At 42.0% G+C, this 123,783-nt stretch overlaps 3 protein-coding genes, 1 long non-coding RNA gene and 1 pseudogene across 6 annotated transcripts; 3 read left to right on the top strand and 2 right to left on the bottom strand.

Moving 5' to 3' along the window:
- Window positions 1-6,855: 6,855 nt before the first annotated feature.
- On the top strand, window positions 6,856-75,665 carry ano1a (anoctamin 1, calcium activated chloride channel a). 3 transcript variants are annotated; one of them, XM_086106214.1, is made up of 27 exons: window positions 6,856-6,947; window positions 7,023-7,044; window positions 19,552-19,688; window positions 23,525-23,848; window positions 25,417-25,515; window positions 26,586-26,737; window positions 27,273-27,327; window positions 27,446-27,497; window positions 28,848-28,903; window positions 29,112-29,153; window positions 36,144-36,208; window positions 38,468-38,602; window positions 43,979-44,139; window positions 45,061-45,146; window positions 46,753-46,764; window positions 48,908-48,979; window positions 50,877-50,951; window positions 54,423-54,624; window positions 57,796-57,907; window positions 60,307-60,364; window positions 60,918-61,018; window positions 63,786-63,928; window positions 67,134-67,286; window positions 72,165-72,217; window positions 72,340-72,524; window positions 72,650-72,755; window positions 74,258-75,665. In XM_086106214.1, the coding sequence occupies exons 3-27, from the start codon at window positions 19,602-19,604 to the stop codon at window positions 74,498-74,500; spliced, it is 2,829 nt and encodes a 942-aa protein (XP_085962340.1). In that variant the 5' UTR covers window positions 6,856-6,947; window positions 7,023-7,044; window positions 19,552-19,601; the 3' UTR covers window positions 74,501-75,665. The 3 variants fall into 3 exon arrangements, with proteins under 3 accessions (XP_085962340.1, XP_085962338.1, XP_085962339.1); XM_086106212.1 differs by lacking the exons at window positions 6,856-6,947; window positions 7,023-7,044 and adding an exon at window positions 7,953-8,077; XM_086106213.1 differs by lacking the exons at window positions 6,856-6,947; window positions 7,023-7,044; window positions 46,753-46,764 and adding an exon at window positions 7,953-8,077.
- Window positions 16,588-17,734, bottom strand: LOC147207105 (uncharacterized; annotated as a pseudogene).
- Window positions 75,666-84,102: 8,437 nt separating the features above from the next.
- Window positions 84,103-87,003, top strand: fadd (Fas (tnfrsf6)-associated via death domain). Its single transcript, XM_086108161.1, has 3 exons — window positions 84,103-84,117; window positions 84,228-84,608; window positions 86,483-87,003. Exons 2-3 carry the CDS (start codon window positions 84,305-84,307, stop codon window positions 86,746-86,748), a joined length of 570 nt encoding a protein of 189 aa, XP_085964287.1. The 5' UTR covers window positions 84,103-84,117; window positions 84,228-84,304; the 3' UTR covers window positions 86,749-87,003.
- Window positions 87,004-88,253: 1,250 nt separating this feature from the next.
- Window positions 88,254-123,192, top strand: mtch2 (mitochondrial carrier homolog 2). The gene is made up of 13 exons (XM_086106477.1): window positions 88,254-88,384; window positions 90,454-90,538; window positions 99,997-100,103; window positions 104,482-104,508; window positions 112,125-112,181; window positions 113,151-113,208; window positions 113,497-113,548; window positions 113,631-113,690; window positions 117,971-118,064; window positions 118,185-118,232; window positions 118,325-118,392; window positions 118,473-118,548; window positions 122,574-123,192. The coding sequence occupies exons 1-13, from the start codon at window positions 88,298-88,300 to the stop codon at window positions 122,658-122,660; spliced, it is 906 nt and encodes a 301-aa protein (XP_085962603.1). The 5' UTR covers window positions 88,254-88,297; the 3' UTR covers window positions 122,661-123,192.
- LOC147207102 (uncharacterized) lies at window positions 107,854-109,015 on the bottom strand. The gene is made up of 3 exons (XR_015100400.1): window positions 108,579-109,015; window positions 108,066-108,122; window positions 107,854-107,993 (listed from the first exon to the last, which is right to left on the bottom strand). It is a non-coding gene; the product is annotated as an uncharacterized LOC147207102 (long non-coding RNA).
- Window positions 123,193-123,783: the final 591 nt, after the last annotated feature.

The following is a 123,783-nucleotide window of genomic DNA, read 5'->3' as shown; positions in this document are numbered from 1 at the left end:
TTTATCAAACACATTTTTTCTTGAAATGCTGTTGGCATTTTATTTATAAGGCTCTTATGAACACGTTGGGTTGTTTTAAGTGTATTTGAGCCTAGTATTCAAGTGTTTAAAAAATGCAGTGGAATTTCAAAAATTTCTTTTGGAGTAGTCCAATTACTTCACATAGATTGGGGAATTTCAAAATAAATGTGATTGGACAACATTTTTTTCCTGGTAGTCAGGAGGCTATATGCTGTATATATGGGCAGGTTTATTATTTATTTTGGCAGATTTTAATAATTCCTGAGAATTACAACTTCAAATCGATCTGACAAATGAAGATTTTAATTTAATAATCAGTTATGTTACATTCTGTACGTTCTGCGCATTAACCCGTATATGTGAGGGGGTACTAATGGAATGATAAAAAGATTTGTGGGTACACGACAAAAAAGGGAACCACTCATATATTGTTTTTGTTCAAACGGCAAGGTCAAGGATGGGCAACTCACGACCTGCAGTGAAAAAAATGATTATCTTTAAGAAACGCAGATAAATATTCAATACACGTTATACACAAAAAAACGAGAATATGAAAAAACGAAGAAAAAAATACAAACACTGTGCTCGGGTGTAAATGCAGGAGTCAACTGTAGTTTTAGGTTTTAATAAGACTAATCACCGCGAGATGGCAGCCATGTCTTGATTGTGCCGACATTGCCCAAAACTACGAGAGTACTGTAGGCCTTTTTTTTATTTATTTTTTGCGGATTTGGAATGAAATACATGAAAAATATGGTACCTCAATAATATCACAATTTTGAGTGAGTTATTTTTATGCAAGAAATGGACAAAATAAGTTCTTGCACTTAAAGTTGGTTTCTTGTTCATCAGTTTTGTGCCATCCTTCACTGTTTCTATTTATTTATTTATTTATTGCAAGACAGCCCTTTACATGGGAAAAAATACAGTAGGTGGGGATTTTGTTGTTTGTTTCAAACCCTTTGTTTTGGGGATAGGATCTATTTTGTACATATATTCAAAATTGTATTATCAATTAAATATATCAAGAGCATGCATTTTGCACATATGCATGATTTTCATCCATATTTAACATAGCGTTTTTGTCAAACATCTAGTTAAGAAGTGTGTGATCCAATGTACTTTATTTATTTGTACATTTCACAAGAGCTTGCAGCTATAATTAAGCACTTTATATACAACATAAAATAATAACAATGCAACAACAAAAGTAAGTTAAAACAGTAAATTAAAACACAAATCAATGATAGTAACAAATATACAGCAGACACAAGGATGCTCACAAGGAATGACTTGAATGAATTGTACTTTCGCTCCTCTTTCATCTATAACTGTTTCAAACAACAAAGTGTATGCAGGAAAAGTGGTTAAGATGGCACGACTGTCTGTGTCTTATGTGTTGTGTTGTATTATTTTGTCATTTTATGTTAACTGTTCTTTTGATGGCGGTGCGGGCACCCGCAGCGGCTCCTTTTGTTGTCTTGTTGTCTGGTTGAGAGAGAAGAAATTTCATCTGTGCTGAATGTTGATACAGCGCATTTGACAATAAAGTTGTACTTGACCTGACTTGCCAATAGCTGGTAGAGCCTCCAGCAATGGAGGAAACTCATTTTGGCCACTAGTATCCAGGATCTCATTCTTTTGGTCACGACCCACAGCTCATGACCATAGGTGAGGGTAGGAACAGATCTCGACCGGTAAATCGAGAGCTTCACCATGACAGACTGACACAAAGTCCGCATCACAGCAGACGCTGCACCGATCCGTCTGTTGATCTCCCGCTCCATCGTGACCTCACTTGTGAACAAGACCCCAAGATACTTAAACTACTCCACTTGGGGCAGGAGCTCATCCCTGACCTTTCCAGCAGCTCCTATATTTTGTTGTTCTACCTCTTCGTTTCATAACTTTGCTGCTGTGAATTGGGAATTTCTCCATTGCGAGACTGATAAAGGTTTTCTTCTTATCTTATCTGACCTGGAGAGGGCACTCCACCATGGTCACAGATTTGGAGGTGCTGACCGCCTTGGCTTTGAAATTCTGTCCATTAAGGTTATGAATAGAATCTGTGACAAAAGGCAGCGTCCAACCCACATTGGAAACTGATTCGACTTGTGGTCGAGGGACCGAACAGCCCGTATCAGGAGGTTTGGTACCCCAAACTGTTGAAACATCCCCCACCGAATTCCCCAAGAGACATGGTCCACAAAACACATGTAGACAGGTTGGGCGAACTCCCATCCACTCTGCCGAGAGTGTAGAGCTGGTCCACTGTTCCACAGCCGGGATGAAAAGTTAATTGCAACTGCTTTGGGTGATTTGTCGACAAGCAAAATAATCGCTTGTGGCAGTCCCACTTGAGAATTATTATTGCATAGCTGACACAGACTGGGATAGCGCTCAGCATTAAGAAAAGTTATTCACATGATATGCATGAAACTTGCCAGGCCATGCAGAAATTAAAACCTGAATTTGAGGGTGTGTGGTCGCGTGCGTGTGTGTGTGTGTGTGTGTGTGTGTGTGTGTGTGTGTGTGTGTGTGTGTGCGTGCATATGTGTGCTCTCCCCACTGAACCTCCTGCCACCCCCTCCCTCTCCACCCCAGGTAAAGCTGTCTCAAACCACCAGCGCTGGTTGGGAGTATCGTTTTTGAAATCTAAATGGCTCTTTTTCGGAAGGGCCTGACCACCTAATGCTTTGAGCGTAGTAAGGAAAATGCCCATTTGAAGGGAGCAGTTTATGTTTAAAACGCTATTCTCAAAAAACTCCAATATTTTATAAATACTTGTTGGAATACGAGCTCGAAGACTTGTAGTGGGCATCATTGTGGGGAGAACTTTGTCAAGCAAAACTGCCCAGTGTTTCATCAGGTAAAGAACACATTCACAAGGTTGGATCCTCCAAAAGCACGGACTTAGGTTGCATTCAAGAAAGGTGGGAAGTCGGACTATTACGACTTTCGATGAAGAAAAGTACTCTCGAATGCCCCTTCAAACTGGAAGGTCCGAGTTGCGCTGTCGGGAAAAAAAAAAGTAGCCGAGTTCACCGGCCGGTTTCAATCTGATGTCACTCGACAATGGCATATCTTCACATGGTTAGTGCAAATTAAATCAAGATGTGTTACATGACGTTATGTTGGCTAGCAAAATTCATGTGATAAAAGAAAAAGACAAAACCTTACGCTAACTGGAGCGCTTCTCTCTCATTCGCGCTCCAGTTAGCGCAAGGTTTTTAGCCTTGAGAGCTAACTATGGCCATCGAGGACTACGAAGCGTCCCGTGGCTGGCTTAAAAGTTCATTGCATGCCAGGAAGTATTTGTTATTGTTAGATTCAGACAAGGATGGACGTTGCATTGCTAAAATGGCTACAAAACGGACCTTTGGATGTCAAGCAGCTAAGACAAGAAGAGCTCTGATGCTGGAAGAGAGGGTAAAAGTGATCAAAATGAAAGACGGAGCAAACAAAATAAAAGACATTATCCAAGAAACTGATGTAAGTGAAAGTGAATGCTGATCGTAAATTTCGCAATTTCTTTCCCTTTTTTTTCTTTCTACACTGACAATATGAAATGTCAAATAAGTGTGTGCTCATACTTATGCACTATTGGAATAAAAATAGAGTACACATACGTTTGTGTGTGTGTGGGTGGGTGTGTGTGTGCTTACATCTGAGATCAAATTTGCTACAGTGAAAACCCCCCCTGTTGTGAAAAATTTCTCGCTGCAAACATGATTTCGTTGTAGAGGAGTTTCACTGTATTCATTTTTGTCAAGTCAACTGTATTTATAGAGCACTTTCAAACAGCCATCGCTGCATACAAAGTGCTGTACATGGAGCAATTTAACATGCACATTTTGTATTTTGTATGATCCTTTTGTTTGTAGTCTGAAAGCTACTGTGATGTTTCTTGTTTCCTTTTTTATGGTGGTGCAAGAATGAAATCAATATTAATTTAAAAAACTAAACAAAATGATAATTATACTAAATGTGCAACATGGACACAGTGCTTATAAGTACAAGAAAAAGAATTTCACAGAAAACCCTCCTTTCTAATTCACTCATGAACTTAGTTGAGGTTTTGGGTGTGGTTGGTAAAACGACACCGAGGGCTTGCCCTTATTTTGAAGAACAATGGACATGATCTGTTAAACTCATTCAAATGCAGAACTCATTCTTTTCATACCAAAACCAGGCGTTATTGTCTGTAAAGGGAAACCTTGAATCCACCAGCATCCACAGTGACACCCAAGAGTGAAATATTGTGCAAACAAAATATTTCCCTGTCTTTGCCTCTGCATGAGGTGGCACTCACACCAAACATCGGGGCTGTGCTCTGAGTCACTGTTGATGAAGGCTGCGCTGATGGCGTTATTCAGGTTGGTTTGCTCTGCCTGGAGTCATTTACTCTTGACGAAACATGATACCGTCACTATATGCACATTAACATTATTATCCTAAAGTGCATTTTCATGCTAGTATACCTTAGCAGCAATTAAAAACAGTGAATGTCCTCCTCTGCGGATTTTGACACAGGATTGTCCGTTTTCACAGATGAGCTAGAGCCTATCTCAGCTGACTACAAGGAAATGACAGATACCCTGCCCTGGTTGCCAGTCAATCTTAGGGAACATATAGAGATTTAGGAACATTCAGTCTCACGCGCATCCACACTCTCATTGTGTGAGAACTGAATATACATCCATTCATCCATTTTCAACACAGCTTATCCTGTTCAGGATCACGGCAGCCTATCCTAGCTGAGTTCAGGCGGAAGGCGGACTAAACCCTGAACTGGTCGCCAGTCATTTGCAGGGCATATATAGCCACACGACCAACCAATTACACTCACATTCATTAAAACCATCACTGAGTGGGAACTGAACCCACACTGCCCAAACACAAGTCAGGTATCTCTCTCTCTCTCTACATACAGTATATATAGATATAGATATATCTATAGGGTGGCCCGGTAGTCCAGTGGTTAGCACGTCGACTTCACAGTGCTGAGGTACTAGGTTCAATTCCAGCTCTGGCCTCCCTGTGTGGAGTTTGCATGTTCTCCCCGGGCCTGCGTGGGTTTTCTCCGGGTGCTCCGGTTTCCTCCCACGTTCCAAAAACATGCATGGCAGGCTGATTGAACACACTAAAATTGTCCCTAGGTGTGAGTGTGAGCGCGCATGGTTGTTCGTCTCTGTGTGCCCTGCGATTGGCTGGCAACCGGTTCAGGGTGTCCCCCGCCTACTGCCCGAAGACGGCTGGGATAGGCTCCAGCACCCCCCCGTGAGGATTAAGCGGTTCGGAAAATGGATGGATGGATGAAAATATCTATATATCTATATCTTATCTATATACAGTAGATATTAATATCTATCTATAGAGAGAGAGGGAGAGAGAGAGAGAGAGAGAGAGAGAGAGAGAGAGAGAGAGAGAGAGAGAAAAAATACAGGAAACACAGCGCAATGTAACTTCAAGTATTCCCTTCCAGACAAGTTATTATTCTTGTGTAATCTGTCATAACATTTATCATTTATTTACAATATAAAGGTAACAATCTTGCTCTCAGTCTAGTGGAAAACAACAAAGACAAACATCAGAACAGTAATAGCAAAAATGAGAATTCACTGAAGATGCCTGCAATCTCATGACTCTTGGTTGTAGCAGCGTGCACTCATTTTAAAACAACAATGGACAGCAAAACAAAATACATTAAAAATACAACCGTCATGTCCAAAGTCATGGAAAGATTACAGCCCTAAACTATATCACAACAATTAAAAATTATGAAACAGAACAAACAAAACAAAACACGTATTTTGGATTTTTTTTTGCGCCTGAGAATGACAGTTGGCATTTGTACTTTCTTCTTTTTTCTCGATCGTTGCTGGGCTTATTATATGATAGTTGCTCAAATGTACAGTACGGTTAAATGTTTAAATCCAGCGTTTTCCACCACCGAGTAAGGTTGCAGGTCTGCAGCGATTAATCACCCGAAAACGTTCGTTACAGCTTTTGCGGGAGCTGAGGTCTGTGTAAATTTTATTGCAAATGAGGATGGACGAGTGATTTTGTTTGCTTCGTAGTCAAATCAACATCTTTGTGATGCCCCGGCGACAACGCGAACGTTATCGACGTAACTCATTGGGAAGGCAAAATATTTCCACGAGAGCGGCTTTAAAGTCCGGTGCTGCGTCTCTATCCTCCGAAGCTATCGAGCGGTATCATCTCCAATGTGCCGGGTCGTCTTGCCTTTGCACACCTCCCTAATGTTTGTAAACCTGGGAGGAGGCGACGAAGTATTGTCAATCCTCTTGTTGTATCCGAGGATTGAGACCATGACGTAATTTCGATCGGTGTCGAAATTGTGCCCCCACCCCCCTATTATATATATGTATATGTGTGTGTGTGTGTGTGAGTGTGTGTGTGTGTGTGTGTGTGCGTGCGTGCGTGTGCGCGTGCGTGCGTGTTTTAAAATACGATGTGTTGGAGAGTCATTTCAGTGAGTTCAATGGAGTGTAGTCTTGGAATGGAGTCTTGGAAAAAGACAAAACGTGCAAGTACGAACACGTCTATCGAGGAATGCCGACCTCATGAAGGACGCTGAAATTAGGTGATTACCGTATAAAATGATACAACGGTATCGTTTGGCCAAACAACCAACAACCTTTACACATTCCTTATTCGACAGTGGTTTAATTTTTTGAGCAACTCTGAGTAAAACGTTTGAGCAATTATCCTCTGCTTTTGGCCAATCGGCTACTCCCAGACAAGGTGTTCTGCATGTGTGGGAGGAGAATCTTTACCTGGGGAGTTCAGAAACACTTCCTCCTCCACCCTTTCTTTTTCTAGTCAGAAGTGTTCCCGGCAATAGCTGAAAATAGTCTTTGACATTTTGAAACAATTGAAATTGCTATCACGAGAGTGAAAAGGTAAATTCTCCGTGTACTGTTCATGGTTTACTGTGGAACCTAATTTTTTGTTTTCATCACACTTAAATATGACAGCCTCGGATCCATGAATCGTAAGGTAATTACTCATTTCCTGTATTTTCTGTCAAAATTTGATGATGCTGTAAAAAAAAATGTAGATATAAATATCGCTTAATTGGAGACCCAAAATTCTGCGCAGTGAGCACTAAAACAGAATGGAGCCATAACTGAAGTGAGAGATCACGAATGCGTTTCTTTACCATCGCATTTCTTCGTCCGATAATACTACGTCTACATATTATCAGCACAAGCAAATGTTATTAACAATTAGTTACAATTAGGATGTTTGACCTGATTTTATTTAACCACAACCATAATTATCAATCCTGTAGTTCCTTGCTTTGTTGGAATCTTTTCACATTGACCACTCACATGCCGGTACTGTCTCACGGATCGTTAAAATGCCTTTTTTTGGAGGTGTTGTTGACGTGAGAGCTTTTACATCTTGATGTCTGAAACACCTACGCACTTGCTGGTTTGGTGGTTTCTTCTCTCCTTTATTGCCTTTTGCAAGTGGGTGGTATCAGCTGGACTGTTGACGCTTCAGCACCGAAACACTGCAGCATTCCGTCAAATACCAAATAATAGCGTCCATAATATAGGAAACTTGACAACCAAGCACACTCCTGCGCGCGCGCACACACGCACACACACACACACACACACACACACACGAGGCGCGCGTGTATGCGCGGGTGTGTGCGTACATATTAAAAAAAAATTAAAAAAATAAATATATATATATACATTCTTAGCCGAAAATAACGACCATGTATAGTAAGGCGTTTTTAGACGAAAAAAACGACCATGTATAGTAAGGTGTTATATATATATATATATATGTATATAAACGCGAGTCGTTTGGCAGCCTTGTTTTTCCAAAATCGTGAGTGTTTGCACGCGGCCATGCGCGTCTCAGCCACAACGCAGGCGGGCGGTTACAAAAACCTGTGGGGCACACACTGAGATTACACGCTACAGTTGAGGAATAGATCTAGTTGGGGTCTTTGCTGTGCAGCCGATCAGGGTGTTATACGCAATGGAGTGCCAAGACACAATTGAGGATACTGGTAAGAGCGCATTTTTACTGCTTGTGCGTACGTACGCTCTTGTGCGCGCGCCTTTGTGTGCGAGCATCGTGTGCGTGCGTGCGGATGAATGTGTGAGATGGGGTCGGGGGGGTGGTGGGGTATTTGCTTTCAGGAACTAGATGGTTCCCTCTATCTTGACCTCCTCATCAGCATCGACTAATAGGTTACAATAGAAATGTCCACTAGCTCCTATCGTGTTTCATTCCATTCAAAGTAGGCTTATTTGGTCACAGTATTGTGTTTGACTAAATCCATATGTCCTGGAAGAGATTGAGATTTCATTCATTTGAGGGTGAGAGTCAACGTTTAATTTATACGGCAGCGGTACCGTGTGCACATGCACATTCACAGCAAGATTTTTATGTACATTACCAAAACGAAGAGTCTACTCAGCAATTGAAAGAGGCTTCACCAGGGTTTTTTTTTTGTTTTCATTGCCCTTCTCAGGATTTATTTTAACCCCACGTTCGTAAAATAGGGTAAATGAAATTAAACGTAAGTGGGGTGGGCATGCAAGCCGTGTCAAAACAAATATTTTGAGTCAAATCAATTCGTTTCTAATGTATACAGATTGAGAACAACAAAACAGGCATTTGTAGCAGATCACAGAATCACAAACAGCAAAATATGCATCTGTGGACTCTTTATTTCATCCATCCATTATCTGGACCACATAATATTTTATTTTTGTTTGTTTGTTTGTTTGTTTTTTTGTTTGTTTATTGAACATAAAACATATATACAGTAATAATTTGACAGAAAATAAGGTAGATAAAAAAAAGTAAAAAGAAAGAAATCAATCTTCATTCAACACAGTTATTATGTTCAAGGGAGTAGGAAGAAGTAAAAAACTTATCTAGTCCTACCCCGTATTTTAGTTTTTTAATGCTATTTAATGAAAAACAACCAATCAAACAAAATTAACTATTTGGGCAACTGATAGTTTTAATAGTGACATTGAAACGTTGACATCACTATTTGTATGTCAACTGGTTCCGTGTATTTCTTTGTCAAACACAATATTATCAAAGTAATCCAATATTAGCTTAATTTCTTTGTCTTTAACTGACAAAATTGACTGGTATGAAACCGGTTTGCACACAAATAATACGTAAATTCAGTGGGCAACTATCACAGGTGCATGTTTTGAAGACAATTTGAATACATAAAGATTTCACAGTGAGCTTCTCTGACCCATTGTGCTTCTGTTCATCCACTGCCATTTTGTACATATCCCCAGGATCTCTACAGTTTGCGGAAGCTGAAAATGTTTCAGTTGTTCCATGTTCTCATATTCACAAAAATGTCAAAATAAAGGCAGACAGATCTTCCTCTTTTCCTTTCGGCTTTTCTCCTCAGGGGTTGCCACAGTGAATCAGTTTCCTCCATCTCACCCTGTTTTGTGCATCCTCTTCTCTCCCGCCAGCTACCTTCATGTTATCTTTCACTACATCCATAAACCTCCTCTTTGGTCTTCCTCTCAGCCTCCTGCCTGGCAGTTCACGACTCAGCATCCTTCTCTGTCCAAACCATATCAGTCTGGCCTCTCTGACTTTCTCTCCAAAACCTCTGACATGAGTTGTCCCTCTCATGTACTCATTTCTGATCCTATCCAACCTGGTCATGCCCAAAGAGAACCTCAACATCTTCATCTCTACTACATCCAGCTCTGACTACTGTCTTTTCTTAAGTGGCACTGTCTCCAGTCCAAACAGCATGGCTGGTCTCACCGCAGGTTTATACACCTTTCCTTTCATCTTACCTGAAACTCTTCTATCGCACATCCCACTTGACACTTTTCTCCAGCCGTTCCAATCGCCTGTTCATGCTTCTTCATCTCTTTTCCACACTCTCCATTGCCCTGGACAGTTGAACCCAAGTACTTAAAATCCTCCACCTTCTTTATCTCTTCTCCCTGTAACCTCACTCTTGTACTTGGGTCCCTCTCATTCACACACATGAACTCCATCTTGCTTCGACTGACCTTGATTCTTCTCCTTTCCAGGGCAAACCTCCAACTCTCTAGTTTCTCCTCCACCTTTTGCCTGCTCTCACTACAGATCACAATGTCATCTACAAACATCATAATGCATGGAGATTCCTGTCTGACCTCATCTGTCAGCCTGTGCATCACCATAGCAAATAAGAAGGGGCTCAGAGCTGACCCCTGGTGAAGTCCCACCTCCGCATTGAATTCTTGAGTCACACCTACAGCACACCAACAGCACACCTCACCACTGTCTGACAGTCATCATACTGTACATGTGCACCGCTCTAACATACTTTTCTCTCACCACAGACTTCCTCATAAAATACCACATTTCTTCTCTGGGCACTCTGTCATACGCTTTCTCCAGATCTACAAAGACACAATGCAGCTCTCGCTGGCTTTCTCTGTACTTCTCTATCAACATCCTTAGAGCAAATACTGCATCTGTCGTACTCTTTTTTTTGGCATGAAACCATATTGCTCACAAATGCTAACTTTTGCTTTTCATCTGGCTTAAACTACCGGTACTCTTTCCCATAGTTTAATTTCATTTCAAAGCCAGGCCGATAAATAACGAAAAACAACTTTGCAGTCCTGATTGCCACTTAGGTCTATCTGTAGACCAGGGAATTGAGCTTCCTGTGTAAAATATTACTTTTGCCCTCACAACTCGATCCATCCATCCGTCATCCAAACCCCTATTTGTGGCAAGGGTTGCGGATGTGCTGAAGCCTATCCCAGCTGTCTTCGGGCAGTAGGCAGGGAACACCCTGAAGTAGTTGCCAACTAATCGCAGGGCACATAGACAAACAAGCATTTGCACTCACAATCACACCGAGTGTTCAATCAACCTACCATGCTTATTTTGGGAATGTGGGAGGAAACCGAAGTACCCAGAGAAAACCCATGCAGTCAAAGGCAGAACATGCAAACTCCACACAGGAAGGCTGGAGTCCTGATTCAAACCCTGGACCTCTGTACTGTGAGGCGGATGTGCAAATAGGGCGTCACGACTTCAACAATGCAAATTGCACATTATTTTATAGGATTCCTGAGCCTTTAGAATCTTCACTTTATTTCCGCTTATGACATCTCATAACACACAGTTAATTTACAAAGGGGATAGGAAAGATTGAAGTCATGTTGATTTGTATGTCCCTTAATCACTCAAAGGGCCCAAGCATCAACAATCCATTCACAAATTGTGGCGCAACACACCCGGCGCTGCCTCCCAGGCTTAGTAAAGCTGTGTTGGCCATCGCTCCCACACCGCACGCAACTTCGCTTTGGCCGTTTCTGTCCATTACCATGGCAACCAAGCACAAGAGTAAAAGCCGTCGCGCCCTGTTGTGCGTATTGCTACTGGTCCGTTTCTTCTCTTCAGTGTGTTCACCGGGATGTCGAAAGTGAGCAGCATCTCATCCATATTGGTGATGTGGTTGGGCTGGATGTGTATGTCAGCAATGTTTTTGTCGTATTTCAAAATGACAACTATGCTTATTTCCCATCACTTGCTAAAGTCCAAGTGGGTATGTAGGAATGTGGGAATTGGTTGAGAGAACAGTCGGTAATGGAAGCAGAGTGGCAGAATAAAGGCTTAAGGCCTCAGAGAAAGCATCTTGATTTAATGTAACGCTGAACATTACAATTTTGACTGCAGTAGGAGCGAAAAATTGCCATATTTTCCTTGTAATCCGCCAGATGTTGCTGCGCCACATTGGTCGTTGCTCCGGTAGGTAGATGCCTCTCTTTCATAAAACAAAAGCACCAAACAACATGGATTAGTGTATTTTGAATTCTCTCGTGGCTGCTCGATTCCTCTGCGTAACTGATAGCTTTCAGTTTAACCTGTGCTTCGTAAGCGTGTCTCTTCGTAGGTGACATTTTCAGGATGTTATTTTGCACAATGCATGTACTGGCATCTCCTGGAGTGTGCCTTTAGCTTCCTCATTCCCGCCCATCCTTCCCACTTTAACGTCCGCATGCTGTCCTCAGTTGCATCCACCTTGATTCTGTATAAGCAATTTGTCGGCACAACACTCTGTCAAATGGCCCCGTTATAGAAGTCACACAAAAGCATTCACAGATTTTGGAATTTGGTGCATACACAAGGTGAACCGCATTGTTCGGTGCCATTTTGGAGAATACTGAAAACATTTATGTGCGTCTTATGGTTGTGAAAATACGGTACTTTTATCAAAACAGTGGTGTCCTGAAACAAGTGCAACATCTCAATTTTTTTTATTCAGGTTCATAAGCAAAAATTATATGAACTGCTTATCCTCACGAGGCACGCAGGCATCCTGGGGCATACCCCAGCTGTCTTTGGGCAGTAGGTGGGGTACCCCCTGAACAATTACAAAATGAAAAACCCTTCAGGAAAATATTGTCCATCCCTGAGAGCCCATTCAATGAGAAAACAAAAAGTAAGTTCATTACACTTTTTATGAAGCAAATTCCGACTTGAAATATTGTCCCTAAAACATTGTCAGAATTATTTTAACCCTTCACATTAAATTTAAGTCATAAATTTATTTTGAATCTCTTTGGATGAATCATCGAATGTTTCAAGGACACTAGATTAAATCTCATGAGGGGGTTCAATAGATTCTGACCACTTTAGACTTTTAGACACTTAGAGAAAGAAAGTAATCAAAAATAGCGGGCTGCCTGTTGTGTTCAGGGTATGTCCCCAAGAGACTTTTGTGTAGGTTTGGGTCGTTACATATGCTGACCAATTTTTATCGACTCAAGTGAAACATAGAACCACGGCTGCTTTGTTAAAAACTTTGAAGAGGGTGCAAGTGAGCCATTTCTTTATTTCTTTATTAATTTTTACAATTACACAGTAACTCTCTCTCAAAAAAAAAACTTTTTTGCCAGGCATGATGTCATGGTTTCACGAATCTTAAGATCATCAAAATCAGCATGTGACATGGCAAACAGCGTGTCATGATGGCAACAGCATTTGATGAAATAATGCTTGCTTTTAACTCAGTAAATGCCAGCCATTTGCGGCACAGAAAACCTTCTGAGTGCTAGCCATTTTAGAGGATTTTGAAGGCCCACAGAATATTGTGTTCAATGGCTATATAAACTTGGAACCCACAAAAATAAAGATTAGATGCTCTTCTTTCATCAGAGGTTTTTTTGTATCATTTGTCAGTAATATGCAGAAGAACATATGCAAGTTTAACTGAAAATCCTGTTTCTGGGATACAAAACAAAAAACAAAACAGAAATAGAGAGTTTTGTGGAAAGAGGTCTTTCATTACTTCAACTTTATGACAGCTCAAATAAATATACAATGATTTTTTTCTAAAGAAAACAACCCAAAAATTTATAAAAAAACATTTAGATGTCAAAAATCAATAGACTTTCAAGTATCTAAAATTTTATCATTTGCCCAAACTTTGTGAACATTGTGCTACAATATATGCAAGTGTGTTTGTGTGTGTGTGTGTGTGTGTGTGTGTGTGTGTGTCTGGTAATACCATAAGATTTGAGGTTATCCTCACGAGACTATTATCTATGTAAAACACAAATCCATCCATTTTCCGATCCACTTATCCTTTCAAGGGTGCAGGAGTCTATCCCAGCCGTCTTCAGGCAGTAGGCGGGGGACACCCTGAACTGGTTGCCATCCAATCGCAGTGCACACACAGACAAACAACCATCTGCACTCACACTCACACCTCGGGACAATTCAGAGAGATCAATCAGCATCCCATGCATGTTTTTGGAATGTAGGAGGAAACTGGAGTACCTGGAAAAAACCTGCGCAGGCACAGGGAGAACATGCAAACTCCACACAGGGAGGCCGGAGCTGGAATTGAACCGGTACCTCTGCACTGTGAGGTCGATGTGCTAACCACTGGACCACTGGTCCGCCCTCTATGTGAAACCAAAAGTATCAATTATTGTCTGAAGTGCTGGGGTAAGTGGTCCATTCGGGAGAAAAGCCAGTCTGAGGCTAAATCACTGAATGATAAAACAGCAACGAGGCTGTGGGTCGCATAACAAGAACTAGAAAGTTTTAAAGGCCTTGTTTGATCAAAGACTGAGTTTGATAGCACAGTCAGGAGTAAAGGCTACACCCGCACCCTTTTTACATACATGTGATCTCACTAAGTTTGGAGTTGAGGTTAATATTACCGGAATCTTAGTCGTAAAATTAACAAGATTGTGTTTTCTGGGTCCCGTATTGTAGTTCGAGCAACGACAGTAAAGGTGTGATGGGAGGTTACAAAATGTACGAATCTGATCTTTTTGTCAGCTCTGGAGTACTTTCACTGGAAGTAGAAACTGTATCATCATTGTGACAGAACAATGAAGAATGCCCAAAGTATAAAACATGTCAGTATGCAACACAGCAATAGGTAGTGTATCAGTGTGTTGAGTCTGACATTCAAGTCAGAATCAGAATCATCTTTATTGGCTAAGTATGTAGAACACAAAAGGAATTTGTCTCCGGTAGTACAGGCTGCACTAGTATCATCATAAACAAGGACATGACAAATAAGTATGGAAGGACATTCCCTCATGTAAGTGTACCGTTGTGCGGTGGTACCACCCGATGACAGCGAGTGATCAGTGGTAGAATACAATACTACAACAGTTGTACAGTTGGTGCAGAAAGTCATTGCACCATTTTAAAGTGACCAGTAGCAGTATTTGTGGTACAACAAGTGTGCAACTATGCAGATGTCCTTGAGCGCTTTAAAGTGTCTGGTGCTGTGGAATATAGATCAGTGACAATGGTTCAAGTGAGTACAGAGCTAGAGCGACAATGATTATAGCGGTAATTAATAAATTATAAAAATAATTATAGCGGCTCTTCCACAGGGTTGTGCAAAATTGCAAAGAGCGACTATACAGGTAGATTTTGGCGACTGTTTAGGGAGTTAATGGCTTGAGGGACGAAGCTGTTTAAGTGACTGCTGGAATTGGTGTGCATGGATCGGAAGCGCTTGCCTGAGGGGGGAGTAGCTGGAAAAGGTGGTGGGCAGGGTGCAGGAGCCCAGTAGGATTTTCCGTGCCCTTGTCTTGGTTCTGCCGGTGTGCAAGTCCTCAAGAGTGGGTAGGGGTTTTTTCCGCCGTCCTAACTGTCCGTTGAAGTCGGATTTTGTCATTTTTTGTGGCAGCCCCAAACCAAACCGTGATGGAAGTACACAGGATTGATTCAATGACTGCTGTGTAGAACTGTCTGAGCACCTCCTGTGGCAGGCCATGCTTCCTCAGCAGACTCAGGAAGTACATCCTCTGCTCGGTCTTTTTCAGGATGGAGTTGCTGTTGACCTCCCACTTCATGTCCTGGGAGATTGTGCTTCCCAGAAACTTGAAGGTCTCGACTGTTGACACAGGGCAGTTGGATAGTGTGAAGGGCAGCTGTGGTGAAGGATGTTTCCTGAAGGCCATGATTATCTCTACCGTCTTGAGCATGTTCAGCTGTAGGTTGTGTTGGCTGCACCAGAGCTCCAGCTGCTCCACTTCTTGTCGGTACGCAGACTCATCGCCATCTTTGATGAGACCGATAACTGTCGTGTCATTTGCGAACTTTATGAGTTTGACGGGTGGGTGTGTTGAGGTGCAATCGTTCGTGTCGAGGGAGAAGAGCAGTGGAGAAAGGATGCATCCCTGCGGGAATCCAGTGCTAGTGGTGCGTGTTGATAATGTTGTTCTTCCCAGCATTCCCAGCTTCACGTGCTGTGTCCGTTTGGGGGTGAGGAGTTCCGGGATGATGGCGTTGAACGCATAGCTGAAATCCACAAACAGGATCCTTGCATAGGTCCCTGTGTTTTCAAAGTGCTTGAGGATGTCGTGCAGCCCTATGTTGACTGCATCCTCCACAGACCTGTTTGTCCAAGAGGAAAACTGAAGAGGGTCCAGCAGGGGTCCGGTGATGTTCTTTCGGTGGTTCAGCACAAGGCGTTCAAAGGACTTCATGACCACAGACGTCAGGGTGACAGGCCTATCGTCGTTCAGTTCTGATGATGGTAGACTGTTTGAAGCAGGATGGGACCTCACCCAGCTGCAGGGATCTGTTGAAGACTTGTGTGAAGACCGGAGCCAACTGGTCAGTGCAGAATTTCAGTCAGGAGGGGGACACTTTGTCAGGCCCCGCAGATTCTTAATCTTCTGCTGCTTGACGAGCTGTCTCACATCCTGTTCGTGGATCTGTAGGGCAGAGAATGAGGGTGGAGGCGTGGATAGAGTCGTTTCTGGTAGAGGTGGGCAGATGTGGGAATTGGGGGTGTCCTTTTCAAATCGGCAAAAAAACATATTTAGTTCATCAGCCAGACCCTACGTAGGAAGCTGTTTGTGTTTAATTCTAGCAGAGCATTAGCCTCCACGCCAGTTCTTACAGGCTCTCTAATCACATGCAACCCGGTCTGCTTTATTGTAGACTGTCATGGAAAGCTCAAACAGTCATCTATGTTTCTAAAAGGAGTGATGGCAGCTAGTCGGAGTGAAGGCTGTCCAACCTCAGCAGTTCAGGTCAGAAAGAGGGCCAGTTGTCTACAAACTACGTCCCTGTTCTCTACAAAAACTAGCCAGCCATCGCTTAAGGTAGAAGAATATGATAAATCTCTCATCATTGCTTCTCACAGGCAAGGGGCCAGAGACAATTACTCAATGCCGACTCATCTTTCTGGCTCTTTCTTGCAATTCCTAGCTATGTTCTTCTTTGTGATCTCTGATTGTCTCATCCTAGTGTCATTGGAGCCGACGTGTATCACTATGTCCGAGTAGCTACTGTTGTTAGCATTTCGCTGGTGTCCATTCCTGTCTTGGTACCTGGAATATACATTCCTGTGGCTGGGTGTTTAAGCTTAATATTACGGGTGGTGGAGTCACCGATAACTAAAGTGTGGGAGCCAGCAGACTGAGGTGGAATGAGATTACGATGCATCACCCCGATTAGCAAGATGCTCAATGCTAATGCTAACCAGACTAGTAGTCTGGCTACACCCCACACAACTGCTGTGTTGGCCATATCTGTCATGTTCATGGTGGTGGAGGACCCCAAAAAGCAGGCAGGAAGGAAGAGCAGGGTAAAGTTGACAAATTGTATTTAAACACAGAGAAAACTAAATCCTAAACAAAAAAAGGCCCGGTTGTACTTTTCATCTAGATCATAGGTGTCAAACTCAAGGCAACAAACAAAAGAATCCAAAGTAGCAAACCAACACCGTGACTGAAGCAAAAAACAATCAATAACAGAAACATTAACGAAACACGACAGAACAAACAAACATGACAGAAACAAATATGACAGAACAAACAATGACCTGACACTGAGTGATTGTGCCGGGAGTCCTTTTAAGCAACTAATGACATAATAACCAACAGGTGTGCAGCTGCAGATGGAGCCCTACAGTGCCACCTGTTGGCCACAAACAGAACCATGACAATCAATATCTACAGTCACCACATTATTCTGCTATAGATGGCCAATTCTGGTGGAAAAAAGAAGCAAAATGGGTTCTGCTTTGACAGGGAAGGAAGAGTGGAGTCTAGTTCATCTGCGGTGTCAGACTTTACTCGAGAGAAATGTCTTGGGAATTTGGGACCGTGTGCTTGCAAGAAGGTTGCTGCAGGCCATTGATCACATCAACCGAAATAATGCACAGGCCAAACAACATGTATTTCAGACATTGTAAAGAGATTGTGTACAACCTAATGTGGCGTAAATAGGCAAATTATTTAATTAATTAATTGCAGCTCAAAGCTAATGCCTGCATTAAGATTGAGCTCCTCTCGCTCTATGTTTGTTTTGGATTAACTTTAAAATGTTAAACAGAAAAAAAGCCATTTTGAATCAGTCTTATGTATATGAAGGAGCTACAATTGGATAGTAGATTTGAAAAGAATATTGAAAAGAATAAGAAGAAAGAAGAGAAACTTTTATTTGTCTCACAATGGACAAATTCGTAATTTACAACAGCAAAAATTATGAAAAAGAGAAAGTAGAAAAACAAAAGTATTTGCATGCGCAAAAAAACAAATTAAAAAACATTTTTAAAAATGGACTGTACACAGTACAGAGTGAAAAAAATATATAAGCATAAATGCCAATGCAAAGTGGCTGTGCTATTTACAATGGGTGAGTGGGGGGTGAGTCCAGGTTTTCACGTGTGAAAGGGGGTTATTAAATCGTTCCCCATGGGCAAGTTTATCTCGTCTATCAGTGTCTGTCCTATTTCAGAGTGTGTCAATCTTTCTGAAACCAGAGAGGAGTGCGTCTTGGTGTATTCTCGTGGTCTGAATTAAAAGAGGGGGTCAAAAGGTGATGGCAAATGTCTGCCAAAGGCATTGTAGCCGAATAATCAGCATGTGTTCATTGGAAAGGTAAACAGTTATGTTCACTGAAAGAAAGGTGTCTTGTTCTATTTCACCCTCGGGACAACTGGGGTGTTTGTGCTTCTCGTCTCTGAATGCAAAGTGGGACCTTTCAATTCCCAAGTCTTCGTGTAGCTTGTGTTTAAAGCGAGATGGTGGAGACCCAAAGGAAAGTGCATGTGTTGTTGGATCATTTCATTTACACTGAAAAAAAAACAATATAACAAATCTTCATCAGAAAGCCATGGACATTATTGAAGTATGAATGAGAGCGGCGTGGAGACTTCCTTTTTCCCAGGAGTCAGATTTGTCCCATGCAATGTTCCTGTGGAGGTCACTGAAAAGTCAGTAAATGTGTTTTGTACACCTCTTGTAATTGATTTCCAGTCCTGGAGATGTGTCCAGTATGTGGAATCAGAAGAGAGGTTTCTGAAAATGACTCCCCAATATGTTAATCTCTTATATCAGCATCTATCTGATTGAAATGTAGCAGTTTTCCTGAACAAAGGCAGAAGAGTGTCTTGTGGCCACCCTGGTGTGAGATGTAGGAGGTGGGTCACTACATATGTGTTAGAATTTGAATCCAGTGTCTCTAGATCAGTGGTTCTTAATCTTGTTTGAGGTACTGAACCCAACCAGTTCATATGCACATTCACCAAACCCTTCATGAGTGAAAAATAAAAATGTGATTTTTTACAAACGCAGATATTAAAAACAGAAAACAAGTCAACACAATTAGTCGAAGAATAAAGTACAAGGTTTTTAATTGTGCACGAAATGAAGCAGCCAGTGATGGCCAAGCGGGCGTGTCATAACTGGCGGTAATTGACATGTTGAGTCCAGTGGTCTTAACCTCCATGGCAGAGGCTCTGTCGAACCCCTGAGACTGATTCACCGAACCCCTGGGGTTCGATCAAACCCAGGTTAAGAACCACTGCTCTAGATATTTTGAAAAAGGTGGGGTTTCCTTTGATATGATACCTATGATGTAATTTATTCAAAAGACACTGGTGATGAGTCTAAAAAAAATGGTATGTATTTTAAAACTGAATGGATTTTTTTTTCACCATTGTTTGGAAAAGACACAGATTTTAAATCCATCTTTCTCTACCTTTCTAAGGTTCTCCCATACTGAAGACAGACAGCCCCAAAGTTGAGGAGCTCTGCATTATGCGGAGGAGTGACAACTATTCGACAGTTCCTTGTGAAGAGAAGAACCTTGATATGGACAGCACAAAGGGGCGGAGTGACTCCATAGTAGGAAACTGCATCTGTTTTATTATACGAAAAGGAAAAATTATTGAATTGAATTGAATTGAATACAACTTTATTGTCAAATGTGCTGTACGTATGTGTAACATACAGCACAGATGAAATTTGTGTGTGAAATATGATGGTGGTATTTTTAAGTGTGATGACTAATGTACAACAGTGGTAATCAATCCTTGAAAACTTAACAATTTCTGTTTTATGAAATTGATTTAAAAAATACACACTTGAAAAAAATCAAAATGTTTCTTTCCATTTGACATTCATTAAAAAACACAACAACACCATGGGAATACAATAAAACAATAGACCAAGGGTGATGCGCAGAGTTGTAGAAACCTAAAGAGCAGGGGTGTCGAACAAATTTTTGTTGTGGGTCACTTTGGAGTGACGTCTTCCCTTGGAGGGCCGCGACAACAGAGAAACCGAATAAATGTTTATTCATGTCTCTCTCTCTCTCTCTCTCTCTCTCTCTCTCTCTCTCTCTCCCTATATATATATATATATATATATATATATATACTGTACATATATATATTAGAGCTGTCAAATGATTAAAATATTTAATCTAATTAAAAATGAAACTGTCATAATTAACTCTAATTCACTAAAAATTAATCGTGATTACTCACACATTTTTTATCGTTTCTGAATTTCCTTTTATATTTTTTTGTCCTATTTTTCCCCATTTTAATACTCTCATCAGCATAGAATCATGAATCAGTTTTCTATATGCAAAATGCAAATATTTACTGAAATAACAATTTCGATTTTCAATTTCACATGAACATTTTTCACTTGGAGCAGTTATTCACACATAATCTCTCACACAATATTACTGTCCATCACCAACAGTGAAAAAAATATTTTGTCACACAACAGCTGCTTGAACAGCTCCTTTTATGGAATCAAAACAGAGCAATATAACATTATAAAGTGCACATCTAAGGTAAACTAGAACTCAGCCTATAGTGGATTTAAGCCATGGTTTTCGTTTTTCTCAAGTTTGCTTTGAACACAGCAGTCAGGCTATGTTGATTCTGTTGGTCCTTCTTGCGTGGAAGTCTTTCTACAGTTTTGTGTAGACATCATTTCGGATGACTACACTTGGTTCGATGACAACACTGGAGACGTTTTATTTTCAGTGTTTTCGCGAGGTCGCTACCACTGCACCGCTGAACTCTCGACTTGCCTCAGCGCACCGTCACTGTCAGACGAACACAGAGAATCTCCACCCACTCTATTTATATGGACACGGAACACTGTAACCTTCCACACAAAATAGTTCCAAACAAGTAACAATCGCGTCAGTGGCATACATCGTATACCTGTATGGTACAGGTAACTTTGGTCTTGTCAGTGGAGCAATCTGGCAACTTTTTAAAAGTAAACTTTCCATTCATAAACTCTTTAAGTATCCATTTTCGGTGTCTCGCGATGCCATGGCTGGCAAAACAAAGTGCGTGGACCTATGCAGCGCACTTGTTGTTTTGTTTCTGGTTTATTTATAGAGCAACGTTAACATCCGCTGTGACGTGTTCCACGTTAATCTCGCGAAAAAAAAATAGAATCCAGTTAAAATTCATTTAAATTAATGCCAATAAAAACGCGCTAAACTGACAGCTCGAGAATAAATATAAATATAAGCATATTAAAAATAGGTGAGTGGGGGTGAGTCCAGGTTTTAGGGACCATCTACTCAATAGCCTGACGGCAGTCGGCAGGGACAAGCAGCAGTACCTCTCCTTCTCGCAACGCGGGTGTATCAGTCTCTGGCTGAAGGAGCTGCCGAGTGCTGTCAGGGTGGCCTGGAGAGGGTCGGAGGGTCTGTACATCATAGCTGTTGGCTTAGCTAGCATCCCCCTGTTGCCAACCTCCTCCAGAGTGTCCAGGGAGCAGCCCAGGACAGAGCAGGCCCTCCTGACCAGTCGGTCCAGTCTCTCTCTGACCTGGACTGAGATGCTGCCTGACCAGCAGACTATGCCATAATGAATGGCTGAGGCCACCACAGAGTCAAAGAAGGTCTTAAAGAGTGACCCCTGAACTCCAACAGACCTCAGTTTTCTGAGCAGGAAGACGTCTGCCCCTTCCTGATCAGAGCGTCTGTGTTGTTAGATGTTTATTGTTGAGAAGAACACCCAGGTACTTGTAGGAGGTCACCCTCTCTATCAGGGGTGCCCAAACTTTTGGACCGAAGGTCGACTTTTCGATCAACGAACCTCCTGCGATCGACCCGTTACTGCGCACGCACACCATGATGAACAACAGCCTGACAAGCAGCCATGCGATGCACTTTGGCAGCTTGTAAACTATCGCATCGTATCGTACTCAGCCTATAGTGGATTTAAGCCATGGTTGCATAATTTGCTTTGAACACAGCAGTCAGGCTATGTTGGTTCTGTTGGTCCTTCTTGCGTGGAAGTCTTTCTACAGTTTTGTGTAGACATCATTTCGGATGACTACACTTGGTTCGATGACAACACTGGAGACGTTTTATTTTCAGTGTGTTCGCGAGGTCGCTACCACTGCACCACTGAACTCTCGACTTGCCTAAGCGCACCGTCACTGTCAGACGAACACAGAGAATCTCCACCCGCTCTATTTATATGGACACGGAACACTGTAACCTTCCACAAAAAATAGTTCCAAACAAGTAACAATCGCGTCAGTGGCATACATGGTATACATGTATGATACAGGTAACTTTGGTCTTGTCAGTGGAGCAAGGCTCCCTGCTCTTTATTCACCAGAGGCTCATCAACCTAGTCTCTTATTTCTCTCCCGAAACAGTGTCTTCTCCCGCTTGGTGTACTTAGCCTTCTCCGCTACGTACAATCTCTGTACACAGCTTGTAATGGAGGCTCTCGCTGGCAATCCGTAGTGGAGTCGTTAGACGCAATGCGAATGATTTCAGCTTCAATCGAGCTGTGGACAATGTTGACAGGCTTGCATGCAGTAGCCATACATTTAGCTATGGCTTTAGCAAATTTGTTCTTCGTCGTGTCATCCATTTTCTTCGCTTTGAAATGATCCATAGCTGTCTGTCTTAGACGAGGGGGCGGAGTAGCCACGTCAGCTGTGTGCTTGGCCATTAAGTGGTATTTCAGACTCGACGTGCTATGATGATAGCTCAGTTTACGACTGCAAAACATCCAGGTAACTTTGGTCTTGTTAGTGGAACAATCTGGCGACTTTTTAAACGTAAACTTTCCATTCATAAACTCTTTAAGTATCCGTTTTTGGTGTCTCGCGCTGCCGTGGCTGGCAAAACAAACGTGCGTGGACCTGTGCAGCGCATTTGTTGTTTTGTTTCTGGTTTATTTATAGAGCAACGTAAACTCCGCTGTGACGTGCGCCGCGTTAATCTCGCGAGAAAAAATTGAATCCCGTTAAAATTCATTTAAATGAATGCCAATATAAATGCGCTAAACTGATAGCTCTAACATATGTATATATATATAAAACTGTTTCGATTGGGTGAAAATACTGAAGTGAGAATTTTTTTTATTTTAGGGTTTTTTTGTGTGTGTTCTGATAATAAAAATGTTGACTTTTTGATAAGTGGGAATATTTGGCATCAGTAGGAATAAGATGAACAGTTTGGATCATTTGAATTTGTTCAACAATGTTGAAATTAAAGGAAATTTGTGCATGGACATTCTTCCTGGTGGGACATGGCTGAATTTTACAATGCTTTTTACAATGAATTCAAGAAATCAGTGTGTGTATGTAATTGGGATTACAATACCTGTGTAAAAAAATTGAATAACAATTCAGCAAACAAAACCTATTGCTCACTGAATTATTTTCTTTCTTTCCTTCAGCCAATGAAAACTCTTGATGCTGAAGACAGAGCACCTTTGTGCCCTCGGTTAGGTCCTTACTTTGCTGATGGCCAGCGGCGAGTGGACTATGTGCTTGCTTACCACGTCCAGAAACCCGGCAACATTCATCGAAAATCACCCAAGTTTGGAGATGACAACTTCATTCGCCGGCTTCGACGTAGTTTGAGCATCAGAAGCAGCCGTGCACCTTTGCAGCCCGAAGAAGACCCGGAGATTGCTGCCCAAGATAACAAGCGATTCAAGCGGGAAGAATTTGAGGACAACCTCAGAGAGACTGGGTTGGAATTGGAAACGTCTGCTGAGGTAAGAAAAACCTGTTTGCATGAAGTGCAAGTCACAATTTGCATACAAATGAAATAGTGTTGGTTTCACAAATGTACCATAGTATAATAATAAAATTGACTCGTACAGTATTTAATATGATCCTGTATTCATGAATATGCAAGGCTCAAAATAAGTTTTTATCCCACGGAGCTGAAGCAAGGGTTTGATGAAACAATAAAAAATTGAATAATCCGACGCTGAGTGTTCTAAATGACAGTCCTTTAGTCGTGGCGTAATTTGATGTGAGACAGTTGTGCCTCTGAAGGGAAACGCCAACCGCTCCATTTGGAACTCAGACACAAACAAATGGAACATATCAGGTAGCACCATTAGCTAATACTAAGCAGTGCAGTCAATTAATGTGAATGTGAATGGTATTGAATATTTTATTATTTGGAAAAAAATATTTTTGCTTGGATAAATTGCAATTATGAATACAAAATAGAAAGTAACACATTTCACTTCATGACGTCATTTCAATATACAGTATATATATACACAGTATATAATATTTTTTTTATTTCTTAAATGGATTCTTTTCATGCCCCATCTCGGCGTTTGGGGTCCGGAGGTGTGTTAACTTCAGTCTAACTCATTGTGCTAACAAAAGACCCGCCGACTTTGCTGTCTGCTGGAATTATCTCAAGTTATCATCACTGATGTATCGGTATTACCTTTGAACCGTTCCAGTTATCTAACTATCTGCGAATGTCCCAGAGGTGTAAGAGTTGGGAGATCGTAGAGAGGGCATTACATTTGGCCATCTGTCTGCTTCACACAGGCTTTTAGATTAAATTGTTGGCTCGGGGCTGACTATATGTGGAAAATAAAATGAAAGACATGTTCTGTAATTCTTGATCTTTCAGGTATTTTGATGAGTGTGTCAAAGTCACCATTAGATTGTGAAAATATAAACACGTAATATTCCTCCAAAGGAGGAAAATACATATTGCGTTGTTTGGGACAATTTTAAATATTTCTCAGGTGTTTTAATATCATGTCAGTTGAAATGTATAAAAAAGAAAACGATTTAACCAATTATGTTTTAATATACACAGTAAAGTCTACTTTGTGCCTGGCTGTTTACTTCTATTTGTGGTAGAACAGTGTCAAGTGTGATCTCAAAACATTTAAACTTATGGACACGGCAGTTTGTGTGTATGAGGTTTATGGACACAACTCCAAACAACTCCACTGATCAATCAAGTTAGTGCTGCTTCATTAAGATAGCACCATTAGCTAATACTAAGCAGTGCAGTCAATTAATGTGAATGCAGCTTTTTGTGTGTGTGTGTGTGTTAAGTCAATACATGCTTATTTAAAACACAGCGCCACTCAATATGCAATATGGAGGACGAAAAGTACCAAAAGTAAGGAATTAGACACGCCATTTAATATTTACCGAAATGTGTTACTAATGAATTACAATTGGAAATAATCCACACCGAAAAGACAAAAGTCATGTCTTAAAGTCTTGTCTCACAGTAAAATATGTATCTGCTATGCAACTGTAACTGGTTTATCTCTTTCTTTAAAAATCTAAACAGTGTAAAATCCCTGGAATTGCATTTTTGAAGATCCATGCCCCATGGAATGTCCTGTGTCGAGAGGCTGAGTTCATGAAGCTCAAAATGCCAACAAACAAGGTACACGCAAAGAAGTTCCTTCTTAAGTGGTAACGCAAATGCTTTTTCACACTGTGAGAAATGGCATTGTTTTGTCAATTATAGCTCATCAAAATGTCAAACATTTGATGAGTGCAGACCTAAAGACCCATACAAACTTATTTGTCATTGTAGTTGTAGCGCTACCTACTGCCAAAAGAAATCGTTGTAAGTTTTATTCGTTGAAGTTTTTCTCCTTGCAGGTTGACCAGATTTACCTCACATTTGCTCCAATGAGTTCATAATTGTGAATTTTCACAAAACACCCTTGCCATGGCAATGTGCAGTTCCCCAATAAAACCATGCTTATTTTAAGAGTCAAAACATGCAGCGCATGAAACTTTGCACACACATCAGGCCTGGGCAAACCAATATTTTATTAGGTCATTGTGAAATTAAAAAAAAAAAAAAAGGCCTGGTTGTACTTTTCATCTAGATCACAGGTGTCAAATTCAAGGCCCCAAATTCGCGGGCCCATTTGATGTGGCCCGCGAAAGCAAATCAAACACGTTGACTTCTATTATGCTTACTAAAATTTTTACCAAAATTTCAAGTTCTTGTACATAATATATGAGAGGTATTGTACGTTTTCCTGTTGCCAAAACCCTCATTACAGTAACTTAAACTACAGTTGAATAAATCATTATTCTTGACTTCTTTATATGGTTTCACAGTCATAACGGCCCTCCAAGGGAAATGACAACTATAATGTGGCTCGTGAGAAAAATGAGTTTGACACCCCTGATCTAGATCTATGAAAAAACAAATTTACCCAGCCCACAATAACACCATACAGAAAAATGAAAAAAATGTAAAACTACGAATACAAAGCGTTTTAAAATACAAAGACTTGGTTTTAAGATGCATTTCATACACAGCTTCCGTTCGTCTCTCATTGACTGGTCAACGCATTGCAAGATCTCACGGGTTTTTCCCACCCACCGAAATAACCAACCCACCAGGAATAATTTGTCATTTCAAAGGAAACTCTTGAAGCGAATCCATTTTCGGTTCAAATTAACACAATTTCACTCCTCTTGTATCCCTTGTAGGTTTATGAAGTTAAACAAGGAAGTAACATTGTTGAAAAGACTCGACTGTTCATCCACAAAGTCACATCTCCTTTGCACCCAAAAGTGGACGCCAATAAGCTTGAAAGTGTGAAGCCCCTCTCTCACACTTTTTCCAGAGAGAAGGCACACCTGTGAGTAAAATCTTCACCTGACTTACAATACTGACTGTTTCCATCATAACTAATTGAGTCATACGTTTTTGTTTAACTACAAACACACCTTGCTGACATGAATATGTTTTGGCTTTGTTCAGGGACCAATGTACCCATGATAGTAGTGTGATATTTGTGTTTGGATGTGTTTTAAGTATGCTCATTCTGCATTATATTATTGATGTATTTTATCATTTCTGTCAAGGTAAAACAATTACCGGTACTCAAATCTTCCATTCCAACCCAATGATTTTATGGGTTTGGCGAGTCTTCAGACACCTGGTAGCCATCCCTGCAGTAGAAACATGTCAATGGCACCCAGAGTAGTCGGTAGAATGAGACAGTATATTACACCCATATTATTGTGTTTTGACTTGGTTTAGTGCATTTTGCGAAGCATGAACTGTTGATAACTTGTATTGAAAGTATCATTGAAATTGGGATTGCTGCTAAGAGTTTAAAAAAATGAAACAAAACGTCTAACATGAGATTTGTTTTGGGCTTTCGTCTCTAGATTTGATATGTCTGACAGAGAAAATTTCTTTGACAGCAAGACAAGGAGCTCAATTGTAAGTATGATTATTACTAACTTCATGATGAAGAGGTAACAGAGTTACATTGCGCTGTTCAAGTATTCCCTTATTTTTTTTGAGCAGTTATATCTAATATCGCTTCTCATGTTGCTAGGTGTATGAAGTGCTCAAAAGGACGAAATGTACTCGGGACATGTACTCAATGGGTAAGAATTGTTCTGATCACTCTAATCCTAAAAGACAGTTCTTTTCCAACTCTAAATCCAGATTCCAACAAATCCAAGTCCACTATTTTCATGATGCCCTTGTTATTGTGTGTTATTTTGTATTCATGCAGTACAAACATCTCTTCCGAATCTGATTTGTTTAATGAGACCCCCCCCCCCCCCTCCCACACACACACACACAATTTGGACAGTCCAAAACAAGTGAGGGGAAAAGCACTTAAACAATAACAGTGGGGCAGATTTATTGTAGAGTAGAGCTGGGTGAAAAAACAATAGAGATGATAGAAACGTTTTTATTGCAACTCTCCAAGCCAAAATACTATCCACAAATACTGTACAACTGAATGTGAATATTTCGGAGTTATGGGAAAGATAAGTGGTTAAAGTGGAGTATTTAGTCAAATGAAATGTAGGAACTATTATATTGTGGGCTTAGTGACACACAAAAATTAATAAATATGGATAAATATATGGTCGACTGGTTAACGTGTCGGCCTCACAGTGCAGAGGTGCAGGGTTCAATTCCAGCTCCGGCCTCCCTGTGTGGAGTTTGCATGCTCTCCCTGTGCCTGCGTGAGTTTTCCGCGGGTACTCCGGTTTCCTCCCACATTCCAAAAACATGTGTGTCAGGTTAATGGAACACTGGAAATTGTCCCTAGGTGTGAGTGTGAGCGTCATTGGTTGTTTGTCTGTGTGTGCTCTGCGATTGGCTGGCAACCAGTTCAGGATGTGCCCCGCCGACTGCCTGAAGACAGCTGGCATACGCTCCAGCACGCCCATGACCCTTGTGAGGATAAGCGGATGAGAAAATGGATGAAATGGATGGAAGGGTGGATAAATATGTAATGGTAGCTTAATATGGTATTGTGACATCACGTATTGTGGACTGGAATATGGTGTATAGTGTATTTTATTAAATGTAACGGTAAATATGAACATTGCTTAAGACTGGGATATATTAATAATGAAATAAATGTACAGGGGTTGAACTAGATAAGCGTACACTTCTTCCTACTCCTTTTTCATACATGTGTAAGCAGGTAAGATATCACCTATGTTGTATTGGTTATTTGGTTACTCAGGTTTCTCGTTATTTTTTTACATGATCTTCATGTTGCTCTTTTTTCACAAGTAATTATACTATACTGTACTTTTATTTTTATGCATGGTTGAAATAAATGATGGAGGAAAAAAATTTTTTAAAACCAGTGTAACTGTAATCCCTTGTATTTGGGTTATGCGATAAAACTGAAATCCCTCAAATACAGGACCCCCCCCCCCCGAAGAAAATGCTTTGTTTATTTCTGATTATGATCCTGGTTTTCACAGGAATCACCAGTCTGCTTGCCAATGGTGTTTATACATCTGCTTATCCTCCTCATGATGTGAGTATCAGCATCAATTCCTGGGTCAGGCCTGAGAACAGGTAACATTTGCAGTCCAAAAGTGAAGGCCGTGCGGGCTGCAAAATCCTAGTACTATTTTGTAGGATATGTGGAATGTGTGGCCTCAAACAAAAAAATATCACACCGCTGCTAAATTCTGTGCTGTTGTGCGAGAAATATTGAATTTAATCGTATTTGAATGTTACAGGGGGAGATCGAGGGAGTCAATGCCAAACCCAATGACAGAAAGGTATCCAAAACAGCCTCATGTCAAAAATTTAAATGATTACTTGATATGTGGTTTTAGTTCAATTCAACATTACATTTATTTTGCTTCCTTTGATCTTTAATTGCCTACTATGTCATAAGAATACAGTATTGCATAGTTCACATCTTTTATATAAGTTGATGTACTTTATGTTAGTCATTTTATTTAATTTTGTATTCAACCTGCAGGAGCCTGAACTCCTGTATTGCTTGTTTTGTTTTGCTAGGGCTAAACCAATTAGCCCTAGCAAAACATTTTATTTAATTTTGTATTCAACCTGCAGGAGCCTGAACTCCTGTATTGCTTGTTTTGTTTTGCTAACCAATTTGTTTGATTTTTGTTCCTCATTGGGAGTTGACACAGTTTTTTGCTGGTTATCCATTGTGGCTCTGGACTTTACCTCACCTTTTCACATTTCACATATTTGAGTTTTTGCTTTTGATCCTCTTGTTCCCATGGAATCCAGTAATATTTACGACGACAACGGATCTTTCAGTCCTAACATGCTATCGTACTATCCTGACAAAAGTCAGTGCTTTTCATATTCAGGGAATATTCCGGAATGCACACCATTTTTTTTCTTCATATCTTGTCACTCACTTCACTGATTCTGCTACAACTCGCATGCCTCTAGCTCAAACAATCTTTACAATGCCATATTGTTACAGAATGTATTCGGTTTAGGTCGTGAGTCCGCTGACAATTACAAGGTATGATGTGAGGGGTTTGAATAATAGCCCAACCAAAAAGCGGAAAATATTATTACAGCTTAACCATTCTAAACTGTCAACTGATATCCGTCTGGTGGTGTGCTGGCTGCGATGGTGGGGGAATATGCCGGTCCGACCTGCCAATGTGAAAAGTATTGGGAGTGTTTGCCGGGAACGCCTGTCAAAAGGAGTTTCAATTTCCACCTCCGGCAGAACTTCGCCCATGTTCCATGGGAGGCGGGGGAACTTGAGTCCAAGTGAACCATGTTCAGCACCTCCATTGCTGAAGCTGACGAACGGAACTGAAAGGTAGTCAGTGCTTCCCCAAGCTCATTGGTAGACACCAGTGGTCAGGGATGTGAACAAGTTGAAGAAGGAATCCGATCAGGTTTATTTGTTTGTTGGACTCTGAAAGCAGCTGATTGGCCAATCAGAAAGAAGCTTTGGTAGTCGCTGAGGCAAAAACCCGGCCGGGTGTGAGAGGAGTTCACCAGGGAGAAAGACTTCCTTCCAGCATCTCAGGAGGGGCTAGTAGCGCACCATCAACAATGTATAAAGTGGGGATGCGACTCTGCAGAGTTTGGCTCTGGATGTGGTGAATTGGTGCGGACTGTACTTCCAAGATGGTGGAAAAGTTCCTCCGTGGCTGGCCCCCAGGAGGGGATGAGAACTGCCTGGAGTTCCTAAAGGCTCTGGATGTTGTGGGGCTGTCCTGGTTGACATTGGGAGTGTTTTTTAAAAAGGAGGACCAAAGGGTGTGTCCCGACTAGAGGGAGATCACACTCAATAGCCTCTCTGGCAAGGTCTCGGCAGGGTACTGGAGAGGACGGTCCATAGGGGATGGCAAATCTTAGATTCAGGAGAAGTAGTTTTCATCCTGACTAGCTCTACACCTTGCATAGGGTCTTTGAAAGTGCAAGGGAGTTTTACCATTTGAAATAATTGATTTGTGTCAACTGAAGAAATTAGTTTACACAAAATTTAAAAATTCAAGTTGCACTAAATGAATTATTTACGGGTCAAAGCTCCACTATTAAGTGTGATGGATTGCTTAGGTTTTTAAAGGTTAAATCAATGTTTACTTTGGTTTCAGTGTAGACAGCACATTTGCGACGGGGCGCAAATACCGGTGGATCCTGATTTTCAAGCCAGCCCACTGGTGGCTGCACGTGTTTCGCAAGCTGGTCTCTGCCAATCTCAACGTGGCAGTGCAGCAGAGGGAGTGTCGTTGGAGATAATGGTGGAGTGATCTTTTTGTGGCACAATGCTCGCTGCGCATGTTTACCAATTTTCCAGCTCTGTCTCAGTTAAGCTCAGTGTGAAAGTGCAGCAGAGAGAGAGTCATGGGAGATGTGCCTGGCGGAATGACAAATTTATTGATCTGAACTGATGGCAATTTAGGATACGCTTAAGGGTCGAACACGATTTTGATAAGATTGATCTAGGCACAGGCAGATAGATACCAAACTCCGTGAACGTCATGTAACCAAACCCAGAAAAACAGGTGAGACATTCACAAGGTGAGCCGCATGGCATTTTTATGTCAATTCTCGTCATCAGCACAGTGCGGAATAATGTCAAAATGACTGCATCCCGAGATGGCTTGAAAACAGTTTACTTGTTCTGCTTAATTTTTATTCCAACAACATAATTTGAATCAGAATTCCAAGTTTAGACTTGAACATATCACAAAGAAAAACATTGACTTGATTTCCCCTTTAAACTAAACATGAGTAAACTTAAGACAACGAAAATTATGCGTTTTGTATTTTGAATAACTTCATAACTGTGTCTTAAAGCCTGCTATCTTAATACCAAAACATAATGGGAAATGCCAGACATGGGTGTAGAATAGCATCAATGCAGTGGATAAGCAATGGATATTTGAACACAAGCACATGTTCTGTAGATCAGGGGTGCCCGTCGTTCATGATCGACCAGTAGCTTGCCAGTGGTGTGTCGGATGATTGCATAAGATTAACTCAGTCACTGCCAGCCCTCCCAGTTTTATGCTCTTGATAAAGCTGCCAGTCCACAGCAGTGAATGATGAAAAAAAAAAGTAAACTCACTCCAATCATTCGAAATGAAATCTGTCACTTGATCGATTTATAGGGAAGCCAGTTGTTACACCTGTTGCGAACCTCATCACGTACTGTATACAAGTGTGCGAATTGGCAAAACTTTCCGTTTCCATTTTGTTCCGTCTACTCTTAAGTTAATAACAAAGTATAAAAATTATTAGGGAAACAAGTAAATCAAGTAGTTCCATACAGAGTGAGAGGAGGATGTTTGTGTTGCGTTGGGCTCCATGGTGTGGCGTCTTGGACTTGCTACAGAGCGGGTGTGCCAGGGGGCGATCTGCTTGGGCACATACTGTGCCATTTCCTCTGCGCTCGGAGAATGACCCGCGGGATGGAGGAGCCATGCACCAGAACACCGGCGCAAGGCCGGGTGCCCTCCAAGAGCACATGTCGTGGCAGCCTTGTTGGTGTGGTGGCAGTGGGAGTGGCGACTGGGCTGTCCAGCTGACCCATGCGCCACACCGGTCAGTCAGCCTAGGGTGCCAGTTGACCAAATGATGGAGGGAATGTAGAGCAGCATTTTCAGTCCAAGTCCAATTAACTTTCTAACATGACTGATGGAAGGTGTGCGCAGAGTTTGCTCTCAGTAGCTCCTGTCTAAGGACAGAAAATGTACACTAGTTTTATTGTGCAATATGGGGTCATTCACTTATGCAAGGTCCACCAATATATACAGTATATATATGAAAAAAAATCTAATTTTCTATTTAAATGAATGAAAAAATAAAGAAGGTAGATCACTTGGACTGAGTCATTTTATAAATAGCTCGTATGTTGAAACAGTGTGGCCAACCCTGCTGTAGATCATATATTGTAACATTAGGCAGTCATATATTCTTTATCCTCTGCGAAAAATGACAAATATAACTGCAGCTGTGTGTTGTGAAGCTCTTCCTTGTGTTTGCATGAATGTATTGTACTGCTTCCAGTGACCACAGCTGCAAATAATCACATATTAATGTGTTTAATTCTTGACATTCAATTAAATAATTATTCCAATATATTTTTAAAGTACAGTTTAATCGTGTTATTTTCCTAATTAAAAAACATGAAAAGAATGTTTTTGGGGTGTCTGGAACAGATTAATGGCATTTCCATTCATTTAATGAACTGCAATATTCAAGATCAAGATATCCTTTATTTGTCCCACACTGGGGAAATTTACAGTCGACAGCAGCAAGATTGTGGGTAGAAAGAAGAAAAAAACAAACACCGTTCAATTAAGTGCAATATAAATACAAATATGGATTAGGTCTATTTACAATTGTTTTTCACATCTTTTAATTATTATTATTATTTTTTTTTTTCAGCAGCCTGACAGCAGTCGGTGGGAACGAGCGGCGGTATCTCTCGTTCTTGCAGCGCGGGTGTAACAGTCTCTGGCTGAAGGAGCTACCTAGTGCTGTCAGGGTGGGCTGGAGGGGGTGGGAGGGACTGTCCATCATAGCTTTTAGCTTAGTTAGCATCCTCCTGTTGCCCACCTCCTCCAGAGTGTCGAGGGAGCAGCCCAGGACAGAACTGGCCTTCCTGACCAAACACACAAAAGGTCAAAGTTTAAAAAAACAAAACAAACACAACAACAACAATGTGGAGCAAGAATAAAGCACAAGCTAAAAGACCAGAATTACCACACACATCAACCATAAAAAGACCGACAAACCATCCGCTATCTGAACATCTTTATCCTCACGGGAGTGAGGGGTTGAGTACACCCTAAACTGTTTGCCGGCCAATCGCAGGGCACACAGAGACAAACAACCTCTGCATTCACACTCACAGCTAGGGACAATTTAGAGTGTTCAATCAGCCTGCCATGCATGTTTTTGAAATGTGGGAGGAAACTGGAGTACGCGGAGAAAACCCAGACAGGCACAGGGAGAACATGCAAACTCTACATAGGAATCGAACCCTGCACCTCTGCACTGTGAGGCCGGCGTGCTAACCAATCGGTGACCGTGCCGCCCGACCGCCAAAAACTCAGCCTAAAATAAAATATATACTGTCTAACAAGGAGGCTTTATCCAATCAGGATTTTTGGAGGCCAAATGCCAATCAGCAAGTTAATAAAAAAGATAACCGATCACAAGATGGAACAATATGTCTCTTTATGTATTTTGTCTATTTAATGGACATTTAAGAAAAATATTTTATTTAAAAGAGGACACTATATATTAATGAACATTTACATATTAAAAAAATGCCGTTGGCTAGTTTACATTGGTATTCTATTGGCAGGTTGTAATCTTTTAAATATTTGTGAACTGTTTACTGAGCATCAACAGAAGTATTATGACATTTTTTAGCAATCTTTGCGATGCCCCAAGGAAGGACAAAAAATAAAGATTGTGATTTGAATATAAAACACGTGTTCATAACAAATGAACTTGATTTTTATCAACAATAAAAAGGGTTTCAAAACATTTTAAAAAATGACAACTAAATACTTAAGTGGGAACCTTAAGTATGATGGGACATGGGACACTGACGCTGGACAGTCTTGATGGACATGGGACTTGGGCGTATCGGATTTTATCTTTGAAAGAAGTGAGAGTGTTGTGAACTTGTCACATTAAGTGTCACTTGTATGTAGTTTACGAAACATTTGCATATCTTTATTTGCTTCACAAAGATAATTTAAACAACTGTAAAACTGTATATTTGTTGACAATAGTGAATGTGCGTAATATTGTAATTCAGAATCAGAATCAGAATCAGAATCATCTTTATTGGCCAAGTATGTAGAACACACAAGGAATTTGTCTCCGGTATAACACGCTGCATTAGTATCATCGTAAACAACAAAATCATTGAACCATTTTAGAGTGACCAGTAGCAGTATTTGTAGTACAAGAAGAGTGACTACGTCAGTGACTGTTTAAGGAGTTAATGGCTAGAGGGAAGAAGCTGTTTAAGTGTCTACTGGATTTGGTGCGCATGGATCTGTAGCGTCTGCCTGAGGGAGTAGCTGGAAAAGGTGGTGGGCAGGGTGCGGGGGATCCAGGAGGATTTTCCGTGCCCTTGTCTTGGTTCTGCCGGTGTGCAAGTCCTCAAGAGTGGGTAGGGCGGTGCCAATGATTTTTTCCACCGTCCTAACTGTCCGTTGAAGTGGGATTTTGTCCTTTTTTGTGGCGGCCCCAAACCAAACTGTGATGGAAGAACACAGGATTGATTCGATGACTGCCGTGTAGAACTGTCGTCGCACCTCCTGTGGCAGGCCATGCTTCCTCAGCAGCCTCAGGAAGTACATCCTCTGCCGGGCCCTTTTCAGGATGGAGATGGTGTTGACTTCCCACTTCATGTCCTGGGAGACTGTGATTCCCAGGAACTTGAAGGTCTCGACGGTTGACACAGGGCAGTTGGATAGTGTGAGGGGCAACTGTGGAGAAGGATGTTTCCTGAAGTCCACGATCATCTCTACAGTCTTGAGCGTGTTCAGCCCGAGGTTGTGTCGGCTGCACCAGAGCTTCAGCTGCTCCACTTGTTGGCGGTACGCAGACTCGTCGCCGTCTTTGATGAGACTGATGACCGTGGTGTCGTCTGCGAACTTTATGAGTTTGACAGCTGGATCTGTTGAGGTGCAATCGTTTGTGTAGAGGGAAAAGAGCAGTGGAGAGAGGACACATCCCTGTGGGGCTCCAGTGCTGGCTCCCTGTCAAACTGAGGATCAACAACCTTGTGGGGGGGGTTATGGATACCTGTAGGACCTTCTTCAAATTTCCGTTCCCTCTCGTTCTCTCAGGTCCTCAGCCTCCCTCCACCTCTGTGTACCCTCTGCCCGTCTCAGCACGATGGGGTGCAGAGCTTTCAGTCGCTCTGCCCCCAAACTCTGGAACTCACTCCCACCCAACATCCGTAATATTGACTCTCTTCCAATATTTAAAACTCATCTCAAAACCCACCTATTTAAAATGGCATATTTAGTTTAACTCATCGTTTTTTATTATTTATAATTTTATCTATGGGTTTATTGCTGTTTTTTGACTGTTAAGTGCCCTTGGGTATTTTGAAAGGCGCTTATAAATAAAATGTATTATTATTATTATTATTATTATTATTATTATTAAATACTGCAGAATTGCTTTCACAGAGTGATAGTGTCTAAGTTGTCAAGTAACTTTGTGTGTGTTTTGCAGTTATTTTCCAAAAGGTTGGAATGGTTATTGACTGTCTCTCTTCACAGACACTATATGAGGAATGGGCCAGCTACAGTGTCTTCTACAAGTACCAGCCCATTGGACTAATTCGGTGAGGGTCATTTTGCAATGATTTCAGTAATTATAGAAAAGGTTCAATACCATCCTGCAAGAAAATAAAAGTCCAAATGCTGTTACATTTGTTACTGTGACAATTGAAGATCCTTTCAGGATTGCCAGTGCTTTTAGTCAAAATTTCTCGTCTATATAAAACTGTCCACTGTCAGAACCTCCGTATGCATGCTCCTTTAATTCCTTCTTGATGTGGAAGCTCTTTTTCCTTTAAAACAAATGCCCCGTTGATGAGAAAAACGTTATTTGTGAATTGAACTTAGGTAGCGCCGGTCCTGATGGTTTGGAGATAACATTTTTTTAAAATAGCCTCGCATTGGTTATCTTACCACTTTCTGGGTTGCTGAATCGATGTGTCGACATTGAAACAGGCTGGAGTTACCACTTCACACAAAGGCGGTGATCCTCGTGACCTCCATAACTATAGATCGGTTTCACTTATTAATAATATCGCAAAGATTTTTGAAAAAAACCCATCTTTAATCAGCTATTACAATATGTTCATGAATTCAGGCACCAGTGTGTTTGTTATCGGTGCTGATTTTGTTACGACTGAGAGGGGTGTACCTCCGGGGTCCTCTTTGGGGCGCTCCTCTTCTCCATGTTTATGAATGATTTGCCAAAAATCTGTACAGAACGTCGTACTATCTGATATGCAGATGATACTATTATTTACTGTTGGAAAGCAGAATTTTCACAAATTCAGGGCAAATTACAGGAAGACTTTAATTTTGTAAAAAAAAAAAAATGGTTTGACCAAAACAGGCTAGTTCTCAAGAACAAGAAATCATGGGGGAAGCTCTTTTCTTGAAGAGCAAGTCTTTCATTGTCAATTATGTTTCTTGATGGTTCCCACCCTTGAATTATTAGGAATATTTGGGCGTTTGGGTGGACCCTCAACTTTCTTTTCAATCTCACATTGATTCAGTTGTGCAGAAGTTAAACTGCAGCTTGAGACTTCTCTATCGCTCAATTAATATTGTTTATAATAATATCTCGATATTTGTTCTGAGGTCCTGATATGACACATCATTGTACTGTATTATGTACCAATCGCTTGATTGGTTTACGCCAAAATATACAAGGTATTCTCACTGGCTGCGGTTTATCTTGAATTTCCTCACAATACAAAGTACAGTGAAAGTAATACCAATATCCTTTTCTTTCATGTTCCCACACCAATGAAGGAAATTGGATGTCATCAGAGAAAAAGGACCACTTGATTGAAATAGTTTGCCTGACTCTATTCGATCAATTCATTTCAGCTATTCAAGTCATCTATCATAACTTAAAACATTCCACTTTGCACCTGTTCCTGTCCCCCAAGAGCGCCGAGCACCATTACGTCTGTGCCTTTAAATCGACAAGAGGTTTATTCAATATTTAACTAGAATTAACATGTTCCAAAAGAGCTGGGACATGGTCATATTTGCCAAATGTGTTACATCACCTTTTCCATATATGATGTCTTCTTATTCATATTTTTGGAAAGCACACAGTTCTGTTTGGATTGATATGTTTACATATGTAATTAACTGTTAACTTCGTGCTGTGTCATGTTTGATTTTGCATGTTGGACCGTATCTAAAATGAGAAGCGGCAGGCCGGATATGGCTTCCCGGTCTTTGAATTTGACAGCTGTGGCATAGATAACTTGTTAGTCAGTTACTAAGTTGTGCGCACCAATATTACAATTCGGCTGGCATTACGTTATTTAAAAATGTATCTGTGTGAGCCCTCACCTTACTGTGAAAGAGGGGCTTGCATGTCCCAACGAACCTAGGAGCGAAGTTGTCTGATGCTTTATACCCCTGGCAGGGTCCCCAATGGCAAACGCACACATACTGTTGACATTTCTCTCTCTCTCTCTTAAATGACGCATTACCTGATTAATTTCTCTAGTTGTCCAAGTGTCGGCAAAGTGATCAAAGCATCATATTTCATGTAATGAGGCATTTGCTGTGTCACAGTACGTTTAGGTTCGTGTGAACGGATGCTTATTTTGGCATGCTCAACTCAACTTTGTTGATGGAGCACAAAACCAACCACAAAGTATAATAGAAAACCTTTATTTTCACATTTTAAGGTGCATATGCAACAAGAGTGACTTTATAAAAAAATTGAAGACAACAAATAAGTCACTGAGTCACAGAACGTATTACTTTTTTTTAAAGTAGCAATGCTGAACACTAGTAAGAAATGATTATTTCCCCCCCCCCCCCCCCCCCCCCCCCCACAGGAAGTATTTCGGGGACAAGGTTGGCCTGTACTTTGCCTGGCTGGGAGTCTACACACAGATGTTAATCCCTGCTGCCATTGTTGGAGTAATTGTATTCCTCTATGGCTGTGCCACTGTTGATGACAACATACCAAGGTATACAGTACATTCCATTTGTAATAAATTTGATGGACATCTCCTGGTAGAAATGTACTTATTCAGAACTCTTATCCTTACAAAATGAAACATATATTTTTTTGTGGAGGGGTTAGGGGGCGGGGGTTAACGCACATGTCACACAACTTGTTACCAGCAGAAGTGACTTTTAAGCTTCCATATGCCGCGAAGAAACACTACTGGTCCAATTGTTGAACTTCTTTCAATAAAAACAACACTGAATTATTCCGAGTAGGGCTCTGTAATATGGCTTTACAATAAAACCCCCATAATCAGATTTCAGATTTTAACGTTTTTTTCCCCCCTCATTAAAAAGCAAAAGCAAATGATAATGACATTATCCGTTACCTGGAAAAAGGTGTTTGAATACAGTCCTTAATGCTTTTAAATGCTAAACCATTTTATAGCAATAAATTGACTAAATATATTCTCTTTGGCATTAAGCCCAACTAAACTGTCACTGAACAGAACATAAATGGTGCTTTTTTTCACACAAAATTAACCTTTGCCCCCTGAAATGTAAACAATACACTGGATACAGTATACCACAAAGCACTCCATGTAGACTACGTTGACATTCCGAGTCGGTTGTCTAATTTGTAATGAGCATTTCGTGGCAAAGAAAGCCTGTCTATTGTGTCAGGCTTTTGGCATGCTCTGTTACTGTTAGAATGAGTGATCGATTGTACCCAAACAAAGTAACAGAGCATTCGTAAAAGTTCAAAAGTCTTTATTTCGAGAATTTGTAAGTAACAAATAAAACTGTAAAAGACAAAAAAGCAAAACCTGAAACAAAATGTGGTGCTAAATGGGAAGAGAAAAGCAGTATACTAAAAGGCTGATCAAAATCAACCAGTAACAAACGTCATACAATATGTTACAAAGCACAAATATTGACAAGAGTGCAGATCAATGATCTACTTACGCTTGAGGACGCTGGAGTGGGTATGTGCAGAGACTTCTTGTCGAGCTCCATCCATCCATCCATCCATCCATCCATCCATCCATCCATCCATCCATCCATCCATCCATCCATCCATTTTCTTCTGCTTATCCAGGATTGGGTCACGGGGGCAACAACTTTAGCAGGGTAGCACAGATGTCTGAGCCACCTCATCTGGCTCCACTCGACTTTAAGGATGAGCCCAGACACCGCTTTAACAGGGAGGCCCAGACTTCCCTCTCCCCAGCTACTTGTTCCAGCTCTTCTCGGGAGAATCCCGAGGCGTTCCCAGGCCAGCTGTAAGACATAGTCTCTCCTGCATGTTGTGGGTCATCCACGGGGCCTCCTACCGGTTGGGCACCGCTCACAAGGTAGGCGTCCAGACGGTATCCTCATCAGATGCCCGAGCCACATCATCTGGCTCCTCTCGATGTGAAGGAGACGCGGCTTGACTCCGAGCACCTCCCGGATGACCGAGCTTCTCAACTTATCTTTAAGGGAGAGCCTGAACACCCTGCGGAAAAAACTAATTTTGGCCGCTTGTATCCAGGATCTCGTTCCTGCGGTCACCGCCCATAGTTCGTGACGATAGGTGAGGGTTAGAATGTAGATTGACCGGTAAATTGAGATCTTTGCCTTTTGGCTCAGCTCCTTCTTCACCTTGACAGACCAATTGACCAAAACAAAATCTGCAGCAAAGTCACAGCAGATGCTGCACCAATCCACCTGTCGATCTCCCACTCCTTCATGCCATCACCCGTGAACACGACCCCAAGATACTAAAACTCCTCCAGTTGGAGCAAGATCTCATCCCCGACCCAGAGAAGGCACTCCACCCTTTTCTGACGAGGACCATTGTTTCAGATTTGGACGTGCTGATTTTCATCCCAACCGCTTCACACTCAGCTGCGAACTGCTCCAGTGAGAGTCGGAGAGCGCTGCTTGAAAAAGCCAACAGTACCACATAATCTGCAAAAAGCAGACATTTTCTGCCTAGCTCCATTCAACGGTATATGATACACACCTGTGAGACAGTGCTACCCCGAACTCGACCTACAAATCTATTGTTTTCTTTCGCCTTCCCCTAACCCTGAAGTCTAGCCTCACCTGCAGACAGTCTGGGCGGATTCTTGACCTTTAAGCACTATCTGCCGACTGACTTAAACCAAAATACGAACTTCCATCATCCAGGGAGTGTGCTTCTGTGTGAGTTTTCAGCCTACCAAAAGCTTATTAGACACACTTCCCAAATTATTACCAAGTGTCGTTGGAGTTTTTCATGAGTGTGATCAGTGAGCCTTGTGAGTACACTTTGAAGCTTTGGTTTCCCGGGAAGACGTAAGCCTGCGTTACAGAGTCGGACAGTCAGTTTCTCCGACTGCTGTAGGACTGTATCGCACCGTGGTCCCTCTGCCCGAGTGTGTGTGGATTTGTCTTCCCAATGGAATGCCAGCCAGTGTTTAACAGAGCTACACAGTGTAGACCGTGCTTCTCCGGCTACGAGGGAGATCTATCTGATTCCGGACACTCAACGTGCTTTGCAGCAGTGCCACAGTGAGGTGCTACCAACTGGAGAAAATTACAAACTCATGAATGAACGGAAACACTTCCCCTGGGATATACACTGCTCGCTTAATACATAATCACATAATGTGGCCTTCAAATAGCGTCTATGCAGTAGATAAGCAATGGATCTTTGAACACAAGCACGGGTACTGTTTATCAGGGGTGCTCACATGAGATTACTGTTCAGCAGTATATGCTGATCAACTCTTTCTAACACTGCAGTGAGACCAACATCGACAACCTCCCTATGTCAGTATTCAATCTTCTGTCATTTAGTACTGGGGTGGTCAACCAGTCCGAGTCTAAGAGCCATTTTTTTTACTGTTTTACTGCAAAGAGCCACATCACACACACACACGCACGCACGCGCACACACACACACACACACACACACACACACACACACACACACACACACACAGGAGCTGCAGTGGCTACTTACTACTTGGGTCAGCTTGCTTCGTGTTTGACCGAAGATTGACTTTTGAAGCTACGAACCTCCCGCGACCGACCGATCGCGCACGTGCATGTATATACACACGCACGCACGCACACAAGCGGGCGCCCAACCATGCACACGTGTGCATATGCAAGCACGCACACACGCTGAGCGACAGTTGGAACGTCGCCGAACATGAACGGAATCGAAACACACAAAGTTTTTTGTCACCCCTATTTCCTCCTCCCAACGTTCGCGCGTGATTTAGGACCAGTCTGCTGGCTTCGGGTCGATTGTGATTGACGTATTGGACACCCCTGCCTTAAAATCGGAGGTAATTCGCTGACTAGCTTTGCGTTTAGCGCTGAGCACCGTTGTTTGCGCATGAGCGGTGATTCAGTTGTCATCTGATTGGTTGCCCTGTATGTCAATCAAGTAACGGGATTGATGATAGGCTGACATAGTAAGTTCTGTTTATTTTACGCCATTGTTTGAATGGCAGCGCCACTGCCAAGGCGTTTTCGATGCTTGTCATTTGAGAGCCGCAGTGAGCCGGCTCGCGAGCCGCTGGTTGGCCACCCCTGATTTAGTACTTTAATAAGCTGTTTCTGTACTGTGATGAGGTTAGAAACCTGATTGAAATTTATCCAAGAGTCCATTTAAGTGCCAGAATTTGCTGAGTTGATTAAAAGCCACTTTCTCGACACTCTTAAAAAGGGAAGGTTTGAGATGGGTCTTTAATTTGCAAAGAAGGAGACATCCAAAATTTTCTTTTTGAAGAAGTGGCATGACGGCAGCTACTTTCAGGGGCTTGGGAAGCTGGCCTGACTGAAGTGAACAGTTCATAATTTGCTGTAACTTCGAACAGATTTCACAATCGTTTTGAAAAGGTTAGATGGAATTGAGCCAAGACAGCTGGTTGATGGTTTCAACTGCTGAATCAAATTCGGAAGAGTTTTTGATCCACTGTATCAAATTCTGCCATGGTAGGTCAATTATTCCTGGGGGATTTTAAGTGTTGCATCATTTTGTGATTTTGCTATTTTGTGACGATATTTGACCTGATGGATTGTACGTCTTGACTGATAGGGCAAGCAAATTCATTGCATTTATCTGTTGAGATGAATGGCGCTTTTTGATTTGGGCCATTACAGAAGTGAGTTTGTCAAACAGCAAATAGAATGCACATATTGTTGAGGTTCTGACTAATGATTTCAGAATGATTTCAGAAAAGTGCTGTTGTCTAGCCGATGTTAACATTAGAGCGACATTGTCTGAACAAAATGACTTTTATTTCTTCTCCACTTACGCTCCGCTTTCCTGCACTTTGATTTCAAAGTCATTATGCTCATAGTGCACCTCCAAGGTGTTTTAGGTCTGCATGCAGTCTTTCTAGAATTAACAGGAGCAAAGCCATCCAAGAGATTTGAGATTTGAATGAACCCATGACCTCTCCACTCTGACCCCTTCCCCCCCCCCCAAAGAAAATACAAAACTTGGTGCTAATTCGGCGCAAGGGCCAGTGCTGTGTTTAGTTGGTGTTTGACAAGTTCTTACGAATAACCTGCTTGGTAGGAGCTACTTTCTCGTAAAGCGTCCAAACGTCACTGCTCACGCCAAGACTGCCAGCACTACGATTAATAATAACAATAGAAGCAATGATAATAATAATCGTAATCATAATCATAATCATAATAATAATGCACTGTTAGCATGTGCATGGTGGTGGAAAAAGAAAGAACTGGTGCTAACCTGAACACTGGCCCGGAACTCACACTGGCACAAGCGCAGTGGAAAAGGGCCATGCGATGTGCTAACCAGTCGGCCACCATGCCACCTGCATGACATTCATCTGTGAATAAAAAAGTTGGAAGTGCTCATTGGACTTAGAAATACAGAAAGACTCAATATTTTTTCTCCCTGTGAGATTGATTTGTGTTTACTAAAATAAAATTTTATGCATGACTACTAGCTAGACTTTGGAGGATCCTGCATTGAGGAGTTTTTGGAACACCAAAGACAATTGCAGCTTCAAATACCTTTCGGTGGCTTTTGTCATAGCTTCTCTTCTAATATGCTATATTGGCATTAATGAAACCTTTCTTTAATATGCCTTTGTCTGAACAAACGTATTTGAGTCACATACAAGTTAGTAACAGTCAAACGATTTTCTTGAAATGTAAAGTGTTTTCATTCCTTTCCAGGCATTTGACTATTCTACAGTTTAAGACAAAAAAATCTGTATTGGTTCATATTCTGCAAAGAAAATGAAACAATGTGAAAAAAACTCAATGTTGATCAAAATCCCCCATTGGAACGCATGTACCAATGAACTGGCTGTTCCATTTTCATGTAAACATAATTCTTTTGGTTTGTTCTAATTTTGTTCCCCGTTGTTCCCCTATAGTATGGAGATTTGTGATCCGAGGAACAACATCACAATGTGTCCACTTTGTGATCGCGCTTGTAGCTACTGGAAACTTATGACAGCATGTGGTACTGCTCGAGCCAGCCATCTCTTTGACAACCCAGCAACTGTGTTTTTCTCCGTCTTCATGGCTCTCTGGGGTAAATACATTGCATGTTTTTGTCATAAATAATTTTCATTATTAATACGCACAAGCCCCCTTCATATAATACATAAAGAATGTAACTCAAACTTGTTAAAAAGAATAATTCAGCACAACTTTGGCAGATTCTGATACTCAGCTTGACTAACCTTTATTTATACAAAACTTTCATAACAGACGCAAGTGTAACAAAGCACGTTACCGAACATATAACGCAAAATATTACAACCTTAACAAGCCATCAAAATCTTTTTCTCCACTCCTACTTTGTACATATTGTTGTTAAGCGGTTGTAAAAGTACATCTGTTCTGACACCTGAGGAGAATTTATTTTTGTGATTATCAGAATCAGAATCAGATTTATTGGCAAAGTATGGAATTTAACATACAAGGATTTTATCTCCCCAGTTAAACCCATCCAGAGAAACATAAACAAAACCAACGACATACGAAATAGATGTTTTTTCAAGTGCCTTTATCATTGTGTATTATAGGGTGCACCGTTGGCTTTTGAGAAAATTGAATGGTTTTAGTTGCGCCTTATCGTGCGGAAAATACAATATGTATATTTTACATTTTTATTATTTTCTCAATCTACTTTATTTCTTTTGCAGTTTATTTCTCTGAGTGTCATGAACACCTGCTTATGTAGTTTTTTCACGTTTGTCAATACTAACCTGTCTGTCTCAATTTTGCTTATGTTTGTGAAGAGCTTTGTAACTGTGTGTTTAAAAAGTGCTTTATAAATACAGCCTTACTTACTTCCTACTGCATATATCGATTTTGTCATCGGCGACAAGTCAAGGTCAACAAGACTTCCAACACATTACTTTCTACTTTAAAAAAAAATCATATATTGTGTAACACTTATACTTAAGGATGAGTTTTACATTGACCCATGTATGTTTTTGTCGTATAGCTGTTCTCTTCATGGAGCACTGGAAGAGACGACAGATGCGACTTAACTATGTCTGGGACCGGACAGGCTTTGGAGAGGAAGAGCAGGTGATCTGAAGCACATTACATGTTTAGAGATGTTGTCCATGTTTTTACAAATCTCTGTTTGCGTTTGTATTCTTTTTGCAAAAGTCATATTTCATCCAAAGTCACACAACCAAATACAAATCCATAAAATCTTAAATGGTCTGCACCCCCCCCCCCTTTCCCGGCACCTCCAAAACCCCCATAAAAAAAGTAGCCAACATTTTCTAGGGAAGTTTTTGTTTTTGTCTAGATGTTCCTTTTTTGTGTGTGTGTAATTTGACAATTTTTATTAAGAGTACACTTTATTCTTGAGATAGCCCCACAAGAAAAAAAATCTATCACAAAACAGACAACTCGGACGATCTAGGGGGTCAGGGAACATTACCAATGAATGATGGTGAAACATGGTGACTGAACAATTCTTGCACAGCCTCCAATGATTGCCATGCAGTGTGTGATATTGCCCCATCCTGTTGAAACCAGGTTTCTTGAATGCATGGAAACTTGTTCAACTCAGGACTGTTCATTTTTGAAAAAATAATGTCCGATGATCCCATGTAATGAAACAGCACACTTTACTGTCACCTTGCAGATCCAGTCTCTTCAAAGTTATTAATTCAACATTTTATCGCGTGTTTTGATGGAGCAGTACAATGACATCCTAAATTGGAAAAATGTTGGAACTCCCTCTGCAAAGCTGTCAAACTATGCACCGTTTTTATAAAACATTTTTATGGCTAAGGAGCACTTTTGCCCGATCCACTGATCCACGGTTACTAAAATGGCGGGAGTAGTTACTTGCTCAATTCCCGTCTATTGGGGGTCAACCCGTACATCCACCAACATAACAAAAAAAAAACAAAAATAACAAGCAATAACATGAACTATTCCTGGAAAGGTTATAGCTTGTAACAGAAAAACTGGAGCGTATAGGACAAAAATGAATGGTACTATTGTTTTCATTGCGAAAAGCTGATCTAGAAATTATATGTCATTCTTGTTTATGGTTTTATATTAGTGAATTCAATTTTGTGAAAAATAAAAATCTAGGATTAAATTGCTTTCCAGTTTGTTGTCATAGCATAATTGCAACAAGCAGACAATGTAGCCTTGACGTGCCTTGACACCAGTTAGCGCAGGTTTTGCAGTGTTTTCACATGTTGGTTATGAGGCACTTGAACTGGCAGTGACAACATCCAACATGGTGAAATAATAAATCAAAGTATAAGATGATGCAAAATGATGAACGTGTTCTGTAGAATATGCAATATGTGTTTTTTATATATATTCGTGTATTGAGGCATAATTTGGGTTATATTGATAGCAAATGTGGAAGAAAGCACTCGTGTAATACAGCCACCCTATTTTCTATTTTAAGAGCCTGTATTTAATACAAGTGCACAAATGTATCATTTAAATTAAAATTAAGTATGTAATTTCATGAAGAATAAAAGAAAACCCGTTTTCAGAAAAAAGTTAGCGAATCTCACAAAATGCTGACGACGACATCAATATTTGTGCCTCTGTTGTCAAAACAGCTGACTCTCTGCAATGTATAAATTGTTGTATCACCACATCAACAATGGCTGACATGTTGTCCCTTTTTTGTTTATGGTGTACTTTACAGGAGGAACATAAGGTTTGACTTGCTTTACCTTTTTCCTCTTTTAATACTTTTTAGTAAGTCTTGAGTAAAGTTATCTGCTTCTTCTCTGTTCAGTGCTTGGGGCAAGATTTGAGAAATTTTGAGTTTCTTAGCCCTGTAGTTTTTGCAAAGCATTTAATCTCTTTCTGCATTGTATCCATGACTGCAGACTGCTATAGGGGTGCATGGCTGCATGTGAATGTTATGTAAGCATGGAATATTCATTAAACATTACTTTTGCACTCCGAAGATACATTTCAGCAAAAGTTGCTATTAGTCCTGTGAAGTATGGCAATGTTAGCGGTTCTGTTAGTGTAGGAAAATAGTGATGGATACAGGAATGGGAAAATAGAACCATCAATTAATTTTCTATACTGTCATTAAGGTGTGTGTCTGGGGATCTTAACTGACTTTGGATATCCCGGACTAATTATGTGTTTGCTAAGTAGACAGCAACCATTCACATCCGGACCTAAAGCTGATTTAGACACGGGGGCCATTCAATAAATGAGGTGAATTTTTTGGAAAAAGGACTTCTAATACAGACAGCTTACTAAAAAAATAAATAAATCAATCAACATAGTCTCCCAGCACTGTCACACACTTTTCCCATCTGTGCGTGAGCTTCCATATTCCCTCAGCGTCAACTTTCAAACTTCGTGCCTCTCGTGAACGCTTTTAAGGGACCAGAGGTGAAAGTCTGAAGGGGAAAGTTCTGGACCTGAAGAGGGATGAAGGAGCAGTTCTCAGCCCTGCTCGGTGATGGTCTGTACCTGATTTGGCTGCTGTGTGAGGCCTTGCATTGTCATGATGCAAGATGACTCCTTCTGACTGATGACCCCTTGCGTTTGTTCTTTATCTTTCTTGACCTGCCTCAACAGTTCACAGTAGTTGGCACCAAGTTTGAAAGTGACGATGAAGTCAAACGTTTTGTGAGCGACTGGCTAAGACATCAGTCCAAAGATATTTACGCTGAGTGAATATGGAAGCTTGTGCACAGATGGGAAAAGTGTGTGACAGTGCTGGGAGACTATGTTGAAATATATATATATTTATATACATTATATATATATATTTTTTTTTAAGTAAGCTTCTATCTGTATTATTAGTCCTTATACCGAAAACTGCACCTTATTTCTTGAATGACCCTCGTACTTCAAACTTAACATCTGTGGTAGTTTCTGGTAGGGGATATATGTGTGGCAGAACAAGGTGGTATTTCTTCATATAGTTGATTTATTTCTTTTTTTAGTCAGAGTTTCCTGACTGTGTTCACACCTGTCCGACTGAATTGCACCAACAGGGGACACAAACTAAGATAAGATAAGAAAACCTTTATTTGTCTCACAATGGAGACATTCTCAATTTACAGCAGCAAAGTTAGGAAAGGTAGAAGTAGAAGAACAAAAAGTATATAAATAAACTAATTATAAAATACAAATATAAGCATATTAAAAATGGGTGAGTGGGGTTGGATCCAGGTTTTCAGGACCGTCTATTCAATTGCCTGACAGCAGTCGGCAGGAACGAGCGGCGGTAGCGCTCCTTCTTGCAGCGTGGGTGTATCAGTCTCTGGCTGAAGGAGCTGCCTAGTGCTGTCAGGGTGGCCTGGGGGGGGGGGGGGGGGGGGTCTGTCCATCATAGCTTTTAGCTTGGCTAGCATCCTCCTGTTGCCCACCTCCTCCAGAGTGCCACGGACAGAGCTGGCACTCCTGACCAGTCGGTTCAGTGTCTCTCTGTCCCGAGCTGAGATGCTGCCTGACCAGCAGACTTTGCCATCATGAATGGCTGAGGCCACCACAGACTCATAGAAGCATACTATATAGAAGTATACAGTCCTATACTAGAGTACTGTATACTTAAATTGTGCGAGTTAGAAAGCATTCTCGGTGTGGATGTGTCTGATGCAAGACTGTTTACTAAAATAAACTTGCATTTGAAACTGTGGGTGTCAGCCCAAAAATTGTGTCATTAGCCGTGTGTTTCTCCTTTGATGATTTCATGTTAGTTCAGTACATTTCTCTCACGTTATTTTGTTTGCCGTATTTCATATATATGTCCATTTTTACGAACTCCTTGTGGACCTTTACTCGCTGTTTTCAGACATTACCAATAACTAAAATGATGTATTTTTCAGGACCACAACCGAGCCGAGTATGAGGTCCGTGTCATGCAAAAGGCATTGAGGCAGGAAAATTCCATTTCTAAGGTAAGATAAATGTGAATACACGTTTCCATCTATCTATAACAGATGAAATGCTTGTATGTAGATGAAAACCCTGCGAATATGATGTCATTTGTACGCTTATTCTATTCATGGTCAGAGGTCATAGTACATCCTGCACCAGCCACTAGTGAATTGTAGGGCATGTGTAGACAAACAACCATTCACAATTATCCTTCCATCTATGAGCAGTCTTGACACAGTAAAGCCCAAGCAGAGATTCAAAAGCCAAAACATTTTGTCTGTGAGGCAGATTCAAAAACCACAAGCCCATGAAAAGCCATCTGCTATCGGAAGAAAAAAAAAACACAGTGGCCACAAAAATATCTTGAATCTGACAAATGTAAACACACATACATTTTAAAAATGGTGAAGATTAAGCAATGCAAATCAGACACTGCATTCCAAATTGTGGTTCACCAGAATTATCTTTAATAAACTAACATTAAACAGGGCTTGGCAAAAATAATGGAACCGTTAGAAAATATTGAAAATAATTTGAGTATAGGAATAAATTCGACCAAGGTGTGTTCTGTCTTTAAACTTGCAGTCAGTCAGCTCGCGTATTTAATGGGCGACAAGTTGTCACGGTCCTGTATGGTGACATGGTGTGTACCATACTACACATGGACCTTAACGAAGCAAAGGAGAGTTGTCTCATGAGATTAGAAAGAGAATTTGAGACAAGCACGCTAAGGGTAAAGGCTATGAGACTACCGGTATCTCAAAGCTGCTTGACGTGTCTGTGACGACAGTTACACATAATATTCAGAGATTTAAGATCCACGGGACTCTTGCTGGAGGAAAATTCATAACAAATTGAAGGCACGGATGATACAAATGGTAACAAAAGAGCCCAGAGAACAACCTCAAAGAAATGAAAGATGAACTCCAAAATCAAGGTGTTTCATTGTCAGATTGTACCAGCCGCCATTGTTTGAGCACAAGTGGACTTATGGGAGACAACCAGGAAGGACACCATAGTTGATTTTTTTTTTTTTTTCAAAATTTCATGTTGACAAGCCAAAAAACCTTCTGGGAGTATGCTTCTAGAAGATGAGGGAAAAAAGGAAGTTTTTACAAGGCATATCAGCTCTATGTTCATCGATGCAAAGAAAACATACGAAGAAAAGAACACTGTCCCTACTGTCAAGTACAGTGCCGTGAAAGAGTATTTGCCCCTTACTGATTTCTATGTTTGCACATTTATCACACATAAAAATTTTAGTTCATCAAACCAATTTTAATTTCTCACCGAGACAACTCAAGGAAATACAAAATTCCATTTCAAAATACGAATTCAATTTATTTGGACACAAAAAATGTCAGTCTGCCTGTCCCAATGTGAAAAAGTAATTGTTGTCTTGAACTGAAGGATTGTGGCACCTTTGGCAGCAATAACTGAAATCAAGCATTTGCAATAATTGGTCTTTCACATCGCTATCCATCTATCTACCTATTTATCTATCTATCCACTGTATATTGGAGGATTATATATTCAAATTGTACATTGTAATTAGCTTGTGTATGTGTACAAAAAAAAAACAAATGCTGGGAATTCAGCATTTCTGTTTATGAAGAAAAGATTCCCCAAGTCCTTTGGCCCATTTCTCAGTTGGCTTTGGTTGCTTGAGGCTGAATTAGATCTGCTCCATAGGAGAGACACATAATGATTATGTGGATATGTTTGGGGTTGGTGCATCTTTATATCTACAAGACCTGTGTCTATAAAATCACGACCAGCATATATTTTCAACATACTGTAAAATGATAATCATAAAATAAGTAATAAAGGATGATCAATGACCCAAGTAGGTCCAGACGCAGTGTTTTTTTATGTTCCTGCTGGTTTTTTTTTAACTCTATGTACATTTTTTGTTAGGATGAGAAAGTGAAGCTGACATGCACAGACAGACTGCCAGCTTACTTGACTACTGTGACCATGATGGCTTTCATGGTGAGTAATGCGTCATTTTCAATTGATCCTTCAACGGCCTTCCTGAAAGAAATGTTTTAACAATAACTTTTGTACTCATAATGCCTGATTCTGTGTGAATAATTTAAGTCAAATTAAATGTTGTTCCTTACATTTAGTAGAATCCCATATCATTAAGATCAAAAAGAACCCCAAAACAATCAACTTTCCGATGTAGAGCTATTGTATAATCCATGCAATTGTTGCAAATATTGCTCCGCTTTCAAGAGTTCGATTGTTTGCGAGCTGGATGGACAATGCCTGCATTAACCACTCGTCGACTGCTCCACACGAATAGAATAAACTGCCAACAGAAGCGAAGTCAGCCCGCAGTGTAAATGCTATTAAATCCAAGTTAAGAACTTTGATATTTGTCAAACCCTTCAGGTCGTCGTTTTTAAGGTTTAATGATCATGTGTTTAGTCTCGTAATTTTTGTAAGCCACTTTTGCTTTCTCTGATTTGCTTTTGAATGTTGTTAACTGCTGTTTGTAAATGCTTGTAGGTCTTTGCTTATGTGAAGGACATTGAGTTGCCTTGTGTATGAAATGTATCACACTAACAAAATTGCCTTGCCTTGCCTCTATAAAAGGCCAAAAATTGGTTCAAATTTGAAAGAAAATGGCTGACATCCTGTTCAGTGTCGGATATGGCTCCACGATACTTTTTTTGACGGTCTCAGATTGTTTTATGCATCTCCCAAATATTGCAGGTCTAGGTACTATGTTTGTCAATGCTCAAATGTGGTGTGTCTTTGCTTGTGTGAAGCACATTGAGTTTCCTTGTGAATGAAATGCGATTTATCAATAAAACTGCCTTGCCTTGCCTCTATAAAAGCCCAAAACTGGGAACAAATTTGAAAGAAAAAGAAAATGTTTTTTTCCCCCCTGCAGTGTATATTGCAGAGCAGGGGGGCCCAACCTTTTTTGACCAAAGCTCTATTTTTCGATCAACCAGCCTCCCCCAATTGACCCGTGACCGCACACGGACGCATACGCACACACTTACACACGCATGCCATAATGAGCAACAGCCATAACAGCGGCTAAGATGAACGAGGCACAGGACGCACTTTTGCAGCGTGTGAACTTTCATAGCTGACGTGTACCGTTTCAAAATGCTTCTCTCGGTCCTTTTGATTGTCATTCTTTGGAAGTTCCCTCTGTGAATTGGACAGGAAACGCCGTTCCTTCTTATAACAGTCACCTGCCTGGCATCCCGCTCTGCTAATAGAAATGTGTGTCGCAGGCTATGACGCAAATCTTCGTTGACAGAAATGTTGAAATGTAATATTTATTCGACATATTTTTACAGCATTGGAAAATGTTAAGAATGTTTGTCCTCCTACAGAAACCATATTTAAACAAAAAATATATTTTCACTCCCCCATCGTTTGCAATTTTCAAACATTTTAAAACGCTCCAGGGAGCCACTAGGTGGCGCTAAAGAGACGCATGAGGCTCCAGAGCCGCGTGTTGCCGATCCCTGGTCTAGGAAAAGCGTCCAAACTTTGTGGGGCCGCTACTGAGAAATTTATTTAAAATTTCATGATAACCCTATGAAATATTGAATCTTTTGCTAAGCCTGATATGTGTGCATGTTAACACTATGAAATATTTTTTTTCTTGGCGAACAGTATGTTCCTAACACCGTTCTGGGCAAATTTGAGGTAGATATGATTTATTTGCTCGGAAAAAACATCAAAGAATAAAACATGGATTTCCTCTTGCCAGTAGGTGGCACTACCACTACGATGAAAAATACATTTATCGATGTCTTCAGCACTTCTGGACTCTAATCCAAATGTGTGAATTCTTTACTGAATATGATCATCTGGGTCAAGTTACAGCAGTTTTTGTTGTCACGGCATATCATCAGAATTACATAGTGGCATTTAAATTCAGTAAAACATGTTCAATTTCTTGAGGCTTTTCTGAAAATATTTTAATTCGATCAGTTCAACACAGTCTGCACATTGCATTAGAATTTTCATCTGTGCTGTATGTTGCACATACTGCATGCACATTTGACAATAAAGCTGTACTTGACTTAAAATGTAGTACAGTCAATGACATTTCTTTTTGACCCTAGGTGTCGCCTAATGTATAACAAAACATTGTGGAATAGAAGGGTGCTCAAAAAAAAAAAAAGATAAAATTTGGCGTGTTTCTCAAATGAGTACCAGAGGTTGCTGTTTGGTGCTCATTTGCTTATTTCCCAATGACCTTATGGATGAACTTGAAGACTAACAGCAAATCTGGGAAATGTAGGTCAGGTCAAACAGGTCAAACCCGGCCCGTTTGTCGTGTTTGCAATTTTTAGGAAGTCAAAATAAAAGTCAAGAATGCAGAAGTGGGCATTTCCAAAATGTTGCCGGCCCATCAGATGTCACTGGCCTGGGCACCCGTCCTTCATTGTCTGTCCGTCATTATTTTAAACTGAACCATCAGTCAGTCAGTCATGTTATCTTAACTGCGCTTCCGTCTTCGGTTCTGTCAGTAAATTTCACCGGTCGGCCAGTATCTCAATCCACGAGTCCGTCTCTCATCAATCCGCCAGGCCATCTCACAACGCAATGGTGCATTGCGGCTTTCTGTGTGTTGTTTGCATGTTCTCCCCGGGCCTGCGTGGGTTTTCTCCGGGTACTCCGGTTTCCTCCCACATTCCAAAAAAACATGCATGGTAGGCTGATTGAACACTCGAAATTGTCCATAGGAATGAGTGTGAGCGTGAATGGTTGTTCATCTAAGTGTGATGGCAACCAATTCAGGTCATCTCCCGCCTACTGCCTGAAGGCAGCTGGAATAGGCTTGAGCACAGCCCCGCGGCCCTTGAAATACAGCAATTTCAAACACAAACTGCGGAGTAGTGAAAAATGGCTCAGTGTGTTGAGCTGACCTCTACTGTTCTCTTGCAATGTCCTATTGTGAGTTTATAGTTTTGGATGGACTTCAGTGGACAAACTAGCGGAGGATAAACTACAGTGTATGCCAATAAATCTTGAGAAACTTACTTACAAACCACTATTAACACTCGTCTGTTGCATTTGGCTGAATGTGAACAGATTATAGCCCTTTCATTGGCCTCAAAAGTCATGTTTTTGTGAGCTCTCACATTATTAACAGACAACAGTGAGCTTGTTCAATTGTGAATTGTTGAAAATGGTGAAACAAGTGCATAATAAGTCTCCTTCAAGATGTTAACGTTTAAAAAAAAATCAATTTGTCAGAAAATCAGTGATGCAGGAGATTAATCTTTCACCGGTTTCTGTTGGCCCTGCAATTGGCTGGCAACCGGTGTCCCACACCTACTGCCCAGAAACAGCTGGGATAGGCTCCAGCACCCCCCGTGACCCTTGTGAGGATCAAGCGGATCGGAAAATGGATGGATGGATGGATGAATGAATGGTTTCTGTTGTTAGAGATCACATTGTTCTCTTTCGCTTTACTTCCAGATCTCAGTGACATTTGCCATTGTCTTTGGGGTTGTTCTCTACCGGATTGCCATTAAGACAGCTTTACATGTGAGCAGCTACCCTGCAGCACGGGGAAACGTACGAGCCACCGTCAAAACAACAGCTGCCATCATCAACGTCATCATCATCATCATCTTAGATGAAATCTATGGCGCTGTTGCACGCTGGCTCACTGTACTTGGTAAGAAAAATATTAACTCATGAGGGATGATTGGCTTCTCATGGGCTCACCACCCATGGGAGGGGCCAAAGGGGTCAGGTGCAGTGTGAGCTGGGTGGCAGCCAAAGGCGGGGACCCTGGCGGTCCGATCCTCGGCTGTAGAAGCTAGCACTAGGGACATGGAATGTCACCTCTCTTGAAGGGAAGGAGCCCGAGCTGGTGTGTGAAGTAGAAAAGCTCTGACTGGATATAGTCGCACTTACCTCCACACATAGCCTGGGTTCTGGTACCAGTTCTCTCGAGAGGGGTTGGACTCTCTTCCACTCTGGAGTTGCGCACGGTGAGAGGCGCAGAGCTGGTGTGGGCATACTCATTGCGGCTCAGTGCCTGTACATTGGGGTTCACACCGGTAGACGAGAGGGTTGCCTCCCTCCGCCTTTGGGTGGGGGGACGGGTCCTGACTGTTGTTTGTGCGTACACACCCAACAGCAGTTCAGCGTACCCACCCTTTTTGGAGTCCTTGGCGGGTGTGCTGGAGAGTACGCCTGCTGGGGACTCCTTTGTTCTGCTGGGGGACTTCAATGCTCACATGGGCAACGACAGTGAGACCTGGAGGGGCGTGAGTGGGAGGAATGCCCCCCCCCCACGATCAGAACTCGAGTGGTGTTTCGTTATTGGACTTCTGTGCTCGTCACGGATTTTCCAGAACGAACACCTTGTTCAAACATAAGGCTGTCCATATGTGCACTTGGCACCAGGACACTCTTGGCCGCAGTTCAATGATTGACTTTGTTTGTGGTTGTATCATCGGATTTGCGGCCGCATGTTTTGGACACTCGGGTGAAGAGAGGGGTGGAGCTGTCAACTGATCACCACCTTTTGGTGAGTAGGCTCCGATGGTGGGGGAAGATGCCGGTCCGACCTGGCAGACCCAAACGTATTGTGAGGGTTTGTTGGGAGCGTCTAGCGGAATCCCCTGTCAGAAGGAGTTTCAACTCCCACCTCCGACAGAGCTTTTCCCATGTCCCGGGTGAGGCGGGGGACATTGAGTCAGAGTGGACCATGTTCCGCGCCTCTATTGTTGAGGACGCCAATCTGAGTTGTGGCCGTAAGGTGGTTGGTGCCTGTCGTGGCGGCAACCCCCGTACTCGCTGGTGGACACCAGCAGTAAGGGATGCCGTCAAGCTGAAGAAGGGGTTCTATCGGGCCTTTATGGCCTGTGGGACCCCAGAGGCAGCTGACGGGTGTCGACTGACCAACCGGAATGCAGCTTCGGTGGTCGCTGAGGAAAAACACGGGCGTGGCAAGAGTTCGGTGAGGCCATGGAAGCCAACTTCCGGACGGCTTCGAGGAAATTTTGGTCCACCATCCGACGTCTCAGGACGGGAAACAGTACACCACTAATACTGTGTACAGTGTGTGAGCCGGTGGGCGGAGTACTTCGAAGACCTCCTCAACTCCACCAGCACGCCTTACTTGGAGGAAGCAGAGTCTGGGGACTCTAAGGTGGGCTCTCCTATCTCTGTGGTCGAAGTCACCGATGTGGTTAAAAAGCTCCTCGGTGGCAAGGCCCCAGGGGTGGATGAGATCCGCCCAAAGTTCCTCAAGGCTCTGGATGTTGTGGGGCTGTCCTGGTTGACACGCCCCTGCAACATCGCGTTGTCAGCGGGGAGAGTGCCTCTGGATAGGCAGACCGGGGTGGTGGTCCCTCTTTTTAAAAAGGGGGACTGGAGGGTGTGTTCCAACTACAGAGGGATCACACTCCTGAGCCTACCTGCTAAGGTCTATTCAGGGGTGCTGGAGAGGAGGGTCTGTCAGGAAGTCGAGCCTCAGATTGAGGAGGAGCAGTGTGGTTTTCATCCCGGCCGTGGAACATGGACCAGCTCTACACCCTTAGCTGGGTCCTCGAGGGTATGTGGGAATTCGCCCAACCAGTCTACATGTGTTTTATGGACTTGGAGAAGGCATTTGAGCGTATCCCTCGAGGAGTTCTGTGGGGGGTGCTTCGTGAGTATGGGGTACCGAACCCCCTGATACGGGCTGTTCGGTCACTATACCACCGATGTCAGAGTTTGGTTCGCATTGCCGGCAGTAAGTCGGAATCGTTTCCAGTGAGGGTAGGACTCCACCAAGGCTGCGCTTTGTCGCCGATTCTGTTCGTAACCTTTATGGACAGAATTTCTAGGCGCAGCCGAAGCGTTGAGGGGGTCCGTTTTGGTGGCCTCAGTATTGCATCTCTGCTTTTTGCAGATGATGTGGTGCTGTTGGCTCCTTCAAGCAGGGCTCTCCTACTCTCACTGGAGCGTTTCGCAGCCAAGTGTGAAGCGGTTGGGATAAAAATCAGCACCTCCAAATCTGAAACCATGGTCCTCAGTCGGAAAAGGGTGGAGTGCCCCCTCCGGGTTGGGGAGGAGATCTTGCCCCAAATGGAGGAGTTTAAGTATCTTGGGGTCTTGTTCACGAGTGAGGGCAGGGGGGAGAGAGAGATCGACAGGCGGATCGGTGCAGCGTCTGCTGTGATGCGGACGTTGTATCGGTCTGTCGTTGTAAAGAAGGAGCTGAGCCAAAGGGTGAAGCTCTCAATTTACCGGTCGATCTACGTTCCAACCCTCATCTATGGTCACGAGCTATGGGTTGTGACCGAAAGAACGAGATCACGGATACAAGCGGCCGAAATGAGTTTTCTCCGCAGGGTGTCCGGGCTTTCCCTTAGAGATAAGGTGAGAAGCTCGGTCATCCGGGAGGGGCTCAGAGTGGAGCCGCTTCTCCTCCACATCGAGAGGAGCCAGATGAAGTGGCTTGGGCATCTGATTCGGATGCCTCCTAAACGCCTCCCTGGTGAGGTGTTCCGGGCATGTCCCACCGGGAGGAGACCCCGAAGACGACCCAGGACACGCTGGAGAGACGATGTCACCCAGCTGGCCTGGGAACGGCTTGCGATCCCCCGGGGAGAGCTGGAAGAAGTAGCTTGGGAGAGGGAAGTCTGGGCTTCCCTGCTAAAGCTGCTGCCCCCGCGACCCGGGGTGGTAGAAGATGGATGGATGGACGGATGGGATGATTGGACAAAACACATAATGTTAGGCTCTCAAGTTATTGTGTCTGTCATGGATAATTCTCATTGGAAGAGCCATATTTGATTCATTGTAATATTCAACAACAATTTAGTTAATTTTTTCCCCTAATCTTTTGCAGAGGTTCCAAAAACAGATAAAAGCTTTGAAGAGCGGCTGATCTTCAAGACGTTTGTTTTGAAGTTTGTCAATGCCTTCACGCCTATTGTTTATTTGGCTTTTTTTAGGGGGAGGTAAGGAATCACACACAAGGTTTAAATTGCTGCACTAATGAATGACCATTGATCACATCTTTTATCTCATGATTTGTACTGGCTCTTTTCATAAGGCAAATTGTGTAGATTTAAAATAGTAATAATAATAATAATAATCCTGTATGCATGTATGTTTGTATGTATGTACTGTATATATGTATGTAATACATACAGATAAAAGCTTTGAAGAGCGGCTGATGTATGTATGTAATACATACATACATACATACATGAAATATATACATACATACTCTGTATGTATACATTTTAAGCATTCTCATTGTATCCTTTTTCCATCGACTTGCATTTTTGGTTTCTCATTTAACTGTATTTAAATGGTGATCTTGTATAATGGTAGTCCTCAACCCACAAACGTTCAACTTACGAACATTCGTAGATACAAACAAACGCTGACATTGCATTCACAAGTTCATTCAAAAAAAAATATATATATATACTGTATATATATATATATATATATATATATATATATATATATATATATATATATATACAGGTACCTGTATATCGGTGTGTGTGTATATATATATATATATATATATATATACAGTATATATATATAGTTTCAAATATTTACCCTCTTCTCTCAAATACTTTTTTGCATAATTTCCACTTTTTAATGATCATCAAACACATGTAAATATCAGACAACCCAACTAAACATAAACTGCTGTTTTTAAATGGTGATTTTAATTATAAAGGAAAAAAATAAGTCCTGGCATGGTGATTGACTGGCTAGCACGTCCGCCTCACAGTGGAGAGGTGCAGGGTTCGATTCCGGCTCTGGCCGTCCTGTGTGGAGTTTGCATGTACGCACCGTGCCTGCGTGGCTTTTGTCTGGGTCCTCCGGTTTCCACCCACATTCCAAAAACATGAATGGCAGGTTAATAGAACAGTCGAAATTGTCCCTAGGTGTGATTGTGAGTGCAAATGGTTGAAAATAGCTGGATGAAAAATAGCTATTCCTATAATAGCTATCCCATTAAGAAAACCATGTCTGACAGATTGGGCCCAAAAATCTCAAAAACCCACATCAAAAATACCGTGATCCAAACACAACAGTGTATGAGAAAAAAATGATGTACCGGTAATTGATGTCTAGCAATCTGAAATGGGTTACAAAGCCTTAGGAACTAAAGCTTTAGGACTCCATTGCACCATGGTTATTCACAATTGCAGAAAACATGAAATAAAAATTCCTGCAAGAGCACAGCAATGACTCATCCAGGAGGTCCCAAAGGAACTCAGATTAACATTGAAAGTACTGCAAGCCTCCCTCATCTCAGTTAAGGTCAGTGTTCTTGATAAGGAAGAGATTGGATGAAAATGACATCCATGGCAGAGTTCCATGATGAAAATCTCCTCGAGAGTCTGATTGCAGAGCCCACCTCTCAGACCACTCTTCCTCACATCTCAGTAGACCTCAAACCTCCACCATCAAGCCGGAAATGCATTGAATATTTTCAAAATATATTTGCTTTTCATGTCTGGTTGCAAAATAAAATTGCTGTCCATTTCCAGGTTCAGCATTTTAACACAAATGTATGTCTTCTCTTTTTGTCATTCAAGTAGTTTAGCATTTTGGAAATCCGATATATACAGTTTAAGAATAGCATAATGGTACATGTGACCTGCGACTGACCAGTTCAGGGTGTATATAGTTTGCCTTCCTCCCGAAATCAGGTGGGATAGGCTCCACCAACTCCCTGCAACCCTGTTCAGGATAAGCGGTGTTGAAAATGGATGGATGGATGTGACTTGTCGTTCAAGTGTGCAAAATAATTACTGCATTTTTGGGCTGTCGGTGGAGGTTTGACACCTGCAGAGACCCGGGAATATGGGCCTGAGAAGCAAGATGTGCAGCCAGAACCTTCTCAAACCACTGCTGAGCAAAAATAACATAAAGGCACATCTTACCTTTACAAAAAAAAAACAAGTCAAAGTCCAGACTTGTATCTGAATGAAATGCTGTAGTATAACCTTCTAAAAGATTTTCTTGTTCAAAAATCCTCCTTTACTGTTGAAAAAAACTGATTTCTGTTGTTGCTCTGAAGAGTGGTCCAACCACTTATTAGGTTGAGGGGGCAAGTACCGTAATGTACTTTTTCACATGGGGCCATGGAGCTTTCACAATTCTTTTTGTTTTCTAAATAAAAAATCACCATTTCAATTCCGTCTTATTTTTTTTCCTGATATTTTTATTTGATTGATGATTTTGAAGTTGGGTAGAATGCAAAACACTACCAGCAATAATTTCAGAAGAGGGCAAATACGTCTGACTCTATGTGTGTGTGTGTGTGTGTGTGTGTGTGTGTGTGTGTGTGTGTGTGTGTGTGTAAAACGTGTTTGTTCCATAGGCTTGTTGGGCGGCCAGGAAACTACCTGTATGTTGTTGGATCATACAGAATGGAAGAGGTAACCATGGTCTTTTTTATTTAAATTGTAAATTGTATACGTCATAGATTTTAATCCAAGCTCTAAGCAACGAACCCAGTCATAATCTTAGATATTAGATTGCAAAAGGCAAGGTCAATTTGAATTTTGAAAATATACAAAGCAAAACGACAAACGTCCACATACGCGAAACTTTAATCAGTTGAGGTTAACGAGAAAACCAAAATACTGACGAAACAAGAATCTATCAAAACAGGAGCTCTATGAACGTGAACAGGACGTCTGGAAAATATCTCTTGATCATAACAGCAAGCAAGGTCATTAATTCGACAGCGACGAGCCATTTTAACAATTCTTAAATACTTAAACTCAGACATTATTGGGAACCAGACACAGGTGCAGCGCTGAAGAGGCCCGCACTCCACTCCAGCTGGTGCACAAAAACAAAACAAAGACAGAGCCAAAACATGACAGATTCGATTAAAAAATAATACTTTCAAATAATATTTGGCTCCACACACCTGTAGCACTTCGCATGGCGAGTTGAGTGTCTTCATGTCCTGTTTTTTTCCAGTGTGCCCATGCAGGCTGCCTTATGGAATTATGCATCCAGTTATGTATCACCATGCTTGGGAAGCAATTCATCCAAAACAACCTGTTTGAGATTGGCATACCGTAAGTGAAAAACTTTCATTTGTTTGGACTTATTTTAAAACATGGTCGTCGCGTGGCAACCAAAGTGACCTTCTCTATCTTCTTTTTCACCAAAAGTTAGAACATTTAGAGTTAGACTGTTCAAATCATTTGTTTTGTACACAGAACGAGACAAATACTATACTACGTTAATCCCATCTTTGAGCAATTATTTCTGTCAGGAATATGAGACCAGGTTAACATTGGATGTCATGTAGAATAATACTCGATCATGTACCGTGATTTATGGACTAGAGAGTGGACGTGTATAAGAGATGAAGCAGCCTAAATTTCGATTTTTTTTTAAATTTCACACAACTGATAATAGCCCAGGCCTGAACAGTTCATCTGAGTTTTAGCGCCGCCTTGCGGCAGATGTTTTTGCTCCTCGCGGGTTAACCACATCTACCTCATATTTGCTGGGAAGTGTGTTTCAAGTTCCATGATATTGAAACAAGGAGTTGGTGATTTTTCGGGAAACGCTATTGTCATGATCATGCACTCTGCCAATAAAACAACACTATATTTGAGGAATTAAACAAGCACAAAATCTCAAGAAATTTTGCACATAAATCAGGCCGAGCAAAATCATCAATGTTTTGTATTGTGAGATTTTTTTTATGGCCTCAGTGGCGCCCCCTACATATTTTCAACAAAGCAGCCCCGACTGTACAGTATATTTTACCAAGATCTGCAAACCGTTGGATATGCGATAGCCCAAGATCTAAGAAAATAGTCTCTAGCAGCCATATCCTAAGCCTATCAGGAAGTCCGGCATTTTGACTTTTCTTTCAAATTTGGTCCCATTTTTGGACTTTTATATTGGTCACTTTTTAAAGAACTCATCCTCGAGATTTTATGTACTTGTCTTGAAACTGTGGATGCTTCAAAATGAAAAATAAAAGCAAAACCTTTTATTTTGTTGAACGCTGTTGCCGTGGTGATGCGCTGTTTCGCAACCTAAGTATTTGTGCATGCCAAGACTTTGTTTTTTCCTTTTTTTTCCTACTTTCTTCCCTCCAAATTTTGCTGCTGTAGATTGCGAATTTCTCCATTGTGAGACAATAAAGGTTTTCTTATCTTAACTAACTAAAGAAATATGACACTGATTTGATGGTCTTCACATTCTTAAAAATGTATGAAACTTTCAACACATGTCATGCTTGACAGAAAAATCAATATTTTATGAGTTTACTGTGTGGTTTAAAATAAATGGCTTAGTTGCGCCACATACAATTTACTTTTTTTTTTTAAACGAAACAGCTCCGGTTGTACATTTCAACAAGATACACCAAATGTTGGAGGCAGATGCAACAGCCCAAGACCTAAAAAGAAGTCTCAGAAGCCCTATTTGTAACTCAAAAGGAAGATGGATATTTTTTATTTCCCTTTCAGATTTTGCCTCAAATGTTGGCCATTTATCGAGGTCATATTCTTTTAGATAGCTTTTAGTGTACTTAATTTTTTTTAATTCCAATTTCAATGTGCCAGTGTCTCCACTTGGCATTACACCAACGTTGCTATGACTGCAAGGGCCCTCTATAGCTGCTTTCAGCTATAATTAGGGGCTGAGCGGTGACCGCTCCAAATCACGATTGTTTTTGTCGAAATTATTATTTATATTGGGATTATTATTATTTTTTTAACCAAAATTAATCACAGTTTTGGGGACCTAAACATGCACAAAATCTCACCAAACTGCACACTCATCGGCCCTGGTGAAAAATGTTTGACGTTATAAAGTCGTCATTAACGATGAAAACAAAACGATATATGAATGGCACCATCTAGAGTGGAAAAATAAAAAACTAAGCATGCCGAGACACACAAAAAAGTCCATAGCAGCTGTCCTCTAAAATGAACAGGAAGTGAGCGAAAAATTTTAAACTCAGAATTTGCCCCACTTTTGCTCATTTACAGAGGTCATTCTTTTCCACCCTTGTCTGAGAATATTCATCCGATTGACTTCAAACTTCAACTATGCCAACCTTTTTTTTTTCATCAAAATGTTTCTTTAATATTCCTTTGGCTACAAAGAAGGAAATGCTTAATAACTCCCTGGCAAATGCTCCCAAAAAAAATCCAAACTTGACATGCACAGTATATAAATTATGTTCTGAAGACATTTATACGATAATATTCTGATATACATTTCGCGCCACCTAATCATCACTAAATGATACAATTCCTAAAATCTTTGCAATTTCACATGGACGAACATTGTCCTCAAACTGTGTAAAAAGTTTATCTGTTTGAACATTAAACATATTTTGGATTCACTTAAATACATTTTGAACATGATTAACAAATCCTTGTATTCCCTTTTTCCTTATGTTTAACACAACGTCCCAACTTCATTGGAATTGCGTTCGTAGTTTTCCTCAACTCACGCTCTGCTCGCATTTTGATTCCAAAGTCATTATCCTGGTAGTGCACCTCCAAGATGGTTTTTTTTAGGTGGGTTTAAGGTTGTCTCAAGTTGAAATAGGAGCAACCGATTGCAGCACATGTGAGATTTTCCAGATGAATGTATTCAGTATTTCATCAACCGTCTCCGCATTGACGGGTGGTGACAGACAAAGTTTCAATTAACTTGGTGCTGGTGTTTGGATGCATGTACTTATTTTTTAATAGACGCAGTGACTCCTTGAACTTTCCATGAAAAGTCTGCGATGTAGCATGATTCTGATTGGTAAACTGCGATATCGTTGAGGACAACTGTACTTTCATTTTCTTCATTTTTCTGCAGCAAGCTGAAAAAAATGCTACATAAGAAAAAGTCTGAGATGGACTCAAAGCAACAAGAAGAGCTGATCAAAACCTTGCCGCAACACGAGAAGGACCATTTCCTCTGTCCTTTTGTTGGTCTTAACCCAGAGTACATGGAAATGAGTAAGTTATTATTTATTTTTAATCTCACTTAGATACTTTTAAATACTCGTGGATAATATAATAAATGGGGCAAGGGTGATCAGGCTGTTTTGGTAGCACAAAAATAACATTGCCGAAGGACTCAGAGTTGGGGAGAAAAACTGTTAAAAGGACTTCATGTAAAAGAATTGGTTTGGATTTTTTTCGTTTAAGGACTTCGAGGACAGAAGCTTACTGGTACTTAAAAAAAAAATTCAACATCGTCTCCCAGCACTGTCACACATTTTTCCCATCTGTGCACAAGCTTCCATATTCCCTCAGTGTCAAAATCTTTGGACTGATGTCTCAGCCAGTCGCTCGCAACACTTTTGACTTCATCGTCACTTTCAAACTTCATGCCTCTCGTGAATGCTTTTAAGGGAGCAAACAAGTGAAAGTCTGAAGGGGCAAGGTCTGGACTGGAAGGGGGATGAGGGAGCAGTTCCCAGCCCAGCTCATTGATGGTCTGCACCATTTGGGCTGCTGTGTGAGGGTTTGCGTTGTCATGATGCAAGATGACTCCTGACCGATGACCCCTGCGTTTGTTCTTGATGTCTTTCTTGACCTGCCTCAGCGGTTCACAGAAGTTGAAAGTGATGATGAAAGTTGTGGAAGCTTGTGCACCGATGGGAAAATGTGTGACAGTGCTGGGAGACTACAGTGGACCCCCCCCCCCCCCCCAAAAAAAACTAAGTTTCCATCTGGATTACAAATCCTCATTCTGAAAGATCCCCTCCGTGAGCCGTCACCTTATCGTGGTGGAGGGGTTTGTGTGTCCCAATGATCCTAGAACCTAAGTTGTCTGGGGCTTTATGCCGCTGGCAGGGTCACCCATGGCAAACAGGTCCTAGGTGAGGGGCCAGACAAAACACGACTCACAAGACCCTTTATAAAGAATAAAACAAATGGACTTCAGTTTCCTTTGCCCGGACGCGGGTCACCGGGGCCTCCCTCTGGAGCCAGGCCTGGAGGTGGGGCTCGTTGGCGAGCGCCTGGTGGCCGGGCCGACACCCATGGGGCCCGGCCGGGCTTAGCCCGAAGAGACAACGTGGGTCCCTCTTCTCCTGGGCTTACCACTCATGGGAGGGGCCAAAGGGGTCGGGTGCAGTGTGAGCTGGGCCGCAGCCAAAGGCAGGGACACTGGCGGTCCGATCCTCGGCTTCAGAAGCTAGCTCTAGGGACATGGAATCTGCCAATCTGAGTTGTGGCCGTAAGGTGGTTGGTGCCTGTCACTTGCGTCAAGTTGAAGAATGAGTCCTATTGGGCCTTTATGGCCTGTGAGACCCCAGAGGCAGCTGACGGGTATCGACTGGCCAAGTGGAATGCAGCTTTGGTGGCCGCCGAGGCCAAACCTCAGGCATGGGAAGAGTTCGGTGAGGCCATGGAAGCCGACTTCGAGGAAATTCTGGTCCACCATCCGACGTCTCAGGAGAGGGAAACAGTGCACCACTAACACTGTGTACAATGGGGATGGGGCGCTGTTGACCTCGACTCGGGACGTTGTGAGCCGGTGGGCGGAGTACTTCGAAGACCTCCTCAACTCCACCAGCACGCCTTACTTGGAGGAAGCAGAGTCTGGGGACTCTAAGGTGGGCTCTCCTATCTCTGTGGTCGAAGTCACCGATGTGGTTAAAAAGCTCCTCGGTGGCAAGGCCCCAGGGGTGGATGAGATCCGCCCGGAGTTCCTCAAGACTCTGGATGTTGTGGGGCTGTCCTGGTTGACACACCTCTGCAACATCGCGTGGTCATCGGGGAGAGTGCCTCTGGATTGGCAGACCGGGGTGGTGGTCCCTCTTTTTAAAAAGGGGGACCGGAGGGTGTGTTCCAACTACAGAGGGATCACACTCCTCAGCCTCCCTGCTAAGGTCTATTCAGGGGTGCTAGAGAGGAAGATCTGTCAAGAAGTCGAGCCTCAAATTGAGGAGGAGCAGTGTGGTTTTCGTCCCGGCCGTGGAACAGTGGACCAGCTCTACACCCTTAGCAGGGTCCTTGAGGGTATTTGGGAATTCGCCCAACCAGTCTACATGTGTTTTGTGGACTTGGAGAAGGCATTTGACTGTGTCCCTCGGGGAGTTCTGTGGGGGGTGCTTCGTGGGTATGGGGTGCCGAACCCCCTGATGCGGGCTGTTCGGTCACTATACCACCGATGTCAGAGTTTGGTTCGCATTGCCGGCAGTAAGTCGGAATCGTTTCCAGTGAGGGTAGGACTCCGCCAAGGCTGCCCTTTGTCGCCGATTCTGTTCGTAACCTTTATGTACAGAATTTCTAGGCGCAGCCGAAGCGTTGAGGGGGTCCGTTTTGGTGGCCTCAGTATTGCATCTCTGCTTTTTGCAGATGATGTGAAGTATTTTGGGGTCTTGTTCACGAGTGAGGGCAGGGGGGAGAGAGAGATCGACAGGCGGATTGGTGCAGCGTCTACTGTGATGCGGACGTTATATCGGTCTGTCATGGTAAAGAAGGAGCTGAGCCAACGGGCGAAGCACTCAATTTACCGGTCGATCTCCGTTCCAACCCTCATCTATCGTCACGAGCTATGGGTCGTGACCGAAACAATGAGATCTCAGATACAAGCGGCCGAAATTAGTTTTCTCCGCAGAGATAAGGTGAGAAAGAAGCTCGGTCATCCGGGAGGGTCTCGGAGTGGAGCCGCTTCTCCTCCACATCGAGAGGAGCCAAATTAGGTGGCTTGGGCATCTGATTCGGATGCCTCCTGAACGCCTCCCTGGTGAGGTGTTCCGGGCATGTCCCACCGGGAGGAGACCCCGAGGACGACCCAGGACACGCTGGAGAGACTATGTCACCCAGCTGGCCTGGGAACGCCTCTGGATCCCCCAGGGAGAGCTGGAAGAAGTAGCTTGGGAGAGGGAAGTCTGGGCTTCCCTGCTAAAGCTGCTGCCCCCGCGACCCGGCCCCGGATAAGCGGTAGAAGATGGATGGATGGATGGATTCTGAAACATTAAGGATTATTTATTGAATGACTCATGTATATATATATTTTTCGGAATGATGACATATATTTTACGTGTCATTTGTCAATGATCATATTGGTTTCTCACATCTGATACTTGCCAACTCTTTTACATTATTGATGTTTTCTTGTTGAATTCACCTTCTACAGTAAAGATTTTTTTAGGTTTTAAAAAATGTTCAACAGAATAACAAGCAAGACTGTCTCATGTTTCCGTAGTCATCCAGTTTGGGATGGTGACTCTTTTTGTGGCCTCATTTCCTCTGGCACCACTCTTTGCTCTTCTGAATAACGTCATTGAGATACGTCTGGATGCCAAAAAGTTTGTTATGGAGCTCCGAAGGCCGATTGCAGGCAGAGCCAAAAACATTGGTAGGTGTTCGTCCTGAGACAAAAACATTCATAAACACTAAACACAATATAAAGATGAGATCTCATTCACCAAATACCATTTTATTTGTAAAAAGCTTTTGCATGGCAGCCACCCCTGTGTTCATGAACACAAATGAAAGTGCTTCTCATCTGATTCGAGATGATCCGATGAACTTCACTCCGATGCACATTTGAGTGGCGATGTGGCAACGAGTGTGTCTTCTCTATATTAAGCCAATTTTGGCTCATTGCACAACGTGATGATATCCAACACACGATACCAATCAAATATTCTGCCCGTAGAAAGAAAGTCAGCGAGGTTTTATTGTACGTTATTTCTGTGTTTGCCATTTGCAGTGGTGTAGAACGAAACAGCAGAATACTGAGTATCCTATTTTGACACTTGCATGGTACGAACTGGCATAACATGAGCGGTGTTATGATGCAGTCCAGCTTTACACCATTGATTTCATTACTGTAGGCTAAATCAACCACATTTCTTGTTGCATATTTCCAATTGCTTACTCCACAGTTTCACAGCCCACAGCTCACCCATTACTAGGGACCACATAGAACACTCATTTATTGATTGGAATACTTCACAGTGGATGAATGGTCTGCTTAATGGCAAGAAGGTTCTTGGTAAGAATCTCAACTCTCCTTCTTGTATGGAGTTTGCAGGTTCTCTTTGTGCTGGCGTTCCAAATATGAGTGTTGATGGCATCGAGTATACAGGACTTGTATACAGTATATAACAGTCAGGGAAATGCAATTAGCAAACGCTTATAGCTTTCTTCATCACTGTCGATGATCACAAGTCTGGCTGCGAGTCGCATATCGCATGCTATCTGGGCACATCTGCGATCACGTTTCAAATGGGACAAAATTGTGCCAGTGTTCACCGCTCAACAGTTTGTGCAAAACCTGCGTGTGTCCAGGGAGTCATTACTCTAGTCTGCACCTGCGATCATCATGATGATACTGTCTTTCAGTATAGACAGTACTGCTTCCGGGGTGAGAGGACGCTGGCGTGTATGTCGCCGCTTCTCACTCCAAACTTTTCCAAACTTTTCAAAGCTCAGATATTCCTTCTGATTTTTCTTTTGCCCTTCTGTTTTGGACTGTTTGGACTGTGATTGATGTAACGAATCATAGCTTCACCCGATCAATCAAACCCCAATTCGTAACTTAGTCCACGGGCTAACGCCGGTAGCTTAAACTTACCGGCTGTCACCGCACGGGCCTTTCTCCCTCATCATGGGGCGCCACAACTTCGCCGCCTTTGGGTTACTTCTGATACTCCTGACATTCTGCCATCATCCAGTGACAGGACTGCTCCACTATTCTGTCGCGGATCTTCTCCGGATCCGGAGGATTGCACCGGAGCCTCCACCGCCGGAGCTGCACCATCATCCTGACCTCGCTCGCCTGCCTCGACGTCGCTACATTCACCGCGGGTCGCGTAGACATGTTGACTATAAAAACCCTGGCTCAATCAACTCGACCTGGTCCACTTCTTGACGTCCTCCCAGAAACCGCGGCCGCAACACCAACTACCATGCAGTAGCCCGCCTGGCTAGGTCGGCTAACAGCACTGCCGCCGTCAAACATGACACCTCCGCCGTCAACTTTGGACTGCTGAACATCCGCTCACTCACGAACAAGGGACACCTCATTCAAGACATCCTCGCCGAACGCAAACTTGACTTCCTCGTTTTAACAGAAACCTGGCAACAAACAAACGACTTCGCTGCTCTGAATGACTCCACTCCTCCCGGCTTTGTTTGCATCTGCCGTCCCCGTGGCAACGGCCGTGGAGGAGGCCTCGCGGTAATCCACCGCGAGAAGTGGAAAGTCTTGCCTGTCTCTGTCCCTGCATCAAGCTCTTTTGAATGCCTGGTGTTTAAACTCCCTGGACCCTCGCCAACCATCATTGCCACAGTTTATCGCCCCCCCAAAGCCACATAGCGATTTTATCAATGAATTTTCCAGCTTAATCACACACGTATCCATTCTCTCGCCAAATTTAATTTTGCTGGGATATTTCAATATTCACATGGACAACCCCGACCTGCCACTCACAAGAGACTTCACATCCTACCTGGAGAGCCTCGCGATATACTGTCTTATTGACTTCCCCACCCACATCAAAGGCCACACATTGGACTTGGTTTGCTGCTCTGGCCTCTCCCCCTCCAAGCCCACTGCTGATGTTTTTCCTGAAACCGATCATTTGCTCCTCACTTTTAACACCGTACTCCGTCTCTCTACAATCAAAACCTCCCGCCTCATTTCTTTTCGTAATACCAAAAATATCAACATTGACACCTTCTGCTCCATTATCGACCGTTCCCCGCCCCCAGACGCCCTTTCAAACCGGATGACCTCACCGCTCACTACAATGCCTGCCTCACAAATATACAAAATTTTCTCGCCTCCCTGAAGACCAGGACTGCTTCATTCTCTACATCTGCCCCCTGGTTTACACCCGCTCTTAGGTCATTGAAATCAAAAAACCACCAACTTGAGCGACTTGATAAGAAAACCGGTCTCACCATCCATAAGGACATGTACACTACCCATATCACTAAATACAAGGACCAAATTGCACAAACCAAATCCAGCTACTACTCCGGCCTCATCCTCTCCAACGAAGGAAATTCAACAACTCTCTTCTCTGTCATGAACAAAATCCTCCGACCACCAAATTCTCTCCCCCTCCACCTGTACTCCACAGCAACCTGCAACTCCATAATGGAGCACTTCAATCACAAAATCCTTAAGATCCATCACTACCTCCATCAAAACCTGCCTGCCCCCCCCCATCTGAACCTTCTTCTCCTTGTCATTTCTTCTCCAGTTTTGTTCCGCCCATGACTGCTGAATTATCCAACCTCCTACTCAAATCCAAGCCCACCACTTGCCAGCTCGATCCCCTCCCTTCATCCCTTGTTAAATCCTGCCTTCCTTCCCTGCTTCCTCTCATATCTGCTATTATTCACTCCTCACTCTCTTCTGGTTTTGTCCCATCACTCTTCAAAACCGCTGCTATCACCCCCACACTGAAAAAACATGGCTCTGACCCCAACAACTTCGATAACCTCCGCCCCATCTCCAACCTTCCATTTATCTCAAAAATCCTAGAAAAAAATGTTGCTGCTCAACTCCACTCCCACCTGTACCTTCACTCTCTCTATGAACCCTTTCAGTCCGGTTTCCGCCCCCGCCACAGCAGAGAGATTGCCCTAATCCGTATTGTAAATGATCTCCTCATAGCATCTGATTCCGGTTTAGTCTCCATCCTCATCCTCTTAGACTTGAGCACCGCCTTTGACACAATCTCTCACCCTATCCTCCTCAATAGACTCTCCTCCATTGGTCTCTCCCACACTCCCCTCAGTTGGTTCCACTCCTACCTCACCTGCCGCACTCAGTTTGTCCAGCTCAAATCCTTCACCTCAAAGCTCTCCCCAGTCACCACAGGTGTACCACAGGGATCTGTCCTAGGTCCCCTTCTCTTCATCATCTACCTCCTGCCTCTTGGCCATATCCTCCGCAAATTCAATATCTACTTTCACTGCTTTGCTGATGACACCCAGCTCTACCTCTCCTGCAAGCCAAACTCCATACTCCCACCCGCCTCCCTCACCTCTTACCTCTCCGAACTCAAAACATGGTTCACAACAAACTTTCTTAAATTAAATGCTAATAAAACTGAAGTCCTCCTTCTTGGCACCAAATCCACTTTATCTAAAGTAAACAGTTTTTCCTTCAACATTGACAGCTCCTTAGTGTCCCCCTCCCCCCAGGTCAAGAGTCTGGGTGTCATCCTGAATAGTATGCTCACATTCCACTCACGTATCAACACCATCACCCGCACTGCTTATTTACACCTCCGCAATATTACCAGACTTCGCCCCCCCCCCCCCCCCCCACCACTGCTATTCTTGTCTACAGTCTTGTCACATCCCGCCTTGATTACTGCAACGCTCTCCTCTTCGGCCAACCTCAAAAGTCCCTCCATAAAATCCAGCTGGTTCAAAACGCCTCTGCTCACATCATCACAAAAACATCTTACCAGCAGCACATCACCCCCGTTCTCCAACAGCTCCACTGGCTCCCTGTTCAACATCGCATCAATTACAAACTGCTTCTATATACATATATGGCCATCCACAACCTGGCCCCTCCTTACCTGTCCGACCTCCTCCAGGTGCATCTCCCCTCTCGCTCCCTCAGATCCTCGTCCTCCCTCCACCTGTCAGTGCCCCCTGCTTGCCTGAGCACCATGGGAGCCAGAGCTTTCAGTCGCGCTGCTCCAAAGCTTTGGAACAACCTACCTCCGGACCTCCAAAACTGCACACCTCTTTCCACTTTCAAGTCCCGGCTAAAAACACACCTGTTCAGGATTGCCTACAACACATAGCTCTTCCATTTCCTATGTTTTTATGATTTTATGTCCTGTTTTTATATAATATCTCGCTTACTAATTTTTACATTGTATTTTCTTATTGTCTGTACAGTGTCCTTGGGTGGCATGAAAGGCGCTTTTAAATAAAATGCATTATTATTATGATGATAACCCCGCCCACCGTTCTCTGCACGCCGCCCCCTGACATAGTTGGTGCCAGAGTCTGGACCAATAAATAATTGGGGCCATCTTAAGCACCAGTTTCAAGCAACAGAGCTAGAACAAGAGCCAATTTCTGTGGCGGAAAAAGAAAATACTGGTGCTAACCTGGGCAATGGCCTTGAACTAGCACTTGTGCAAGCCCGGTAGAAAAGGGCCAAGTGAAATCTCAACAGCATCCCAATCGCCCTCCCAGGACCGATGCCCAGATGATTTCCTTAATGAAGGTCCTTGTTTCTTGTTTCTAGGTATCTGGTACAACCTATTAAGGGGACTCAGCAAGGTGGCTGTGATAGTAAATGTGAGTTTTCGAGTCAGTCAACAGATGCTCTTGCAAATCATGCTCCAAGCTAAGAACGTTTTCCACGTCATCCCATCCTCATTTTTAAAAGATCGTGGTAATCCATAGTTTTCGGTTCCCAGGCCTTTGTGATCGCCTTCACATCTGACTTCATCCCACGGCTTGTGTACCAGTACATGTACAGTCCTGATGGCACCATGCACGGCTTTGTCAATCACTCTCTGTCTTACTTCAACGTGAGTGACTTTGAGCCTGGCACAGACCCTTACCAGCCAATGATCCTAGGCCATAAAGTAGAACTATGCAGGTAAGATTATGCTTTCCAGCAAGCTAATTCTTCATGACGACTCATGACGTCCATGTGGCGTAGCGAGTAAAGATGTGACCTTTTGACAGATCTTTTTAAGATGTTTTTTTAATTGTATGAATTAGGTATAAGGACTACAGAGACCCTCCGTGGTCCAGCACGCCATATGATTTCTCCAAGGAGTTCTGGGCCATTCTTGCTGTTCGCCTGGCTTTTGTTGTTGTCTTTCAGGTAATGACATATATGATAATGAGTAACTAATTTTGTGAATACTTGATTATGCATTCGCTATGACCAAAAATCGATTGAATCGTTTTCAAGATCATGCTAAAAATGCTGCTTAAAACATCCAGGTCCTCATTCAAGGTTTTACTTGTGTATTTATATTTTTGCTTTACGAAGGCTCTTCAGCAAATGTTACATTATATTTGTAAATTTCTTCAATGTGCATAACATCACTTCCTATAGTGTAAAGGAAAACCATAAGTAAACATAAAAACACATTGTTTACTCAGTGACGTCATGCTGTTGTCGGTAAGGATGAAAAATTATACATTGGTGAATGCCACATCTTTAGGACTGATTGAGAACTAAATCTTACATCGACATCTTTTATACTTGATGGGGCACATTGGAGCGATTGGTAAAGATGCCTCATTTCGTGCTTTAGGATGAACCAACCAATTTACTGTGAGAGCCATATCTAACAGGATTAAAACTTTGACAAAGACTTTGGACTGTAACATCAATTTGTGAATAAAATTTGGTGAATTTGTGGCTGAGCCCAAATAAGCAGTAGAAAATGGATATTTGGATGGATGGTGACTTAATTTGACATTTCCAAATTACGTTAATCAGAGATGGGCACAAAATAGGGCACGACCCTATTTTGACGGTCCGTCCTCCGACTGCAACCTGGGGACCCTTCCATCATCGTTCCTCTGTCCTTGTTGATAAAATAATTGTCCTCTGTCCATCCTGGTCCTTTTGAAGCGCTTTTGTCCTGACATTTCACCAGTACACTCCCCCCTCAAACCCCCGCCTCCAAAAAAGCATCTGTTCATAACGCCGTGGGAGGGAGGCTAACGCAAATCTTTGAATTGGGGTGTTGTATGTCATAAATAAGTCCACCATTGCCTCCCTGTATTCCATGGCACACCTGGTGTTCTCTGAAGGCACAATAATGTGCCACAGCACACTGGTTGAGAATCACTTCACTGCTCAACAGAGCTGTGTTTCCGTGACCCTGTGTTGTTTGACATCGCGTTCCCCTCCACTGTCAGGTTCAGAAATGAACTGAATAATATCTTCAATCTCAGAAATGCAGGCTCAGACAAATTGTGATAATAATCCATCCATCCATCCATTTTCCGATCCGCTTATTCTCACAAGGGGTACAGAAACGCGTACCGACAAAGTACAAACAGAAATCGCTGGATAAAATGAGCCATGAAAAAACAAAATAAATGGCAAGAGTCCAATAAAGCAAAAAAAGAGTCAAGAGCAAAAAAATATATATATAATAAAATGCTTACAAACAAGGAACTATGAAAAACGAAAGCGACTCTGAATGATATCGAGAGGTCTAGAAAATGACACTTGAGGCACAACAGCAAGCAAGGTCAATAATCCGACAGAGACTTAGACTAACGCACCAACATTTATCATGAGTCCTTTCTCTTTACTTCTCATGTTTCTAATCTTTCCTTATTTGCTGTCTTCCACCTTTGCAGAATGTGGTCATGCTCATGAGAGACTTTATAGATTGGTTGATCCCAGAAATACCAAAGGACATCAGCCTCAAGATCCACAAAGAAAAGGTCCTGATGGTGGAGCTATTCATGAAAGAAGAGCATGGAAGGAGGCTTGCTAGACGTGACAGTCACAACCATAACAGTTGTACTTCCCCGTCTTCCTCAAACCAGAGCCCACAACAACCACGATCTCGGGCTGTGTCAAACACAAACTGCTCTTAAAGTATGAGCTGTAGACGTCTGGAAGAATAAGCAAAAGTCGCTCATACAAAAAAAACAGGGTGGCCCTTAACTTTCCATACAGAGGAAAAAAATGGGGCGTCTGAAACATAAAGTACAACATGTTAAATTGTATGTATGGAAACTCATGGCCGGTCTTGCACTACAAAACTCATTTTAAGTCAGTGAACAACCTTCTCTGTTTTCAGCCTCTATAGCTAAATAATGTTATACAATTCGATGAAAGGAGCTTTGCGGTTCTGCATTCTGGGTTTTAAAAATTCTGCTATCTAAATCAAATCTTGATCATCATCAAAAGTGTTGATCATTTTATATTTTTTTCGAACTTAATTACAATGTTAAGACAAAACATTTCTTAAACACATTTGCGGTGTGTTACTCTCATGCATTTTTTGGCTTCGTTAATATTGATTGTGTTGTTTGGTAGATATAGATATACTGTATGTAGAAATAGATATCGATATTTTTTTGGAAGATTGTATATTGATGTAGTGTGTTGGGTGTATGGTGAGTATGTCTGCCTCACAGTTCTGATCTTCAGGGTTCAAATTTCAGCTCAGGCCTTCAATGTGTTGCTTGCATGTATTTATGTTTTTCCCATGCTGGCATGAATTGTCTCCGGGTATTCTTGCCTTAGTGTGTGTGTGAGTGATTACTCATCTTTCCACCCATCCATTTTCAACACTCCTGATCCTGAACAGGGTCGCAGAGGGATCCTGGAGCTATCCCAGCTGACTTTGGGCGGAAGGCAGACTACACCCTGAACTGGTCGTCAGTCAGTCGCAGGGCATATTATGTTTGCGTTTGTAATTTGTCACATAGGCCTAAAACACCACGATTACTTTAATTAGCAATACCTTTTTACCAGTTATCATGATTGTTTTATCCAATGATACAATTTGCCCTCAGGCACAGCTACATCAGCCCTTGTCACTGATTATAGCGCTTGCCATGAGACTCCAGACCAGCGCTCTATTGCATCATGTCATCATTCATGAGAAACACGTGGCGCAATTGGGAATCAGTCCCACCTCTCAAGCACACCCGAATGTACTCATCCTTCTGTCCAATACAACACGATCAAGAACATTTTGTACCTCTGAAATTATGACTGTCCTGCATTAAACTTTGTATTAATGTTCTTAAATTGATGGCTTTATTAAGTTTTTCTTGAATGCCATTTTTTAGTCTGTGTATCTTATCAGCAAGACCTGAAAGCATGAAGTACATCAGTACTGACAGGACGCCCATTTTGCTGATGATTGCCAAATGAAACTTAAAAAACAGAAAAAAAATGGACCACGTACTGACAGAGGTGGCTTTTCATTCGTCAGTGTGATCATCACGAACCAGGTCAAGTACCGATGGACCCTTCAGTCAGTCACTGACAGACGCCCATTTTTCTGACAGAAACACGCCCCACCTGTCTCATGTGTTTCTTTGTGGGGCTGAATACAAGCACGGATGCTTCCCTTGAATTAATTGGAAACACTTTGCGCTCCTTGTACAGTAGGTGGAGGCGTGCACCAAATATGCCAATGAAACAGGACAAAGAAGAAGATGATGACGACATGCATTTACAGTGATCGTTCAACAGTTCACGCTTCAAGTTTTGTGGCTTCAGTGTTTCGGGGGGTTTTCAAAAATGAATTAAAATTAAATAAATCAATATGGGCGTTTCGGCACTCAAATTGCGGAAAGATGCGTTTTGACATGTTGATGTGCGAGAGAAGGCCGAACAAAGAGCTGACATGACTCAGAGGCTTTGTTCACTCAAACAAAGCACGACTGGTTCATAGAGCGACATCGACCAATGGGATTTATCCCATGAGCTGTTTGGCACTGCATTATCGCCACTCTGTCTCACAAACTGTATCTTGATGTTGTGTTCGCGACATCTTTTTTTCCGAGTAGTTAAACTGCACTCCAACCCCTTGCCGCCACCGCAGCAATGCGTCCCGGCTGTATGGGAGTGTGTAAGCCAGCTTGTCAGAGATGGCACTATTAACAGGGACACATTGCTTCAACGACAGCGGTGCGGGGGTTCACAGCCTTGACCGGGTGCCTGATTTTGAAGGTTTCCCAACTTGGTCAGCTGTTTTTTAGACACGTTCGTCACAAGAAACCAGTGATGACACTGACAGTTCAGACGAAGGCTGAAGTGACAGCCGAAACTGTCAGCTTGGTAAGAATTATTTTTCTTTACGAAAAAAAATGAATCCTCAAAACTATTTCAATTAAAAAGAAGACAAAATGAACGTCATAGCACGACCCATCACCATGCTTTTCTCCAATTTAAAAACCACAGCGACGTCAGCGCCTCCAGCGCAAGAGTAAAGCTAAAGCCTGTACAAGTGAAGTGAGAGCCACCTTCTACGCCACCAACGCAAGCCTCTTCGCCTCTCTCACAAGGGTATGTTGACGAATGTTCATTACTGTATCAGGTTTTGCAATTAAAGATCTGTTGCATTCTTTGTTTCAAATATGTAAAGCAGGGCTGCCCATGATGTCGATCCTGATCGAACGGTAGATCTAGGACAGGTCCCAAGTGTATCCGAGGGGTGTAAAGGAGAAGAAAAAAAACAAACATTTGTGTCTTTGTACATGTTAGAAATATATTTTTTGTGTTAATGTACCCTGCACCCTAATCGTCCTATCAGTCTCATTTTCACGAAAAAATATTTGAAAAATAAAATAAAATAAAGCAGGTAAATCATTAACCTACGGGGGCGCGTGAATATGTCACCGGGAGTTGTTAGCGCTCAGCAGTCTGCAATTGCAGCTTGTTGCGCTTTATCTTTTATCTTCATTATTCTCATTCAGAATTTGCTTCGTGTACTATTCACCGAGGGTACGGGCAAAGAATAGGAATCTAGAGTGCCCAGGGAAGCACTTTAAAACGGTACATGTGAGCTAGCTAGATAGTTAACAGGCTGCAAAAGTGCATCGCATGCGTGTCAGGCTGTTTCTCATCATGGCATGCGTGCGCTTGCACGCGCGCGCGTGTGCTCGGTAAGGGGCAATCCCGGGAGGTTGGTTGATCGAAAAGTCGATCTGAGGTCCAAAACGTTTGGGCACCCCTGATGTAAAGTATAAATACAATTTACATATTTGAAACAAGTCAAGTCAACTTTATTGTCAAATATGCTCGATGTGCAACATACAGCACATATTAAGTTTCTTTCCTCTCAACCACAGTGCAACCACAGGAGAGAAAGGAGCCGCTGCAGGTACCCGCGCCACCATCAACAGAACAGTTAACATAAAATAACAAAATAATATAACACAACTAGCTGGTTCCTGTGATATTTCTTGCTTGCAATAACATCAATGATCAGACACAAAGACATCCAGTTTACTCCCGCATGTGCATACACAAAACTGCACGAGGTCACACTTTTTCTTGCGTGGAAGTCTCTCTACGGTTTTGTGTAGACATCATTTCGGATGACTACACTTGGTTCGATGACAACACTGGAGACGTTTTATTTTCAGTGTGTTCGCTAGGTCGCTACCACTGCACCACTGAACTCTCGACGTGCCTCAGTGCACCGGCGCTGTCAGACGAACACAGAGAAGCTCCAACCCCATTATTTATATAGAGACGGAACACAGTAACCTTTCACACAAAATAGTTCCAAACATGTAACAATTGCGTCAGTGGCATACATCGAATTCAACAAAATGCCTGCTCTTTATTCACCAGAGGCTCATCCACCTAGTCTCTTATGTCTCTCCCGAAACAGTGTCTTCTCCCGCTTGGTGTACTTTAGCCTTCTCCGCTACGTACAATTTCTGTTCATAGCTTCTAATGGAGGCTCTCGCTGGCAATCCGTAGTGGAGTCGTTAGATGCAATGCAAATGATTTCAGCTCGAGTCTGGCTGTGGACAATGTTGACAGGCTTGCATGCAGAAGCCATACATTTAGCTCTGGTTTCAGCAAATTTGTTCTTCGTCGTGTTATCCATTTTCTTCGCTTTGAAATGATCTATAGCTGTCTGTCTTAGACGAGGGGACGGAGTACTCACATCAGCTGTGTGCTTGGCCATTAAGTGGTATTTCAGACTCGACGTGCTATGATGATAGCTCAGTTTACGACTGCAAAACATCCAGGTAACTTTGGTCTTGTCAGTGTAACTATCTGGCAACTTTTTAAAAGTAAACTTTCCATTCATAAACTCTTTAAGTATCCGTTTTCAGTGTCTCGCGCTGCCGTGGCTGGCAAAACAAACATGTGCGTGGACCTGTGCAGCACGCTTGTTGTTTTGCTTCTGGTTTATTTATAGAGCAAAGTAACATCCGCTGTGACGTGTGCCGCATTAATCTTGGGGCAAAAATGAGCACAGAACAGCATCCAGTGTGGGTCCTTGGGCAAGACCCTTCACGCTAATGCCTACCTCATACAATGATGAGAGACAATAAAACGAATGACGTGCCGGCTCAGACGTCACCCGGCCAAACAAGGTCTGCGTTGGGTGCTGGGGAACCAAAGCACCATGATGAAAAATGGGCTACTGGAACAAAGCAGAGATGGGCGAGATGCGATAACATGGCTCTGTTGGAATGCTACTACTCAAGCAACTCCAATCAGAGGGGTTACATGCAGAGAATGCAGGCTGAATGGGTACTTCGAAACCCACAGTCACGGTTGACCACGAAACAACTAGTAGCTCAGTGTTCCAACATCCACAAACGGCAATTGCTGTCGCAACTTGAGCTTGATGAGGTACAACGCAGATTCCATGGTGAAGGGCCCCAGGCTGCCAGATGGAGGAGGTTATACCAGAGATTGGGAGGCAAGCCCCAATGAATGCAGATGATGAGATTGGGAGGCCAGCCCCAATGAATGCAATGCTGAGCAAGGCAGCAACTGACCTGAAAGCTAAGATCATGGTGAGAATGAAGGCTGGGCAACCTAGAAACCGATTACAACGGCTATGTGAAGTACCACCTGAAAGTCTCATGGAAAGTGTGAATGCAGCACTGAGGGCGATCCCGACCGTAATAATCACAGAAACCAATGAGCTGATATACGCTTCAGCATCAGTGATCATAAAGATGCTTAGCTATAAGAGCAACCATGGAAGCCATGAGATACGTTTCCCACCATGGAAAAGACGGTTGGAGGCTAAGATTAAGGCGGTTCGGAAAGATGTGAGTCAATTGACGGAGGCCCAGAGAGGTGTGATGAAAAGGCTGATACCCGAGAGGTACTTCCAGATGACCATATCTGAAGCGCTCGAAACTGCCAAACAAAGGCTCCAAGCTTTGTCCAGCCGCCTAAAGAAGTACACGGAAGAGAATGAGGCCAGACAAATAAACAGGCCGTTCGCAACACAACCTGCGAAAGTGTACGCTCAGTGGCAGGGTTCTAACAGCAGAGCTGACCAACCAAGACTGGAAACTAAAAGGTACTGGAAAGGCATATGGGAGAAGGAGGTTGCACATAACAGCAGTGCACAATGGCTGGTGACCCTGAGAGAGGAGCACAGCAACCTCCCTGAACAGAAACCAGTTACCATAACAGTGGCAGACATACAGGAAAGAGTCTCAGATATGAAAAACTGGACAGCACCAGGACCGGACATGGTCCACACCTACTAGCTAAAGAAACTCACAGCACTCCATGAGTGCCTAGCAGCAAAAATGAACCATGAAGGATCCCTCAAAGGGTGCAATTCCATCCAACTATGGGCCAATAACCTGTCTCTCAACAACATGGAAGCTCATGTCAGGCATCATTGCGGCTAAGATAAGTGGACACATGGATCAGTACATGAGCGAAGCACAGAAGGGCATTGGTAGAGATACCAGAGGAGCCAAACATCAGCTCCTGGTTGACAGAACAGTCGCACAAGACTGCAGGTCCCGACATACCAACCTGTGCACAGCCTGGATTGATTACAAGAAAGCCTATGACTCGATGCCACATACATGGATCACTGAATGCTTGGAGTTGTATAAGGTGAACAGGACCTAAGAGCCTTCGTTGCGAACTCGATGAGGATGTGGAAAACCACACTTGAAGCCAATGGCAAGCCACTTACCGAAGTGTCCATCAAATGTGACATATATCAAGGTGATGCACTGTCCCTCTCTGTTGTGCATAGGACAGAACCCCAGAAGCCAAGTAATTGCCAAAACTGGCTTTGGATACCGCCTCAGAAATGGAGCTACGATCAATCACCTCCTCTACATGGATGACATAAAGCTGTATGCTAAGAGCGAAAGGGACATAGACTCCCTGATCCACACAACCAGAATCTACAGCAGCGACATCGGGATGTCATTCGGGCTTGAGAAATGTAGTCAGATGGTGACTAAGAGAGGAAAGGTAGTCCGCACTGAAGGGGTCTCACTCCCTGAAGGAACAATAGCAGACATTGAGGACAGCTACAAGTACCTCGGTATACCACAAGCCAATGGCAACCTCGAACTGGCAACAAGGAAAGCGGCTACGGCCAAATACCTCCAGCGAGTGAGGCAAGTCCTAAGAAGCCAGCTCAATGGCAAGAATAAGACCCGGGCAATAAACAGATATGCCCTGCCAGTGATCAGATACCCTGCACGAATAATAAGGTGGCCAAAGGAAGAGATTCAGACCACGGACGTTAAGACCCGAAAGCTCCTAACCATGCATGGAGGGTTCCATCCCAAATCCAGCACCCTGAGACTGTACGCAAGCCGAAATGAAGAGGCCGGGGACTCGTGAGTGTGAGAGCCACTGTCCAGGATGACACATCAAAGCTCCATGAATACATCAAGGAGAAGGCTCCAACAGATGACGTACTCAGAGAATATCTCAGACAATGGGGAACAGAGGATGAGGCGCTGCAAGAGGGACCATCATGGGAGGACAAGCCCCTACACGGGATGTACCACCGGACCATAACTGAAGTGGCTCATCTCAAGAAGTCTTATCAGTGGCTAGAGAGGGCTGGCCTGAAGGACAGCACAGAGGCACTCATCCTGGCTGCTCAGGAGCAGGCCCTGAGCACCAGAGCCATCGAGGCCCAGATATACCACATCAGACAAGACCCAAGGTGCAGGTTGTGCAGATGATAATGGCGAACCAACCAGATATCGTGATCATAGATAAAGGGCAGAGGAAAGCCGTTGTAGTGGATGTCGCGGTCCCAAGTGATGGAAACATCAGAAAGAAGGAACACGAGAACCTCGAAAAATACCAAGGGCTCAGAGAGGAGCTGGAGAGAGCCTGGAAGGTAAAGGTGACAGTCGTGCCTGTGGTGGTCGGAGCACTCGGGGCAGTGACCCCCAAACTAGATGAGTGTTTGCAACAGATCCCAGGAACAACATCGGACATCTCAGTCCAGAAATGTGCAGTGCTGGGAACAGCAAGGATACTGCGCAGAACCCTCAAGCTTCCTGGCCTCTGGTAGAGGACCCGAGCTGAATGAGGGGTGAGACGAGGATTTTTTTTTTAACATATATTTGTTATTGGCCATTGGAAATCCGTAAATCCATGTGTAATGGCATCTCTGGAACTACTAAAATGATGTCACCAATTTGAAAAAAAGGTCAACATTTATGATCAAGATTTGTGCATATAAAAATACTTATCAACATAAAGTGTCCTCAGTGTTCTCAAAAAGAAACATTTCACTCTATTTTAAATAAAAGCAGAAACTGCTAAAACAATCTTCAAATATTCATTGAAAATTAAAAAGAAGACTTACACATTACTGTCAACACAGAGAGATGTGGTGGTTTACTGTCATCCAGGACTGTGCTTCTCTGGCAATTGTGAAAGTTTCTTCATTTTTTTTTTGAATCGGTGATAATGATGGGTGAAATACATGTGTTATTTTCAGAGGGATTTTATTTTGAAATGAAACACCAGATATAATTGGGAACTCTTTTGGAGGACTCCTGTCATGGCCTATTGGATGAAAGGATTCTTTTTTTGTGAGTTTATTTTTTTTTAATTGGGAGTAATTTCATTGAAATATGCAGATTTCAGGGGGCTTTTTCTTTTTTCTTTTTTTTACATACAGCACCAGATTTGGATGGGACCTCTTTCTAGTGTCGCGTAGATCTGGACCATTCTTGCGATACTGAAAAGATTATTTTTAATATTTTTTTAAATCAGAAGTAATGACAGTGAAAAGGGTGCCACGATGGTCGACTGGTGAACACATCCGCCTCACCGTGCAGATTCAATTCCAGGCCTTGGCCTTTGCGTGTGGAGTATGCATGTTCTCATTGAGCCTGCATGGCTTTTCTTCGGGTATTCCTGCTTCCTACTGCATTCCAAAAACATGCACCATCGGTTAATGGCAGGGGTCCCCAACCTTTTTTGCCTCACGGACCGGTTTAATGTCAGATAATATTTTCAGGGACTGGCCTTTAAACTCCACATAAATCCAACAAAATAATTCGATATGACTGGCATGAAAACTGTGGTATTTTCGAAACACAATAATAAACACGAATCACGACACGAGGAACGTCCTGTCTGGCCGCAACACTCTCTGGTCGCTATGGTAATGTTTACACCTGCCTTCAAAATAAGACAGACTGCAAATACAAAGTGCATGAAAAATACGACTCACCATCGCTGCATATTATGCAGACTGGGCTTGGTGCGTGGGAATCTCCCGTTGTGATCAATCCGTTTTTTTAAGTACGACTCCTGACACTGTCTATTAAATGTAGCCTTCTTTTTCTTGAAAGTCGTAGGCTCCTCCTCCGTTTCCTGGCTGGGCCTTTCCCCCTTCCCAAAGAAACTTTCCAAAGATCTTTGTTTTTTTTTTACTCATTTTGCTAACTCCTGGGTTTCATTTTAGCCGCAAACGTGACTGAGAAGCGGGCCTTCAGCTGCATCAAGAGTGACACATTGTAGACAGTTGTAACAGAGATCCGGTAATTTAAAAAAAATAAAACACCTTTAGATTCCAAAATGAATAAAACGGAAGTAATGGAACTTATGTATTCTTTCTGTGCGACCTGGTACCAAATGACGCACGGACCGGTACCGGTCCGCTGCCCGGGGGTTGGGGATCTCTGGTTAATGGTACACTCTTAATTGTCCCTTCGTGTGATTCTGAGTGCGAATGGTTGTTTGTCTTTGTATGCCCTGCGATTGGCTGGCATCCAGTTGAGGGTGTACGCTGCTGACTGTCTGAAGACAGCTGGGATAGGCTCCAGCACACCCGGGTCCCGGGAACCTCGTAAGGATATGCGGATTAGAAAATGGATGGATGACAGTGAAATATGGACATTTAGACTATTTTTATTTTTGAAATGCAACACTAAGATTTCATCAGACCTCTTTTGGTGGAGTCTTGGCGTGGACTTGTGTCGTCCAGAACTATGGACTGGTCTTGCGGTACTCCAACAATTACTTCTAATCTTTTTTGTAATTCATACTCGGATTCAATTTTACCGATATTTTAATTCAGTATGCATTGATGTTCATGTATTATTTCCTAGCTTTTATTTTGACGGTTGTCCTGGCAGCCCGTTGAGCGAGTATTACCGTAATGTCCAGTATAAATGAAAATATATCGTCTTTTCGAGTGTGAGTTGGTTTGTTGGCATGAACAAATTGGTGTTCATGTTCGATGGCTGAAACTGTGGTACGCGTGTGTAGCATTTACTGTTTTCAGTAATTAAATAATTAAAACTTAAATCATCAGCAACTATGGTTGATAATTGATCCGTGGACTATGCTCTTCTATTTCACCAGTAAGGGACAGATACACGGAAGTGAAAGTAAAACTGGATTCGGGACGACAGTTTCAACGAAATCTCCGTGTCCAAGCTATGGCCTCTTTGCATTTTAAAGCACTTTTACTGGATATATCCAGCCAGCTTACCACCGAGCAGCTGGACCGTCTCAAGTATCTGTGCGGCGACAAAGTTGGAAAAAGGGAGTTGGAAACGATCGACAACGACGGATTCAAACTGTTCCAGTGTCTGACTGAGAGAGGAGTGCTAAATCAAGATAAAACAGAGTTGTTGTCGGAACTTCTCAAACTAATAAACCGACAAGATCTGGAGGAAAAGTTGAGCAGCTGTCAGTCACCATCGGAATGTGCTGGCACTCAACTTAGCGAAACGGAGAGAGGTATACTGTAGTTTCATTTTACAGACAATATTGACTGATAAGTAGACTGTGCCGCACCTTTCCCCAAGTCAGATAGACGCCACGGAAACTTGTTACCTTTTAGTTCCTACAATATTTATGGAAGTACAGAAATTGTTGTCATTATTTTACGGCACTTCCAATAGCTTTAAACTATTATTCCTGAAATGATTTATTAATGTGGGCGCATTGGTGTTAATCTTTTTGATCATTTGACTTGAATATGGTCCACTTATTCTTGACACTCGAACAGCAGTAACATCGAATTTGATCCAGAAATTTGATCCAGCTGGGTTATCAAGCTGCATTGGTTAACTGAAAACCATAACTGGACACTGCACTCCACTTCATTTTTCTTAATTTACATTGTTATTATTATCGATTGGTAAACTGGGTTATGATGCCCTTGCATGTCGAACCAAACACAGGTGGAGGATAAATATATAACACAAGACTACAACTTTGATTTCATTAAAAAAAAACATCAAGTCCTGTAAAGGGGCATCTTACCTCAGGCCTGGGGAAGATGCATCTCTGATAGACTGTGAAGTCATAATTTGTGTGCTGATCAATGACGTCACTGAACAGATCTGTGAAATAAGACATTTCACCAAACACAACCTTGTCCATTCCGGTGTTGTTCTATGCTGCCATAGTGCATGCGTGAGCCCGAAAGCTCATCTTTTATTTTGCCTTGACACGTGTCTTATGAGCCGAAAGCTTTCGTTCAGGGAGGCGGAGGTTCTACTTCCGGGCCCAATCACAAATTAATACTGTTTGTGTATTTTTTTTTTATTGTAAAGAGTCACAAAACCATTTTATTGACATCTAAAAGAACTAGTAGGTGTGTGTGTGTGTATTATATATATATATATATATATATATATATATATAATACACACACACACATAAAAAATATATATATGTCCTCGTCTCACCCCTCGGGTGGTGTCCGTCCCTCATTCAGCTCGGGTCCTCTACCAGAGGCCAGGAAGCTTGAGGGTTGTGCGCAGTATCCTTGCTGTTCCCAGCACTGCACATTTCTGGACTGAGATGTCCGATGTTGTTCTCGGGATCTGTTGCAACCACTCATCTAGTTTGGGGGTCACTGCCCCGAGTGCTCCGACCACCACAGGCACGACTGTCACCTTTACCTTCCAGGCTCTCTCCATCTCCTCTCTGAGCCCTTGGTATTTCTCGAGTTTCTCGTGTTCCTTCTTTCTGATGTTTCCATCACTTGGGACCGCTACATCCACTACAACGGCTTTCCTCTGCCCTTTATCTATGATCACGATATCTGGTTGGTTCGCCATTACCATCTTGTCAGTCTGGATCTGGAAGTCCCACAGAAATATATATATATACATCCATCCATCCATTTTCCGAACCGCTTGATCCTCACTAGGGTCGCGGGGGGTGCTGGAGCCTATCCCAGCCGTCTTCGGGCAGTAGGCGGGGGACACCCTGAATCAGTTGCCAGCCAATCGCAGGGCACACAGAGACGAACAACCATCCACGCCCACACTCACACCTAGGGACAATTTAGAGCGTCCAATCAGCCTGACATGCATGTTTTTGGAATGTGGGAGGAAACCGGAGCACCCGGAGAAAACCCACGCAGGCCCGGGGAGAACATGCAAACTCCACACAGGGAGGCCGGAGCTGGAATCGAACCCGGTACCTCTGCACTGTGAAGCCGACGTGCTAACCACTGGACTACCGGGCCGCCCTATATATATACAGTATATATATATATATATATATATATATATAAGTTTCTATTTAACTTGCTGTCATATTTCACACAAAAATAATATATTTCCCCCCTGATTTTTTTCTTTCTTTATGTTTTTCAGCCAAGCTGGAAATTGCCACCAAAGTGATCGCCGAGAACGTGGGGGGGACCTGGCGAAAATTAGGACGTGAACTTTGTTTGAGTGAAACAAAGCTGAAATCTATCTCTTTGAGGTTTCCAACAGATCTGGAAGAGACAGTCAGAGAGCTACTGAAGGAATGGAGGAAGAGTCGAGGAGCCGAAGCTCGTACAGGAGAGTTGATTGAGGCACTCAGAGCATGTCAGCAAAATCTCACAGCTGATATAGTGGAGGCTGCATGCATTTGATGTCAACAGAGACATGCTTGCAAGATGGTAACATTACAATTCAAGCCGTAGTCAACCATCAATGATGTCTTTATTTATAAAATGTTATAACAACAAGGTTTGCTTGTGTACATAATTCAACCATGAATAGTAAAAAAATAAAATAAAGACAGAAATTGTATCAGCTGTCAGGCACTTTTCATCCTTTTGAACTGAGCGTCTGTCAACTATGATTGAACTTTTGTTGTTTGTTATTAAAGTAATCAAAACTGGAAAGGAATCAGTTTTTTCCCATCACTGTATTGTATTCAAATACAGTACAAACGTTGCATTGCATGACAGTTAAAACCATGTTTATTGTCCGAGCATCTTGTGGTTCCAGCATAATTTTTTTCCCCTTTTTTTCTGGCAATTGGGTTTTTAACGATGTACTGTACATCTTAAGTGCAATAAATCTTTGGCTTTTAGAGTTCAGCACAAATATGGTGTGTTTTAAGCCAATGAATATGATACACAGCAGCAAAGCAAGATGTAAAAAAAATAATTCATTTCGAAGAGTGTGAGTGGTCATCGCTTATATATTTCAGGATTGCCTCCCCAATACGTACATGTGCTCACACAACTAAAATGCTCTCACACATTCCTGATTTTTTTCCCACACAAACTTAACTATAATATGAGCACATCCTTTACACCCCTCACCTCAGGTGAAAAACCTGGGTGTTATTTTGGACTTTGATCTCACTTTTATTTCACATATTAAGAAATTCACAAAAATATGTTTTATCACTTGAACATCGCCAGTGTCCACTCCTTTCTCTCTCTTCCCCAAAAAGGGACGGTAATACCTGCTTTTGTCACAGATTAAATTGATTGCTATAATGCCTTGGTTTCTTGCCTTCCTAAAAAGAACATTTCATGTTTACATGCATCCATTATCTGAAACACAGGGCACTCATGTAGACAAACAACCATTCACATTCACACCTATGGACAATTTAGAGTGACGAATAAACCTACTGTGCATGTTTTCGGAATGAATGTTTGGGAGGAAATTCGAGTACCTGGAAAGAACCCACTCCGGTACGGGGAGAACATGCAAACTCTACATAAAAATCGAACCTATGACCTCAGCACTGTGAGGTGGGACATGCTCACCAGTCGTCCACCATTCCACTTTCATGTTTACAATCACTACAGAATTCAGCAGCGCACATCCAGACTAAGACTGGAAGGTCTCAGGCACCCCGTGGATCCACCCACAGTATTTTCATTGAGATCTGATGTTGCATTTCAAAATAAACGGCCTTCGAAATCAGCAATTCTGACCTTTTCGCCTGATAATATACAGTATATATAAAATAAAATATTGATTTTTGTTATCCCGCAACCAGACCAAGTCTAGGGCACACTAGGTAGGCCACTAATGCTTTCACGCGAATGCTCTTTGAGGTCTACCATCACGGAATTCAACACTAGATGGCAGTACTTATATTTGGAATACTGCGATCGAGGTTTCTGTCTAAAGAAAGTGCACAGAATACCTTCCGGTGAAGCTGTAGCACTAAAAATGGCGGACACGTGCGGCCAAGTAATATTGGGGTCCGGGCTCACTGTCCTGTCTCATCCTTTGATGTACATCAAAGTATTGGTTCAGGTAAGAGGGTTGAATTTGGTTCAGATGGCATCTGTTAGAATGTCTTTAATTACCCAAATGCTATTAGGGATAATCCATAATTCTTAGTTCGCTTGTTTGAACTCTAACCGCTGACTTTAAGATTAGTGAACTGTTTTAACATGAAAAAATATTTCATCACCCCCTTTACTTAAGGGACCAGCAGTATATAATGCTATATTCCATGTACATTTTTGACCTGATTAAGTATACAGCATATTTAACACAACATTCCAAATAGTGTTATCTGCACTACCACGACTAATCTTTTACAATTGACGAACTGTCCGTTTTGACCTTCTGTTATGTTGGGACTGGGAAGTCGGGTGGAGGTGAAGTAGGTTTACCAATTCGATTTTGAATGTACAGTAATCTTGAAACCGCAATGCACCTTCATTCAATATGTCTGTTCCTTAATGACCTTCTGTTATGTTGGGACTGGGAAGTCGGGTGGAGGTGAAGTAGGTTTACCAATTCGATTTTGAATGTACAGTAATCTTGAAACCGCAATGCACCTTCATTCAATATGTCGGTTCCTTAAATCATTCGCGTAGTGTTATATTGCGAGCAGTTGTCAACACTATTATATTGATGTTGGCGTGTGGTGAGTGTGTGCGCAGGATTACAAAATCGTTACTTTTCCACAACATTGTGCGATGATATTGTCTAAAGAAGAAGCTATACAGGTATACTCTATGGCCTTGGAATATGTATTGGACGCAGCTAAAATTTATTTTACGTTAAACAAAGTCTCGCTACACTTAAGCTAGCCAGTTATGCATCAATAACATTTCAAAAGAAACTAAATGTAGTGTATGTAGTGTTATTTTTCCCCACATCGAAATAATAACCTTACATAAGCGTGTATAAAAAATAACTCCACAAATAACACAACCCAAATTATATTTAGCTTTGTCTTTTTCCCTACTGTTTTTTCTTCTTCCTGTCCAAATTCTCTTCACACATGCTGTCAAAGAAAATTGAATTAATATTGTTAATATTTGTAAAGATGAACCATCTTCTGATTGTTTCAAATTGATATGGAAATGGTAAAATAGATAAATCTGGGAATCTCTAAGCCACTAATGTACATTGAGAACTTCGAACGTCACTAACTTTCAATCGTTTCAAATTGGGCAATTCCTGAAAAAAAATGCAAACCGCAAAAATCATTGTGATTTACAAAACTGTTGACAAACATAACTTGACAAATTACATACCCGTCTCCCTTCTACCACAATTTCCCCAAATTAAATGTAAAACCTTTCAATAATAGATAAGCTACCAGACTCTCTGACAATCAGGATGGATTTCGAGCAAATCTTATTGAATGATTGATTCATAGATGAAATGAAATCCGCAATAGGACTGTGTGTTAATTTCCAAAAAGCATTTGATACCATAAATCACCATATATTGATCAGTAAATTGGAGCATTATGGTACCAGGGATATAGCCTTGAACTCTCTTAAACGACTTGAAACAAAGGCAACAGTTTGTGGGGTTGGTTTAATTTAAATTGTTAATGTTTGGGAACATGAACTGAGAAGAACTGACGTCGAGACAGAAAATGTGAACAGCTACAAAGAAATCTAGATTCAACTTAGATCAGCTTCGACAGTGGCAACGTAAGATGGCCACAGGCGGCTTCACTCTCGCGACAGCGAGTAAGGCGGCATTTGCTGTCCAAATTATTGAATGCACCTGTGCCGCAAACGCCAAAGATTTGTACTCTATCATACAATGATGGTGTAATTGTGAAGTGGTTTCTTAGCGTCCTAAATTAGTGAGTGAATATGATTTTGGGGAGGTGTTTGTTTTGATGTTGGTAAGAACTATGTAATGGCCTTAATAACTATGACTGTGCAAGCGGCTATGTCAAAAAGACAAGTCAAGCTTCAAAATTAAAGCCGACTCAGGCAATTGCATTGGCTCTGTAAATATGAATACGTGATGTATTGAAGCCAAAATTTAGGACAGCTGCTGATACATGTGTCCAAACAAAGTTCAGATGGTTTGAACAGATTTATATTTCTTATTGGTATTCATAGGTTGGACACGAGCCACTCCCTCCTACACTTGGCAGAAACATATTTGGCAGGCAGGTCTACCAATTGCCTGGGCTGTTTGCTTATGGTAAGTCTGACTCTGAAAAACCTGGTTCGTACACGTGCAAAGAAAATCAGGCCTGATTATCTTAAGGTTCGAATAGGGCTGAGCAGTGTGATCCAACATTGATATCATGGTTTAAATTCACTGTAATGAAATATACCTGCATGTGTTGCGATACAAACTTAAGTGTAAATATTTTAATGGAAATATTTTTGAATGGGTTGTGTAATAATTGAGCAATTGATGAGAAAAAATATGATTAAAAAAACGAAGGTAATGTACAGATCACAAAACTCCAAATTAGAATTCAGCACTCTGGTTTAAACAAACATAATTATCCGTCAATCCATTTTCTAATCCGCTTACCCTCACAAGAATCGTGGGCGTGCTGGAGCCTATTCCAGCTGTCTTCGGGCAGTTGGCAGGGTACACTCTGAACTGGTTTCTAGCCAATCGCAGGGCACACACAGACGAACAACCATTTGCGCTCACACTCACGCCTTGGGACAATTTGGAGCGTTCCATTAACCTGGCACACATGTTTTCGGAATGTGCGAGGAAACTGGAGTACCCGGAGAAAATCCATGCAGGCACTGGGAGAACATGCACATTCCACGCAGGAAGGCCACGGCCTGGAATCGGACTCTGCACGGTGAGGCGGACATACTAACCAGTCGCCCATCGTGCCGCCCCAATCATAGTTAACATTGCTGATATTATAAAAACAGTGGAACCTCTAGTTTCGAACTGGATTGGTTTTGTCAGCTCATTTGTAACTTGCAACGTTTGTCAAAAGACATAGTATTTCCCATTGAAATAAATGAATTACTGTATTTTATTTTTTACAGGCAAACTTGAATTTGTGTGCCAAAATCGACCAATGAATCAGAAAAGAAACGGACATAAAAAGGACCACTTAAATCAGATTTTTTGTTCCCATGTTATTATGGGAGATGACTCTTTCAATGGCTGGAGTCCTCTTCCCTTCCCCCGCCCCACGTTTGAAGTTAATGACAAATAAATAGATCAGTTTTTTAAGTGTTTTATGTCTTTATCATGATGCGTTTCCACTTATTTCTGTTTTGCACGCACACTGGTAAAAAAAATCCTAAGTGTGATGTGAAAATGTCATATAAAAGATTGATTCGCTCCAAATTCCCTTTGATCCTTTTAATGTTTTTGAATGCATCGCTCACCAGAAAGTGTTTTCTCTTTTATCTGCCGAATAAAAATCAAAGCAACGACACATACATAACCTGCTTGCCAAACACAAGAAGAGATCTTTCTGCTCCTGTATGACAAGCACTTCCAATAACACACTTGAACAGCTTTATTTTTTTATGGAGCCATTCTGACAGTATAATAATAATAATAATAATAACAACACATTACAGCACATTTCACAATAAAGTAGTATTCAATTTGGAAGTGCCTTTCGAGATTCTCAAGGACACTGTACATCAAGGAGCAACAGCTAAAACTGAATTAACTGGAAGAAGTCAGAAAATTAGATAAAAAAAAAATTCATAATAACAATAGAAATCAAACGGTACGGTCACAGTGAGTAGGAGATCTTAATTAGGTGAGTTTTGATCTTGGATTTGAAGGTGGTAAGTGGGAGTGAGTTGCGGTGGTCAGGTGGAAGAGAGTTCCAGAGCTGGTTAGCAGAGCAGCTAAAGGCTCTGCTCTCCATGGTGCCGAGCCTGACAGGTGGTACAGTCAAGTGGATGGAGGAGGAGGATCTGAGGACGCGGACTGGAATGGTGATGTTGAGGAGGTGAGACTGAAGTTGCTGTAGAACGGTGGGATGTGATGGGTGGACGGCATTCCGGTGATGAGACGTGCAGCTGAGTTCAGTTCAGTTCAGAAACTTTATTTATCCCCGTGGGGCAATTAGGACCTCTGGAGTAGTTGATTCAGGAGAGACATGAGAGGGAGGTCTGAGAGGAGATAGTTACAGTCGTCGAGACTGGAGCTGACAAGGCCGTGAACAAATCTTTTGAGGAGGCTGGTGTGTGAGATTGTGTCAAAGGCTGCACTCAAGCTAAAGAGGATGACGATACAAAATAAACCGGAGTCGGCTGCAGTGAGGAGACCAGAGGTAATTTTTAGTAGAGCTGTTTCAATGCTGTGGAGGGGACGGAAACCAGATGGAAAAGGTCCGTAAAGGTCGTTGTGGGTTTGATGGGAATCAAGTTGAGTGGCGACTACTTTTTCTAGGACTTTTCAAATGAATGATAGATTGGAGATCAAGGTTCTTGTAGTTGTTGCGATTTGATTCAGGTTTCTTCAGAATTCAGATGCAGTTTTGAACAATGAAGGTACGGTGCTGGTGGAGAGATAAGAGTAATTGCAGAGATGAGAGGGAAATAGTGAGGGAAGGCAAGATTTGACCAAAGTCGAAGGGAGAGCATCAAGCAGGCTTGGATTTGTAGATGACTTCAGCAAGTTCTGGGGAATTGGGGAGTGCAAAAGTGGAGGAATAATCAGGGATTTTGTCAGTGTTGGAGCAGAGTTTTTCAAAACTAATATGCGTAATGAGATTGTTTCCACAGTATGCCGGAATGAGATTGTGGAAGGGAATCGAATGGCAGGCAAGCAGAGCACAACGTTGAATGTCGGGAAGAAAGCGGTCCGTTACATTGAGTTAATCAGAAGAGCAATTCGGGGTGGGGGTGGGGGGGGGGGACCAGAACAGCAGATAAGATCCAATGAATGGCCTTTGAAATGTGTTGGAAAATCAGTAAACTCACTAAAACCAAAGCTGTCCAGGCATGATACAAAGTCTCCGATGAGGGCAATGTAAAAAAAACAAAAAACAAAACAGACCAGCTTGCTGGTCCACATGCCAGTCAGGTGCCGCCCTTTGGTGGGTAAACTAACCTTTAGCCACCGATTCAGAAAACAGTCTTTGCAAGCAAGTAGCTAGCAAAGACTGGAAAACACCAATGAATCTGCCCCTAAATTTATGGGGACATCTTTACTTATCCTGAGTTGAACCTCTAAATATATCACAATGAACCTCGCAATGACTCACTGATGAGTGAATGATGAAATGAACATCTATGCAGTTTCTCTCGTGCCAGATTTGCTTTCTTTGACACTTTGATTCGCTCCTCTTCATCTATAACTGCTTCAGACAACAAAGTGTATGCAGGAAAGTGGTTAAGATTGCACGATTGTCTGTGTGTCATGTGTTGTCTTGTATTATTTTGTCATTTTTTTGTCACTTTTCTTTTGATGGCGGCGCGGGCACCCGCAGCGGCTCCTCTTGTTTTATGTTGAGAGGGAAGAAACTTCATCTGTGCTGTATGATACAACACATTTGACAATAAAGTTGTATTCAATTAAATTCTTTGATAAGTCCCCAACATGCACGGCGGTACACCGGGGTGAGGGGTGCTATAGCCCCGTCAGAAATCTGTTTAGCCCCCGTTAAGCTCTCCCTGCATGAATTCATTTATATTTTGGGGCACGAGAAGCGACTGCTGCGAGGTTCCTTGTTTGTTATGGGAATTCTTCTATTTCTTCTTTATCATCATTATTATTCGGCTGGTGAATTGCACTGGAACCGCATTAAAGCAGAGCGTATCCAAACTGGAACACCAAAATAGCTGGCAATTTAATTAGTGTCAAGTGAAAAATTGTACTAATGTTAAATACACAGCTAAACAGGAAGTGGTCTGGCATCCTGTAATGTCACCCAGGATTATTCGAGGAGATTAGAAGTACGGCAATATTAATATTGAGGATAGGCGTTTCAGAAAATGTGGGCCATTTTGCTTCTGCTTACATGCTATGATTTTATACAGCAGGACTACAGTAGGAATGTTGGATGGAATTCATTTCGTTTGAAGTCACTTATTAAAGTAAGAAAAGATAAGCAGTCAGTGTGTTGTTGCGATGGGAAATTGGGATGAAAGTACAGACTTGCCATTTATTCAACCTCTTATTCACAGTGCCATCGAGAAGAATCCAAAAATACAACCACTGATCCATGACGCAAATTTGAAGCTGCTTTCCCATCACAAGTGTGTTAACATAATATATATACCATAAATTCCGGGCTACAGACCGCACCTGATTAAGAGCCGCATGATCAGATTTATGAAGAAAAATCAATTTTGTCATTATATGCGCCGCACCGTACTATAAACCGCTGGCCAATGAGTAGGCGGCGGTTCGCTTCTGCGTCCCTGCCGCCGTGGAGCGCCTCCGGGTGAGGCAGCTGACGCAGTCCCCCGCTGAACCCCCGCAGAAAAAAACCGCAAAATTTCTTAAGGTTAAAATACTCTCCATATTTTTATGAGCATGATAAATGCTTTTGCACAACGAAATTACGCTGAAACACATAATAAGAGGCCAGACAAAGAGAGATCTTGATGTGCATTTGCGTAATTACGAGAAATACTGCAGCCCACTAGGCTTCAAATGGAATAATGCAAATCATATAAATGGGAAAAGATGTATGAAATTATTTCTATGGTCAGCCCCTTAAAAATGATCATCGTTGGCAGCTTTAGGCTCGATGCTGCGCGGCTCAAAACAGGTAAAATGTGGTCTCTTGTGGCCGCTTGTTTTCAGTATGACGGGGAGTCACCTTTTTTATTTACAGTCCGAGTGAGAGGCAAATCAAATGTCAGAGGGTCTACGTCCATATTTATTATTTCATCTGGGCTGATGGAATTCTCCGCTATCTTTGTTTGTGTGAATGTGCGGAACGAAGCAAGTTTGTCCGCGTAATTGGGAGGGAGCTGCTGACATAACGTTGTGCGTGCCCTAATAGACAGGCTTCCATTTCATGAATCTATAACACCACGACGGCCCACCTTGAAAACCTTTAAAAGCTTTGGTTGTCTTTTTACACTGGCTCAGTTCTTCTTGCCGGAGCCTCCACCTTCGCACCATCGATTCGTCTATGCCAAGATTGCGGGCAGCAGCTTGATTTCCTTCTTTAACTGCCAGAGTGATCGCTTTTAGTTTAAAAGCTGCATCATATGCTTTTCGCCTGGTATTCTCCATGTTGATCAGGGTTAGAAGAAAGATTGAAATAAGGAAGTCGTGATTACCGGTAATCATACAATTTCATTGGACCCCTGTGTACTACTCATTCATTTTATTGGTCGACTGTTGCCGGGTAACACATTTTTCCCCCGCTATGGCAAAAAGAGCGGAAGTTGTGATTAGTCATACAATCTCATTGGACCTCCGTGAAAGACTCATTTTATTGGTCCATGTTTTTCCCGCGATGGAAAAAAAAATTAAAAAGCCGCTTCATATTACACGCCGCAGTGTTGAAAGTGTGGAAAAAAAAGTAGCATCTTGTAATCCGGAATTTACGGTAATTTTATACATAATTTTTGATCAAATATATCATAATGTTAATTTCATTACAGAAAAATATTTGCCTCAACGCACATTTTTCACCGGACAAAAACTAGATAAGACAAAAACCTCCATGAATAAATAACTCACACTAAATCAGTATATATTTTCATGGACTAATGAAGATGAAATGAAAATGTAGTCAAGTGAATGAAGATTAGGCTAAAATCTATGGACATTTTAAGTCACTGGCAAAGAATGAGGAAAATGATTTCTTGGCGTCGTTTACCGCTCTCTCAACCAAGTTCGTCCGAAGTGGAGAAAAAAATCCTTATTCTTGATTTTAGTCAATGAGAACAAATGTGGGCACAAAGTAGCTGGAAAAACCAACTTAAGAAACACGTCGCAGTTCACCACAAAGACATCATAGTAACTTAACAAAAAAGTTTGGTGGTGGTCTATAATGCAAAATTAAATCAACGGCTACAATAAACGTTAAACCAACCTCAAACTAATCCTGGCCAATTTACTAGCTTCTAGCATGTAGCCACGTGTTGATATAATTGCGTGTGAAGTTGAATTTGTGCTGAGATACGTCAAACTGGCCGGGCGACTCTTGTTTCAGATGCAAGTGTAGTTAAAGCAGACACAACTAAGCGCAAACTATATATAGTTAATCACTAATCATCTGGACAGTTAATCTACATAAAAGGCCACACATAATTCAAAACTTTAACCTATATTCTCATACATGAACTTTGTGTTTAAACATGAAAATCTGTTGACAAAAATGTAAAAGGGTAAAATGATTGTCTTGACTAACACTAGGCTAAAATGTTGCAAAGTTTTGTTGACAAACTATACAAATAAAATTGTTTTTTTGGACTTAAAATTGAAACTAAATTTGAAAAATGGCTGATAAAATAAACACTATTATACCGTTATCGTGGCATAAAATGGCCTATATTGTGATAAATGTTTTTTTTTTCCTACATCACCCTGCACGAACGTTAATGATTTCTCACACACTTTTGTTTGGAGTGAGCAGGATGGATTACGATTAGAAATGAGTTAATCAGAGACACAGCAAGGTTAGATGGTTTGTGTAAAAAGTTAGCGAGAGCAGACTTAGACGGTTTGGAAAAGTCCAGAGGAGAGACAGTGAGGATATCGGTACAAGGGTAATGAGGATGGCAGTGTAGAGAAAGAGAACAAGATGAAGACCTAAGAGACGGTTAATGGTGAGGGAGGCGGTTGATGGTGAGGGAGGCGGTTGATGGTGAGTGGCAACTGTTGTTAGATAGGAGAATGCACAAGATAGACTACGCCGGAAAAGGAGGGTCACGCTGTGGCGACCCCTAACTGCACATGTGGAAAGGAAAAGATGATGATGACAATGTGGAATAAGATTGATGTACAGCCATCTCGTTACCACTGCGTCCCGCGTCCTAGACGCACAATTTTCCCGCTGGACGCACAGTTCCAAATAATGTGCGTTTTTGGGACGCAAGGAAATTTCTCAGTCAAAACAACAAAAAAAAACTATGACACACACACACAGGCCAGCGATCCCACAACTGCAGCGTAAGTGTTTATGATTCGTCAATTAAGGATGATTAGACAATTATGGATGGAAGAGACCTGCTTTTGTTGTGTCTCAGCCACATGCGCACGCACACGCTGCGCACACACACAAACACCGCACACACTAGCACGTATGGTTAACAACACTTAGACACGATTCAAGATCAAAGAGTAACCCGCGTGATAAGACAGAAAGAAGATGCACAGCCAATCAACATGGCTTTGCTGAATCTTCTCAGCCCCCCCTCACCCCACATGTACAGTTTATGATGCTCTGTGACTCACTGTTGTTTTGCTGACTTTCGCTGCTCTTCGCGGACCGTTTGCAGACTTTTTGCGGACTTCCAAAAAAAAAAAAAGTTTTTTTTATGAATATGTTTGAAAAAATCTGCGATGCACTGAAGCCGCGATAAACAAACCGCGAAATAGCGATGGATCACTGTATAGGCTAATCGCTATGAAAAAGATTATGAAACAGTATTGGTTATTCTATAATTTACTGTTTTATAGCATGGTAACTTTAGGAATAAAACATTCGTCACAACGTGCAGTAATGCTAATGTTAACTGTTGGTAGAACTAATGATGACGTGTGTTAGATTCTTTCGTCAAATTGATAGTAGATTATACATGCATTGTCTTGGGAAGAGGATGTCAAGCCACATCAATACTTACCTATCTTAATGATGACCAGTAAATTAATCTTTGCAGTGTGAGATTGGAAAAAATACTCCGATTTTGTGGTATGTTGTATTCATGATGCTATATGAATACAGCAGTTTTTGATCCATTTATTTTTTGGAATAAACCTGGAGTACACAGCTACGGATGGAATGTTCATTGTTAATGCATAGTTTTCAAACATTTACCCTTGAAACATTATACTTTTGAGTTTCAGAATTATTGATTATGAATATCAGTCAAAATAGAAAAATGGGTTCCCAAGATGAACGTTTATGGAACCCAAAATGAGTTACCGTGGTTTCCCATTGGATAATCCGAAGGAACCGAAAAACGGTTACCGTGAATTTCCGAAATCCTCAGGCCTGCTACTAAATTATAAGTTTTGCAGCGTTTATTGATAATTGTATGTATATGTTGTCATTTGTGTTATTATCATATGATCTGAATTGAATAAGTAGACCATTTCAAAATTCGAAATTTGGGACTCTCGAAATGCATAATGGGACTTGTACTTTTCTGATCAGCGAGTCCACTCGCTGGTGGTAAACTGTAAAATTATCACTGGATGTAAAACTGTAATTATAGAATTTGTGCATAATGATAATAACAAAAATAACAATACCAACCAGTGTTTGATTCACTGTGAAATCCCAACCTCCCATGCCTGAGCCAAGTCCATTTTAAAGTAGTTGTCCTTGCGATCTGTACCCCTGTTGCTCCAATGCAGGGGTCGGCAACCCAAAATGTTGAGAGAGCCATATTGGACCAAAAAAAAAAAACAACCCAAAAACCAAATACTCTGTCTGGAGCCGCAAAAAATGAAAAGCCTTATAATGAAGGCAACACATGCTGTATGTATCTATATGAGGTACAGTAGCCTACTATCTATATGACTAAGTTGGCTACAAATACACAACGAGAATTCATGATTAAAAGTGTCCCCCCCCCCTGCAGTTCATGCTGGAGAGCAGGGGTGCCCAAACTTTTTGACGGAAGATCTACTTTTCGATCAACCAACCTCCTGCGATCGACCCGTTACGGCGCATATGCACACACTTACACACGCATGCCGTAATGAGCAACAGCCATAACGGCCGCAAAGATGAAGAGGCACTTTCACAGCATGCTAACTATCGTAGCTCACGTGTAACGTTTAAAAATGCATCTCTCGGCCGCCCAGATTCCCATTCTTTGCAAGTACTCTCGGTGAATTGTACATGAAAGGCAGGGGTTTTTTTGGGGGCGGTTTTTTTTTTTTTTTTTTACAACAGCCCCCTGACTTACATCCCCCTGCTAATAGAAACGTATGTCGCAGGCTGTGACGCAAATCCTCGTTGACGAAATGTTGAAATTTAATATATATTCGACACATTTTTACAGCATTGGAAAATGTTAGTTTGTGTCATGTTTGTCCTCTTAGAGAAACCATATTAAAACAAAAAATATACACAGTAATCCCTCGTTTATCGCGGTTAATGGGGACCAAAACCACCCGCGTTAAATGAAAATCCGCGAAGTCGCGACCCCCCCCCCCCATAGGTACATGTACATATTTATAAGGCCAAATTTAATGGTATATAGAAGTAAATAAAGTAATTAACATCACTTAATGCTGCATACTAATAGATTTAAACATGTTTAAGTTAGGTTAGTTTATGAATTACAAAATACAGTAAACATATTTTTTTAAAAAAAACATTTTTGTTGGGGGCTAAAGAGCCACATGTGGCTCTTGAGCTGCAGGTTGCCGACCCCTGCTCCAATGCATTATTATAATTTATGAAGTGGTTTTCTTGGAATTATAAATAGACGGCTATGTTTTTCATACTTTCATTGATGTACCTTTTCAACCTTTCCTTCAAAATTCTGTTTGTTTTCTTGATGTTTCAGCAAAACACATCATCAAGATTGATGGAAAAGCTGGTCTCTTCAAAGGACTTGGTCCAAGGCTTTGTGCGAGCACCATCGGCACTGTTGTGCATAGTAAAATTGTGCAGGTATGCTTGATTGTGCCTTTTATGAGTGTAATCACACCTAAAAATTGTTCAGAAACGACGTAATGATCGATCGAATGAGAGACGACAAGAGCTTCGAAAAAATACAGAAAGCAAGCTCATCTGCATATGAAGCCCATTTTTTTCTCAAAATGTTGCTGCTTTATTTGGGTCTACCCATCTCAGTTTGGGGTTGTTGTTTCTATAATAGGCGTTGACATGTTGATGAGGGTGCCTAACACATTCACTTGGTTTTGTGGAATTTAAAAGCAGTCATTTTCAAAAGCAACTTCATCTCCCCTTTCATCTTCCAAATGCAAGCTCCACGGGGATTTTGTCTCTGATTTTCCTATTTGAAACGCAGCTTTTCTCGTACTGCCACTTGATTTCCCCTATTACATATGTTAGCAGTCTGATTTGGATAAACTACCCTGAACGATGAGTTGCACGCAAGGTAAATGGGCCACACAAATTCTATAACCGCAATTCCCAGCCAACAACTCATGGTTTTTTGTCTAAAAGCCACTTGTGAGACTCCGACCGCCACAGGCACGACTGTCACCTTTACCTTCCAGGCTCTTTCCAGCTCCTCTCTGAGCCTTTGGTATTTCTCCAGTTTTCTAGTGTTCCTTCTTTCTGATGTTTCCATCACTTGGGATCGCTACATCCACGACAACGGCTTCCCTCAGCCCTTTATCTATGATCACTAACGATATCCGGTTGGCTCGCCATGACCATCTTGTCAGTCTGTATCTGGAAGTCCCACAGGATCTTTGCTCAGTCATTCTCCACCACCTTTGGAGGTGTTTCCCACTTTGACCTTGGGGTTTCCACTCCATACTCCGCACAGATGTTTCAGTAGACTATGCCAGCCACCTGGCTATGGCGTTCCAAGTAGGCCAGGGGTGCCCAAACTTTTTGGACCTCGGATCGACTTTTCGATCAACCAACCTCCCGAGATGGCCCCTTACCCCGTGCGCACGCACGCCATGAAGAGGCCTGACACGGAGGCATACAATGCACCTTTGCAGCTGTCTTGCAGCTATCGAGATTCTACATAGCTCACACGTACCGTTTTAAAGTGCTTCCCTGGGCCCTTTAAATTCCTATTCTTTGCCCGTGCCCTCAGTGAATTGACACGAAGCAAACTCTGAATGAGAATAATGACGATAAAAGATGTAGCACAACAGCAGACGTAGATCACGCACCACCATAGGTAAATGATTTACCTGCTTTATTTTATTTTTAAAATATTTTATCGTGAAAATGAGACTGATAGGATGATTAGGGTGCAGCGTACATTAACTCAAAAAATATATTACTAACATGTCTAAAGACACACAAATGGGTTTTTTTTTTCTTCTCCTCTACACCCCTCGGATACACTTGGGATCTGTCCTAGATCTACCAGTTGATCAGGATCGATGTAATGGGCATCCCTGATGTAGGCTTTCCATGCCAGCATCTTACATCCTGCAGTTATGTGTTGGTTCGTCTCTGGTGCCTCTTTGCACAACCTGCACCGTGGGTCTTGTCTGGTGTGGTATATCTGAGCCTCTATGGCTCTGGTGCTCATGGCCTGCTCCTGAGCAGCCAGGATGAGTGCTTCTGTGCTGTCCTTTAGGCCAGCCCACTCTAGCCACTGATAGGACTTCTTGATATCAGCCACTTAAGTTATGGTCCGGTGGTACATCCCGTGTAGGGGCTTGTCCTCCCATGATGGTCCCTCTTCCAGCGTCTCATCCTCTGTTCCCCATTGTCTGAGACATTCTCTGAGTACGTCATCCGTTGGAGCCTTCTCCTTGATATATTCATGAAGCTTTGATGTTTCATCCTGGACAGTGGCTCTCACACTCACGAGTCCCCGGCTTCCTTCCTTACGGCTTGCGTACAGTCTCAGGGTGCTGGATTTGGGATGGAACCCTCCATGCATGGTTAGGAGCTTTCGGGTCTTAACGTCCGTGGTCTGAATCTCTTCCTTTGGCCACCTTATTATTCCTGCAGGGTATAGCTGTTTATGCCGAGTCTTGTTCTTGCCATTGAGCTGACTTCTGAGGACTTACTTCACTCGCTGGAGGTATTTGGCAGTAGCCACTTTCCTTGTTGCCAGTTCGAGGTTGCCATTGGCTTGTGGTATACCGAGGTACTTGTAGCTGTCCTCAATGTCTACTATTGTTCCTTAAGTGAGTGAGACCCCTTCAGTGTGGACTACCTTTCCTCTCTTAGTCACCATCCGACTACGTTTCTCAAGCCCGAATGACATCCCGGTGTCACTGCTGGAGATCCTGGTTTTGTGGATCAGGGAGTCTATGTCCCATTCACTCTTAGCATACAGCTTTATGTCATCCATGTAGAGGAGGTGACTGATCGTAGCTCCATTTCTGAGGCGGAATCCAAAGCCTGTTTTGGCGATTACTTTGCTTCTGGGGTTCAGTCCTATGCAGAACAGCGGTAGGGAGAGTGCATCACCTTGGTTTATGCCACATTTGATGGACACTTGGGTAAGTGGCTTGCCATTGGCTTCACGTGTGGCTTTCCACATCATCATCGAGTTTGCAACAAAGGCTCTTAGGGTCCTGTTCACCTGATACAACTCCAAGCATTCAGTGATCCATGTATGTGGCATCGAGTCATAGGCTTTGTTGAAATCAATCCAGGCTGTGCACAGGTTGGTACGTCGGGACCTGCAGTCTTGTGTGACTGTTCTGTCAACCAGGAGCTGATGTTTGGCTCCTCTGGTATCTCTGCCAATGCCCTTCTGTGCTTTGCTCATGTATTGATCCATGTGTCCACTTATCTTAGCCGCAATGATGCCTGACATGAGCTTCCATGTTGTGGAGAGACAGGTTATTGGCCGATAGTTGGATGGGACTGCACCCTTTGAGGGATCCTTCATGATCAGGATCGTTCACCCTTCCGTGAGCCATCCTGGATGAGTCCCATTCCTCAGCAACTGGTTCATTTGTGCTGCTAGGCGCTTATGGAGTGCTGTGAGTTTCTTTAGCCAGTAGGTGTGGACCCCGTCCGGGCCTGGTGCTATCCAGTCTTCCATATCTGAGACTCTTTCCTGTATGTCTGCCACTGTTATAGTGACTGCCTTCTGTTCAGGGAGGTTGCTGTGCTCCTTCCTCTCTGAGTCACCAGCCATTGTGCACTGCTGTTTTGTGCAACCTCCTTCTCCCTTATGCCTTTCCAGTACCTTTCAGTTTCCAGTCTTGGTGGGTCAGCTCTGCTGTTAGAACCCTGCCACTGAGCGTACACTTTCGCAGGTTGTGTTGCGAACAGCCTTTTTATTCGTCTGGCCTCATTCTCTTTCGTGTACCTCTTTAGGCGACCGGACAAGGCATGGAGCCTTTGTTTGGCAGTTTCGAGGGCTTCAGGTATGGTCATCTGGATGTACCTCTCAGGTATCGGCCTTTTCATCACATCTCTCCGAGCCGCCTTGATCTTGGCCTTCAACCGTCTTTTCCATGGTGGATAACGTATCTCATGACTCCCATGGTTGCTCTTATAGCCAAGCATCTCTCGGGTCACTGATGCTGAAGCGTATATCAGCTCATTGGTTTCTGTGATCGTTACGGTAGGGATCGCCCTCAGTGCTTCATTCACACTTTCCATGAGACTTTCAGGTGGTATTTCACATAGCCGTTGTAATCGGTTTCTAGGTTGCCCAGCTTTCATTCTTGCCATGATCTTAGCTTTCAGGTCAGTTGCTGCCTCGCTCAGCATTTCATTTATTGGGGCTGGCCTCCCAATCTCATCATCTGCATTCATTGGGGCTTGCCTCCCAATATCTGGTATGACCTCCTCCTCTGATCTGGCAGCCTGGGGCCCTTCACCATGGAATCTGTACCTCATCAATCTGAAATTGTGATCGCAATTGCCGTTTGTGGATGTTGGAACACTGGCGACTGGGTGTTTTGTGGTCAACCGTGACTGTGAGTTTCGAAGTAACCATTCAGCCCACATTCTCTGCATGGAACCCCTCTGACTAGGGTTGCTTGAGGAGTAGCATTCCAACAGACCCATGTTATCACATCTCGCCCATCTCCGCGTCATTCCAGTGGCCCATTTTCCATCAAGGTGCTCTGATTCCCCAGCACCTGACGCAGACCTTGTTTGGCCAGGCGACGTCCGAGCCGGCATGTCATTCCTTTTATTTTCTCTCATCATTGTTGTATGAGGTAGGCATAAGCATGAAGGGCCTTGCCCAAGGACCCACGCTGGGTGGTGTTATATGCTCATATTGCCCCAAGCGGGATTCGAACCCCCGTCTCCCAAACCAGTGCCTTACCAACTGAGCTATCCATCCGCTATATATACTGTATATATAATATTTATGAAAATTTACTGTGATGTATTTTTTTCTATTTTGTTACAGAAATGTAATGAACAAGGAGCACTTGAGGTAAGAATTGATCATACCCATTTGTCAATACCTTCAACCTGGGATAAACAATATATTTGCGGTGTGATTGTGATTTGATAAAATGCTATTTGTTCATCACAAAGGCTACGATTTGACTGGTCATTCCGAGCGGAGCATAATGGGGGCGGGGAAGAGTCAGCTTCTGATTAGGCACAGACGGCAACGGTGTCATTAAAGTCTGCCGCGCTAGGTGCGCATTATTTTATGTGAGCTTTCTGTGTCATGAGGCCTTGAGTCCAGTTTCTAACATGTTTGATTCTTTTTCAGCTTGCAAGATTTTAAAAAATAGTAAAGTAGAGCTGCAATCAGATATTGAGGACCCTTGCAGCTGTGGCATCGTTGCGGTCCTGGCCCATTGAAATTTTTGGAAAATGAAGTACATCAGATTAAAAGATATTTTGATAAAATATCACCTCTACTCAAAGGTAAAAATTAGGCAAAATTTGAAAGGCAAATGAAAAATGGCCAACTTCCTTCGCGAGTAGGGTGCCAGAGACCTCTTTTTTGGTTGGATGTGCTTCCTACGTTTGGTTACCTCGTTACCTCTGCGTCCTAGACTAGACGCACAATTTTCCCGCGAGACGCACAGTTCCAAATAATGTGCGTTTTTGGGATGCAAGGAAATTTCTCAGTCAAAACAAAACATAACAAACAAACTACGACACACACACACACACACACAGGCCAGCGATCCCGCCACCCCGTGCAGCAGACGTGTTTATGATTCGTCAATTAAGGATGATTAGACAATTAAGGATGGAAGAAACCTGCTTTTGTTCTTATAAGCCTTCTCTCTCTCTCTCTCTCTCCCTCTCTCTCTCAGCCACACACACACGGCACACACACACACTAGCACATATGTAAACAACACTTAGACACCGATTAAATATCTTCTCAGCCCCCCCTCACCCCACATGTACTGTATATGATGCTCTATGTGACTCACTGTTGTTTTGCTGACTTTCGCTGCTCTCGCGGACCGTTTGCGGACTTTTTGCGGACTTCAAACAATATATACAGTGTATATATATATATATATATATTTTTTTTTTTTTAATGAATATGTTTGACTGAAGCCGCGATAAACGAAATCTCTTTCCTTTTTACTATTTTACTTACCTTACTTTCTGTCAAATTATTACTGTATATGTTTTATGTTCAATAAACAAACGAAACGAAAAAAAAACGAACCGCGAAATAGCGAGGGATCACTGTATAGGCTAATCGCTATGAAAAATATTATGAAGCAGTATTGGTGATTCTATAATTTACTGTTTTGTAGCATGGTAACTTTAGGAATAAAACATTCGTCACAACGTGCAGTAATGCTAATGTTAAGTGTTGGTAGAACTAATGATGGCGTGTGTTAGATTCTTTCTTCAATTTGATAGTAGATTACACATGCATTGTCTTGGGAAGAGGATGTCAAGCCACATCAATACTTACCTATATTAATGATGACCAGTAAATTAATCTTTGCAGTGTGAGATTGGAAAAAATACTCTGATTTTGTGGTATGTTGTATTCATGATGCCATATGAGTACAACATATTTTGATCCATTTATTTTATTGAATAAACCTGGAGTACACAGCTACTGATGGTATGTTCATTGTTAATGCATAGTTTTCAAACATTTACCCTTGAAACATTATACTTTTGAGTTTCAGAATTCTTGATTATGAATATCAGTCAAAATAGAAAAATGGGTTCCCATGATGAACGTTTACAGAACCCAAAATGAGTTACCGTGGTTTCCCATTGGGTAATCCGACGGAACTGAAAAACGGTTACCGTGAATTTCCGAAATCCTCAGGCCTGCTCCTGAATTATTTAAATTTTTGCAGCATTTATTTATAATTGTATGTATATGTTGTTGTTTGTGTTATTATCATATGATATGAATTGAATAAGTAGACCATTTCAGAATTCGGAATTTTGGACTCTCGAAATGCATAATGGGACTCGTACTTTTCTGATCAGCGAGTCCGTGGGACTCGCAGGTGGTAACTGTAAAATTATCACTGTTGGTGGAATGTTCAACCTGGGCTTTTTCTTTAAAATTTTGCAGAGGGCGCAACCAAGCCATTCTTTTTAACCGCAAAATGAACTCGTAGAATAGTGATTAACTGGCCAAGCATGGATGTGTGCTAAGTTTAAAATGTTTTCAAAAACGTTAACACCATCAAAATTAGTTTTAGTTTTTGAGGCAAAAACCGTGTCACCACCGCTACAGCATTTGGCAAAATAAAAAGATGTGGTGTTCCTGGTCATCTTGAATGAACATCTTAGGATGAAACATCCACAGTTTTAAGACAATTGAATAAAATCTTCAGGAGTTGTTTTTTTAAAAATGTGACCTCTATAAAATTCCAAAAATGGGGCCAAGCGTGAAAGAAGAGACTTTTTTTTGTACGTCTTGGGCTCTTACATATACCTCAACTTTTGTCAATTTAGGTAAAACGTACAACTGGGGCTTTTAGTTTCAAATTTTGTACGGTGCGCTATTATAAACTACAGTATAATATTATAAACTAAGAACATATTGATTTTGCCAGGTCTGATGTGCATGTTTAGCCCCTTAAAATGTGTTTTCCCATCATGAAAACATAAACACCGTTCCAAGCAAAAATGAGGTAGATCTGGTAAACCTTGGAGGAGAACAAGACTTACAATATTCATTGCAAATTATTTCCTTTAGCCAGTTGGTGGCATTACCACTGAAAAATAAGTTAAAAAATGTCTCTGGCCTGGACAATCATCAAATGTGATGATGAAGTTTTGAGAAAATAGGATCATCTGAGTCATGTTACAGCAGGTTTTATTGTGACAGTGAAAAATCTGACTTTGCCGAAAATTTCTTCTTCACAGCCTTTGCAACGTTGGGACACTGGCACATTGGAATTGGAATTTTCTTGAAAATGAAGTACATCAGATTAACTCATTGAATACCACCCCTTTTCACTGGAGCAACCCCCTCAATCCCTCACATTTTACTGAATTTTGACTGATTTGCAAGGCCCACAGAATTTTCTGTTCTATGGCTATATATACATGCAACCTGTCAAAAGAAAGGTGAGACTCTCTTCTTTCAGCAGAAAAAAAAGTTTGTTTCAAGCTTTCTCCGTTCGTTGGCAATCAGCATTAGAAAACTGCTAAGTTTGATGGAAAATGCCGATTTTCTGCAGAAATCCAGAGAAAATGAGCTTTTTGTAAAAGCATGCATTTCAAGCATCATTTCAAGTTTTACACTATTTTTTGCTTTTGTGGCAGCTCAAATGCCTCAATAATGTGTTCCTCCTACAAAAGAACATTACAAATAATGTTTTTGTCGCAAAATAATTTATTTGCACACAACAAAACTATTGAACTATGAACAAAAGTGCAGCTGTGGAGAAGATGGTTTTTGGCTTCCATCCAGTTTGTCACCACATCGATTCATCCCACCACGTCCAGATGCACGACCTATAAATTATAGAAACATAAAAAGTTGCAAATATATCTTGCTGCAGAGTGAGGTACAATAATTTTATTTACCTTTCTTTCCACCACCAAAGCGAGGAGTCGTCATCTTTTGGCTTCTGGTTGGACAATCTGTAATTTATAGAAGTATGTACAATTACCACACTTTTATTTTTCTATTTTTTTTATTGTTGCTTTCCACTTACATTTCAACATCTCTCACACACACACATACATGCTCGCACACTGCTATTTACACCATTCATTCCACGTTGTTCAGCATCCAATTTGAAATGAAATGGAATATGAATTTAACACGAGTGGTTTTAGCAGAGCTGAGCGGACCAAATGTGTCCTGTTTTTTTTTGTTTGTTTGTTTTTTGAAAACCTATGGCGACATGCAAGTCAGCGCATTTACGGCGCATATTTTCATCCACATCTACGAGACGCATCAACCGTACATAAATGATTAGTGTTACTGGCAACTTCATAGTATAGCGGGGAATGTAGCGGTGCATAAAAGTGACTGAGGAGGCATAAGAAGTGATGAAGTTTTGAATGGGAACTTGCAAGCTAGTCAGCAGTTACCTCCTCGTTCCAGCGGCTCTGGCGAGGACTCTCAGCTGCTTTCCGTTATGTCCGAAGGCACATATTCGTCCGACATCGGGATCCAAATCGCTCTCCAATTCATCATTTTCGCCGTCGTCTTTACGAGACGATTCCAACGAATCGCTGACGTGTGCCCGGCGTCGGCCATGCGAAGCAATGCAGCCTCTTTGCCGTCATCGCTGGAAGTCGCCGGGGAGACGATTTGTGGGCGACGTGGGGCATCGGGAGGCACAAAATGCTCTGCCAAGCGATGATCGCTGACGTGGAGCAAGTTCATCTTCATCAGATGAACTCGAAACTCGGCGTGAGCTATGCGGGCTGCGTGTAGCACGCCATGTTTGTGCAGGCCGACGTTCGTTTGACGGGTGCCGCTTTCGATTAGTGACCGAAGCGTCATTTTCTCTTCCACACAAACACCATCTTGTTTGTTGTTTTGTTTCGAGGACGCTTTTATACCGAAAAATAAATTATTTTTAGTTAGTTATTTCCTTTTCTCCATCGTTGCTAGTTGCTAATGTTCCAATCCACTATCCACATACGCCCCTCCATCACTGTACGCCCTTTCTACTACTTCTGCTGCGTGATCCTGGTTGATTTTTGCACCACTGCCACCCGATGGCCATTTTTTTGCTATTTAACATTGCCGTCAAGCCTAATCCTGTGGTGAGAAGTTGCATCGGACTCTCTTGCACCCTCCCCCATGAAAACACGTGATTGACGTATTAATACGTCATGGGGAGGGAACGGCTATGCACAAATTGACATATTTATACGTCAAAGGGTGTAAATGAGTTAAAAGCTATTTTAACAAAATATGACCCCTGCAAAATCAGGCAAAATTTGAAAAAAGTTAAAAATAGCCGACTTCCTTTTGAGTTTTGACGATGGCTCTCGAGCAGGGGTGTCCAATGTCGGTCCTCAAGGGCCGCTGTCCTGCCTGTTTTCCAGATCTCCCTGGAGCAATGCACATGATTCAAATACAGTAATTAGGATCGTTCTCATGCTGCTTCAGCCGGGAGAGATGGAAAACCGGCAGGACAGTGGCCCTCCAGGCCCTCCTGGACATGCCTGCTCTAGAGCATAGGTGTCAAACTCAGGTCCTGGAGGGCCGCTGTCCTCCATGTTTTCAAAGTCTCCCTGTTGCAACACACCGATTCAAATGAACAGGTTCAATGTCAGGTTTCCGCAGACCTTGCTGATAAACCTGTTCATTTGAATCAGGTGTTTTGCAACGGGGAGACTTTGAAAACATGGAGGACAGCGGCCCTCCAGGACCGGAGTTTGACACCTGTGCTCTAGAGCAGGGGTCCCCAACCTTTTTTGCCCCACGGACCGGTTTATGTCAGACAATATTTTCAGGGACCGGCATTTAAGGTGTGGCGGAAATAATACGACAAAATAATCTGGTATGAGCTGCATGAAAACGGTGGTGTTTTCGAAATATAATAATAAACACAAGGAGCGTCTAATCTGGCCGCAACACTCATATCGCGATGGTCATGTTTAATGCCTTCAAAATACGATACAATGCAAATTCAAAATGCATGAAAATGACGACTCACCACAGCCCCGAGCTTGATTTTCTGCAACCAGACGATCCCATCTCATGGTAATAGGAGACAATGACACCTCAAGTGTGTGTTTTATGTCCAGTCTACTTCGTAATTTTGTTTTAGTCGCCGTTGCTGCAGAAAACCCCGCCTCACACAGGTAGCATGTCTGAAATAGCAACAGTGCTATTGTGGCGATCTCAGAATATTCAGCCATAACTTTAATCCAGTTGGCTCGAACGTACTTTTAAGGACGCCGTCATTTGCGATCTCCAGCAATTTTTAAACTCATTTTTTATTCATTATGTTTATAGCGTAATCGGTCACGTGACGCAGAAGCGTGGCTTGACGTGTGTCAAGCATGACACAGACGGATGTAACGGAGAATCCGGTAATTTTTCAAAATAAAACATCTTTCGTATTCCGAAATAAATAAAACTGAATTAAGGCAAGTTCTTTCTGTGCGGCCCGGTACCAAATGCCCTGCGGACCGGTACCGGTCCGCGGACCGGCGGTTGGGGACCCCTGCTCTAGAGGCTTATTTTTCTCATAGATCTTGGGCTGTTATATGTGCCTCCAACCTTTGGTAGATCTTGGTGAAATGTTCAACCTGGGTTGTTTCATTAAAAACTTGGAGAGGGCACAACTCTACCATTTTTTTAAACTGGAAAATGAACTAAAATACTGATTATTTGGCCAAGCATAATGTTTGTGGCAAGTTTCATGTTTTCACAAATGTTAAGACCATCAAAATCTGCCTAATTTTTCTTGGCAAACAGTGCATATAAGAGGAGCTAAGTTAATCACAAGCAGAGATGGGGCAAGGTTCACCTCGTTGTGATCAACTGTGCGAGAAAGTAGTCGAACAGTATAGGGACGGTGTTTCTTAATGTACAATTGCAAGGAATTTAGGGACTTCGTCATCTATGGTCCATAATACCATCAAGAGGTTCAGAAAATATGGACGAATCACTGCATGTAAGTGGCAAGGCCGAAAACCAACATTGAATGGCCATGACCTTCGATCACTTTGTCGGCACACCCTCCAAAACCGACATCAATGTGTAAAAGGCATCACCACATGGGCTCAGGACCACTTCAGAAAATCTATTTCAGTAAATACAGTTTCGCGCTACATCTGTAGGAGCAATTTGAAATTCTACTATGTGAAGTAAAAGCCATTTTATCAACAACACCCAGAAGTTATGCTCTGTTCTTTGGGCCCAAGCTCATTTAAGATGGACGGCTGCAAACTAGAAAAGTGCTCTGGTCTGACAACTCCACATTTGAAATTGTAAATTGTACAAGTTGTCCTTCGGGTCAAAGAGGAAAAGAACCACCTGTTGTTATGGATACAAAGTTCAAAAGGCAGCATATGTGATGTGTGGGGCTGTGTTAATGCCAATGCTTTGGGGTAATTTACACATCTGTGAAGGCACCATCAATGCTGAAAGGTACATACAGGTTTTGGAGAAACATGCTGTCATCCAAGCAGCCTTTTTTATTAATGGACGCCCCCGCTTATTTCAGCAAGAATATGCCAAACCACATTCTGCACGTGTTACAACAGTCTGGCGTTGTTGTAAAAGAGTGTAGGTACTAGACTGCCTGTCATCATGAATACCTGTCATCCAATAAATATATTTGTTGCGCAATATGAAGCGTAAAATACAACGAGAAACCCCAGACTGTTAAATAGCTGAAGCTGTAAACCAAGCAAGAATGGGAAAGAATTCCACCTACAAAGCTTCATCAATTAGTGTCATATACAGATACGAAAAAATATAGTTCATTTATTAGTCTTTGAGAGCGACAGGATGAAGCAAACTGTCTGATGTTTGGCCTGTATTCTGTTCTTACAATCCATGAGGCACTGTCCAAGATGTGCATTTGAATCTGTTTTTGTTTGTAGTATTTTCACCTTCTGTTTTGTTAATAGCCTAAAGTTGAGTTGAATTTTTTTCCCCTTGTGCAGATTCTGGCAGGTCAGCAGAAGGCTGTGGATGGCTCCTTACAACATGTTGTTAATGAGGTACATCATATTAGTTGCAAGAATGGTTACACGACTTTTCCTGTACATTAAATGGCAATTTTAAAACCAGTGTACAGGAATTTATGAATTTAACCAATATCTTTCCTGTTTCAATTACAGTAATCAGTCCTTTTCATCATGTCAAGTCAATTTTAATTCACTTTGCACTCAATCACAAAAGTCTTCCAGGGCTTCAGTTGCCAAATATTAACAAGGTCCCCTGATCTTAACCCCACAGGAGGGCAAAAAAAAAAGAAAGGGGGGGGGGGGGGAAACACCTTGGGAAAAATAAAAAATCTTGAGGGGGGGCCATGGATGGAGGGAGTTCCCATTCACCCCCCCCCCAAGGATTTTACAACAATGAAAGACATTGAAAAATCATAGTTCACTTCCTGTACATTATAGGATATTATACAATAATAAAAATAATAAAACTTTTTCAAAACTGCGATGGTTGATATTATTCATATTTGTGCAAATGAATATTTAGTATAATCCAGAAATACAACATTTTCACACAGACACTTACTGGAGGTACCAAGTGCAGGGTTAGAGGGGATTGGTCTTTTTGTCACTCCCTACCTTTGGAATGACATTCTATTAAATGTGAGCCTCTGTTGATATTTAAACCTCATCTCAAAACATATTTTTATTCAATGGCTTTTGACTCAGCATTGTTTTAGTGTTTTAGGTTGTTTATTGTTTTGATTTTATAAAAATTTTTAACTGTCTTTGTTTTTGTATGTCTGAATTTCATTCAATAACAGCACTTTGCGTGCAGCGGTGGTTGCTTTTAAAGTGCTCTATAAATAAAGTTGAGTTGAGTAATTGATGGATTAAGTTAGGCAATGACAACTGCAAATGATATGTTTACATTGTTGATATTTCGAGCTTTGCTGGTGCTTGCTTTAGTGAGATTCATGAATACGTTGCCAGTTTCAAATATGGGTTTTGTAATTATCTTCACAGACAACCAAAGAGATGATAGCTCGTTCCTTTGCCACCGTCGTCACACATCCCTTTCATGGTATGGAAATATTGCTGTCAATTTTGAGTTGATTTAACATTAAAGGCGAACTCATGGCCTTTTTTTGGGGGGGCGGGGGGGTCAATAATATATTTCCAATGCCCCCGCTGGTCTAAAAATAGTATTCCGATTATATAATTGCAAAGAAATTGTTTTTATGTCTTGAATTCACCTTTAACTCCACTGTGGCATTCATGTAGGTATCATTTGTTTGAACATGTTCGTTGGATTCAAGAGAGTTGATTCAATTCCGTTTGTCCGATTCATTTTCTCTGGCCTGTCTTTCAGTGATTACATTGCGTTGTATGGTGCAGTTTATTGGACGAGAAACAAAATACAGGTAACATTCCTTTGTTTTCCTCACTATCTTGAGAAAATATATCGGCTTGAGTGTTTTCTAAATAATCGTTATCTGTTTTCAGCGGCGTCTTTGATTCCATTATCACCGTCTACAGAGAGGAAGGCATGCTGGGCTTCTTCACGTACGGTTATTCTTTTCATTCATTCAAGCAGACGCACATAACCCGTCAGCTCACATGATGAGAATAGTATATTAGACTATACGATCCTCATAAATAGCTTGTGGGTATACTGAGGCAGAGCCAAATTCATTGCATCCAGAAAGTATTTACCATACTGCAGTGTTTCAACATGATCATAAAAGCCTTTTTCAAAGTAGATTAAATGCCTTTTTCCCCCCCGAGATGACGTGGAAGGAAAAAATTTTGAAATGTTTGAATTTGTTTTTAAGAAATAAAAATGAAGTACCGTATTTTCACGGCCATTCGACGCACCGTATGGTTGGGCGCAGTCTCATTAATGGGTGCTATTTCTGTATTTTACACATAGACAAAACGCACTGTATTATTGGGCGCAATTTTAAAGTGGTAAAACATACGCCAGCTTAAACATACGGCATGCATGCGCGCACGCTAAAAACACGTTAGCTTGTAGCATACGGTAGCATGCCAAGACATACAGATACAAGCTAAAAACACGTTTTTAAAAAGGCAACGGAAAACTGAGTTCCGTTGTATTTTATTTAGCCATCGTACAATGTACTCACGTTTTTCGATCAATCATCACCCAGAAATCCATCAAAGTCCTCATCCTCTGTATCAGAATTGAACAATTGTGCAAGTACCGGTAATCCATCAAAAACGCCGTGTTCCCTCTCGTTGTCAGTCACTCTCATTGCCATGTGGCTCCACAGAAATTATTCCGGCTTTGCCAAAAACCCGAACAACAGTGCAAGCAGACACGTTCGTCCAAGCAGCCACAATCCATTCGCAAATTGTGGCGTAACTCGCCCGGCGCTGCCTCTCACTCTTTGTAAAGTTGTGTTTATCATCGATCATTCATTGTTCCCATGCCGTTCGCAACTTTACTTTGAACGCCCGGTTGATGCCGATGTCCAGCGGTTGGAGTTCTTTAGTCAAGCCTCCGGGAATAACGGCAAGCTCAGAGTTCATTTGCTTGACTTGGTTTTTCACCGCTGCTGTGAGATGGGCACGCATGCCAAAAGCATAACCGATGGCTTGAAGTTTGAACTGAGCTTCGTAGGCGTGTCTCTTTGTAGAATTTATTTTCGGGGGTTCTTAGAAACCAAAACCAAAGTTGTTTTGCAACAATGCACATAGCCACACTCTATACAGGTGTTGGTACCTGCTTGGGGCGTACCTTTAGCGTCCACTTACACGCCCACCCTTCACTCATTGGCGGACATCTTCCCCGCATGCCTGTCCTCACTCACATCTGCCTTTTCTCTCTCTCGCTCTCCATGTGTGTATATATATACACGCCCACCCTTCACTGATTGGCCGACTTCTTTGCCGCATGCCTGTCCACAGTCACTTCCGCCTTTTCTCTATATAAACAGCGTGTCGGCTGTCAGTCAGGTTTTGGAACTCAGCGCATAGACAAGACGCTCCGCATCATAAGGCGTCCTGTCCATTTTGGAGAAAATTTTAGACTTTTAATGGCGCCTTATAGTCGTGAAAATACGGTAATCAGATCTTGCGGTGATATTCACAGCCTTTGTCATGAATCTTGAAAAAAAATGAACCCAGGTGCAAACTGTTTTCTCTGATCATCCCTGAGAATGATTCTACTATTTAATAGGAATTTAATACTATTTAATGTGTTTCACTTGGCTGTCGATTTGAAAAGGCACACACCTGGCTCCCTGTATAGAATCCCACAGTTGACCAAGAACCTGATAATCACGCTGTCAGAGCCCAAATATTCCTCTGTGGAAAGAGCAGAACCTTCCAGACGGCAAACCATTGAACCATCAATTGGGCCGATGTGGTAGCCCCTCTTTCGTCAAAGGCACGTAGCAGTTCGCCGGGAGTTTTCCCCAAAAGCACTTAAAATGCTCTCTGACCAAAAGAGACTCTGGTCTGATGAGACAAACATTAAACTCTGACTGAAAGCCAGATGTTAAGTTGCATGCATCACTAATCTAAGACCATTCCGACGGTGAAGCATGGTCGGTGTAGCGTTGTCCTATGGGGATATTTGTCGGTGGCAGGAATTGGGATTTGAGTCATGATCGAATGAAAATGGACGCATGTTCTAGTGTAGGACAACCTGTTCCACAGTGATCTTGACCTCAGACTTTAATTTTTCAGGAAGATAAAGACCCTAAGTACACAGCCAAGTTCCCTCTATGCGCCGCTTAGAGGGAGCAGTGAACACCAGTGACAATCTAGCAATACGTTCTTAAGTACTAATTGAACAACAGATTACTGAAAATGTATGTCATCACCGAGAAATGGACAAAAAAAAGCTTCCCATATTTTCCGCACTATAAGGCGCTTCAGAGTATCAGGCACCACTTCAATGCATTTTAAAGCTGTTTTCGTATATAGGGTGCACTGCATTATAAGGCGCATAGAAAAGAAGCTACAGTAGTGGCTGTGGTTGCGTTATGCATCCACTAGAGGGAGCTACACTAAGGAATACAATACAATACGGCTTTATTTATAGAGAGCGGGTACACAGCGCTTTACTAAAATACTACGTCCAAGAAATCCAAACATTGATCCATATATAAAGCACATACGATTATCAGGCGCACTGCTGACTTTTGAGAAAATTGAATGCTTTTCGGTGCGCTTTATAGGGCTTAATATATGGTACTTTTCAGAGGGAGTTCCCTCACTTACAGTGCCTGCAGCCATCTCGTTACCTCTGCGTCCCGTTCCAAATAATGTGCGTTTTTGGGACGCAGGGAAATTTCTCAGTCAAAACAACAACAACAAAAAAAACTACAGCAAGCCTGAGGATTTCACGGTAACGATCATTACCGGTAGCGTGTCGTTTCCGTGGCGTCATTTTGACGTTACCGAAAAATCGTTTAACCATAGAAGTCACCGCACATGAGTTGACTGTACGCGATCAAGTCTCTCTTGTGTGATCAACGTGATTTCACTGTATCTGTATGGGTGTTTGTGGTTTGGTGTGTGAGTGTGTTTCTTTTAATTTACTTTTGTTTTGTTTTGTTGGGGGTGGGGGGGCGGAACAGATAACGTTATGTGCGCATGCGGGTTGCTATTTTAGTCCGCAAACTGAGGAATCGCGCGGATGAAAGTTTGAGATGGCGGCGAAAAAAACTCACCAAGGTCTACTACTAATTACGACATTTAAGAAATGGGAATGCCAGTCTGACTTTTCGTATGAATCGTCCGAAGGGCGTATCGCTAAACTCACCTGAGACGTATGCACAGAACACGAGAGCGAGATACGACGAGAGGCACGAGGCAAGTTGGTCATTAGATCTATAGGCTATCGCTTTGAAAAATATTAGGAAACAGTATTGGTTATTGTATAATTTACTGGTTGGAGCATGGTCATTTAAGGAATAACACATTCGTCATGAGGGTGTAGTCATTCTAATGTTAACTGTTGGTAGAACTAATGATGACGTGTGTTAGATTTTTTCGTCAAATTGATAGTAGATTACACATGTATTGTCTTGGGAAGAGGATGTCAAGCCACATCAATACTTACCAGTAAATTAATCTTTGCAGTGTGAGATTGGAAAAAATACTCTGATTTTGTGGTATGCTGTATTCGTGATGCCATATGACTACACCATATTTTGATCCATTTTTTTTAAATAAACCTGGAATACACAGCTGCTGATGTAATGTTCATTGTTAATTGATAGTTTTCAAACATTTACCCTTGAAACATACGTATTCTTTTGAGTTTCAGAATTCTTGATTATGAATATCAGTCAAAATAGAAAAATGGGTTCCCATGATGAACGTTTACGGAACCCAAAATGAGTTACCGTGGTTTCCCATTGGGTAATCCGACTGAACCGAAAAACGGTTACCGTGAATTTCTGAAATCCTCAGGCCTGCTACTGAATTATTTAAATTTTTGCAGCATTTGTTTATAATTGTATGTATATGTTGTTGTTTGTGTTATTATCATATGCAATTGAATAAGTAGACCATTTCAGAATTCGAAATTTGGGACTCTCGAAATGCATCATGGGACTCGTACTTTTCTGATCAGTAAGTCCCTGGGACTCGCTAGGGTAAACTGTAAAATTATCACTGTGCCTGGCAACTTTTGTCTCATTCATCTTTTGACCAGAAACACAGATGCCTTCGGTATGCAACAAAAATCAAAGAATTGGCCTTGCCATTTCAGTTCTTGGGAGGGGATTCATGTTTAGCACTGTATGTCCAAATCGCATGCACGCACACCTCCTACAAACTGAAATACTTTTACTTTTTCCTCATAGTGGATTGATCCCTCGTCTCCTTGGAGATGTCTTTGCATTGTGGATTTGTAACCTGCTGGCTCACTTCATCAACACCTATGCGATTGATGATTCGGTATACATTTGCTCTTGTTGTTTTTTCAAACAAAAAATGTATTTTCCTGTGGTTGAGTTTTTATCTTTCTTCCTGGAGTTCTGTTTGTATAGGATTCTAAGTTTATTTTTCTCTGTTAAGATGAGCCACACAGGAGAAATCAAGAACTGCTCTCAGGCTCTGACAGGGGTAAGCCTTATGTATAACTATACATTTTATTCAAACAATCTGCTGTATTTAAAAAGTTTACAACATAATGCTTTTTGTCTCTTTATATACAGTTCTTTGCCAGCATGCTCACATACCCTTTTGTTTTGGTGTCAAACCTCATGGCTGTCAATAACTGCGGGTGAGTTAGCAGGAGCGATTTGGGTTTTTTCTTTACATTCTTTTTGTCATTCACACTTTTTTTTTTCTTCCTCCTCCCAGGCTCATTGGAGGTCTTCCCCCCTATGCATCAGTATATCCGACCTGGGTGCACTGCTGGAAACATCTAAGCAGAGAGGTCAGCTCTTTTCTTGTCTCTAAACCTGATTTAATTGATGATGGTTGAGCTGCTTGGAATTCCAGCTGACCCCTCTCCCCCAAGTTGTACCTCGTACTTCCTCGTACCTCGGTTTGAAAACCTGTCAGTAAGATAGTACAACCGTGGCGAGACAAGCAACTACCGTTGTGGAAACGAGGCTTAAGACTGACATCTGGAATGGTGTTGTTCCTAATTGGAAAACTATACATGTCTCCATATGCTTACATCACCATAATTTCTTAAGTATAATACATTCTCAAATATGATCCGTCCCCCCCAAAATCGCTCTTCAAAAGCTTTTTTTTCTCTCTATCCATGTATAATGTGTTCCCCGATTTGCTGGTATCCATGCTCAAAAATGTAACTACCGTATTTTGCGGACTATAAATCACAGTTTTTTTCATAGTTTGGCCCAAGGGTGTGACTTAAGGGGTGTTCACACGGAACACATTTACATCGGTGCTGCACCGATGTATTTTGTTGCGCTATATCTTACACTGGAGCAAATTTTGTGGAGCGTTCGCACGTACAAAGCCTCTGAGCGTGTTCGCCCCGGTGCAGCTCTGGTGCAGCCCCACTTCACATGGCAGTTTCTGCAGCAGTGCAAAACGATAGAACACAGAGCTGTCGTGTTGGTTCTTTTTAAAACATACACAACTCAAGCAACTACTGGACAGGCACGTCCTTCTCGGTCTCCGTGCCTTCTGCTCGAGAGGCGTTCAATGACCGCCCCCGAAAACGTAAATCAACGATGACCTCAATGACACTCAGAAAAGCAAACATAATGCGCCAAACAGAAAATCAAGAGAGGAAATCACAAAATAAATTTTATGGGGGGGGGGGGGGGGGGGGGTGTGAACAAACTACACAAACAACTCAGAGACAGAGCACGAAAGCAACGCATTCTAGCCGTATGTAATCAACTCTTCTCATGCGTAGCGAGGCTACTCCCCCTGCAAACGAGCATTTGCTCCGGAGCAAATTTTTTAACCACCTCCATGAGGTGGGTTAAATTCGCTTCAGAGTAAGCTGTTTTCAGGAGCTACACCGGTGTAACTTTGCACGTGCGAACGCTCTCGGAGCAAATCTTGCTGTGTGAACACCCCTTTTGTTACGTGAACATTCAGGTCCTTCTCAAAAAATGTGCATAGTGTGATCAAGTTCATTAATTTCCATAATGTAATGATAAAAATTCTACTTTAATATATTTTAGATTTATTGCACACCAACTGAAATATTTAAGATATTTAAGATATCCTTTATTTGTCCCACTCTGGGGAAATTTACAGTCTACAGCAGCAAGATTGTGGGTAGAAAGAAGAAAAAAAAGGAGGTCTTATTGTTTTAATACTGATGATTTTGGCATACAGCTCATGAAAACCCAAAATTCCTGTCTCAAAAAATTAGCTTATCATGAAAAGGTACACTAAAGCAGAGAGATTGCCACGTGTGCCATGGGAAATTATCCAATGTGTATGTCTGTGCCTGCAAAGCCATTGCAATGGAGATGTTTGGACCGAAAGCTGCTAAAGAAATAGCCTGAGTGCTGTCAAAACTAAAAACATAGAAAGAATGAGAGCTGTGGAAGAAGAGCTTTGCGTCTTCATCAATTGCTTCCAGGATCTGTGTTCATCCAAACCATTTATCACACTGAGTCAGAATAAATCTGAAAGATTATAATACATTGGATTGATGTTGATTTGAGTCCTATTCAAGGTGTTATAGCATTATTTTTCAGTGTTAAAAAAAACGTTTATAATAACATTATTATATATAACACTTAATTGTTAAAATAAGCTTTTATCACATTTTCAACAAGTGGTGTGCCGTGGGATTTTTTCAATGAAAGAAATGTGCCTTGGCTTGAAAAAGATTGAAAAACACTTCTCTGAAGGAGATATTAACCTAATCATCTGAATTAACACATGAACTCTAAACACCCGCAAACCATTCCTGAGGCTTTTAAAACCTCCCAACCGATTCCAGACCTTGGGGGACCTGTGGAAGCAGTGGACTGAGTCTGGAGTAGAAGCATCCAGAACCACCGTGCACAGGCATATGCAGGAAATGGGTCAAGCCACTTTTGAAGCAGAAACAGCGGCAGAAGCGGCTGACCTGGGCTACAGAGAAGCGGCACTGCACTGTTGCTCAGTCGTTCAAAGTACTTTTTTCGGATGAACGCAAATCATTCCGAAATCAAGGTGCCAGAGTCCGGAGAAGGAAATGCCTGTAGTGTCAAGTACCCACAGTCAGTGATGGTCTGGGGTGCAATGTCAGCTCCTGGTGTTGGTCCAATGCAGGTTCAATGCAGCTAGCTATCGGGAGATTATGGAGCACTTCATGCTTCCATCTGCTGAAAGGCTTTATGGAGATGAAGATTTCATTTTTCAGCACGACCTGGCACCTGCTCACAGTGCCAAAACCACTGAGGAATGGTTTAGTGACCATGGTATGACTGTGCTCAATTGGCCTGCCAACTCTCCTGACCTGAACCCCAAAGAGAATCTGTGAAGAGGAAGTTGAGAGACACCAGACCCAACCCTGTGGGTGAGCTTCAGGCCGCTATCGAAGCATCCTGGGCCTCCATAACACCTCAGCAGTGCCACAGGATGATTGCCTCCATGGCACACCACATTGAAGCAGACATTTCTGGATTCCCGACCAATATTGAGTGCATAACCGAACATAATTATTTGACGGTTATCTTGTTGTTTTGTTTTGTTTTAAAAACAATTGGTCGGATGAAATATGCAAATATTTTGAGATAGGTATTTTTGTTTTTTCCTTTGTTTTGCCAAAATCCTCAATATCAAAACAATACAAGGCTTGAACTGCTTCAGTTGTGTGTAATTAATCTAAAATATATGAAATTTTTATCAGTAAATTACAGAAAATAATGAACTTTATCACAATATGCTAATTTTTTTAGAAGGACCTGTACCAGGTACATTCTCTGTTCGTTGTTTATGCGTCATGTAACGTTAGCATATCGAACGCTTATGTAGCCGTTGTTCTCTATTTTTATTTGCCTTTCAAGATGACATGTCTGTTGTTGATGTTGGATTTTATCAAATCAATTTCCCCCTCAAAATGCGATTACACTCCAGTGTGACTTACATGGTTTTTTTTTCTTCTTGATGATGCATTTTATGGCTGGTGCGAATTCTACTCTGGAGCGATTTATAGTCCGGAAAATATGGTGTTATCTGCATAGATATGAAAAGGGAAGCTGCTAAATGGAGCGTTATCGGATCTGTTGTTCTTCTCATGTTTTGTAACTAGGGTACATGTGTGGTGGTTTTTTTTCCTCCCCCGATAAACAAATGAGAAAGCACTCACAGGTGATAGCGATAAAAAAATAATTGAGAAATCCTGCATTAGCTGGCTGCTACAGCGCTAAGAGAATATCCACAAGTATAAAGTGCTAAGGTATCTCGTATTCTGTCCTATCTGTGATCAATACAAAAGGGGGAAAAAAAGATATGTGCCGATGTAGGTAACCAAGTGTTTAAAAAAAATATTTGTGTGACCGTAAAATAATGATGCTGTTTATAGTCTCAGGAACCTACTTTTATACAAAATATAAGATCAGGTAAGATGTTTTTGTTTCATAATGGTTCGTGAGCAGCGAAAATGATGTTATTGTGGAGCCGAAGAACAAAGATACTGCGTGTGGAAACTTTCATTGCTTTGAAATACGGGTGCAACATTCTTTTTGGTCCTTAGTTCTGTGGGGGAATTATGCCGAAACAACCATATTATACATAAATTTGTAGTCTTAGACATTAAATATCATATTGGAATGAAAGAACACCATTTTCACAAGCATCAGTGAGTTAATAATTATCACAGGCTAGGTATTACTGAAGATGAAAGTGCCTTCAGTGCACTGTCTGGTACTCCTTGAAAATCATATTTCAAATCCACCTGTGTTTTAATTTGTAACGTGTTTCCTGATTTTCAGCCACAGCTAATGATTTTCTGTTTTGTTTTTTTAAATCCAGGGCAATATGAGCAGAGGAAACAGTTTATTCTTCCGGAAACTTCCAGCAGGAAAGCTGTACTCAACTGATCAGAAAAGATTTTTTTAAAAGAAAAGCAGGCAACGGTAGTTGTGCGAATGCAAGTAAAACAAATCCAACAAGTCTCATCTGCGGGGGCTCCCTGTCCATTCTTTTTTATGCACTTGTTCCGATTTAAAGCATATTGTATGCTTTATAAATTACAAAGAATTTCCAAGTCAGTTTTTCGGATTTGTAAGAACATGACACTAAATGGAATTTAATGGACCAAGTTAGTAAAACAAAGAAAAACTCAAAATGTTATGACAGGTTGATCGGTCAGCGCCCGTCCCCAATATCTTTCTTTTCATACATGATTCCTCGACAATACACATTTTTTAAAACGCGCTTCATATTGCATGTGATGTCTAACATGTTAATGATCAAATGGGTTTGGCATGTGTTACTGTTTTCCTTTTTAGTAGTATTATTGTGGAATAAGAATGATCATTGTCCAATCATGTACTGTACATGCATATGAAACTCCAGATCTTTCTATGACGGTTGTCAAGTGCTTCAATCAGCTGATTCTAATACCTAATAAAAGTAAACTTTGTGTCCAGTTTTTTTTCAAATGTGCCTTTAGAATTTAAGTTGGACATCTGCCTCAAGTGGTGTGTGTGTGTGTGCGTGCGTGCGCGCGCATTTTGGGCTTGTTCTGAAATTTCACTCAAAGGCTAAACCTCGCTAACTTTTTATGAGTATTGGATATCGTCCTAAAAATGCTATCCCACCACCCACAAGAAAAAACACACACTGACAGAAAGTACCATCACAGAACAAACCATTTGAGGATAAAACCTTTGGTTCTGCTGCCTGTTACCGGGGATACAAGAAGTCAACAAACTCCTGTTCAAATGTCAAAAGATGGAGTGTTTCCTCCATTAACGTGATCTATAGTCTGTTCAATTCACTTGGGAGGAAAAAAAATCTTTGAGATAGACTGTAAAATGTATAAAGTGTTCAACATTCAAAATAGGAGACGGCACACAGGTACCATCGTTTAAAGTGCTTCTTAACCCCAAATAAACGTTCAGTAGGCTTTTCCTGACACTTTTGTTGCATCTTACAGCACAAATCATGGTCTGAGGAGAACTTCCACAGCGCATTGTTTCAGGGAGTCGGTCAGGGGAAGTCTCCAAGAAAACTTCCG

This window comes from Hippocampus guttulatus, chromosome 3 (genome assembly GCF_054856545.1).
Source record: "Hippocampus guttulatus isolate MCC_2025c chromosome 3, RoL_Hgut_1.0, whole genome shotgun sequence".
Classification (NCBI taxonomy): Eukaryota; Metazoa; Chordata; class Actinopteri; order Syngnathiformes; family Syngnathidae; genus Hippocampus; species Hippocampus guttulatus.
Note: the sequence above shows the minus strand (reverse complement) of the source record. Positions and strands in the feature narration are given on the sequence as shown.

What these genes read in the sequence shown, in the direction of transcription:
- fadd (XM_086108161.1), top strand. Translation starts at nt 84,305, where the DNA reads ATGGCCTCTTTGCATTTTAAAGCACTTTTACTGGATATATCCAGCCAG. An exon ending in ACTTAGCGAAACGGAGAGAG is followed by an intron (nt 84,609 to 86,482) that starts GTATACTGTAGT and finishes TATGTTTTTCAG; the next exon opens with CCAAGCTGGAAATTGCCACC.
- ano1a (XM_086106212.1), top strand. Translation starts at nt 8,047, where the DNA reads ATGGAGTGCCAAGACACAATTGAGGATACTG. An exon ending in TCAAAATGCCAACAAACAAG is followed by an intron (nt 25,516 to 26,585) that starts GTACACGCAAAG and finishes TATCCCTTGTAG; the next exon opens with GTTTATGAAGTTAAACAAGG. An exon ending in CCAAACCCAATGACAGAAAG is followed by an intron (nt 29,154 to 36,143) that starts GTATCCAAAACA and finishes CTCTCTTCACAG; the next exon opens with ACACTATATGAGGAATGGGC.
- mtch2 (XM_086106477.1), top strand. Translation starts at nt 88,298, where the DNA reads ATGGCGGACACGTGCGGCCAAGTAATATTGGGGTCCGGGCTCACTGTC. An exon ending in ACATCAAAGTATTGGTTCAG is followed by an intron (nt 88,385 to 90,453) that starts GTAAGAGGGTTG and finishes TGGTATTCATAG; the next exon opens with GTTGGACACGAGCCACTCCC. An exon ending in ATGGCTGTCAATAACTGCGG is followed by an intron (nt 118,393 to 118,472) that starts GTGAGTTAGCAG and finishes TCCTCCTCCCAG; the next exon opens with GCTCATTGGAGGTCTTCCCC.